At 39.4% G+C, this 144,179-nt stretch overlaps 7 protein-coding genes, 2 long non-coding RNA genes, 3 other non-coding genes and 3 pseudogenes across 18 annotated transcripts; 9 read left to right on the forward strand and 6 right to left on the reverse strand.

Annotated features, from left to right (window-relative positions):
* Window positions 1-7,553: 7,553 nt before the first annotated feature.
* On the reverse strand, window positions 7,554-7,660 carry LOC130741590 (small nucleolar RNA R71). The gene has a single exon (XR_009020480.1). It is a non-coding gene; the product is annotated as a small nucleolar RNA R71 (small nucleolar RNA).
* A 10,124-nt stretch (window positions 7,661-17,784) lies between these two features.
* Window positions 17,785-18,174, reverse strand: LOC130736040 (uncharacterized). Its single transcript, XM_057587898.1, has one exon. The coding sequence runs from the start codon at window positions 18,172-18,174 to the stop codon at window positions 17,785-17,787; it is 390 nt and encodes a 129-aa protein (XP_057443881.1).
* A 1,100-nt stretch (window positions 18,175-19,274) lies between these two features.
* Window positions 19,275-24,506, reverse strand: LOC130736042 (uncharacterized; annotated as a pseudogene).
* Window positions 23,911-24,017, forward strand: LOC130741593 (small nucleolar RNA R71). Its single transcript, XR_009020483.1, has one exon. It is a non-coding gene; the product is annotated as a small nucleolar RNA R71 (small nucleolar RNA).
* Window positions 24,507-28,161: 3,655 nt separating the features above from the next.
* On the reverse strand, window positions 28,162-33,393 carry LOC130736043 (uncharacterized). The gene is made up of 4 exons (XM_057587899.1): window positions 32,018-33,393; window positions 31,734-31,807; window positions 29,230-30,848; window positions 28,162-28,749 (listed from the first exon to the last, which is right to left on the reverse strand). Exons 1-4 carry the CDS (start codon window positions 33,391-33,393, stop codon window positions 28,162-28,164), a joined length of 3,657 nt encoding a protein of 1,218 aa, XP_057443882.1.
* LOC130741595 (small nucleolar RNA R71) lies at window positions 32,798-32,904 on the forward strand. Its single transcript, XR_009020484.1, has one exon. It is a non-coding gene; the product is annotated as a small nucleolar RNA R71 (small nucleolar RNA).
* Window positions 33,394-36,069: 2,676 nt separating the features above from the next.
* Window positions 36,070-52,161, forward strand: LOC130736044 (S-type anion channel SLAH3-like; annotated as a pseudogene).
* A 44-nt stretch (window positions 52,162-52,205) lies between these two features.
* LOC130736045 (ubiquitin-NEDD8-like protein RUB2) lies at window positions 52,206-52,912 on the forward strand. Its single transcript, XM_057587900.1, has one exon. The coding sequence runs from the start codon at window positions 52,235-52,237 to the stop codon at window positions 52,910-52,912; it is 678 nt and encodes a 225-aa protein (XP_057443883.1). The 5' UTR covers window positions 52,206-52,234.
* A 1,036-nt stretch (window positions 52,913-53,948) lies between these two features.
* LOC130737568 (uncharacterized) lies at window positions 53,949-55,277 on the forward strand. The gene is made up of 2 exons (XR_009018785.1): window positions 53,949-54,439; window positions 54,822-55,277. It is a non-coding gene; the product is annotated as an uncharacterized LOC130737568 (long non-coding RNA).
* Window positions 55,278-56,969: 1,692 nt separating this feature from the next.
* LOC130736046 (uncharacterized) lies at window positions 56,970-65,728 on the reverse strand. Its single transcript, XM_057587901.1, has 3 exons — window positions 63,617-65,728; window positions 58,024-59,973; window positions 56,970-57,275 (listed from the first exon to the last, which is right to left on the reverse strand). The coding sequence occupies exons 1-3, from the start codon at window positions 65,726-65,728 to the stop codon at window positions 56,970-56,972; spliced, it is 4,368 nt and encodes a 1,455-aa protein (XP_057443884.1).
* Window positions 65,729-65,852: 124 nt separating this feature from the next.
* On the reverse strand, window positions 65,853-67,298 carry LOC130736047 (uncharacterized). Its single transcript, XM_057587902.1, has one exon. It carries the CDS (start codon window positions 67,296-67,298, stop codon window positions 65,853-65,855), a length of 1,446 nt encoding a protein of 481 aa, XP_057443885.1.
* Window positions 67,299-78,099: 10,801 nt separating this feature from the next.
* Window positions 78,100-80,413, forward strand: LOC130737569 (uncharacterized). Its single transcript, XR_009018786.1, has 3 exons — window positions 78,100-78,166; window positions 78,250-78,418; window positions 80,165-80,413. It is a non-coding gene; the product is annotated as an uncharacterized LOC130737569 (long non-coding RNA).
* Window positions 80,414-81,593: 1,180 nt separating this feature from the next.
* On the forward strand, window positions 81,594-84,425 carry LOC130737570 (uncharacterized). 7 transcript variants are annotated; one of them, XR_009018790.1, is made up of 5 exons: window positions 81,708-82,162; window positions 82,239-82,855; window positions 83,002-83,211; window positions 83,542-83,687; window positions 84,021-84,425. XR_009018790.1 is itself a non-coding variant. In XM_057589380.1 (4 exons), the coding sequence occupies exons 1-3, from the start codon at window positions 82,116-82,118 to the stop codon at window positions 83,202-83,204; spliced, it is 399 nt and encodes a 132-aa protein (XP_057445363.1). In that variant the 5' UTR covers window positions 81,594-82,115; the 3' UTR covers window positions 83,205-83,211; window positions 83,295-83,535. The 7 variants fall into 7 exon arrangements, 2 of the variants coding, with proteins under 2 accessions (XP_057445363.1, XP_057445362.1); XR_009018789.1 differs by having other exon boundaries at window positions 81,709-82,162; window positions 82,992-83,211; XR_009018788.1 differs by having other exon boundaries at window positions 81,711-82,162; window positions 82,239-82,387; window positions 82,517-83,211.
* A 12,161-nt stretch (window positions 84,426-96,586) lies between these two features.
* Window positions 96,587-114,226, forward strand: LOC130736048 (B3 domain-containing protein REM8-like). Its single transcript, XM_057587903.1, has 4 exons — window positions 96,587-96,787; window positions 97,830-98,156; window positions 113,469-113,751; window positions 114,198-114,226. Exons 1-4 carry the CDS (start codon window positions 96,587-96,589, stop codon window positions 114,224-114,226), a joined length of 840 nt encoding a protein of 279 aa, XP_057443886.1.
* Window positions 114,227-115,541: 1,315 nt separating this feature from the next.
* LOC130736049 (RNA-binding protein CP31B, chloroplastic-like) lies at window positions 115,542-116,868 on the forward strand (annotated as a pseudogene).
* Window positions 116,869-144,179: the final 27,311 nt, after the last annotated feature.

The raw sequence follows: 144,179 nt of genomic DNA on the forward strand, positions 1-144,179 counted from the left end.
ATTCTTGCATCATGGTGCGAGCCATTTCCTGAAGGGTTCTGTTCTTTCTTTCAACAACTCCATTTTGTTGGGGAGTGCGAGGACAGGAGAAGTTGTGTGAGATTCCTTGAGAGTTGAACAATTCTTCAAAAGCTTTGTTCTTAAATTCTCCACCATGATCACTTCTGACAGTAATCACTGAAGTTTGGAACTCCTTCTGAACTTGAGTGATGAAGTTGGTAAACATAGTGTGTGTTTCATCTTTATGCCTTAGAAACTTTACCCATGTCCACTTGCTGTAGTCATCTACAATGACTAACCCATACTTCTTTCCTCCAATGGATTCAGTCTTCACTGGTCCAAAGAGATCAATGTGAAGTAGCTCAAGGGGTCTTGTTGTGGATACCACATTCTTTGCTTTAAAGGGCTTCTTGGTGAATTTTCCCTTCTGACAAGCTTCACATAGAGCCTCTGATGAATACTTCAGACGAGGCAATCCTCTGACGAGATTTAGCTTGCTAAGTTGAGAAATTTTCCTGAGGCTGGCATGCCCTAGGCGTCTGTGCTAGATCCATTGCTCATCATTAACTGACATGAGACACTTGACCTTCTGAGATAGCAGTTCAGAAGACTTGATTTTGTAAATATCATTTTTTCTCTTCCCAGAAAACAAAACAGATCCATCTGTTTGACTAACAGCTTTACATCCGGTTTGATTGAAGATCACATCGTAACCTTTGTCAGCAATTTGGCTTATGAAGAGCAAGTTGTGAAATAATCCTTCCACCAGAAGTACATCATTGATAACTGGAATTTTTCCATCTCCTATGGAACCTTTTCCAATGATTTTTCCCTTCTGGTTTCCTCCAAAGCCAACATCTCCTCCTGACTTAAGCGGTGTCAGTTCTTGGAATATAGACCTTGTGCCCGTCATGTGTTGCGAGCATCCACTGTCCAGGTACCATGACAGGTGTCTTAACTGAGCTGCATAAGATGTCTGCAACAGGAATAATTTTTGTCTTAGGTACCCATATCTTGGGTCCTTTCTTGTTAGTTTTCCCAGAAGTTCTTGGAACTTTGGGTGCAACAAGAGGATAATACATAGGAACCTGAGTATAGTATCTAGACATGTCAAGTTTGAACTTTCCCTTTGGTTTCACCACCTTTGGTGTAACCTTTTCTGGAATGACAGTGCCAGCGGGGACGAAATGCTTATGCAATGGTTCGCGTTTGGGCTCAGATGACTCATCTCTCATGGATTGAGAGTAGCCAAGGCCACTGTTCCCATTTCTGCTTATGCCATAGATCATTGAAGCCATAAGACTTCTGTCTATGCCCTTAGCTAGGAACCTTTGAAACGCTTTTTCATATAATGTCTCATGCTTAACATCAGATGATGCAAGTTGATCTTCTAGCATGGCATTTTTAGCACGAAGAACAGAGTTGTCCTTTTTAAGAGAATAATTCTCTTCTGTGAGTTCAGAGACTGACTTCTCATGAACTTCTGATGAACTGATTTTAACAACATACTTTCTCTTAAGCTCTTTATATTTACTTACTAGAACATCATGTTTCTCCATTATTTCAGATAAAACAGTTCTTAGTTCAGATGGAGAAAAATTAGAGAATACCTCATCGTCATTCTCAGAGTCTGAGTCATCTTCTGAAGCTTCAGCACCTCTGCTGGTGGTAGCCATCAGAGCCTCCACAGCTTCATCTTCTTCTGACTCAGCTTCATCAGAATCAGTTGCATCAAAGGTTATGAGAGCTTTATTCTTGAAGACTTTTCTTGGTCTCTTGTCCTTCTTTAGCTTGGGACAGTCACTCTTGTAGTGCCCAGATTCCTTTCACTCGAAGCAAGTGACTTCCTTCCCAGATGATTTCTTCTGGCCAGATGAAGATTCATATCTTCCTGAACTCTTCTTTGGTCCTTTGCCTTTGCTATGTCTATTCTTCCAGAGTTTGCTTAGTCTCTTTGTGAAAAGAGATAGCTCTTCATCACCAGACGCATCTGATAGCTCTTCAGAGGAATCTTCCTCTTCTGCCTGATAGGCTTTTGCTTTGTCAGACTTTGACTTAAGAGCAATAGACTTGTCTTTCTTTTGGGGCTTGTCCTCTTTGAGTTCAATCTCATGGCTTCTGAGATGACTCACGAGTTCTTCTAACTTCAACGAGTTCAGATTCTTGGAGAGTTTCAGTGCAGTGACAAAAGCTCTCCACTCCTTAGGCAAACTTCTGATGATCTTCTTGACATGATCACCAGTAGAGTAGCCCTTGTTTAGCACTCTGATTCCAGCAATCAGAGTTTGAAACCTTGAGTACATCTCCTCAATGGTTTCACCAGATTCCATCTTAAATTGCTCATATTGTTGTATGAGAGCAAGAGCCTTGGTTTCCTTGACCTCTTCATTTCCTTCATGCGTCATGACCAAGGAGTCAAAGATGGATTTTGCTGTTTCTTTGTCAGAGATCTTCTCATACTCAATATGTGATATTGAGCTGAATAGCATAGACTTCGCCTTGTGATGATCCTTGAAACGCTTCTTCTGAGCGTCAGTCATTTCAGAACGAGGGATCTTCACTCCTGAAGCATCTACTGGATCAGTATAGCCTTCAATGACCATATCCCAGAGATCTGGGTCAGTGCCAAGGAAATAACATTCTATTCTATATTTCCAGTACTCAAACTTTTCACCATCAAAGATTGGTGCTCTGAGTTGATTGTTGTTGTTGTTGTCAGCGGAAGTATTGGCTTGGGCCATCGTTTGTTTTTCACACAAGGTTCTGGATCACTAAACACTGTTAGGTGTTTAAATCAGAACCGGAGCTCTGATGCCAATTGAAGGTGCGAAAAACACTAGAAAGGGGGGGTTTGAATAGAGTTTTTCAATAAAGGGTATACTTTTAGAACTTTTTCAAACTCAAGGATAAGAACTAAGTGCTGAAGGATAAGAAATAAAGCACGCAAGTATTTTATCCTAGTTCACTTGAGATAAAAGCTCAAGCTAATCCAGTCCACCTGTGAAGGTGATTCCTTCCTTCTTCTCATGAAGGCAATTCACTAAAATCAATGAGTGTTACAACTGCACTTTGCTACCTGCTAAGTGACTAACAATACACTGATTTTCTCACTAGTATCCTCTTAAGAAGCTGATCTACCGATCCTCTTAAGACTAGCAAAACACTGAATCAACCTTGATTCAGTCCTCTCAAGAACCGACCAACCTTGGTCTCTTGATTAACTTTACAATGTAGTGTAAAAGGTTTCGGGTTTACAATGAGTGCTTCTAAAAAGCTAATAGTAAACTCAGATGTTTAAGAGCAGTGAAGAAATAATGCTAAGAGATTGGTTCGTATGAGTTGAATAATTTCAGCAAAGTTTCTTCGTCTCTTTCTTCTTTCTTCAGCCTTTATATACTCCAAAACTTGTGATGTAGCCGTTGCTAGGGTTTTATCCGTTGGAGTGGCAATCTTGTAAAATCAGACTGCAAGGCTGCACGAGGTAGGTGGTGGACAGACTGTGACTTGTACGATGTTGTACCGTGATAGTGACCTGTCCTTTCACCAGTTGACTTGAGATCTGAAGGCTTCAGATGAACGTTGGTGAAGCTTCTGATCCTTGTCAGATTAAAGCTTGGATTCTTCTGACCTTGCAACTTCTGCTTCTGAACAAGTTCCTCAGAACTTCTGAACGTCAGAGCTAGAATAGCTTGGGTCTTCAGAACCAACTTCTTGCATGTCCTCAGAACTTGAGTCTTCTGCTTCTGGACCGTTCCACTGGAACATCTGGTCTTCAGAACTTCTGACTCTGGTTCTTCAGAACCTCTTGAGAGCTTGTATCTTCAGAACTTCTAAAGGATTTTCCACTGTTCTGAACGAACATGATACACTTTAGAGCTCTCTTTTTAGTATCCCTTGGTTCTTCTTTTTCTGAATAAATAGACTTGGATCAGATTCAGAACCTGTTTGTCACAACTAAGAAGACAAACGTTAGGGTACCACAATTGTTCATCATCACAAACCTTAATTGTAATCATCAAAATATAGAGATGCAACCACTGATCAAAACTTGATCTCACAAACAACACTGCCCAAACCAATTATTAATTCGGAGTAACCACATGTTATTCCTATTATCAACAAACATGAATCAATTCAATTGCATACCAACTCAGTTAAATGACAGAAACCAGTAAACGGCCGAAGCCTCTCAGAAAACGGAGACACACGTCTCAATAAGTTCACTCGGCCGAAGCCTACAGAAAACATTTGGCACAAGCCTCAGAAAACATTCAAAATAAGAGAGCATACAACATTGCAAGCATAAAATATTTCAATCAATGCCAATCAAATTAAACATCTTCATCTCAAGCGCATGCAGTGCGAATAAATCATGCAAGACTCAAATGACGCTCTAAAACTGAGTTACCCTTACCTTTGTGAGTAGAAGTTGGGCATGGAAATTGCGAACCTAGAACAAAGAAAACACAATCATCAACACAAGCTTCACTAGGAGCAACATGATCTACTAATACTAATCGAAACCGTAAAGAAAGCCTCTAAAGCTTCAGAGTTCCTATTTAGGCACAAATTGACAACGGAGACTTCGTTCGCTAAAACGAGCATAACTTGAGCTACAGAACTCGGAACGACACGAAACCGGAGCCAAACTTTCGACAATTGAAAGAGCTACGCAATGGCTCAGGTCATAGAGACCCAAAAATTATTTTTGGACACGGTACCCTAGCAAATAGGTTTCGGTCACTCTCAAAAATAGGGTTTCCGAACTTTTTCTTCGATCTAAATCAATTCCTAGGTATTCTTAGGCGATATCTAGGCCAGAGAAACTCTCAGAAAAATTATCGGGTCGAAAACTGTCGCAGGGGTATTTTGGTCAATATTTTTAGCTCGGAAACTCAAAATCGGAATTTCGAAAAACAAATTAGATGGGGTCGACACCAACGACGATTATGACGACTAATCCTACTAACGCTAAGCTCAGTCAAGAGTTTTTGATTCAAAAAGCGGAACCTTTGTCAGAAATGGGTATTTTGAGCAGAATTGAAGTTCGGCGGCGATTCGACGAGATTCGGCGAAATGTAATCCTCTAAACATGCTCAGGGGCACGTAGGGAATAAGTTTAGACACTAAAATCAAGTTATTTGGACAGTTTTACAAAAAGCTCAAAACTTTGAGCATAGAAAGACATAGAGAAAAGCGACAGAATTTACGATCAGAGGTAAGGAAAAGCATCAGTACCTCGAGGGCTACGCGTAGCAACGAACTGTGGGACGATCAGGCAAGAATTGGCAAAAATCACTTCTCCTCCTCTTCCTCTCCAAAGCCACGGCCGTGTGTGTGTGTTGTGATTTTTTTTTTCATTTTTCAAGCTATTTATAGGTTTTGGAAAATGCGGAAAAATGAAAATTTCGCGATTCCGATTTTTCCTGCGCATTCCTCTGTGAATTCTAAGATAGGTTCTGGCAACAGAATTCCAAAACTCAAAAGAGGTTTCTTGGAATTAAATCAAACGATCCAAAGTCGGTGTAAATCGATTTTACCCGAAAAAGTACTTTTTGCAGTTGATGTCGGATGAGAAAACTTCGTTCTGAAGAAAGATTAGAAACATCGAGAGAAATAGGTGATGACCCTATTTTAGTAGTGTTTTTAGGGTCATTTCTTTGATAGTTTTGAGTCTTTTTGTTGAGTCTCATGTAGTGTTTCATGCATTCTCATGCATTTTTATCTTTTCTTTAGTCTTTATTTTGTTTTGGTAATTTAGTAGTTTTATAGGGAGTTTTCTTGCATTTTAGGTAAAGTTTAGGACTTGCATGGGTTTATTGTGTTAATTGAAGGATCTCTTGTGCTAATAAGCTCTTTGAGCTTCTAGAATTTTCCTTGGCTTGTTGGTTAAGTTTCAGATCAGGAACTGAAGAAGGAAGAAGGCCAATAAGCTTGGAATTGATGGGAAACTTAAAGAGGATTGAAAAGAGGAGTTTCAGAAGCCAAAAAGCTCTTTTCAGGCGAGCTTAAGCGCCTAGGCGCTGAGGGATGGGCGCCTAGGCGCCAATTGGGTCCAGAGAGCATGTTTTTACATGCAATTGGCGCTCAGGCGCTCTGAATTGGCGCCTGAGCGCCCAGACTCGACCTGTTTGCCTATAAATAGGCTTTTTGTCATTTCTTTTGTACCTTTTGTCATTTTTATCAATTTTTTTCATAAGTTAGAAGAGAGAGCTTGAGTTCTGGAGCTTTGGGAGCTTTCCCTAGGCCTTATGTTCCAGGTTATATCTTTATTTTCTAGCATGGATTCCATAGCCATGTTTGGCTAAAACCCCTTTTGTTTTGGGTTCTTTGGGAGACTTTGGATGTTTTAGCTTTCAATCCATTTCTATTCATGATGTTCTGAGTAAACCCTTGAATCTCACTTCTATGCTTTATCTTTCAAGCTTGTATGCATGCTAGCTTCTTACTTTTCTATAATCATAACGATAGTTTGTTATAGAATTGGGACTTGTTGTGAGATTACTCCTTCTATACTTGCTGCTAGGAATAGAGGAAGGGTTGGGGTTTGTTGGCCTGATTTGTATGCTTAGTGCTCCTAGCAATTGTTTAGGTTATCAAGGAATTGAACCTATCTATTGGTTAGGAAGGGTTTTCTTTACGAGGCATCGATAGATGGCTATCTAGGCTAGAACATCAAGGAGAGACTCCGGATTAATTAAATAGAAAGGTTTGCTTAAACTGAACTAGTTGAACAAGAACCCAAGGCAATCTCATATCTGTTTTTCAATCACTTATTTACTTGATTACTTGCCTTTTTACAAACTCAAGAAACAACCAAGTATTAAAACGGAAATTTACTTGCTTTTCAACCTTAAACTTGAATCTTAAACTGAATTTGCAATCTAATTCCCTGTGGTTCGATAATTTAAAACCCGGAGGTATTCGTACACTTGCGAATTGACCAACAAATTTTTGGCGCCGTTGCCGGGGAATTGTTTTGCGATTTTTGGTTTAAGTTTTAAGTTTTTACTTGTCTAGAATTGGTGCTACTAATCTTTCTCTGTGAGTGTCATACGCAGGTTGCTTTCAAGAGAGGCACCACCATGGGTGGCCGCATGACAGAGGAGGAGATGCAAGCCCACATTGAGGCAAGGATCCAAGAGGGTATCACCCTCCGCTTGCGTGAACAAGAAGTTGAGAATGCCAACCGAACTCTTCGGGAACTAACTTCGGGGTCCATGAGCTTTGACTATCCCGGAAGTATTGTCATTCCCGAAGGAGTGGGGAACTTTGAATTAAGACCGGCATTCATCAACATGGTGAGTCAAAGCCAATATGGTGGAGGTTCCTCGGAAGATCCTCATGCTCATATGGAGAAGTTCATCCGGAATTGCAACACTTATCGGGTGGTGAATGTTTCTACAGAAGCAATCCGGTTGAGCCTATTTCCCTTCTCTTTGAAGGACGCAGCAGAGGATTGGCTGAACTCACAACCTCAAGGGAGTCTCACTACTTAGGAAGACCTTGCAGAAAAATTCACAACGAGGTTCTTCCCAAGGTCCCTCTTGAGGAAATTGAAAAATGACATCATGACGTTCACACAATCCTCAGATGAAAATCTTTATGAGGCTTGGGAGCATTTCAAGAAGCTTTTGAGGAAATGTCCTCAACACAATCTCACCCAAGCCGAATGTGTGGCGAGGTTCTATGATGGGTTACTATATTCATCACGGTTTGGTTTAGACGCGGCTTCAAGTGGGGAGTTCGATGCTCTTCCCCCACAAGCGGGGTATGATTTGATAGAGAAAATGGCGATGAGAGCCATGAACTCCGAGAATGAACGCCAAATCCGAAGAAGTTCTTTTGAAGTGGAATCTTATGATAAGCTCATAGCCTCCAACAAGCAACTCTCCGAGGAAGTAGCGGAAATGCGGAAACATATTCAGGATGCCAAGTCAATTGGAGCGAGAGTAACTAGTTTGGAGTGCAAATTTTGTGGTGAATCTCATGATAGTAACCAGTGTACTGTTAATGATGATGTTGGCAAGGTCAGAACATTGACTCAAGGAGGAAAAGCTCCAACCTCAGAACAAAGGCCTCTTGTCCAGCCGCAAATTGTGGTAAAGACGGTTGGCAAGAAGAGTCTAGAGGAGCTGATTGAGAGATTCATTGATCATACATCGAGCAATTACAAGAGCCATGATATGGCTATAAAGAGCTTGGAGAGTCAATTGGGACAGCTAGCAAAGCAAATGTCCGAGAGTCACCAAGGTAAGTTCTCTTCCGAAACTTTAACTTTGACTGAGCAAGAAAATACTGTTGTTGTTTCTACTAGGAGTGGAAGAGTGTTACATGAACCAGAGGAGAAAGTTGAGGGAGAGAAAAATGAGGAAGCTGAGGTAGAAAGAGATGAGGGTGTTATGGAGGAAAGAGCTAGAGGGGCCACTAGGACTAGAGTTGTAAATACCCATACTCCTGAACTCCGCAAGATTCCATTTCCCAAGGCTTTGGTGAAGAAAAATTTGGATAAACAATTTTATAAGTTCTTGGAAGTTTTTAAGAAACTCCACATTAACATTCCTTTCTCCGAAGCCTTGGAGCAAATGCCAATCTATGCTAAGTTCATGAAAGATATCCTCGGTAAGAGAAGGAAGTTGAGTGAGGTCGATGAAACTATCTTGATGACCGAAGAGTGTAGTGCCATTTTGCAAAGGAAGATGCCTAAAAAGAGGAGAGATCCCGGGAGTTTTACTATTCCGGTGGAGATAGAGGGGTTAACTATGGTAGAAGCCTTGTGTGATCTAGGAGCGAGTATCAACTTGATGCCGCTTAGTATGTTTAAAAGGTTGAACTTAGGTGAGGTTACCCCAACTATGATTTCTTTGCAAATGGCGGATAGGTCCTTAAAAACCCCCTACGGGATCATTGAAGATGTTGTGGTTAAGGTGGATAAGTTTGTCTTCCCAGTGGATTTTGTCATTTTAGACATGGAAGAGGACTCTAAAGTTCCTCTCATATTGGGGAGACCATTCTTAGCCACTGGTGAGGCTGAGATTAAAGTGGCTAAGGGAACTCTAACTTTGAAAGTAGGTGAAGATGAGGTCCTCTTCAATATTTTTGACTCTTTAAAACACCGAGCGGATGAGGAAGTTTTCCGATGTGAAGTAGTGGATGAGCTCGTGTGTGAAGAGTTTGTTAGGATATCTATTAAGGACCCCTTGGAAACAACAATCATGGAGGGGTTAGAGATAGAGGACCAAAATCTTGAGAGGGAACTTGATTCTTTGTATCATGAGGTTAATGCTACTCTATCTCAATTAGAATCTGTCTCATCTCTTGCCACCAAAAGCATTTGGAAAGAAGAGTTAACTAGGGATGAGGAGATTCCAATTGAGGAGAAGAGTGAGCTCAAGCCACTCCCTTCCTCTCTCAAGTATGCTTATCTTGAGGAAGGTGAGAATAAACCTGTTATTTTAAATAGTGCTCTCACTCCCTTGGAAGAGGAGAAACTCCTCAGAGTTTTGAGGGATCACAAGTCAGCTTTGGGTTGGACTATTGAAGATATCAAAGGTATTAGTCCTGCGATATGCATGCATAAAATTTTGTTGGAAGAAAATTACAAACCTATAGTCCAACCTCAAAGAAGACTTAACCCTTCCATGAAGGATGTGGTGAGGAAAGAGATAATCAAATTGCTTGATGCAGGTGTGATTTATCCAATTTCGGATAGTGAATGGGTAAGTCCCGTTCAAGTGGTTCCCAAGAAAGGAGGCAACACTGTGGTTGCCAATGAGAACAATGAGTTGATTCCCACTCGTCAAGTGACGAAGTGGAGGGTTTGTATTGACTACCGAAGGCTGAATTCGGTAACTAGAAAGGATCACTTTCCTTTGCCTTTCATAGATCAAATGCTGGATAAGTTGGCTGGGCATCAATATTACTACTGTTTTCTTGATGGCTATTCCGGGTACAACCAAATTTGTGTTGCACCGGAAGACCAAGAGAAAACGGCATTCACTTGCCCTTACGGCGTGTTTGCTTATAAGAGAATGCCATTTGGGCTTTGCAATGCCCCAGCTACTTTCCAAAGGTGTATGTTTGCTATTTTCTCTGACTTGATAGAGACTTGCATTGAGATTTTTATGGACGACTTCTCTGTTTTTGGTCCGAATTTTGATGCTTGTCTAGGGAATTTAGCCTTGGTTCTGAAAAGATGTCAAGAGACCAACTTGGTCTTGAATTGGGAGAAATGTCATTTCATGGTTAGGGATGGCATAGTTCTTGGACACAAGGTGTCCGAAAAGGGGATTGAGGTTGATAGAGCTAAGGTTGAAGTCATTGAAAAGCTCCCTCCCCCGACTAACATCAAGGGTATTAGGAGTTTCCTCGGGCATGCTGGATTTTATAGGCGGTTTATTAAAGACTTTTCCAAATTAGCTAAGCCTATGACCAACTTGCTTGAGAAGGAAGCACCTTTTACTTTTGATGAGAATTGTTTGAAAGCTTTTGAGTTGATTAAAGAGAGTTTGGTGACAGCCCCGGTAATTGTTGCTCCGGATTGGTCTCTACCATTTGAAATCATGTGTGATGCTAGTGATCTAGCTTTAGGGGCTGTCTTGTGTCAAAAGAAAGAAAGAGTTTTGTATGTGATATATTATGCAAGTAGAGTGTTAAATGAGGCTCAAAGGAATTACACTACAACTGAAAAAGAGTTGTTGGGTGTAGTCTTTGCTTGTGAAAAGTTTAGGCCTTACATCTTGGGTTTTAAAGTAATTGTTCATACTGACCATGCTGCTTTGAAGCATTTGTTTGCTAAACAGGACTCTAAGCCAAGGTTGATTCGATGGGTCTTACTCCTTCAAGAGTTTGACCTTGAGATCATTGACCGGAGAGGCAAGGACAATGGCGTGGCAGACCATTTGTCAAGATTGGAAGGTGGAGCGTGCAGCCCAATGCCTATTCGAGAGGAGTTCCCGGATGAGAAACTCCTAGCTGTTTCCACCGAGGAACCCCTACCCTGGTATGTACACTTTGCTAATTTTCGTGTTGCTGGACTTATTCCCCATGACTTGACATGGCAGCAAAAGAAGAAATTTCTGCATGATGCAAAATCTTACCTCTGGGATGACCCTTTCCTTTTCAAAATTTGTTCTGATGGAGTCATTAGAAGGTGTATCCCAGAAGTTGATTTTGAGAAAATTCTTTGGCATTGCCATGGATCAAGTTATGGTGGACATTTTAGTGGGGAGAGGACCGCTGCTAAGGTTCTCCAAAGTGGTTTCTATTGGCCTACGCTGCATAGGGATAGTAGAGCTTTTGTTGAGAGTTGTGATAGATGTCAACGAACTGGTAACATCTCGAGGAGAAATGAGATGCCCCTCAAGAATATTTTGGAAATTGAGTTGTTTGATGTTTGGGGCGTCGATTTCATGGGACCTTTCCCACCTTCTTTTGGTTGCCAGTATATTTTAGTGGCTGTGGATTATGTTTCCAAGTGGGTTGAAGCCGCTGCACTCTCAACAAATGACTCTAAGGTGGTGGTTGCTTTTCTAAAAAAGAACATTTTTACTAGGTTTGGTGTACCTAGGGCAATTATAAGTGATGGGGGTACCCACTTTTGCAACAGAGCTTTCGAGTCTCTCATGGAAAAATATGGTGTTAAGCACAAAGTGTCTACCCCCTATCACCCCCAAACTAGTGGGCAAGTTGAGATTTCTAATCGGGAGTTAAAACGTATTCTTGAAAAGGTGGTAGATTCTTCTAGAAAGGATTGGTCAAGGAAACTTGACGATGCTTTATGGGCCTACCGAACCGCTTTTAAAACTCCGATTGGTACCTCTCCTTTCCATTTAGTTTTTGGGAAAGCGTGTCACTTACCTGTGGAATTAGAACACAAGGCCTATTGGGCCATAAGGAAATTGAATTTTGATTGGAAAGTTTCTAGCGAGAAGAGACTCTTGCATTTGAATGAGCTTGATGAGTTTCGACTCCGAGCTTACGAGAGTGCTAGCATCTATAAGGAAAAGACAAAGAAGTGGCATGATAGGAAAATTTTGAATAGGGAATTTGTCTCAGGGCAATTGGTGCTGCTCTTCAATTCTAGATTGAGACTCTTCCCTGGGAAACTTAAGTCTAGATGGTCTGGACCCTTTGTGGTCAGGAGGGTGTTTCCTCATGGTGCTGTTGAGGTTGAAAACCCAGAGACCAAGAATACTTTCATTTTGAATGGGCAGAGATTGAAGGTGTACCAAGGGGGTGAGGTTCTGAAGTTGGGAACCATGTTTTTCAAACCTCCTTGATAAGGGGGATAGTCTACCTAAGACTATAACAATGGGCTGCTTGGGAGACAACCCAAGTTTTGTTTTATTTTGCTTGTTTGGTTGTTGCATTGTGCAGGGATTGAGAGCATTGATTCTGGAGTAGGAGGTGTGTCTAAGGCCTCCATGGTAATTGGTAAAGGAGGTCGACTCTTTCCCTTAGTTTAGCTCATGCATTTTTGCATATTTTTCTTTTGTAGCTTTTATTTTTCTTTTATTCATGCATTGTTTTGTTATAGTCGTTTTTGGGTTTTTACTTCCCTATACTCACATGTTTTTTCCCGTAGTTATGCTCTCTAACATGTTGCTAGTTTTGAAAATGTTTTTGTGAATACTTGTGTTTTGTTTTTGGGGATGAGTGATTACATGTTGGGGAAGGAAGGAGGAGACTTCGGTCTTCCGAGTGTTTCTCGAGAAAGGAGTCTAGGTGAGTCCATTAAGGGTCTATCTTTGACCCTTCACCATAAAATGTCCCTGGAGGATCCTGACTCACTTGCAATTCTTGGTTCTGCGTTGATTTCGCTCATAGCATGCTTAGTGATTCTTGCTTTATTCTTAAGACTTGTAGGATTTCTTGAGATTCTGAATTCATTGTGTGAACATTGTCTTTAGTTGTCCCATTTGAGCCTTATTGGAGAATTTGTTGTAGCCAAGTTTTTGGGACGGATGTTTGGTTGGAATATTGGGGAGTGATGGTCCTTGTTGTGTTGTTTGGAGCTGGAAAAATGAGAAATAGACTCTTGCCCCAAAAAAGAAAAGAATCAGTAAAAAAGAAGGAAAGAAAAAGGACTCCTAACCAAAAGTTGGAGTTGGAAAAAAGAAAAAAAAAAAAAGAAAAAAAAAAGTTTTGAAAAGGTGGGTGCAAGAGACTTGTAAAAAAGTGTGTTGTAAGTTCCGGGGTTATTAGAAGAGGACCACACTCAATGTGCTTGAAAGCCTAGTTTTCCCTTAGGGACCAACCACCATCATGTTTTTCCTAGCCAATGTTTCAACCCTTTTGGAAGTCTCTTTGAATATTTGCATGCTTAATCTTCGTTGCTATTGGGTGAACGACATTCAGGACCTATGAACTTGCTTGTGTGCTCAGTGCACTAAATTAACATCTCGTCCTAGGATTCGTAGTTCTATATGTTTCTCATGAATGGACTCTACACTCTTCTCTTTTCAAAAGATGCATGAAGTAGGTTGTTGGGTCTTTCTCTTGGAACTAGCTGTGATTACTTTGTGCCCCTGTTTTTGTGAAGTATTCCTTGTTGAGAGCACTTGTTTGGGAGCATTTCTTGCGCTTGAGGGCAAGCGAGTGTTATTTACGCTCGAGGGCGAGCTGTCGTTGAGTATAGTGGTGTGATGACCCTATTTTAGTAGTGTTTTTAGGGTCATTTCTTTGATAGTTTTGAGTCTTTTTGTTGAGTCTCATGTAGTGTTTCATGCATTTTTATCTTTTCTTTAGTCTTTATTTTGTTTTGGTAATTTAGTAGTTTTATAGGGAGTTTTCTTGCATTTTAGGTAAAGTTTAGGACTTGCATGGGTTTATTGTGTTAATTGAAGGATCTCTTGTGCTAATAAGCTCTTTGAGCTTCTAGAATTTTCCTTGGCTTGTTGGTTAAGTTTCAGATCAGGAACTGAAGAAGGAAGAAGGCCAATAAGCTTGGAATTGATGGGAAACTTAAAGAGGATTGAAAAGAGGAGTTTCAGAAGCCAAAAAGCTCTTTTCAGGCGAGCTTAAGCGCCTAGGCGCTGAGGGATGGGCGCCTAGGCGCCAATTGGGCATGGAAATTGCGAACCTAGAACAAAGAAAACACAATCATCAACACAAGCTTCACTAGGAGCAACATGATCTACTAATACTAATCGAAACCGTAAAGAAAGCCTCTAAAGCTTCAGAGTTCCTATTTAGGCACAAATTGACAACGGAGACTTCGTTCGCTAAAACGAGCATAACTTGAGCTACAGAACTCGGAACGACACGAAACCGGAGCCAAACTTTCGACAATTGAAAGAGCTACGCAATGGCTCAGGTCATAGAGACCCAAAAATTATTTTTGGACACGGTACCCTAGCAAATAGGTTTCGGTCACTCTCAAAAATAGGGTTTCCGAACTTTTTCTTCGATCTAAATCAATTCCTAGGTATTCTTAGGCGATATCTAGGCCAGAGAAACTCTCAGAAAAATTATCGGGTCGAAAACTGTCGCAGGGGTATTTTGGTCAATATTTTTAGCTCGGAAACTCAAAATCGGAATTTCGAAAAACAAATTAGATGGGGTCGACACCAACGACGATTATGACGACTAATCCTACTAACGCTAAGCTCAGTCAAGAGTTTTTGATTCAAAAAGCGGAACCTTTGTCAGAAATGGGTATTTTGAGCAGAATTGAAGTTCGGCGGCGATTCGACGAGATTCGGCGAAATGTAATCCTCTAAACATGCTCAGGGGCACGTAGGGAATAAGTTTAGACACTAAAATCAAGTTATTTGGACAGTTTTACAAAAAGCTCAAAACTTTGAGCATAGAAAGACATAGAGAAAAGCGACAGAATTTACGATCAGAGGTAAGGAAAAGCATCAGTACCTCGAGGGCTACGCGTAGCAACGAACTGTGGGACGATCAGGCAAGAATTGGCAAAAATCACTTCTCCTCCTCTTCCTCTCCAAAGCCACGGCCGTGTGTGTGTGTTGTGATTTTTTTTTTCATTTTTCAAGCTATTTATAGGTTTTGGAAAATGCGGAAAAATGAAAATTTCGCGATTCCGATTTTTCCTGCGCATTCCTCTGTGAATTCTAAGATAGGTTCTGGCAACAGAATTCCAAAACTCAAAAGAGGTTTCTTGGAATTAAATCAAACGATCCAAAGTCGGTGTAAATCGATTTTACCCGAAAAAGTACTTTTTGCAGTTGATGTCGGATGAGAAAACTTCGTTCTGAAGAAAGATTAGAAACATCGAGAGAAATAGGTGATGACCCTATTTTAGTAGTGTTTTTAGGGTCATTTCTTTGATAGTTTTGAGTCTTTTTGTTGAGTCTCATGTAGTGTTTCATGCATTCTCATGCATTTTTATCTTTTCTTTAGTCTTTATTTTGTTTTGGTAATTTAGTAGTTTTATAGGGAGTTTTCTTGCATTTTAGGTAAAGTTTAGGACTTGCATGGGTTTATTGTGTTAATTGAAGGATCTCTTGTGCTAATAAGCTCTTTGAGCTTCTAGAATTTTCCTTGGCTTGTTGGTTAAGTTTCAGGTCAGGAACTGAAGAAGGAAGAAGGCCAATAAGCTTGGAATTGATGGGAAACTTAAAGAGGATTGAAAAGAGGAGTTTCAGAAGCCAAAAAGCTCTTTTCAGGCGAGCTTAAGCGCCTAGGCGCTGAGGGATGGGCGCCTAGGCGCCAATTGGGTCCAGAGAGCATGTTTTTACATGCAATTGGCGCTCAGGCGCTCTGAATTGGCGCCTGAGCGCCCAGACTCGACCTGTTTGCCTATAAATAGGCTTTTTGTCATTTCTTTTGTACCTTTTGTCATTTTTATCATTTTTTTTCATAAGTTAGAAGAGAGAGCTTGAGTTCTGGAGCTTTGGGAGCTTTCCCTAGGCCTTATGTTCCAGGTTATATCTTTATTTTCTAGCATGGATTCCATAGCCATGTTTGGCTAAAACCCCTTTTGTTTTGGGTTCTTTGGGAGACTTTGGATGTTTTAGCTTTCAATCCATTTCTATTCATGATGTTCTGAGTAAACCCTTGAATCTCACTTCTATGCTTTATCTTTCAAGCCTGTATGCATGCTAGCTTCTTACTTTTCTATAATCATAACGATAGTTTGTTATAGAATTGGGACTTGTTGTGAGATTACTCCTTCTATACTTGCTGCTAGGAATAGAGGAAGGGTTGGGGTTTGTTGGCCTGATTTGTATGCTTAGTGCTCCTAGCAATTGTTTAGGTTATCAAGGAATTGAACCTATCTATTGGTTAGGAAGGGTTTTCTTTACGAGGCATCGATAGATGGCTATCTAGGCTAGAACATCAAGGAGAGACTCCGGATTAATTAAATAGAAAGGTTTGCTTAAACTGAACTAGTTGAACAAGAACCCAAGGCAATCTCATATCTGTTTTTCAATCACTTATTTACTTGATTACTTGCCTTTTTACAAACTCAAGAAACAACCAAGTATTAAAACTGAAATTTACTTGCTTTTCAACCTTAAACTTGAATCTTAAACTGAATTTGCAATCTAATTCCCTGTGGTTCGATAATTTAAAACCCGGAGGTATTCGTACACTTGCGAATTGACCAACAATAGGTGTTCGCGTGTGGAATCTTCGTTTGAAGCTCCGAATAGAAAAAGTCTTCATCAACCGTTTATTTTAGGTTTCTTGAACTATCAGTGATTTAGTTTCGGCAAACTTCCGAGTATTGGAATTTGACCTTCGTACATTTTAGGGTTTCGTATCGAAACGCTTGTTATGGAAAGGAATAAGAGAAATTCTTATATTCCTCTTGAAGATTTTCGGAATCTATTCCTACAGTGTTCCAAGGGTGAAATTAATCTTTTCCTAAGGTTTTTGTCCTGGGCGTAAACGAATAATACTTGCGTCATAAGTTCCGTCAATTCGAATCTTGTCCTTAACCTTCTCGTGAAATATCTTCTCCATACATTTATTCCATTTAATAAACGTTTATCCAGTTTCCTTACTTCATGTTACATCGAAATTATTCGTGAATAAGAAATTTTACTAATTTATTCTAAGCTAAAAACTTGGGTCTTACAATACTACCCCCCAAAAAGAAAGTTTCGTCCTCGAAACTTGGTGTCAGAGGAACTCGGGAGTGCCATTCCCTCACATAACATTTGCTAAGCTATCCTCAACGTCTCGTTTACCCTTAGGTTCTTGGTGACTCTCCCACAGATAACAACCTCCAATCTGCAACCCAATGCTAGAACTTTCCGTCCTTAACCTTGTCACTCCTATGCCAATCAAATCCTTAGTTTCCTACCCAAAGTTTGACAGTCTCTAGGTTTTACCCACTTAGGACAAGAATTCTTAGACTTAAAGTCTACTACACCTTTAATAAGTTTGGACCTCTATTATCCTTTCGCTCTCCACACTCCTCAAGTGGAAGACTATTTCTTAAAACTACAACTTATCCGCAAGGAGAATCAAACATTTAACATAAACCCATCTATCAACTTGACTAATCATCGTTCCAATCCAATCAATCCTCCTATCATAGTCCACGCCAGCTGTGATTCCAAATATCACCCCCTCAATATTAAGTTGATCAGGCTCAATATCTTGCGGATGAAAATTCAGAAAAACTCACTAGTAAGGCCAATGAGTCTATCTCATCAAGTAACCACGTCTAATCTAAGATCATCTCTTAATCTATCAAATATCTAACAACTCCTCCTTGCAAAAGATACTACCCTACTCCTGAAACTCATACGACCTCTCATCAGAATCCGTCTCTTAACTTCTATTCCTTCTACTGTTACATCCTTATGAAACAAGGATAGATACTATCAGGTCGAACGGTAATTCTGTCACATCTAGCTTTAACCACGTCACACAAACTAAGTCTATAACAGAATGTGTAGCACCATAATCAAATAGTACGATAAGGGAATTACCCGGGATCTCGCGGGTACCGCGGATTAGACCCTCGTCTTCATCAACTTCAGTTCCACTGATGAAGTAGACCCTTCCACCAGCAGTAGGCCTTCTTGCCCCAGCAACATTCGCGGCAACCTCAACTTTAGGAATCCTGCACTCTACGGCAATGTGACCTGGCTTGTTGCAGTTCCAGCACAACAGAGGACCTTCAGTACAGCGATTAGCAAAATGCCCCTTTTTGTTGCACCTAAAGCAAGTCACATCCTCTCGGTTCATCGACGGGGTTCCAAGTGCAAATGCATTTCCGCCCGAGGGATAAAAAGTCCCAGAAGCTGCTCCCTCACCCTGAGAACGGAGGTACGGCTTCTTCTGATAGTGCTTGCCCTGGTCGTCTCTTCCTTGGTTAGTCCTTGTCGGACCTCCACTTCCTTGGTTAGACTTGTTTAGACCTCGGTACTTGCCCCTTGCGTTATCAATGGCCTCGATTCCCTTGGTCTTCTCCACCAGCACTTGGTAGCGGTTCAGCCCTAGCGGTTGCACCGCCCTCTGTAGCTCATAACTCAGCCCATCGATGAAGCGCTCACACATATAGCCTTCATCTATCTGTCCTCGAAAGTAGCGGAAATGTTTCGCCAACGACTCCAACTTAGAAGCATACTCAGCTACGGTCATGCCTCCTTGACGGAGTCTCAGAAATTGGGCCTCCTTAGCGGCTCTAGCACTATTAGGAAAGTACTTGTCCAGAAAAGCCCCACGGAAACACTCCCAGGTGATAGCTTGATTGTCAGCCTCCATCATAGCCCTAGCCCCATGCCACCAATACTCAGCTTCACCAGTCAGCAGATAGGTCGCATAATCCACTTTCATCTCAGCAGTCGTACGCAGAAAGGTGAAGATCTTAGCAGTCTCCCGAAAAGAAGTTGCAACTTGTCCGTGACTAGCAGTATTTCTTCTTCTTCTTCTTCTTCTTCTTCAAGCCCACCCTTAGCTCATGCTATAGCCTGGAAATTGCCTTGAAATAGCATCGTTTTCGTGCTGCAATTTCCAATGTCCGTGACTAGCAGTATTTCTTCTTCTTCTTCTTCTTCTTCTTCTTCTTCTTCTTCTTCTTCTTCTTCTTCTTCTTCTTCTTCTTCTTCTTCTTCTTCTTCTTCCTTTTTTTTTATACTAACATTAACAATAAGAAAACAAAAGCAGTATAAAAAAATTAAACCTAAGAAACCAAAACGAAATAGGAATTAAAACTAAAGAAATAAAATTAAAACTATCACTTGGGTTGTCTTCCAAGAAGCGCAATTTTATAGTCTTTGCTAGACTTCCCTCCATGATTATTGCGAAGGGGACAAATTCAGGGAAGTTTTCCCGCGAGTAATTTCTCAACCATGGTATAGCTTCAACCTTTGTCCATTAACAGTGAAAGACTCCTTAGACTTTGGTTCCTCGATCTCAATAGCACCATGAGGAAAGACTTTCTTAATAGTAAAAGGTCCTGACCATTTGGACCTGAGCTTCCCAGGGAATAATCTCAACCTAGAATTATAGAGCAGAACTTGCTGCCCTGGGACAAACTCTCTTTGGACAATTTTTCTATCATGCCATTTCTTTGTTCGCTCTTTGTAAATACTAGCACTTTGGTAAGCCTGAATTCTAAACTCATCTAATTCATTCAATTGTAAAAGTCTTTTCTCACTAGCATCCTTAGTATCAAAGTTTAGAAATTTCGTAGCCCAATAAGCTTTATGCTCTAACTCTACAGGTAAATGACAAGATTTTCCATAAACAAGTTGGTAAGGGGACATGCCAATAGGAGTTTTAAATGCAGTACGGTAAGCCCATAAAGTATCATCTAATTTCTTGGACCAGTCCTTCCTAGACGTACCTACCACTTTTTCTAAAATACGCTTCAACTCCCTATTAGATATCTCTACCTGTCCACTAGTTTGAGGATGATAGGGGGTAGCTACCTTATGATTAACTCCATATTTCTCTACAAGAGAATCAAAAGCTCTATTGCAAAAATGCGTACCACCATCACTAATAATCGCCCTAGGAATTCCGAACCTTGAAAAAATATTCTTCTTTAAGAAAGCAATCACTACTTTAGCATCATTTGTTGAGAGGGCTGATGCTTCAACCCATTTTGAAACATAATCAACAGCTACTAAAATATACTGACATCCATATGAAGGTGGGAAAGGTCTCATGAAATCAATGCCCCATACGTAAAAAATTTCAACTTCTAAAATATTATTTAGGGGCATCTCATTCTTCCTAGATATGTTACCAGTTCATTGACAGCGATCACATCTCTCAACAAATGAGCGACTATCCTTAAATAGTGAGGGCCAATAAAAACCACTTTGTAGGACTTTCGCAGCTGTCCTTTCACCACTAAAATGACCTCCATAATCAGAACCATGACAATGCCACAATATGTTTTCTACTTCTTCTTCAGGCACACACTTCCTAATCACACCATCTGAACAAAGTTTATATAAAAAAGGTTCATCCCACAAATAAAATTTCACATCATGCAAAAATTTCTTCTTTTGTTGCCAATTCATCTCTTGGGGTAACACACCACCAACCTTATAATTAGCAAAATTTGAATACCATGGCAAAGTAGAAGAAAGGGAAAAGAGTTTCTCATCTGGGAACTCCTCAGAAATAGGAGTTTCGGAAGATTCTTCGCCTTCAATTCTGGATAGATGGTCAGCAACTCCGTTGTCCTTCCCCTTCTTGTCTTTGATCTCCAGATCAAACTCTTGAAGAAGCAAGATCCATCTGATCAACCTGGGCTTGGAATCCTGTTTAGAAAATAAATGCTTCAAAGCAGAATGGTCAGTATGCACAATAACCTTGGATCCTACCACATATGATCTAAACTTCTCACAGGCAAAAACTACAGCTAGTAATTCTTTCTCAGTAGTTGAATAATTTCTCTGTGCTTCATTTAAAACCTTACTAGCATAATAAACCGCATGCAATGTTTTTTCTCTCTTTTGACACAACACAGCTCCTACAGCTATATCACTAGCATCACACATTATCTCAAAAGGTAAAGACCAATCAGGTGCAACTATCACAGGAGCAGTCATAAGTATTTGTTTAATCAAATTAAAAGCACTAACACAATGTTCATCAAACAGGAATGGAGCATCTTTCTCAAGCAAATTTGTCATGGGTTTAGCAATTTGTGAAAAATCTTTAATGAATCGTCTATAGAAACCCGCATGACCTAAAAAACTTCTAACATTTTTCACATTAGAAGGGGGAGGGAGTTTATCAATCACTTCAACTTTTGCTCTATCTACTTCTATCCCCTTTTCAGAGACACGGTGACCAAGAACAATCTCATCTCTAACCATAAAATGGCATTTTTCCCAGTTTAAAACTAAGTTTGTTTCTTGGCATCGTTCCAATACAAGAGTAAGATTATGCAAGCATTCATCAAAAGTAGGACCAAACACAGAAAAATCATCCATAAATATTTCAATACAGTGTTCAATAAGACCAGAGAAAATAGCAAACATACATCGTTGAAAAGTTGCAGGAGCATTGCAAAGCTCAAAGGGCAATCTCCTATAAGCAAACACCCCGTAGGGACAAGTAAAAGCAGTTTTCTCTTGATCTTCAGGTGCAACAACAATTTGATTATATCCAGAATAAGCATCTAGAAAACAATAATATATATGTCCAGCTAACTTTTCAAGCATTTGATCAATAAAGGGAAGAGGGAAGTGATCTTTCCGGGTGGCAGAGTTAAGCCGCCGGTAATCTATACAAACTCTCCATCCCGTAACTTGTCTAGTTGGGATCAATTCGTTGTTCTCATTCGGAACAACAGTGATTCCCCCTTTCTTGGGAACCACTTGAACAGGGCTAACCCATTCACTATCAGAAATCGGGTAGATGATACCCGCATCAAGTAATTTAATTACTTCCTTTCTCACAACTTCTTTCATAGTTGGATTAAGTCCCCTTTGAGGTTGAACCACAGGCTTATATTCATTTTCCATTAAAATTTTATGCATGCAAATTGTGGGGCTTATGCCCTTAATGTCTTCAATGGTCCAACCTAAAGCAGATTTATGTTCTCTCAAAACTCTTAGGAGTTTCTCTTCCTCAAGAAGAGATAAAGACTTGTTTATAATAACTGGTTTTGTTTCACCCTCTTCAAGATAAGCATATTTGAGGGTGGAAGGTAATGGTTTCAATTCAGTTTTCTCTTTCTTAGCAGGAGTTTCATCATCCCTTGTTAATTCTTCTTTCCAAATTCTCCTTTGGTAAGGAAAAGACTCTAATTGGTTAACAACAACACTCACTACTTCATCATTCAATTCTAAGTCGTCTAACTCTAGACCTTCCATTATCACCGCTTCATAAGGATCCTTCATAGATATTCTCATAAATTCCTTACACACAAACTCATCTACTACCTCAACTCTAAACACATCATCTTCTTTGTTTGGGTGTTTCATATTTTTCCACACAGAAAATGTCACTCTCTCATCAGCTACCCTAAGGTCCATGGTTCCCAATTCTACATCTATTAACGCCCTTCCAGTAGCTAGGAATGGTCTACCCAAAATGAGAGGGACCCTAGTGTCTTCTTCCATATCTAACACCACAAAGTCCACAGGAAAAACAAATTTATCAACTCGTACTAGCACATCCTCTACTATTCCATAAGGTGTCTTAAGTGACCTATCAGCTAACTGGAGCGAGATCATAGTAGGGGTGACTTCTCCTATATCTAATCGTTCAAACATGGTCAAATGCATCAAATTAATGCTAGCTCCTAAATCACACAAGGCTCTTCCTACGGCTAGACCTTCTATGTCAACAAATATTGTGAAGCTACCAGGATCTTTCAGTTTAGGAGGGAGCTTCTTTTGTAGAATAGCACTGCATTCCTCAGTTAACATTATAGTTTCACTCTCCTCACTTAGTTTTCTTCTCCTTGACAAAATGTCTTTCATGAATTTAGCATAAGTGGACATTTGCTCCAATGCTTCAGAAAAAGGAATGTTAATTTGAAGCTTCTTAAAAACTTCTAAAAATTTTGAAAATTGTTTTTCCAAATTGTTTTTTACTAAAGCATTGGGGAAATGGATTTTTCCACAACTAGCAGAAATTTTTTTATTTTCTTTATTCTCATTCACTAACCTATCTTCACTCTGTTCTTTTTCCTTACTTATCATTTCAGATTCACTTTTATTTCTAGCCTCACTCTTATTCTCTTCACTATCTTTTTTCTTTTCAATTTCATGCATCACTTTCCCACTTCTTAGAGTAACAACAGAAATATTTTCCTTGGGGTTTGGCACAGTGTTGCTAGGAAACATACCTGGAGGTCTTTCAACGAGTTGTTTTGAGATTTGACCAACCTGGTTCTCCAAATTTTTGATTGAAGCCTCTTGGTTCTTGAAATTATTGCGAGATTCATTGATGAAACTCTTGGTAATTTGAGCTAATTCCCCCATAATATCTTCCAAGTTCTTGTTTCCAGCTCCTTCATCTTGTTGAGGTGGCTGCCTTTGTTCCTGATAATGACCCCGCTGGTTGGAATATTGTCTTGGATCGCCTGATTGAGTTGACTTATTTTTCCCTCCCCAAGAGAAGTTGGGGTGATTCCTCCATCCTGCATTATAAGTATTGGAATATGGATTATTTGGGGGGTTAGTAAGTATTTTTACCTCCTCATCAAATTTTGCATCATCATTGCCCACATGACAGTCATCCAAACGCTTCACTATGACATCCATTTTCTGAGACAACTTCTTATTTGAGGCTAGAACGGCATCATATGTCTCTACTTCTTGAACACTTTTTCTGTTCTGCCTGTCGTTGTTGGAATGCATAGCTCTGGCTGCCAGATTATTAATTATCTCTAAGGCTTCACTAGTGGGCAACACATCAAAAGCTCCACCTGGAGCTGTAGTATCTAATTTGTCTCTGGTATAGTCATTCAATGCAGTATAAAAAATTACTACCTGATCAGTAAGAGAAATATTATGGCTTGGGCATTTCCTTAGAAGCTCATTGAACCGTTCCCATGCCTCATATAAGTTCTCTTGATCCATCTGAAGAAAGGAGTTGATCTCTTGCTTTAACTTCCTCGTGCGGGTTGCTGGAAAAAACTTTGACGTAAATTTCTTGGCTAGGTCATCCCATGATACAATACTGTGTGGAGGTTGATACCTCAACCAAGTTGCAGCAGAATCCCTTAAGGAAAAGGGAAACAACATCAACCTTACTGTGTCTAGAGTGATTCCCTGTTTCTTCAATGGGGTGCATTGCTCTGTGAATGTAGCCATATGAGCATATGAATCTTCGAGTATACTCCCTCCAAATTGGTGTTGGCTCACTAGGTGCATGAAGTGAGTTGGCACTTGGAAATTTTCTGGAACATCAGTAGGTGGAACAATACTTCCCTCAAATTCAAAGCTTATGGCAGGGGTAGTTATCTCTCTAATGGATCTCCTGGCATTCTGTTCTTCTAACTCTCTGTCTCGCTGAATTCTCCGGGCTTCATAATCTGCATCATATCGCCCTTCAAATTCAGCTCGAATCCTCGCCTCAATCTGTTCTGGTGTCTCAGCCATTGTTTTTGCTTGTTTTTGCTTTCTCTGTTGAGCTCGATTCTTCCGAGCAGTCTTCTCGATCTCAGGATCAAAAAGAAGGGAATTACGATCAACGGTACCTCACATACACTAGCAAACAAATGTTAGTAACACCAGCACAATAAAAGCAAAAAACTTGAAATAGGTTCTATTATTCTAGACTAAAGCGCAATCCCCGGCAACGGCGCCAAAAACTTGATAACTCCTAGGCAAGTGTACCTATTTATTAAGTAGTATTAAAATATCGAACTCAAGGATTGCGGTTGTCCAAATCAATTTCACCTATTAAATAACTAAAAAAGAGTAGTAAAAAGGTTTTGGGGGTAAATAATTGTTGTTGAAAACGAACTTAATTGAAAGTTGAAGAATTCAGTGAAAAGCAAGTACGCAGTATTGAAAGCAATCAAAAGGGGAAGTACCTGGGGTAGGATTTCATCAATTTCACTTATGTTCTTAATAGACTAATTAACTCATGAATTATCTAACTTATTTATGGTGCTTGCCTAAGTTTCTACGTGATAATCTCTTAACTACGCAGAACTTCCAATTAAACTGCTAACATTAATCTCTTAGTTCCTAGACGAATTCAATTGGAGAATTAAAACACTTAGTTACTAGCCAACACAATTAGAAGTTACCCTTATCTCTAAGGCGTAGGAGTTCCTAATAAATTCCTCATCGGATCCCTATTTTCTACCGATTTCTCAATCGCATACAAAATAGCAAAGTTAATCTTCATGCATAAAGATTCATAGATAAAAGATGAGAAATTCATAAATAAAAATAGGATTCATGAATCAAAAAGTAAATCAAAACATAAGGTCAAGAGAATCAAACCGAACACCCCAAGTACCTACGGATGTTTAGCCAAGCATGGCTTCCATGATCAAATAAATTATTGAAATAAAAAGAGTTCTTCAAAAAGCTCAAAGTGGTGCTAGGGTTAACTCCAAGGAAAAAAAAAACTCAAGAACGGCTGCTGCTCTCAATACCCAAAAAGTTCCGTTTCATACTCATTGCAATATATCCCTTATATATATTAGCTGCCAATCACGCTGGTTTTTGCATCACGTCTTGATTTTTCCCTTTTTTTAATGTATCACGTGACCTTCTCTCTCTCTGGCTGATAATGCTTTTGTCAACACCTGCGACGTGTCGCGTTACCATTGGACGGAGGTTAAAGGGGCGGATTCCAGTGCTTCTCGCACCACCGTCTTACGGTGGACCCTCAGAAGGATGGAGCCACGTGTTGGAAAGAGAATCCGCAGCCGTCCACTTCAGCACGTGCACTGTAGCTCCGTGGACTATCACCACCGGATCAGAGCCTTTTTTCCTGATTTTCTCTTTTCCTTTTATTCCGAAAATCCTAAATAAAAAATAACAAAATAAATCAAAATAAAATACTAAAAAGATAATAATTCAAAATAAAACATATCCTAAAAATAAAATAACTTAAATCCTAAAAAATCTAAATAAAAACCATAAAAATATATAAAAATACTAAAAACCACATAAAAATAGTAAAATGCGTGAAACAATCATGGAGTGACCTGAAATGACTAAAATATCTTAGATAATATATTAAAATGCATGCAAATAAACTAGGAAAATAACCTTAAATCCCGGGTCACATCACACCCATATACTCAACGACAGCTTGTCCTCAAGCGAAAACTTAAGGTTGCTTGTCCTCAAGCTCAAGAAAATAGTTCAAAGCAAGATGCTAGTATACATATTTTCACAAAGATACATGGGATGAGGTACTCAAAATAGTTCATGGAGAAAATTAAGCTTTAAAAACTGAGTAACCTTTAGTAAGTGCAAACAAGAATTATATAAAATACCAAGATGTGGGGTTTCACATTTTATTCCTAATTCCCCAACCCCATATTGAGAATCCACTAATGATGGCCAACAGTCTTATTTTATTATGAGCACACACATGTTCTTTCCTTTTCAATTTAGCTTTTTTCCCAACCCTTCACAGTTATTACCAACTCAGGGAGAAATTATTTTCTTTTATTTAACAAGGTCAGAATATGATTGGGGGTATGCTCAGTGGTGCAAATACTTCCCATTCCCTTACTCACATCCTTACCCCATTTTTTTTTAGCACTTTAGCTTTACTTTCACATGTGTGCCCCATTTTTAACCTCACAACCAAAAAGAGTGTAGACTCAATATAAAGATTAAAAGGAAAACTATATATTTTATGCATTATCCCCACTAACCTGGAATCTTAATAACCTTGCTGCACTTTCCCAAAACTCACTGAAGTCTCTATCACCTCACTCTCCCTATGTTCCACAAGTTTCACTCACACTCTTGCATCAAACACTTTTTATTATAACTACTAGCATCAAACCCAAAACATATATTAAAAACAACAAGCATTATTCAAGCATAAAAGTGTGAATACAAAGAATCCAAGGCATGTGCATACTAGTGTGTGCAATCGAAATAACTAAATGCTAAATGCATGATCATGAAATTAAATGAGAGATGAGTGGTTCAGTAAAACTCCCTGTACTCAGATTAGGTGCAAACTTGAAAGCACCAGGACATGGTCAGTTGGACCCTCTAACTCAGATTAATTCCTGTAAAATCACTTAATCCTTGCAAAAATGAGCACAGAAATTAAAACACCACAACATAACTCAAATAATTCATGAGAACACTAAGACTCAAAAAAAAAAAAATAGAAACTCAAACTAAAAAGAAAAATCTTTTTTTTTAATTTATAATATTTTTAAAATTTTCTAATTTTTCCTGAAATTTTTATATATATTTTTTCCAGAAAATTGAAGAGAAGGGAAAGAAGAATAAAACGACGTGAATGAGAAAAGGAAATAGAGAAGACGAATACGTGACTAATAAAACAAAAGGGAAAGAGATTGTTTTTAATTTTTTTTTTATAAATGAGATAAGTTTTAGATAAAAACCAAATCTTTTATTATTATAAATGGCTATAGCACCAACCTTTCAAAGGAACCGCGCCAAATTAGTGCTGGAAATTCAAGCCCACCCTTAGCTCATGCTATAGCCTGGAAATTGCCTTGAAATAGCATCGTTTTCGTGCTGCAATTTCCAATGTCCGTGACTAGCAGTATTTCTTCTTCTTCTTTTTCTTCTTCTTCTTCTTCTTCTTCTTCTTCTTCTTCAAGCCCACCCTTAGCTCATGCTATAGCCTGGAAATTGCCTTGAAATAGCATCGTTTTCGTGCTGCAATTTCCAATGTCCGTGACTAGTAGTATTTCTTCTTCTTCTTCTTCTTCTTCTTCTTCTTCTTCTTCTTCTTCTTCTTCTTCTTCTTCTTCTTCCTTCTTCTTCTTCTTCTTCTTCTTCTTCTTCTTCTTCTTCTTCTTCTTCTTCTTCTTCTTCTTCTTCTTCTTCTTCTTCTTCTTCTTCTTCTTCCTTCTTTTTTTATACTAACATTAACAATAAGAAAACAAAAGCAGTATAAAAAAATTAAACCTAAGAAACCAAAACGAAATAGGAATTAAAACTAAAGAAATAAAATTAAAACTATCACTTGGGTTGTCTTCCAAGAAGCGCAATTTTATAGTCTTTGCTAGACTTCCCTCCATGATTATTGCGAAGGGGACAAATTCAGGGAAGTTTTCCCGCGAGTAATTTCTCAACCATGGTATAGCTTCAACCTTTGTCCATTAACAGTGAAAGACTCCTTAGACTTTGGTTCCTCGATCTCAATAGCACCATGAGGAAAGACTTTCTTAATAGTAAAAGGTCCTGACCATTTGGACCTGAGCTTCCCAGGGAATAATCTCAACCTAGAATTATAGAGCAGAACTTGCTGCCCTGGGACAAACTCTCTTTGGACAATTTTTCTATCATGCCATTTCTTTGTTCGCTCTTTGTAAATACTAGCACTTTGGTAAGCCTGAATTCTAAACTCATCTAATTCATTCAATTGTAAAAGTCTTTTCTCACTAGCATCCTTAGTATCAAAGTTTAGAAATTTCGTAGCCCAATAAGCTTTATGCTCTAACTCTACAGGTAAATGACAAGATTTTCCATAAACAAGTTGGTAAGGGGACATGCCAATAGGAGTTTTAAATGCAGCACGGTAAGCCCATAAAGTATCATCTAATTTCTTGGACCAGTCCTTCCTAGACGTACCTACCACTTTTTCTAAAATACGCTTCAACTCCCTATTAGATATCTCTACCTGTCCACTAGTTTGAGGATGATAGGGGGTAGCTACCTTATGATTAACTCCATATTTCTCTACAAGAGAATCAAAAGCTCTATTGCAAAAATGCGTACCACCATCACTAATAATCGCCCTAGGAATTCCGAACCTTGAAAAAATATTCTTCTTTAAGAAAGCAATCACTACTTTAGCATCATTTGTTGAGAGGGCTGATGCTTCAACCCATTTTGAAACATAATCAACAGCTACTAAAATATACTGACATCCATATGAAGGTGGGAAAGGTCTCATGAAATCAATGCCCCATACGTAAAAAATTTCAACTTCTAAAATATTATTTAGGGGCATCTCATTCTTCCTAGATATGTTACCAGTTCATTGACAGCGATCACATCTCTCAACAAATGAGCGACTATCCTTAAATAGTGAGGGCCAATAAAAACCACTTTGTAGGACTTTCGCAGCTGTCCTTTCACCACTAAAATGACCTCCATAATCAGAACCATGACAATGCCACAGTATGTTTTCTACTTCTTCTTCAGGCACACACTTCCTAATCACACCATCTGAACAAAGTTTATATAAAAAAGGTTCATCCCACAAATAAAATTTCACATCATGCAAAAATTTCTTCTTTTGTTGCCAATTCATCTCTTGGGGTAACACACCACCAACCTTATAATTAGCAAAATTTGAATACCATGGCAAAGTAGAAGAAAGGGAAAAGAGTTTCTCATCTGGGAACTCCTCAGAAATAGGAGTTTCGGAAGATTCTTCGCCTTCAATTCTGGATAGATGGTCAGCAACTCCGTTGTCCTTCCCCTTCTTGTCTTTGATCTCCAGATCAAACTCTTGAAGAAGCAAGATCCATCTGATCAACCTGGGCTTGGAATCCTGTTTAGAAAATAAATGCTTCAAAGCAGAATGGTCAGTATGCACAATAACCTTGGATCCTACCACATATGATCTAAACTTCTCACAGGCAAAAACTACAGCTAGTAATTCTTTCTCAGTAGTTGAATAATTTCTCTGTGCTTCATTTAAAACCATACTAGCATAATAAACCGCATGCAATGTTTTTTCTCTCTTTTGACACAACACAGCTCCTACAGCTATATCACTAGCATCACACATTATCTCAAAAGGTAAAGACCAATCAGGTGCAACTATCACAGGAGCAGTCATAAGTCTTTGTTTAATCAAATTAAAAGCACTAACACAATGTTCATCAAACAGGAATGGAGCATCTTTCTCAAGCAAATTTGTCATGGGTTTAGCAATTTGTGAAAAATCTTTAATGAATCGTCTATAGAAACCCGCATGACCTAAAAAACTTCTAACATTTTTCACATTAGAAGGGGGAGGGAGTTTATCAATCACTTCAACTTTTGCTCTATCTACTTCTATCCCCTTTTCAGAGACACGGTGACCAAGAACAATCTCATCTCTAACCATAAAATGGCATTTTTCCCAGTTTAAAACTAAGTTTGTTTCTTGGCATCGTTCCAATACAAGAGTAAGATTATGCAAGCATTCATCAAAAGTAGGACCAAACACAGAAAAATCATCCATAAATATTTCAATACAGTGTTCAATAAGACCAGAGAAAATAGCAAACATACATCGTTGAAAAGTTGCAGGAGCATTGCAAAGCTCAAAGGGCATTCTCCTATAAGCAAACACCCCGTAGGGACAAGTAAAAGCAGTTTTCTCTTGATCTTCAGGTGCAACAACAATTTGATTATATCCAGAATAAGCATCTAGAAAACAATAATATATATGTCCAGCTAACTTTTCAAGCATTTGATCAATAAAGGGAAGAGGGAAGTGATCTTTCCGGGTGGCAGAGTTAAGCCGCCGGTAATCTATACAAACTCTCCATCCCGTAACTTGTCTAGTTGGGATCAATTCGTTGTTCTCATTCGGAACAACAGTGATTCCCCCTTTCTTGGGAACCACTTGAACAGGGCTAACCCATTCACTATCAGAAATCGGGTAGATGATACCCGCATCAAGTAATTTAATTACTTCCTTTCTCACAACTTCTTTCATAGTTGGATTAAGTCCCCTTTGAGGTTGAACCATAGGCTTATATTCATTTTCCATTAAAATTTTATGCATGCAAATTGTGGGGCTTATGCCCTTAATGTCTTCAATGGTCCAACCTAAAGCAGATTTATGTTCTCTCAAAACTCTTAGGAGTTTCTCTTCCTCAAGAAGAGATAAAGACTTGTTTATAATAACTGGTTTTGTTTCACCCTCTTCAAGATAAGCATATTTGAGGGTGGAAGGTAATGGTTTCAATTCAGTTTTCTCTTTCTTAGCAGGAGTTTCATCATCCCTTGTTAATTCTTCTTTCCAAATTCTCCTTTGGTAAGGAAAAGACTCTAATTGGTTAACAACAACACTCACTACTTCATCATTCAATTCTAAGTCGTCTAACTCTAGACCTTCCATTATCACCGCTTCATAAGGATCCTTCATAGATATTCTCATAAATTCCTTACACACAAACTCATCTACTACCTCAACTCTAAACACATCATCTTCTTTGTTTGGGTGTTTCATATTTTTCCACACAGAAAATGTCACTCTCTCATCAGCTACCCTAAGGTCCATGGTTCCCAATTCTACATCTATTAACGCCCTTCCAGTAGCTAGGAATGGTCTACCCAAAATGAGAGGGACCTTAGTGTCTTCTTCCATATCTAACACCACAAAGTCCACAGGAAAAACAAATTTATCAACTCGTACTAGCACATCCTCTACTATTCCATAAGGTGTCTTAAGTGACCTATCAGCTAACTGGAGCGAGATCATAGTAGGGGTGACTTCTCCTATATCTAATCGTTCAAACATGGTCAAATGCATCAAATTAATGCTAGCTCCTAAATCACACAAGGCTCTTCCTACGGCTAGACCTTCTATGTCAACAAATATTGTGAAGCTACCAGGATCTTTCAGTTTAGGAGGGAGCTTCTTTTGTAGAATAGCACTGCATTCCTCAGTTAACATTATAGTTTCACTCTCCTCACTTAGTTTTCTTCTCCTTGACAAAATGTCTTTCATGAATTTAGCATAAGTGGACATTTGCTCCAATGCTTCAGAAAAAGGAATGTAAATTTGAAGCTTCTTAAAAACTTCTAAAAATTTTGAAAATTGTTTTTCCAAATTGTTTTTTACTAAAGCATTGGGGAAATGGATTTTTCCACAACTAGCAGAAATTTTTTTATTTTCTTTATTCTCATTCACTAACCTATCTTCACTCTGTTCTTTTTCCTTACTTATCATTTCAGATTCACTTTTATTTCTAGCCTCACTCTTATTCTCTTCACTATCTTTTTTCTTTTCAATTTCATGCATCACTTTCCCACTTCTTAGAGTAACAACAGAAATATTTTCCTTGGGGTTTGGCACAGTGTTGCTAGGAAACATACCTGGAGGTCTTTTAACGAGTTGTTTTGAGATTTGACCAACCTGGTTCTCCAAATTTTTGATTGAAGCCTCTTGGTTCTTGAAATTATTGCGAGATTCATTGATGAAACTCTTGGTAATTTGAGCTAATTCCCCCATAATATCTTCCAAGTTCTTGTTTCCAGCTCCTTCATCTTGTTGAGGTGGCTGCCTTTGTTCCTGATAATGACCCCGCTGGTTGGAATATTGTCTTGGATCGCCTGATTGAGTTGACTTATTTTTCCCTCCCCAAGAGAAGTTGGGGTGATTCCTCCATCCTGCATTATAAGTATTGGAATATGGATTATTTGGGGGGTTAGTAAGTATTTTTACCTCCTCATCAAATTTTGCATCATCATTGCCCACATGACAGTCATCCAAACGCTTCACTATGACATCCATTTTCTGAGACAACTTCTTATTTGAGGCTAGAACGGCATCATATGTCTCTACTTCTTGAACACTTTTTCTGTTCTGCCTGTCGTTGTTGGAATGCATAGCTCTGGCTGCCAGATTATTAATTATCTCTAAGGCTTCACTAGTGGGCAACACATCAAAAGCTCCACCTGGAGCTGTAGTATCTAATTTGTCTCTGGTATAGTCATTCAATGCAGTATAAAAAATTACTACCTGATCAGTAAGAGAAATATTATGGCTTGGGCATTTCCTTAGAAGCTCATTGAACCGTTCCCATGCCTCATATAAGTTCTCTTGATCCATCTGAAGAAAGGAGTTGATCTCTTGCTTTAACTTCCTCGTGCGGGTTGCTGGAAAAAACTTTGACGTAAATTTCTTGGCTAGGTCATCCCATGATACAATACTGTGTGGAGGTTGATACCTCAACCAAGTTGCAGCAGAATCCCTTAAGGAAAAGGGAAACAACATCAACCTTACTGTGTCTAGAGTGATTCCCTGTTTCTTCAATGGGGTGCATTGCTCTGTGAATGTAGCCATATGAGCATATGAATCTTCGAGTATACTCCCTCCAAATTGGTGTTGGCTCACTAGGTGCATGAAGTGAGTTGGCACTTGGAAATTTTCTGGAACATCAGTAGGTGGAACAATACTTCCCTCAAATTCAAAGCTTATGGCAGGGGTAGTTATCTCTCTAATGGATCTCCTGGCATTCTGTTCTTCTAACTCTCTGTCTCGCTGAATTCTCCGGGCTTCATAATCTGCATCATATCGCCCTTCAAATTCAGCTCGAATCCTCGCCTCAATCTGTTCTGGTGTCTCAGCCATTGTTTTTGCTTGTTTTTGCTTTCTCTGTTGAGCTCGATTCTTCCGAGCAGTCTTCTCGATCTCAGGATCAAAAAGAAGGGAATTACGATCAACGGTACCTCACATACACTAGCAAACAAATGTTAGTAACACCAGCACAATAAAAGCAAAAAACTTGAAATAGGTTCTATTATTCTAGACTAAAGCGCAATCCCCGGCAACGGCGCCAAAAACTTGATAACTCCTAGGCAAGTGTACCTATTTATTAAGTAGTATTAAAATATCGAACTCAAGGATTGCGGTTGTCCAAATCAATTTCACCTATTAAATAACTAAAAAAGAGTAGTAAAAAGGTTTTGGGGGTAAATAATTGTTGTTGAAAACGAACTTAATTGAAAGTTGAAGAATTCAGTGAAAAGCAAGTACGCAGTATTGAAAGCAATCAAAAGGGGAAGTACCTGGGGTAGGATTTCATCAATTTCACTTATGTTCTTAATAGACTAATTAACTCATGAATTATCTAACTTATTTATGGTGCTTGCCTAAGTTTCTACGTGATAATCTCTTAACTACGCAGAACTTCCAATTAAACTGCTAACATTAATCTCTTAGTTCCTAGACGAATTCAATTGGAGAATTAAAACACTTAGTTACTAGCCAACACAATTAGAAGTTACCCTTATCTCTAAGGCGTAGGAGTTCCTAATAAATTCCTCATCGGATCCCTATTTTCTACCGATTTCTCAATCGCATACAAAATAGCAAAGTTAATCTTCATGCATAAAGATTCATAGATAAAAGATGAGAAATTCATAAATAAAAATAGGATTCATGAATCAAAAAGTAAATCAAAACATAAGGTCAAGAGAATCAAACCGAACACCCCAAGTACCTACGGATGTTTAGCCAAGCATGGCTTCCATGATCAAATAAATTATTGAAATAAAAAGAGTTCTTCAAAAAGCTCAAAGTGGTGCTAGGGTTAACTCCAAGGAAAAAAAAAACTCAAGAACGGCTGCTGCTCTCAATACCCAAAAAGTTCCGTTTCATACTCATTGCAATATATCCCTTATATATATTAGCTGCCAATCACGCTGGTTTTTGCATCACGTCTTGATTTTTCCCTTTTTTTAATGTATCACGTGACCTTCTCTCTCTCTGGCTGATAATGCTTTTGTCAACACCTGCGACGTGTCGCGTTACCATTGGACGGAGGTTAAAGGGGCGGATTCCAGTGCTTCTCGCACCACCGTCTTACGGTGGACCCTCAGAAGGATGGAGCCACGTGTTGGAAAGAGAATCCGCAGCCGTCCACTTCAGCACGTGCACTGTAGCTCCGTGGACTATCACCACCGGATCAGAGCCTTTTTTCCTGATTTTCTCTTTTCCTTTTATTCCGAAAATCCTAAATAAAAAATAACAAAATAAATCAAAATAAAATACTAAAAAGATAATAATTCAAAATAAAACATATCCTAAAAATAAAATAACTTAAATCCTAAAAAATCTAAATAAAAACCATAAAAATATATAAAAATACTAAAAACCACATAAAAATAGTAAAATGCGTGAAACAATCATGGAGTGACCTGAAATGACTAAAATATCTTAGATAATATATTAAAATGCATGCAAATAAACTAGGAAAATAACCTTAAATCTCGGGTCATCAGTACATTTCAGGGTTTCGTATCGAAACGCTTGTTATAGAAAGGAATAAGAGAAATTCTTATATTCCTCTTGAAGATTTTCGGAATCTATTCCTACAGTGTTCCAAGGGTGAAATTAATCTTTTCCTAAGGTTTTTGTCCTAGGCGTAAACGAATAATACTTGCGTCATAAGTTCCGTCGATTCGAATCTTGTCCTTAACCTTCTCGTGAAATATCTTCTCCATACATTTATTCCATTTAATAAACGTTTAACCAGTTTCCTTACTTCATGTTACATCGAAATATTCGTGAATAAGAAATTTTACTAATTTATTCTAAGCTAAAAACTTGGGTCTTACAGAAAACAATTGTCAAGCTGCAACAACGACAACAGAGGGTTCTTCATAATCCAAAGGAATAGGTGGCACCGAAGGCGTCACACGGTATGCGGGCACAACTGGCGGTTGTTGCACCACAACCGGCGGCAGCTCTGCCTCTTCTGGATCCACTAGCACCAACTCTGCTTGCGCTGACGCTACAGGTGGTGGTGATGGCAGTGGTGGTGTCCTCGAGAAAAACCGGCGTCCAATGAAGCGTGCGATGAAGAGGAACGCACGCTATGTGACCAACGCCAATATAATCAACCCAAAAATCATGATCGGGGTTTTCCAAGGTGTTGATGGTGGTGGTGGCGAATGGTAGTGAAGTTCTACCTTGGGTTGATACTCTTCCCTTCCGACTTGTCCGGGTTCCCGAATGTGTGTGGTGTATTGGCGGGAAGTCGTGTTTGAGGGATAACTTGGATGGGAACAGAGGAGCTCATTATCATGAGTTGAGATGACAAAAGAGATGATGATATTGGAATGGTCATAAAATGGCAATAGAAAGGAAAACTTAGAAATTTGAGAGAGAAAAAGATTTAGTGAACTTGTCACCCCGCAACAAAAAAAGTGTATTTTAGCGGTAAAACCGTGGTTCCAATTCCCTCTACTGAACCAGGAACTGCAGGTTTTCTGCCTCCACACTCATCAAAGTGTTACTCTCAACCAATGCCAAAAGGTTCTGCACACCCAGAGGGAGCTACTAATAATAGTGCCAAAATTTCCAACAATCCTAGCATCAAAATGTTCAGGGATAAGAGGTTTGATTCTTTCAAAACGTGGTATGGGACACTAGAGAGACAGTTAACAATGCTACGCGGAAAGACGCCCGAAGATTCTCCAGAAGATGGCACCAGCTCGAAGAGGAGCAATATTGATAGGCCTTTACCGGTTGACCGGTATTTTGATGCTTTGGAAGGTCCAGAGTTAGAAACTCTTAGGGTATGTGATTACCTTCTACCAGCTAAAATTCAATTATAAGCATCCATTTATAGAAGATCATATATATTCTGCATATAAATAGTATCACACCACATTCTCAGTGTTAATTGAAACTAATATGCAATTGTATATTAATAACCTTTTTTGGTTTTAATCTTGCGGTATATATATTCAATAATCTAGAGTAAGGAGTAAGCTGTCTCAATATCTTTTACATACACAATAGAATCCTTGAACCAAAACATTATTTAAGTTGAACCAAAATCATTCCTACACAGTATGGAACCATGTTTGAAAATTCTTATAGAATTGATTCTGAATCCATAATCAACTACGTGAAGAAAGCTTCTATAAGTAGCTTATGGTCTAAGAATTGATTCTCGGATAAGAGATGTTGATCCAAATATGATATGAATCAATAATCTATAGGTAGACATGTTTTATTTGCATCAAACTCAACAACATCTTATTTTACTTATTAATGATTGAAAGTTGTAACATATTTTGACATGTTTTGTTTTTCTCATCTAACAGTCTTCAGAAGAGATTATGCTTCCAGATGACAGTAGATGGCCATTTCTTCTCCGGTTTCAAGTTTCATCTTTTGGTATCTGCCTTGGAGCTAGCAGCCAAGCCATTCTCTGGAACACTTTAGCCACATCCCCTTCCAATGAGATTCTCCACATAAGCCTCAAACTGAACCTAATCTTGTGGATCATCTCAGTTGCTCTTATCGCAACCGTTTTCTCCATCTACACTCTTAAAATTATTCTCTACTTCGAGGCGGTTCGTCGCGAGTACTACCACCCAATCCGTGTCAACTTCTTCTTCGCCCCTTGGATAGCTCTCTTGTTCTTGGCTATGGGGGTTCCACCATCAGTCACCAAAGTCCTTCACCACTCTCTTGTTCTAATGACACCAATTTTCTGCCTTGAGCTTATGATCTATGGGCAGTGGATGTCTGGGGGCCAAATGTAACACCCCCTTTTTCCCAATTGTTGGAACATGTTGCCATGCATTTTGTCAAAACAACCAATTGTCGAAGCAGATGCCGTGGCATCTGACCTCGTGAAGCTAGGGCATCAGTCCTCAGTTTGTGTTTCTGTTGTGGGCCCTCTGAAGATTTACTGAAGATATGTTTTTGAGTTACTTGAGGAGCAAGTAGCTATTCCAGAAGGGTTTATTTGTTGGGTTGTTATTTGTTGAAACAATCTTTGTTAAAAGATTGGTTTCTATCTTTACTTGTGCAATAAGAAACCGAATCTATCAAGATTGCGTTTTGAATTGCTGTTACTGCAATCTGTTTCTTCAGCCCGTGCCAACCCTAAAGCCCATGCTACCGCTGCTGAAGTCTATAAAAGGATGAAGACCTGAAACATGAAGGGGTCGAAGCTGATAGAGAGAGATCGAGTGTTTTAGGATTTGTTGTTGTGCTTTGTCCTTTGTTGGTTGTGAATCTGTCTTTGCTCACTGATTCTATAAAGCAAAGAGAGATTCTGTGTGTTTGATTGCATTCAAACTCTACTTGTTCATTGTGTTTACCAATCACTGTGGCATTGATTGAGAGGAAGTGAGAGGGGCTCTCATACTTAGGTTGAGATTCTAAGTAGAAATACACTGGGTAGATTAGAAAGTGAACTATGAACTGAGTTGTTCATGAGTGTCTGTAATTCCTGAATCTTGAGATAGTGGATTTCCTTTCTTTGGGTGCAAACCCTCCAGACGTAGGTGAAAGTTTTCACTGAACTGGGTTAACAATTACTGTGTGTTGTTGTTTCTGTTGTTAAGTTTTGTTTTACTGTTAAGCGGTGGTCGTACCTCTTGTCCCAGCATCGTGCAGGACAATCGTATCAGAGGGAACCTGAATTTCAATTGGTATCAGAGCAGGCACCCTGTTCTGGTTGGGTGAGCTCCAGGGAGTTTTATTCAAGTTCTCATGGATAACAAGGAGGGAGGATCAGTCAATAGGCCACCCATTCTGGATGGTACTAACTATGACTACTGGAAGGTTCGCATGACAGCCTTTCTCAAATCAATTGACAACAAGACTTGGAAAGCTATTGTCAGGGGTTGGAAGCACCCCACTAAGGCTGAGGTTGAAGGCACCTCTACTACTGTTGTGGAAAATCCTGAAGAAGAATGGACCAGTGTTGAAGATGAAGTTGCTCTTGGAAACTCAAAGGCTCTAAATGCTATCTTTAATGGAGTTGATAAGAATATGTTTAGGATGATCAATACGTGTACTGTGGCAAAGGATGCTTGGGAAATTCTGAAAACTGCACATGAAGGAACTACTCGAGTAAGGATGTCAAGGCTTCAGATGCTCACTACTCAATTTGAAAATTTGATGATGACTGAAGAAGAGACTATTTCAGAATTCCACATGCGTGTCCGTGACTTGTCTAATGCTTCATTTGCTTTGGGAGAACCTATGTCAGATGAGAAGCTTGTAAGGAAGATCTTGAGATCTCTTCCTCAGAAGTTTGCTATGAAAGTCACTGCAATTGAGGAGGCTCAAGACATCGAGAACATGAAGGTTGATGAACTTATTGGCTCTTTGCAGACATTTGAGTTGAAACTTAGTGGAAAATCTGAGAAGAAGAATAAGAGTATTGCTTTTGTGTCAAACACTGATGAAGGTGATGATGAAGATTGTGAGGGTGAAAATCTTTCTGAGGCTCTGGCCATGCTAGCAAGAAAATTCAACAGAGCATTGAGAAAGATTGACAAAAGAACCAGGCCTAATGTCCAGGACATGAAGTTCGATAACAAACCCAAGCTCTCTAATTCACAGAGGAAGACCAAAGAAGAAGAAAGATCTGGTCAGAATAAAGGAGTACAGTGTCATGAATGTGAAGGATATGGTCATATCAGGTCTGAATGCGCCACCTATCTAAAGAAGCAGAAGAAAGGTATGATGGTAACTTGGTCAGATGAAGACACTGAAGATGAGGAGGAGATATCTGCAAACAAAGTCAATGCTTTCTCTGGAACCATCTATGAGTCTGATACAAGTGATGAGGACATTACTAATGAGGAACTGGCTGAGACTTACAAGCTGCTACACATCAAGTGGGAAGAAGCATGTAAACTTGTGAGAGAAAAGCAAAGTGAGATAGAACAACTTGTCTCTCAGAATGAAAGGCTGAAAGAGCTCAGCACAAAGCTGAAGGAAGATCTGGAGGAATGGCAAAGTAAGTTTAATAATGCTGATGTTATTGAAAAGGCTAATCTAGTGTTGATTAATGCAGGACTTCAAGAGGAAGTGGCAACTCTGACAAGAAAGCTTGAAGCTACTCACAAATCTGTTAGAATGTTGAACAGTGGTTCTGATATGCTTGACGAAATTCTGAAAGAAACTAGCAAGCAAGGAGGGAGTCTGAAGGGAATTGGCTTTGACTATAAAACAACAAACAAAGGAAATCAGAGAGGTTCAAAGAAATTTGTGTCTGCTGCAAAACAAACTGAATTCAAGAAGCCCAGAAATTATCAGTTGTCAGATTCATTGCCTCGACATGTACCTCTGCATGTGAAACCCCAGCTTAAGCTTGACAAAACTGTACCTTGGAAGTGTCACTACTGTGGTAAGAATGGTCATATAAAGCCCTACTGTTACAGGTTATATGGTTATCCTCAGATGCACGAGAAAAAGCCTGTGCCCAAGGGTGAAGTCAGATGTCAGGTAGCCTACACGTCCTTCAGAGCATCATCAAAGGAAGATTGGTATTTTGATAGTGGCTGCTCAAAACACATGACAGGAAACAAGAGCTTCTTGCAAGACATCAGAAGTCACTCCACCAACTATGTTACTTTTGGAGATGGAGCTAAAGGAAAGATCAAGGGAGTAGGAAAACTTGTTAGCACAGAATCTCCTAACTTGAACAATGTGTTACTTGTGAATGGTTTAACAGCCAACCTAATCAGCATAAGTCAACTGTGTGATCAAGGATATGATGTGAAGTTCAATAAGATAGAATGTGTTGTGACCACTGATGATGAGAGAGTTGTGATGAGAGGAGTCAGATCAAAAGACAATTGTTATATGTGGACATCAGAAGAAAAAGCTCATGTTTCCAGATGTTTGTTAACTAAAGGAGATGAGGTGAATGTATGGCATCAAAGACTAGGACATCTCAACTACAGGAGCATGCAAAAGATTCTTGCAGATGAAGCAATAAGGGGATTGCCCAATTTGAGCTTGGGAGAAGGAAAGCTATGTGGAGAATGTCAGATTGGTAAGCAAACCAAGGTGCCACACAAGATGCTCCAGCATCAGACCACGACAAAGGTTCTGGAATTGCTTCACATGGATCTCATGGGTCCCATGCAGGTTGAAAGCTTGGGAGGAAAAAGGTATGTGTTTGTCTGTGTAGATGATTTTTCAAGGTATACATGGGTTGAATTTATGAGAGAAAAATCAGAGACTTTTGAAATATTCAAGAATCTATGTATGAGACTTCAGAATGAGAAGGACTGTGTGATTGTGAGAATCAGAAGTGATCATGGAAGGGAGTTTGAGAATTCAAAATTCTTGGAGTTCTGTGGAACAGAAGGTATTAGCCATGAATTTTCTGCCCCCATCACTCCACAGCAGAATGGAATAGTTGAAAGGAAAAATAGAACTCTCCAGGAATCAGCTAGAGTAATGTTACATGCTAAGAAGATTCCGCACCAGTTCTGGGCTGAAGCTATGAGTACTGCCTGTTACATACATAATAGAGTCACCATCAGGGCAGGGACATCCTCTACACAGTATGAGCTATGGAAAGGTAGAAAGCCGTATGTAAAATACTTTCACATATTTGGAAGTAAATGTTATATTCTTGCAGACCGTGATCCTAAGAGGAAGCTTGATCCTAGAAGTGATGAAGGAATTTTCATGGGGTATTCTATGAACAGCAAAGCTTATAGAGTTTTTAACTCTCGCACAAGGACCATGATGGAATCTGTGAATGTGACTGTGGATGATGAACCAAGCAAGAAGGAAGAAACAGTTTTGAATGAAAATGATGATGGTGCTGATGTTCCAGCCGATGCTTCAGCAACCGCCCTCGACAATGAGTCAGAAACAAGTGCTGATGAAAAGGAAAACAAAGATATCACATCAAACAAAGCTCCATCAATCAGGGTTCAGAAGAATCATCCTCAAGAAAACATTAAGGGGTGACTACCAGATCCAGAAGTATGATTGCTCACAGTTGTTTCATCTCTAAGATAGAACCCAAGAATGTAAATGAAGCTCTCACTGATGAATACTGGATAAATGCTATGCAAGAGGAGCTAGAGCAGTTCAGGAGAAATGAAGTATGGGAGTTAGTGCCTAGGCCTGAAGAAGTAAACATCATTGGCACTAAGTGGATATTCAAGAACAAATCAGATGAAACTGGAACAGTCACAAGGAATAAAGCAAGGCTAGTGGCTCAAGGATATACTCAGATAGAAGGAGTTGATTTTGATGAAACCTTTGCTCCAGTAGCTAGACTGGAATCTATAAGACTCTTGTTAGGTGTTGCTTGTCTCTTGAAGTTCAGACTTTATCAGATGGATGTGAAGAGTGCTTTTCTGAATGGCTATTTGAGTGAAGAAGTATATGTTGAACAACCTAAAGGGTTTATAGATCCACATCATCCAGATCATGTGTACAAACTGAGGAAAGCATTGTATGGCTTGAAGCAAGCACCTAGGGCTTGGTATGAAAGGTTAACTGAATTCCTTGTAAGCAATGGTTACAGTAAGGGTGGAATTGATAAAACTCTGTTTGTGAAGAATGACAAAGGTAAGCTCATGATAGCACAGATTTATGTGGATGACATTGTCTTTGGAGGAATGTCGAACTCAATGGTGGAGCATTTCGTCCAACAAATGAAATCTGAATTTGAGATGAGCCTAGTTGGTGAATTGAACTATTTTCTAGGACTACAAGTGAAACAAATGGAGGATTCTATGTTCATATCACAGAGTAAGTATGCTAAAGGGCTAGTCAAGAAGTTTGGCCTTGAGAAGGCTGGTCACAAGAGAACTCCTGCTGCTACACACATCAAACTTTCCAAGGATGAACAGGGGGAAGATGTTGATCAAAGTCTCTATAGAAGCATGATTGGTAGCTTGTTGTATCTCACTGCTAGCAGACCAGACATCACATTTGCTGTCGGAGTTTGTGCTAGGTATCAGGCAGCTCCTAAAGCCAGTCATCTGCTACAAGTCAAGAGAATTATCAAGTACATCAATGGCACAAGTGACTATGGTATTCTCTATACTCATGATACAAATTCCTCTTTAGTTGGATTCTGTGATGCAGATTGGGCAGGTAGTGCAGATGATCGAAAGAGCACATCCGGTGGATGTTTCTTCCTAGGGAATAATTTGATTTCATGGTTTAGCAAGAAGCAGAATTGTGTCTCATTGTCTACAGCTGAAGCAGAATATATTGCAGCAGGAAGTAGTTGTACACAACTCATGTGGATGAAGCAAATGCTAAAGGAGTATGATGTTGAACAGGATGTCATGACATTGTACTGCGACAATCTCAGTGCAATTAATATTTCTAAGAATCCCATACAACATAGCAGGACCAAGCATATTGACATTAGACATAATTTTATTAGAGACTTGGTGGAAGATAAAATTGTTAATTTGGATCATGTTACAACTGACAAGCAATTGGCTGATATTTTCACAAAACCCCTTGATGCAATCACTTTTGAAAAATTAAGAGGAAGTCTAGGGATTTGTCTTTCTGATGCATAGCAATTAGCATGCCCCAGTGTGTTAACGGCTAGTTTATTCTTGGTCAGCACTAACTGCCGTTGTGACATCAGCAGAGAGAAAGTTACTTCATGGTTCACTTATCCTATAACTACCTCCAACGGGCAAATTGTGTTATCTCAACCGCTTGTGCATCTATCTTCTTCCAGTCATATCGTCTCTCATTTGCAATTCTATTTCGTTGTTCTGTACTTTGTTTGTAATTGCTTTCGATTCATCATGTCTCAAAGTTCAGGAAAGAAGGAATCTGTCAAGGCCAAGATTGAAAGAACTGCTAAAGGAGTCAAGTGTATGGGTTTGAAGAGTGATTCTTCTCAACCATCTTCTGTGCCCAAGAAAGCTCTCAAGAAGATGAGATCAAGAAACCCAACGTGTAAGGTCTACAAATCACAGGTCAAGAATAGCAAAGCCCCAAATGTTCCTATCCTTGAGGATGTTCCTGACGAAGAGGAAATCAATGATGAAGATTCTCCTGTGAAATCACCCCCTGATGTTGTGCCAGATGTTGAGACATCTGGGTCTTTGGAAAGGTCTACTCAAGAAAATTCGGGAAAAGATTCCACTTCTCATGAAGATTCAGGTGGTGCCACCCAGCCTGATATCTCTGTATCATCCTCTTCAAAGGATGCTGATCCAAAGAATGATAACTCTGCGGGTATCAATTCTGAAGAACCAATCCAGGATCCCGCCTCTGTTCAGAACATCTCTAATGATGCTTCTGATGATGTTCCTATGACTGAGACCTTTGCTGATAGTGTTGCTGCGAGGATGAAGAAGAAAAGAAGGATTTCTTCTCCTGAAGTCACTCCTACTCCATCAAAGAAATCCAGACAGGTCAGTGTGAAGAGTAAGGGAAAGCAAAAGGAAGACAAGACTCCCACTGAGAAGAAGAAGAGGAAGATTCCAGTTGAAGTTGAAGACACTGAGTCAGATGTTGAAGTTGGTATCCAAGACATTCGATCTTCTGAGAAAAAGAAGTTTTCTGGTAAGCGTATTCCTCAGAATGTTCCTGCTGTTCCTATTGATAGAGTGTCTTTCCACTTAGAAGAGAATGTTCAGAAGTGGAAGTTTGTTTGCAAGAGGAGAATGGCCAAGGAAAGGGAAGTTGGTTCGGATGTTCTTGAATGCAGAGATGTAATTACACTAATTGGGAAAGCAGGTCTGATGAAGACTATTCAGAATGTTGGAAGGTGCTATGAGAAGCTTGTGAGAGAGTTCTTGGTGAATCTCTCTGTTGATGTAGGACTTCCTGACAGTGCAGAATTCAGGAAAGTCTATGTGAGGGCTGAATGTGTGATGTTTTCACCTGCTGTTATCAATCAAGCACTTGACAGAAGTGCTATTGAATTTGTTGATGAAGAAGTGTCCATGGATGATGTTGCCAAGGAGCTTACTGCAGGTCATGTGAAGAAGTGGCCCAGCAAGAAGTTGTTGTCTACTGGAAATCTCAGTGTGAAGTATGCTATTCTTAACAGGATTGGTGCTGTGAATTGGGTTCCTACTCAGCATACCTCTGGTGTTTCTGCAACGCTTGCCAAGTTGATCTACAGGATTGGCAAGTCTATTGCATTTTATTTTGGAACTTTCGTGTTTGAGCAAACATTGAAGCATGCTGATACTTGTGCTGTGAAGCTGCCTGTTTCATTTCCTTCCCTTATCTCTGAGATCATTCTGAAGCAACATCCTCAGATTCTCAGGGCTGATGATGTGGCTATGTCTCGTGGAGTTCCAATCACTTTGGATCAACGTTTGTTTCTGGAGCCACATGTGCTAGACATTGCTTTACCAACCAGCAGAACATCTGCTCCTCCAGTGACTGAATCTGGCACTCAGGCCATAATTGCTGAATTACAGGAAGTTTCCAAGGCTTTGCAGGAGACAATCAGGGTGAGCACTGCCAGGAAGCTCAAAGTTGATGCTTTGCTACTCCAGCTGCAGGAAGATGAACGCCAAGGTGGTGAACAAAGTGCTGCTGCTACAGCTGCTCAGAAAGCGGGTAATGAAGAGGAGGAAGGATCTGAAGAAAGTGCAGACGAGTCTGGGGAGGAGTCCGGTTCTGAAGCCTAGTTTGCTTTGTTCTTTTGCTATTGTCTTTTGTTTTTTGGTGCACCCTTTGCAAATTTGTGCTAAAAAGGGGGAGTAGGTCAGAAAGGTCAGAAGTCTGTGATTTCCGAAGTTTGTGTATAGTGTTCAGATGTTTGAGTTTTCAGAAGTTTGTGAAGACCTATGTTTCTACTGTGAAGTTTTGCTGTGAAGTTGCTTCTGATTGTGTTAGCTCTGATAGTGTTAGCTTTGGTTTGTTTAATTTGAAGACTAGTTCAAGATCATGGCTATGTTTGTTTCAAGAGGCATTTTCTGTTAGCAGTATTTCTGATAGCTTATGTGTTGCTAACTTCTGATAGCAGTAGTTCTGAAACGATGCATCTGATTAGCAGTATTTCTGACAGCTTATGTGTTGCCAACTTCTGAAGGCAGTACTTCTGAAACGTTACTTCTGATAGTAGTACTTCTGATCATGTGCTGCCAGCTTCTGATGGTAGTATTTCTGATACTATGATGTTCAAGCTATTCTATTTTGGTGTCATCATGTGCTGAAGCTGTTTGTACTTCTGGTTTTGTGTTTGTAAGTATTTTTGTTCCGACTATGCCTTGTGAAGTATGATAGTTGGTTGTGGAGTTGCATTAGTTGAGGGGGAGCTCTGACTAAGGGGGAGAATTGTTTCTCTTGTTTTTATCCTCTCTGATTGTGAGTTGTTTTAGACAAAATTTGACAAAGGGGGAGATTGTTGGAACATGTTGCCATGCATTTTGTCAAAACAACCAATTGTCGAAGCAGATGCCGTGGCATCTGACCTCGTGAAGCTAGGGCATCAGTCCTCAGTTTGTGTTTCTGTTGTGGGCCCTCTGAAGATTTACTGAAGATATGTTTTTGAGTTACTTGAGGAGCAAGTAGCTATTCCAGAAGGGTTTATTTGTTGGGTTGTTATTTGTTGAAACAATCTTTGTTAAAAGATTGGTTTCTATCTTTACTTGTGCAATAAGAAACCGAATCTATCAAGATTGCGTTTTGAATTGTTGTTACTGCAATCTGTTTCTTCAGCCCGTGCCAACCCTAAAGCCCATGCTACCGCTGCTGAAGTCTATAAAAGGATGAAGACCTGAAACATGAAGGGGTCGAAGCTGATAGAGAGAGATCGAGTGTTTTAGGATTTGTTGTTGTGCTTTGTCCTTTGTTGGTTGTGAATCTGTCTTTGCTCACTGATTCTATAAAGCAAAGAGAGATTCTGTGTGTTTGATTGCATTCAAACTCTACTTGTTCATTGTGTTTACCAATCACTGTGGCAGTGATTGAGAGGAAGTGAGAGGGGCTCTCATACTTAGGTTGAGATTCTAAGTAGAAATACACTGGGTAGATTAGGAAGTGAACTATGAACTGAGTTGTTCATGAGTGTCTGTAATTCCTGAATCTTGAGATAGTGGATTTCCTTTCTTTGGGTGCAAACCCTCCAGACGTAGGTGAAAGTTTTCACTGAACTGGGTTAACAATTACTGTGTGTTATTGTTTCTGTTGTTAAGTTTTGTTTTACTGTTAAGCGGTTGTCGTACCTCTTGTCCCAGCATCGTGCAGAACAATCGTATCAGAGGGAACCTGAATTTCAATTACCACTACGCCAAAACCAAGTGGTATCAGAGCCAGGTCCCGTGTTCGAATCCCACGGAAGGCATGCTGTGCAGCTAGTTTGGCTGGCAGGTGCTGGGGGGGGATTGTTGGGTCCAGGTGGGCCAGCATCCTGCCTGCAGGTAGCATTCGAAATGGGGCGTTGTCTGCTACGCTATAAGAAATAACGTTGCGCCCTCACTAATACCAATTGGTTTTGGCGTAGTGGTAAGCGCGTGATCCTACACCATTGTTTTATTTAAAAACGTTTATCAGAGTTTAAAAACATATCAAGGGAGTATTACACTTCTTCACGAAAACTCATTAAAATTAACACTGATTGTGTTTGAAAATTTATAAGTTCATATGCTTTTCAAAGAATGAATTATTTCTGCCAATGAAATTTCTAAACCAGTAAGATAATCCTAAGATGCATAAAATCACTTATTTAAATAGGTTTATCTTCCATGATATTCCAATAAAATTCATCATACTCAGAACTTAATTTCATAAGCACTTCGGCCATCAACAGTACGACATCGTCATAATTTAGAAAATTATTCAACAACTTCCATAAGGAGAGGTTATAAAATCCTCTCAACAAAAGTGTAAAAGTAACGTAAAATATCTACCCAGTGTTACATTACAGAGCAAGACACTTATTTTATAATAATAATAATAATAATAATAATAATAATAATAATAACATAAGCTAAGACTCTCCGAAGCTACTCCTCATGAGCCACATCTCTACCTCCAGTACCTGAGCGATGTCGCATAGAACATCATTCCAACAGAAGGGTAAGAACTTACATTATATAAAATATAACATAACAAAGGGCAAGTAAACAATTCAGATCCTGCTTTATAAACTCTTCACATTGTCTTTAAAATCTGAGTGATTATAATATTTTCTCTCAAGACAGTTTCACAATTCTTATTAATGTTTCGGAAAATTATAAGCTTAAAGAAGAATAATAATTCGACATTACCACAACAGCAAAACAATTCACCAACAAATCACCAAACACATAAAATCACTGAAAACGTGAAACTTAGTGTGTGAGACTCTAATGTATGCATGTGGTACCAATTGTTAACCTTAGCGGTATCACCCCGTCCACTCCAGACAGTTAACCACCAATGAAGTCCACGCCAGACTTCCAGAACCACTCCAGTTCTGGGACAAACCTCAGTTTTTCGATGAAAACCGACACGTTGCCTCTTGACTAAATGAAGTGTATTTCGTGCAAAAACTCATAAATTAAAACATGCAATTTGAGACCACTCCAACCCCAAATATATAACATATTTTCTCACCAAATTCCATAACGGAAATCACACCAAAATTGCACAAAATAACACTTCAATATAGTTATCAAATCTTTCACTATTCCACCAACATACTAGCAACACAAAATCATCAAATGTTTCACATCAATTACCAGAATCAGTTTCAGAATCAATCCCAGAAATAAGCAGAAACATAGCAAACTTGCATATAATCCTGGTACTAAATGAGCAGTCCAAAAATTATGAAAATTTTACCAAACATAGACTTATACGTTAGCTTTCATATAAAATTGGTTTCACCCAATTTGGAATTCTGTAAAGAGAGTTATGCTCTCTACAGCACAGGCTGTTAGGGTGTCTGCGAGCAGAAACAGAGTGAACTTGCAGATAATTCTGGTATTGAACCAGCGATCCAAAAATTATGAAAATATTACTCAATATAATCCTATGAGTTATCTTTCATACAAAATTAGTTTCACTCAATTCGGAATTCTTTAGAGAGAGTTATGCTCTCTACAACACAGGCTGCTAGGGTGTCTGCGGGCAGAAACAGAATGAACTTGCAACTGATTCTGGTATTGAACCAGCAATCTAAAAATTATGAAAATATTACCCAACATAGCCCTATGAGTTAGCTTTCATACAAAATTGGTTTCACTCAATTTGGAATTCTATAGAGAGAGTTATGCTCTCTACAACACAGGATGTTAGGGTATCAGCGGGCAAAACAGAACAGAACCCAATTTTCCCCGGAACCTCAATTTCGCTCAAAATCAATTTTGCTCACCACATGTTAACACTCAACACAGTCTCTCAGTTCTGAATTTTCAAAGAAGATGGGGGTTTCTTCATGTTAAACTCAACCTCTGTTATTCTACAATTGTCAAGGTAAATTCAAACCCTTACCTTCTATGACACCAGTACAAAGCCCCCTTGACCCTTTTCTTCTTGAAGATCAAATTCTAGGTCTTCTCCACCTTTTCTCCTCTCCTTCACCTTTCACGTGTTTCTCTGTCCTGCTGCTTCTCTAATCCTAATTTTCTGATTTATCTCTTTTTAATTCTCTCATAACCCTTAAATAATCTTACAATGGGCCCCACTCCCAACTACTCACTTAAAACCTAAAACCCTTATTTCTCTATATCACATAATAACTTAATTATCTAATAAAATCACTTGATGACCTTATCATCTAATTAAATCACATAATCACATAATCATCTAATTAAATCGCATAAATTATCAAAATACCATATAGCATAATAATAATTAAGATAAAATAATAAATAACATAATAACAAAAAGTTGGGTGTTACACCAAACGAGGCTTTCAAAGGTGGCCAACCCTTCAAATCATTTATCAATTGTTGGAAACTTTGTGGGGGCTTTATTTGGAGCTTCTATAGGCCTAAAAGAAGGGTCTATCTTCTTCTTTGCTATTGGTTTGCCTCATTACACTGTGTTGTTTGTTACTCTCTACCAGAGACTTCCCACAAATGAGACCCTCCCTAAAGAGCTCTATCCAGTGTTCTTTCTCTTTGTTGCAGCACCTAGTGTTGCTTCTATGGCTTGGGCTAAGATTCAGGGCTCTTTCGATTATGGATCGCGAATAGCCTATTTCATCACCCTTTTCCTTTATTTCTCGCAGGTAAGTTTTTATTTATTGTTGTTTAGCTTTCATATGTAGTTGAGATTTTCAGCCCATATCACTTTGACTCGTCTGTAGTTTGTAGGCTCTTTCTAATATGAGAATCACTTAATAGTTTCATATGCTTTTGCAGGCTGTCCGGATCAATTTTTTCAGAGGATTCAAGTAAGTTTCATCTCGATAATCTCTTATATTGTCTAGTGCATGTTTAAAAATCCTTTTACAGTTGATTCTAACATCCGAATTAAATCTCTAGAGAAACTACTCAAAATTTATTATGAGTAAATAGAAGTTGAGTGAAACATGTTATTACTCAATTTTTCTATAATACTAATGAGATTTCTAACAAGTATGTTTGATTTTGATTGTGCAGATTCTCTCTTACTTGGTGGGCCTATACTTTTCCAATAGAAAGGAAAACTTAGAAATTTGAGAGAGAAAAAGATTTAGACGTTTAAGAGAACTAAGAGAAAATTATCGATTTTCTTTATGAGTGATAAAGTGATACAAGACCCAACTATTTATACTAAGTGGCTTACATCTAAACTCAATCTGCCACTTGTGTTCACTTGTAACCAAACTATTAACAAAAGACAAAATATGCAACTAATAAAAAAAATAAAATATATCTTTAAATTTCTTCCTTCCTTCGTGTGTGTGAGAGCTGTAAATTTTCTTAGTATCTCTTACTCTAAACTAATAGTACACAAGTTCTCTGTGAGAAATATTTCCAAAATATAAACTTGGAAATATAATATTGGTTATATTAATTAGTGTTCGATGTTATATCAATGTGTTGATTTGGTCTATTGGGTAGGCAAGACCTTATGCGACCTCAGTGTACCTGGTTCGAATCTCGTGTTTTTGTTTTTTTGTTCATTAATATGGGAGCCAACGACATGCAACGTATGTGGAACGCACGGAGTAAAACATTTATGAACTTGTCAACATAATCCATTTCAAGTTTTCAACAAAATGAAACGCACGTTCTCAGATGCAACGTACGTGCAACGCACGAGGTAAAAACGCTAGTTAAACAAAAAAGATTAAACTGCACTATTAATCCTCCACGTTTGTCAATCTAACGCCTCTTGAAGAGGTTTCTCAAAGAGATGTTTCTCTTCACCCATGGATGTTAATGTCTCTATAAATAGAGATACATGGGCAGAAAATGATATATTCTGATGCACGAAATTGGGATCATACTTATCAATTTCTCTTCCATTTACTTTATATACTAAATCATCATTCACTTCACTAATGCATGAGTGAAGTGTGAGAATCATACTTCTGTAAACTATTATCAAAGATAGGCTTGGTGTGTTAGTGCAAAACATATCAAGGAATTCAAAGTATCCTGAAGGGAATTCGCCGTTCTTCTCTATTGCACCCAATACATAGTAATTGGTGGGGGCGAATTGAACCTAAAGGTTAGTGTGCATACACGCTTTGAATGTTCAAGTGCTTCCGTTATCAACATCATCATCAGTCCAAGTGTTGCAGCATATTCCCCAACAGAGATTATATCCAACATTCTCATGTTTAATGTTCCTCCTTTCCATGTTCAAAAAATATTCCTTCTTGATCATCTCCAAAAGCTTAATTAAGCCTATTTGAAGCATTGAATTCATGTGATCATCTCCATATGCAGATTACTCAACTTGAAGACACCAGACTATATAAGGTCAATACAAACAAAAATTTAGAAGGATTAAAAGGATGAACAAGCTAGAAATTATGGTATGTTTTGTTTGAGTACATTGAAAAAAGCATTTATAATCATCTTCATGGAAATACTTGGACACACGTCTCCAACCCATTTATCCTCACTACGACTTGAGCTATAATTTACGGAATAAAAATAGTATATTTTTCTAATCAAACAAACATGGTATATTTTTTTTGCTACATGATATATTTAATAATCCCCCATAAATAAATTTTATATTTGTTATGCACTTAAATAATATAATAATATGAAAGTTTATTCAATAATAATGACTAAACACATTTTGAAATTTCTAGTTAGTTAAAACGGAGAGAGAGAAGTGTGCTCTCAAGGCCTTCTTTTACTATATGGGTTAGCCTTGCAAGTAGTGTTCCTCGGCCACCATGATACACTCGATGATCTCATCGCATAAAGGCTCCCTGCTTCGTTCAACTCACGCAAACCTAATTTCGTTCTCGCCGTTCCTCTTGTTCTTTCTCTCAAGGTTTGTCTCGATTTTCTCTCACTCCTTCATACAATCTGATTAGGTTTAATCTTGTTTGTTATACTGTCTGTGTTTTCGTAGTCAATTATACGTTCAGTTCTTTCCCCTATCAATTTCGAAAATTTCAATTGCAATTCCATTATCCTGTCTGTCTAGATTTTCGTTGTTAATTTTACTGCTTCAATTATTCTGCTCAACGCGTTCACTAATTTTGATTCTTTCCCAAATTTTGTCATTTAGGGTTATGTTTTAGTTTGATATTATTAGGGTTTGTGATTTTATTTCCAATGTTTTGCTCTATTGTTTTCAACAGATGCAAATCTTACTACGAACCTTGTCCGGTGACTACATCCCTGTCGAGGTGAAGGGTTCTGATTCCATTGACAGCATCAAAGCTAAGATCGAAGAGAAGGAAGGCATCCCAGCTCATATGCAAAGGATTATCTTTGACATCCACGACGTCTCCAAGGAGACCTTGTCACTGAGAACCATCAACCTTGACGACACCATTGACACCATTGATAATGTGAAGGCCAAGATGACCACCAACAGTCAAGTGAAGAAAGCCGGAGGAGAAGAAGAAAGCACAGAGATAGAGCCAAACAAACTTGCTGATGATGATGATGATTCTGATGATGATGATGATGAAGAAAGCACAGAGATAGAGCCAAACAAACTTGCTGATGATGATGATGATTCTGATGATGATGATGATGATGATTCTGAAGAAAGCACAGAGATAGAGCCAAACAAACTTGCTGATGATGATGATTCTTATGATGATGATTCTGATGCACGTACTGAATGTAGTATTTGCGGATGTCGCTGTGGATGTGGTAGTTTTCTTAACCCTAATAGGGTCTGTATCCATCACTATGAAGAATTAGATCATACTCTTGCGTTTCTGGAAGACAGTGACGATCCCAATGACAAGTTATTGTATCTAAAGCGTAAGGCTCAGTACGATGATTTGATTTTTGATCTTTCGTAAGGCTGGGAAGCAGTTGGAGGATGGCAGGACTTTGGCAGATTACAATATCTAGAAGGAGTCAACCCTGCATCTTGTCCTGCGCCTTTGTGGTGGTTTCTCAAGTGTCAAAGCGCTTTCCTCTTCTGTGTCAGTTCCCTTTGTGCTGGTTTCCTTTTGTTTCTTTTATCCCAAATCCAGTCTTTGACTTGTAGTTTGCAGCCCCTGTATAGTGGTTGTAACTATGTTCTAATGTTTGTGAACCTGCTTTAATGATTTCATTCCCTTATGTTGAACTTTTAATAGAGTAATGTCATGCTTGTGTTTCATCTAATGTCATGCTTGTGTTTCACTAATGTCATGGGCTCGTTTATTGTTGTCTCTTTTCTTTTGGTTTGTTGCTGGTTTTTGTATGCTCATTTAGCAATTGGTGCTGGCATTATTAACTTCTTAGTGTTGAGACCAAAATGTATCATTCCAAATTGCTATGAACCAAAATGTAGTTGCCTTAGCAAAACCAAATTAAGTTTTGTAGGTAGATCTCTTGGCGTAGATAACTATTGCTAAATATATAACTAGTAGTAATAATCTTAACACTATGACTTGCAGGCAAATGTATTGAGTTTTCCAATATAACTTCCTTTCTGTTAGTTTGGCATCTAAACATGAAGTCCTCAGTTTAGCTCTGCAGATTGTGCTCTTTTGTGATAGTTGAAATTAACACTTCAAATATAAGATATATGCCCTCTTTCCTTTTCATTCTATAAGATATATTCCCTTGAACTTTAAAGGGGTATTTTTGACTTTTCACCATTTTGAGGGGGGTGCGTTTAGCAGGGGGGTGCGTTTAACAATTACCTTCATTATTATAGTGATGCTTCATTGTTCATAAGGAACAATCTTAATGTGGTTCTTTAAATGATTGAATAATCATCAATAAGGAATCTCAGGACTCAGGGGATATTTAAAACTAGCACAAAAACAGAAAAGAAAGGTAAAATATATTGCAAAAGGTGAGAGACCCTTGTGCTAAGAGTGCCATAACACAGAAACTCTGATATTCTTTAAAAATACCCTGATTTTGTTCCCAGCGTCCTCTCTCCGCTTCCCTTTTATAAAGTACAGAAGAATCTGAAATGGTTGGATTTCTGGCTCTTGGCTATTCTGAATCAACATATTATGAGCATCAAAAGTGAACAAATGTCAGCCCGAAAAAAACTACTGTGAGTGGATATCCATAGCATAACCCTGAAGCAGATGCGAATGTTTCAGAGGTTTATTCTATCTTCTTTGCTATTAAGACTGCTATAAGTGTTACACCCAAATCAGAGGCAATTCAGGGCTCAAGAACTGATTCAAGTTGAGAGCTTAATCAATAAGCAAATCAGCAATAGGGCACCTCTCTATTGGCAGGTAAACAGTCAGTATTCTTGGAGCTTCCTCTAAAGCTTCGAAAAATCAATGTGAATGACTTGCCAAAGGAGAGTTGCCCTGTGACTGCTATTGGCAGGTAAACAGTCAGTATTCTTGGAGCTTCCTCTCTATTGGCAGGTAAACAGTCATAATTTTCTCTCTAGATTAAAGGAAATGCAAGTCTTTAGTGTTAATGTCTCACATCTTGATGAGTCTAGGGGAAGTTCTCTTTTATTGCTTTTCTCTAATGTCATAAGTTATGTTTTGAAAGATGCAACTGAGTAGACTATCAAGTGTAATGAAAGGAGTAGACTGAAATTAACCTGAATGCAACTGAGAGAAGAAAAAACAGAGAATAAAAAGAGAAACTGAAAATCTGAATCATACCCTATGCTATCCGCGTAAAAATTAAGCATAATGCAATCTCTCTTTAATCCGCTATCACTGGTTTAACTTTTTTTTGTTCTCCATAATTTGATATTTTCTTTCTGACCCACAATCTATTTGAGACATGTCCAAGGACATTGCATGAGGCTTGCAGCAAAGGTATCAAAAGTGCTGAGAGAGGTTGCCGGCAACATAAGGAGCTGTCATCAATGCTCTCCAGAAACACTCTCTGATCATCTTCATGATACCCTGCAGGACGTCAACGCTGCCATAAAATCCCAACCTCCCCTCTTCTTAGGCTCCAACAACAGCCAAGCCAACAACAACATGTTCACTGTAGCAGCAGCAGCACAGACAACTCATTTATTTATTTCAAGACATAAATAAAGTGTAATAAGCAGTTCATTTTCATATAGAGGAAGGCTGCAATGAAATGCAGAGATAGCATTAGAAATGAGAATACCAAATAAGGAAGGAAAACAAAGTATAAACTGCACTCTTGTCAATGCAGGACCATAGATAAGGCTCATCATAGTGAAGACCATGGAGTTATAAATGTTTATATCTTGGAATCACTTCCTTTTCTTTACTGACACATTCAAATGTTTCTTTGAATTTGGACAACTAAGATTGTTATGCCATCAAATTTGGACAGCTAGATCTAAGCTTGGGAGATTATCATATAATTTCCTAGCAAATTTTGAAGACATAGAAAAATCAAAGGAAAACTCAAGAGACAGGAATAGAGATGTACATGCAAAGCATAGAAATTATATTGGAGATATACGTCAATCCCTCACTTAGTAATGATACAAGGCACAGAAATGAGTGAACACATTTCCCTCCCAAATTCCACTCTAAGACCAATAACCTCCTTTTTATTTTTCTATTCAAACATTTACATCTTCGACTAACAGAAAAACTCATTAAAATTATGCTTACTCTACTTTTCTTATCCTCTATCTGCTCTTAATGTACTTCTAATCATATATAATATCAGATATTTGTTGTTTCTCTTTTTTATACTATACGTATATGATTTCATAGCTAAATTAAGCATACAATACCATCTTCTCTTTAATCAGAAAATTTAAAAGCTGTAAACCAGTCTAAGAAAAATACAATGAAGTCATATCTGAAAAGCTGAAGACAATAGTTCTGTTGTGTATTATTATTAAGATTTAGTTTAGAAATAGAGATTGGGTTTAGATATAGTTTTCTATTGTAGGTTATTATCTTTTTAGATTTAAGATAGATATAGTTTTGATCTCTTTTCTACATTTATATATTGTACAAGTTTATCAATGAATAATACACAAGAAATATTTATCACATTCAACATGGTATCTAGAGCCCTAGTTTTCTTTTAAGCGTTTCTTTTTCTGGTTTTGGGTTACAGTCACAAGTGTCGCTGACCCGTATTTTCAAGTTCGCCGAGTGACGACACAACCACCACAAATCAAGCCAGAGGCCGCCGATCCACCATCCGCCGGAGTACTGCCGCCATACAGCCTGCCACGCGCCGCCACACTTCCGCAGGTTCACGCGCCGCCTTCCAGGTAGTTTTCCGGCGTCGTTCCGCCACGATTGTGACCGGCCGACCTTCCTTTTTCTCGACTCGAGGAGGAGATTTATATGGAGCAACCACCTGGGTTTGTTGCTCAGGGGGAGTTATGTAAGGTTTGCCTGTTGAAAAAAATCTCTATATGGTTTGAAGCAGTCACCTCTAGCTTTCTCATATAGCCTTTGAACATCATTAGCATAAAATGTTTCAGTTGTCTTCCAAATATCGTAACAAGTTTTTCAGGTGCTCTGTTTTGCATCTGTTTGGTTTGGTTTGGTTTGGTTTAGGTGCTATGTTTTGACCCTGCTTGGACGTCCTCCTTGACGTCTCTCATCGTTTGCTCAATGTTGTTTATTGGTGCGTTGTCTTTTTGGTATTTTTCCTCTTTTCTTCATGGCTGAAGAGAAGAAGAGTTTGGTGTTTTATGCTTTTTCCGGATCTCCTAAAATTACCTCGGAAAAGCTTGATGGGAAGAACTATTTGAGTTGGCGTGATGTTGTTGACATTTGGTTTATTGGTCAGGGATTATCTGACCATCTTTCTTCCAAGGTTTATGACATTGATGCTTCTAAAAGAGACGACAGGAAGAAAGTTGATGCTTAACTTGTATCCTTGTTATGGCAGTCGATTGAACCAAGTTTGACGCTTCACTTTCGCATTTACAAAACTTGTTACGATATTTGATAGACAGCTTTATGCTAATGATGTTCAAAGGCTTTATGAGAAAGCTCGAGGTAATTGCTTTAAACCATATAGAGATTTCTTCAACCGGCAAACCTTACCTAACTCCCCCTGAGCAGCAAGCCCAGGTGGTTGCTCCATATAAATCTCCTCCTCCAAATCACCATGTAAGAAAGCGTTCTTAATATCAAGTTGATACAACGGCCAATGGCGAATGGCAGCAATGGCTAAAAACAAACGAACATAACTCATCTTAGCAACAAGAGCGAATGTATCACCATAATCCAGACCATTGATTTGAGTGTACCTTTTGGCAACAAGTCGGGCCTTTAAGCGGTCCACCTATCCATCAGGGCCAATCTTAATGGTAAAGACCCATCGACATCCAACTGTAGATTTACCATAAGGAAGTGGAAGAAGTGTCCACGTATGATTGGCTTCCAAGGCAGTCATCTCATCAATCATAGCTTGTCTCCATCCAGGATGGGAAAGTGCTTCATGAACAAGCCTTCAATCAGGCCCAGGGTATTTTGCATGGCTGGAGACAAGGTGGAACAAGAAGACGGTGGATCCTAGGCTGTTTTAAGTTGTATGTTTCTGCGTTCCTTGTAGTTTTATGTTCTCAGTCTAGTGTTGGAAGTTGTGTTAGTGTCCCTTTATAGTTCAATGACCCCATATTGTATAAGAGGTTGACTTTCTAACCCTCCTGGGCTCAAACTTGTATGCTCTTTCTAGGCCTTTTGAGCCTCTTTTATGGAATCATGATCCATTGTCCAAAAAAAATTCCTCATAGCCCTTACTCTTGTAATTGGTACACTTAGAATTTGCAATGTCCTGTTGACCAAAAAAAAAAAAAAAAAAAGAATTTGCAATGTCCTTCAAAGAACTTGAGTTAGCTAGTTCCAGTTGATTCAAATCTGTTAAACCACCATCTTTTGGTTCCACCTCCCTTCTTTCCCCTTAATTTAATTTCTCTTTGCGATGCTCTTTCAATTATAGTTTGTTACAAGTTTGATTGGGCATAGAACCCATTTCCTTTTTTTTTTTGGTACCTCGGAAATCAAAACAAAGAAACAAGAAACTAAGACACAGCCAATTTATCCCTCAACAGAATGATAGCCAATTCTGGAGGAGGATAATTCAGCTCTATAACACCAGGAATGAGAGACAAGGCTCCCTGTCTAGCTAACCAATCAGCAGCAGTGTTGCATTCCCTTTGAGTCCATGCCAGCGTGATCCTCCAATTCCTCTCCATCAGCTCTTTAATGTCCTTCAAAACTGCAGCATGATCATGACGGTTAACACGGCTCATATCAACCAGCACCTCATTCAGATCTTGACAATCCGTTTCACACACTAGCTTTCTAATTCCATGCCCCCACGCCAACCGGAGACCATCTCGCAAGGCCAAAGCCTCCGCAAGAAACGGAGAGCCCTCAGATTGAGAGCTAGTAAAACCAGCAATCCAATTCCCTTGGTTATCTCTCAGGATTCCGCCACCACCCATGATATTCACGTCTTCCTTGTAGCTTCCATCAGAGTTTAGCTTTATGAAGTCTTGTGAAGGAAGAGACCAATGCAACTGGAGAAGCTGACCATCCCCTTTAGTGTCATATCGCACCAGCTCATCATGATCATGGCTAAGCTTCTGCCAAGCTAGTTGGAACGGCCAAGGTTGAGGATCAAGAATCATGTTATTTCTCCACTTCCAGCAACCCGAAACTCCTGCTAAGAACTCCATTGAATGGCTACTTTGTGCTTGAGTTTTGATCCAATCCTGCAAGTTATTCGACCTGAAACTTCTCCATCTCCAAGCTCCCAATTTCGCCCATAGTTCACTCGAATGGGGACAGTCCCTTAAACAGTGTAGGCAGTTTTCCACACCCAAGGAGCAGCGAGCACACGTTTCTGTGTCAGCTAGATGGCAACGAAACCTGTTAGCGTTAACCGGGAGGCCTTCATGAAGCGTTAACCAGATGAAAAAACGAATTTTCTCCGGCACAGCTAACTTCCACACCCAATTCCACGCTTGCCCAACATATATCATTGTGTTGTGTCTCTCCCTCAACCACTTGTAATCGTCCCTTACTGTATAAGTGCCACCATCATTACCCTTCCAGCACCATCTATCCACCGCAGTGATTGAAACGCGAGGCTCAATGGAGGCAAATCTGCTCACTATCTCCTCTGGCATCCAAGTCATAACTCTATTCAGGTTCCAATTATTCTCAACAATTAAATCCCGAAGTTGCAAATTTGTGTCAGATATATGCACAAAGGGAATTTGTTCTGCGATTTTTCCCTTCCCAGACCAATCATGGTACCATACTGAAGAGCTACCATCACCAATTCTGTACTTAAATCCCTCAGCTAGCTGGTCACGCGCCCTCAAGATTCCTCGCCAAATAGGAGAAGAATTGGACCTGTTTCCTGCACTAAAAATGGAAGTATCTTTTAGGTATTTATGGGTTAAAGCTTGTACCCATAACTTGGGAGAAACATCACTAAGCTGCCAAACTGCTTTCCCCAAAAGAGCAGTATTGAAGTCATCCATGCACTTGATGCCTAGGCCACCATCCTCTTTTGCACTAGTTACTGTTTGCCAATTAATTAAATGCCAACCTCGTTGTCCAGCATGTTTGGACCAAATAAACCCCCTCATCATCTGGTCAATTTTATGAGTAATGCTCCTAGGCAACCAAAAAGCCTGCATGGTATAGGTAGGGATGGATGATATGACCGACTTCGCCAAGCACACCCTTCCCGCCATGTTTAACATGTTGGTCTTCCACGTAGCCATTTTCCGCTGAATGTTGTCAAGTAAAAAGTTGAACCTCCCTCTCGTAATTCGCCCTTTACTCAAGGGAAAACCAAGGTATTTACCCAAATCTCGCACGAAGGGAATGGGAGCTATGCTTCTGATTTCTCCTCTAACATCAGCCCGGACCCCTTTTGAAGCAATGGCTTTAGACTTGACCATGTTAATTTTTAACCCAGAGTACGCACAAAAATCCATTAACAACGATGCAACTACGTTGACCTGTTGAGGAGAAGCTTGGCAAAATAGGAGAACATCATCCGCAAAGAGCATATGAGAAATTGGAGGGCCACCAGTGTAACACCCCGATTTCGGTGGCGTCACTTTAGTAACCAAAGAAATAACTTAAGCGGAAAAACGTGAATTATTTTTTTTTGATAATGTAAGTAAAGACAGAAAGAGATGAAACTCTAAAACGAAGATAACATAACTAATATACAATATGATTACAGCCCCCACTGTAAGTTGTAAACCACGTCACGAGTAAACCTCCAGTGACGGAAAGTAAAAGAGAGTAACGCCCGTAGGCAAAAGTACAAACCAAGGTAAAAATACTGTGTCCGCAACACTAAACCTCAAAATCTGAGAACAAGTTGGCCCAGCGGCCTAAGAAAAGACCCCCTAAATCCAACCAGCTTTCTGTGATCTCCATAGGAAACCACACAAAAAGCTACCGGTAGGAAACTACCCTGTCCCCAAAACTGAAGCATGACGGTCAGAGCATCGACACTACTCCTACACTAATCCCATCTCGAGTAAGTCGCTCGGTGGCCAGCGGGGTCGACCACCCCTGAACCGTAGTCCTCCTGATCAAGCTTCTTCAACCTAGTTTCCCCTGAAGGGTGAACCATCGTGAACCGGTCCGCCATACTCAACTGACAATGGCGTAGTCCGCCCAAACACACACAGAAGACGCGAGGGTCAACTCCAAAGAATTATATAAATAATAAAACCAGATATATAGGATAATAATTATTTAGCCTCTCAGGCTTATAAGTTTAGGGATAACATCCTAGGGTTGCATATTTCACAATGAATATAAAAGATCATAATAACAAGTAGCATGCCTCAAATAGGATAAACAGGTACCAATCACACTCAGCAACTAAGTCAGCATGTATGTTGCATGAAATGCAATGCTGGTAACAAAATGCATTCCGGAAGAAGGATGGACACCATCGAGTCAGCCCTAACACCGGCCAAAGTGGGACCATTCTGCTCGGGCGTCTCTTACACCACACAAAAGTAGTCAGATCAGCAGTAAACCCGTAGGTCTGCCATTCCGTCTGCTACTGAGGACCACCGTAGTGTCCTAAATATGGAAATCCGGGTCTTATGACCATTTTGGAATCCACCGAGGTCCGGTAATCCGCCGTGTATTAACCTCAAAATGAGTGCATGAATGCAAGTGATTAGCCAAACAACGTCTCCGACCTCACTCGACACGTCGTCACGTGTTCTAGCTAACTTATTGTCTCTAAAAAAACCTACCCTAAGGCAAACGTCGATTCTGCGACAAAATGAATTAATCAAAAGAAGAAGAAGATACTTTGGAACTCATGGTTCCCGGCTAAACTTTAGATAGCCAATCAATAAACTGCTCATCGAGCGAAAAGGTACCGAAGTACTTGGAAACTTATAGTCTCCGGCTAAACTTTAGATAGCCAAACATTAAACTGCTCATCGAGCGAAAGAGTATAAGCATACTCGGAAACTTGTAAGTTTCCTCAAGACTTGGACTCGACGACACTTCTCATATCTTCAAGACTAATATTCAGGCTCTAAGCTCTTATCTAAATGTTGTTATCATTTGTTCAAGGGGCTTAGAGATTGATTAATGTCTTATGAATTTTCTTTGAGAAAATAGATTTCGTTTAGTCTTATGATACTTCCTATGAGTTTCAGGGATCCCATAATCCCAATTAATTTCTGAGAAGGTCTCGATCCATTAAAATATAACAAGGTCCGAACTTCGTTCGTCCTTTCAAACTCTCTCAAAATCTCATAAAAATTCGGCATGACTTGCCCGTAATCCTCACTTTCCAGAAACATAGGCACGAGTGGAATAGCATCAATGAAACAGCTCAACCAATAGGCATAAACAGCATATTCCAACACATCCTAAGTTAACCATGTAGCACATAGCATGTGAATCATTTAGCACACAATATCATGGCATCAAGTACTCAACAAGTTCGGCCGAAGCCTCAGAAATCATTTCAGACATTTAGCAATTAGGTGCATAACACATAAATCAAGTCGAATTTCATCGACACCTAAAGCATTATCTAGTAATTCAGAGAGTAGCCCTCACTTGTAACTCCTCCAGCGTTTTCCTCACAACCTCCTTCACGTTCCTCGCCTTGATCTCCAGGAAACTCCTCAAAAGAACCTTAAGCCAAAATCACAGAAATCAACACATTGAGTCAGAAACTCAGCAAGCAATAAGTCCTAGGGTTACACGGTACATTACAAACTCTGTGGTACGACAATCTAACGCGTTAAGACAAGTTTTCGAAAAAGTCGGATTTCCTCCCCCCTTGGTATAGCTCTCGGCCACTTTCCTTAATTGGGAGGGTCAATTTTTCTTCGATCAAACTTGGTTCCTAGGTTAACATAAGCCGTAACTAAGACGGTTCTAAGCTCGGAAAAATTTTCGGATCGAAAACTGATATAGGGGTAGTTTGGTCATTATTTTTAGCTCAAAATTTCAAAATTGGATTTTTGAAAAACAGATTGGATGGAGACGTCCACAACGACGTTTATGACGACAAATCCTACTAGCACTAAGCCAAGTCGATTGATTAGAGCTTAAAGGTTGCGACTTTACCGAAAAATGGGTATTTAAGGTAGAAATTGATCCCGGCGGCATTTCGTCGACATTTGACAAAATCTAATCCGCAGAACACGCTCAGGAGCATGCAGGGAAGAAGTTTAGACACTGAAATCAAGCTATTTGGACAATTTTACAAAAAGCTCCAAACTTTGAGCTCAGAAAAACATAGAAAAAGTCGACAGATCTGACGATCAGAAGTGAGATATAGTTTACCTACCTCAAGGTCTTCGATTAGCAACGATCGGTGAAGAAAACGGGCAAAGATTCGCGAAAATCCGGATCCTCTCTTTCTCTCTAGCTGCTCACGGTTTTGGGGGAGGGAATGGGTGATTTTTTGCAAAAAATCTAATTTTCAAGCTATTTATAGGTTTTGGAAAAAGCGGAAAAAAGATTTTTTTGCGATTCCGATTTTTCCTGCGCGTTCCTCTGCGCATTCTAAGATAGGTTCTGGCGACAGAATTCCAGAACTCAAAGCAGGATTCTTGGAATTAAACCAAAAGATCCAAAATCGGCATAAGTCGGTGTAAGTCGGATTATCCCGAAAAACTACTTTTTGCAGTGATCGTCGGATGAGAAAACTTCCTTATGAAGAAAGATTAGGAATGATGAGAGAAATAGGAGAACGCGGGTGGAATCTTCATTTGCAGCTCCGAATAGAAAAAGTCTTCATCGTCTGTCGATCTTAGGTTTCTCGAACTATCAGGGATTCCGTTTCGGCAAACTTCCGAGAATTGGAATTTGACGTTCGTACTTTCCAGGATTTCGCATCGAAATGGTTGTTTAAGGACGGAAAAGAGAAGTTCTAACATTTCTCTGAGGATTTTTGGAATTAGTTTCCATCGTGTCCTAAAGCGTAAATTAACTATTCACTAATACCTTTGACCTAGGATTAAGCGTATGTTAGTCGTGCTATAACTCTTATCGGTTTTTCGATAAATTCTTGGACTTTTCCTGAACCTTTTTCCTTCACAAATTTATCTTAATCAAATAAACTCTTTTATTTTATTCACTTATCCAAAGCGTTAAAACTTGGGCCTTACAACCAGTAGCAATTCTGATAGGCTTCCAATCACCAACTTCCACAGACCTTTGAATGCTCAAGGAAAGGCGTTCCATACATAAAACAAACAAATAAGGTGAAAGAGGATCACCTTGACGGAGGCCTCTACCTGGTTTGAATGAAGGAAGACGAGATCCATTCCAAAGGATAGAAAGCTTAGAGCCCGTTACACAGCGCATGATAAGAGAGACCAACCTCTCCGAGAAGCCAAATCTCATTAAGGTGTCCTGAAGAAAGGGCCAAGAGACACTGTCGTATGCCTTCTCTAAATCAATTTTGAACGCTAAACTCCCTTTCTTTGCTCCACAAGTGCCCATATAATGTATAATCTCTTGCGCAAGTATTGCATTATCCATCGTTCCCCTCCCTGGAAGAAAACTACTTTGCATGGGTCCAATTACCTTGTTCAATAGGGGACGGAGCCTATTCACCACCACCTTGGTTATTAGCTTGTACACCACGTTGCATAAACTGATGGGTCGAAATTCCTTGACATTAGCTGGATGATCAACCTTGGGGATTAGGACAATTAAAGTTTCCAAGAGATCCTCACTGACTGTCCCTGTTTCAAAGGCCTCTCGCACAACCCTCCATACGTCCTCACCCACCAAGTCCCAATACCGTTTGAAGAAGTATGCGTGAAAGCCATCCGGACCAGGTGCCGACAAAGACTTCATGGAGAATAAAGCCTGACGAACTTCTTCCTTGATCACCGGTAAGTCAAGTTTAGCTCTCTCCCTATCCTGTATCGAAGGCACTGAAACAATCTGGAGTGTAGGATCAATAGTATCGGCATCGGCAGTGAAGAGGCCCTGAAAGTAGTTTTGGAACTGCGCAATCAGAACTGACTGGTCCTCACTCCACGAACCATCATCCAGCTTAAGCCGGTGAATCCTGTTTCGCTTCCTACGAATCACGGTGTGGGTATGAAAATAGCTTGTGTTTCTATCTCCAAATTTCACTCTATTTTCTCTTGCCTTCTGGAACCAGAGCAACTCTTCCTGTTTGAGCAAGCTTCGATACTCCATTTGGAGTTCTGCCTCAAAGCGAGTCATGTCCGAAGAGACCCGAAAACTCAACTCTCGTTGGACCCCTCTAAGCCTGCCTTCCACCCAACGCTTCCGACGAAAGATGTTTCCAAAGACATTTTTATTGAAGGCACAAGAATCCATCTGGACCCGATTCAGCTTAGTGGTTATGGTTTGTTGCCCAGTGTTCCATGCTGCCTGAACCACGCTCCTGTACTCTGGGTGATCAACCCAGGCTGCCAAAAAGCGGAAGGGTCGTTCATTACCCGATTCCCTAGCCGCACTGAAGTTGATTAGGAGGGGACAATGATCTGAATGTATACGGTGAAGTCCTTCCACAAAAGCATCAGGGAACGCAATCCTCCAAGCTGCATCCCCTAAAGCACGGTCCAGTCTTTTTAACAAAATGATGCTATTATTTCTCTTCCGAAACCAAGTATATTTGCCTCCCGACATGCCCAGATCAACTAGACCACAGCCATTGAGAGTCATAGCAAACCTGTTAGCCCGAGACGCAATGAACTCACCCCCACGCACTTCACCCGGATGAAGGATTTCATTCCAATCTCCCACAAGCAGCCAAGGTATGGAGATGTTCCTACGAAGATCTACCAAGAGGCTCCAAAGCTCTTCACGACGAGCTGGAATGGGGGAAGCATAAATTGCACTATAAATCCAAGAGAGGCTGTCTCTCCAAACCTCAAATGAAACCACTTGTTGATGCATATGATGAAGCCTGCAAGACAGGTTGGACGAGTTATTGGTGAGGATCCAAATACCGCCACTAAACCCTACTGCTTCAGAAATGTAAGCTAGGGAGAAACCCACAGAACTCCAAAATTGGCTCACTCTACTAAACTGACATCTTGTCTCAAGTAGAATCACAATGTCTGGTTGTTTTGTCCGAATTAATTCCTTCAAGAAGAGCTTCCCATTGTCATGTAAAGCTCCTCTTACATTCCAAGACAGAATTTTTAAGTCTTCAAAACCAATCATTAAAACACAATGATTGATATTGGGGAAATTCCCCCACGGCCCAGCCAAGCTAGGCATTAGTATTGTTGGTGTTTGGGGAAAATTCTCCCCCTGTAGCTCGTCCCTCTGTAAATCCAATCCTTTTAGGATATGCATTTGCTCCCTCCAATATAGTACTTGATTCCCCAATTTTCAAAGGGGTCTACACGTTATTTGCCAATTGAATACCCTTGAGATGATGATCCCAAATATCATTGGTATTGGATGGTTGTGGGTCCCGCGCATAAGTGCCATTCGCCACCTCTGAGCCAGTGTTGCGGAATCTACGTTTTTTGCTTTCAGATGCAATAAATCCCACGTGTGTGTGGTCTCCCACCATTGGAATTTCATTCCTCTTTTGAACCTCTTTGACTTTCTTCATGGGATCCCTTGTTTTCCGTTCCCCATGATTATTCTTTGATTTTCCCATGATTGTGTTATTCAAAGCTGGCTGTGCTTTAAAAACTGGGCCCCGCACAGATTGTTTCTTTTTTTTCTTCACAACAGTCATCCAATCACCTAAAATTTCGAAATTTCCATCAAGTGCCACCTTTAATTTAGGCTTCTCTCCCTCCTCGTTGCCAACTGACTCATCAATATGTCCACTAATATCTCCTGTATTCATGGCCAAATCTTCCGTGTCATCAGAAACTGCCGCTGAATTTCCGGTCACCTCTTTCACCGCTGAAGCTTGGTCACTAGGGTTTGCCGCCACCTGCGTACTAGGGTTTCCAGCCGCCGGCGCACTAGGATTTCCTTGGACGATTCCTTCAGACGGTTGTGCTAGCTGAGAAGATGTCTCAATCACAGGCTGGAACACTTTGCACTCCCTGGAATGATGCCCATAACAGCCACATTTAGTACATATAACGTGCAGGCCCTCATATTCAATTTTGTACCAAAACCCTTCAATGCAAACTTTTCCAACCACCGGCAGGGTCAAGTCAAGTTCCACACATATGCGCGCAAATCTCCCTCTATCTGCGTTCAGCGTGTTCATGTCAACCTTAATTGGCCTTCCAAGTGCTCTGGCTACGGAAAGAAGATAACTTTCATCATAAAAGACCACATTCAAACCCGGGATCCTGATCCATGCTAGCGTGGTATTCACCCGGGCCGCCGGGGAGACAAATTCCCTACTCCATGTAGACACTGCCAGATAATGGTCAAAAATCATCCATGGTCCCCCATTTACGACCTTCTCCCTATCTGCCGGAATATCAAATTTCACCATAAAAAAGCCATTGCCTACATCTAGGAGTTCAAAGTCTCCCGATAATTTCCAGATAGACGTCAGTTTACTCTTCATGATTCTGTACCCTAGCCTCTTCCCCAGAAGACAGACTATCAACGACTCCTTCCATGGTGCACTCATATCCTCCAAAACCTTACTGTCAGTAGTAACACTCGGTAGTAGTCTGTTCCCATCCACCAGCTCTATTTTCATCTTACCCAATTCCACGAGATCCTCAACTTGTTTCTGTTTGAGAGACACCGCTCCCCCCATTAGTTTGTCCCTGAAGGACATCCTCCGTTGTGGTGCGTCGTCCGGCGGTGCCTTCTCCCCATCGATGTCCATAATAAAAATTCCCCTTTTCATAGAACCCATTTCCTTATCTATGAGATTAGTTATAATTTAAATAAAGGTAAGAAAATATTGTCACTAATTAATGCAGGAGCAGATTAATTAGGAATTTATTGATGCAAAAGCAGATTAATTATGAATTTATTATTTTTAGTATTTTTTTAAATACATTTAGGATCTATTATGTTTTTAATTAAGTTAGGATCAATTTGTTAGGATTTGTTATTTCTATTTACTTTCTAATTGAGATTAGAATCTTTTAGAATCTTATTTATTTTTTGTTAGGAACTTATTTACTTTTGATTAGGATCTTTTAGGATATTATTTATTTTTCTGTTAGAATATTTTCTTTTCCTATTTAAGCACTTGTAAGGCATAGCCTATTCAGTTTTTGATTAATATAAAACGAGTTTCTCTCAAACTCTGGTGAATTCTAGTTTATTTTCTAGGGTTTAGTGTTGGCTAATTCTCTTTGTGGTGGATTCTAGAAACCTTTTCTTTTAAGATTTACCCTTGCAATCCTTGTACGACTTCCGCTGTATCATTAATATGTTACTCACATCGGTAAAAATGTCTGTGTCATACTGATATGTGTAGTAGAAACTGCCTACACGTTATTATCAGAATCCTCCACTGTAGCCAATGAATCAACCAATTAAAGTGAAAGCAATAGTTTTATTACTTTCTTAGTTACCATCACTGTCTGAAACCGTGGGACATAGAGAGGGAGATAGAGCTTTTCTATAGTTCCAGCATCCATGACTCGCAACATGCCAAATAATCACTCTCCAATCCTTTTCTTTAAGATCATCACAACGACAAGTATTGAAGCTGGAGAGCTTGTAAGCATTTTTTTCTTCATCTCCTCTATATTTCTTTCTGCTCATTTTCTTTTTTCTTGGTCCTTTAACTGAAAAATGTTGAACTACTACACCTAATATTTGTATAAATCAGAGAAAACAAAGAGATATGAAGAGAAGAAAAAAAAAATGGGATGGACTAGAACTGGATGCATTGTTAAAATGTCTAAAGATGTTGTATTTTTTAGTAGTTAGGAACTTATGTCACACACTACAGAACTGTAATTTTTGTCTTCTTGTTCGTCATCATACGTGGCTTTAATTATGCACATAGTTCCTCTCTTTCATGTATTTGGAGTAAGTAGGAAATCATTAGCATCATTGATTAAAAAAGACATTACCAATTTCTTTTATGCTGGTGAATTTTGGTATATATGCATGCTCATAGAAAGTTTTGTGCAGAGGATTCCAAACAATTTTACTAAGAGATATGGTGGTGATATGTCAAACCCAATGTTTCTCAAGCCCCCAGATGGAACTGAATGGAAAATATATCATAGTAAAACTGATGGGGATGTTTGGTTTCAAAATGGTTGGAAAGATTTTGCGAAACTATAGGGGATTCAGATCGGAGTAGTAGAGCGAAAAATCACAAATAAAGCACACAGCATCTTTGGTTACGCAGTTCGGCCAAATTGCCTACCTCTGCGGCTATAGAGTAGCTATAGCTCCTTTGCATTACTTGTGGCATGAAGCATGTGGTACCAAGTACAACTTTTAGGGTTACATTGTTATCCTATTTATAGTGGATTCTATTAATCTCTATTTTACAATAAAATCCTAATAAATCCTATAACAATCCCTTAAAACCTTTTACAATCCACATTAAATCAAATCCTAATAAACTAAAGATTTTAGCCCAAAATATAATGAGCCAAATCTCAACAATCTCCACCTTGGCGAATTCCGGACTCCCCCTATGAAGATCTGCTGCTTTAGTTTCCTGATTCTGATTTCTGGGATTGAACTCCACCTTGCTCAACACCCTGTTGCTTCACTCCTCCACCTTGGCATCCATCCACTTCTCCTTCCCTGGCGTGGCCATCGCCTCTTGAAAGTAGACAGATCTCCACCTTGTTCCGTGTCTTTCAGATCTGTCGGTTTCTCCTCTCACAACGACTTATGCAATCCTTGTTGACTTCCCTTCGCAGCGGAAGATATCAGCCGTCACTATGGTTACTAACCATCGGCCCCTCCGCAGAAGTTACCCGGCCGTTACCATGGTTACTAACCATCGGCCCCTTTGCGGAAGTTGTCCAGCCGTTACCATGGTCCCACGAACCATCGGCTCTGATACCACTTGTAGGGGATTCAGATACCTTGATTGCACGGAGTAGTAGAGCGAGAAATCACAGATAAAGCACACAGCATCTTTGGTCACGCAGTTCGGCCAAATTGCCTACCTCTGCGGCTATAGAGTAGCTATAGCTCCTTTGCATTACTTGTGGCATGAAGCATGTGGTACCAAGTACAACTTTTAGGGTTACATTGTTATCCTATTTATAGTGGATTCTATTGATCTCTGTTTTACAATAAAATCCTAATAAATCCTATAACAATCCCTTAAAACCTTTTACAATCCACATTAAATCAAATCCTAATAAACTAAAGATTTTAGCCCAAAATATAATGAGCCAAATCTCAACAGAAACATTACTCCCTTAATCACGAACACATGGTGTTGTTTGAATACAAGGATACTTCTCATTTTGGGGTACATATATTTGATAAGAGCACCCTTGAAATAAGATATCCTTCACATGAGAATCAAGATGAAGAGCATAACCCTGTTCAGATTGATGATGACTCATTTGAGATATTGGATGAGATACCTCCTTGCAAGAAGACTAAACCGAAATGACCATTGTCGTGTCCTAAACCACCCAAGAAATTGAGAACTAGTACAAGTGAAGATGTTGGAGAAAGCCCTGAAATGCACAACTTGCCTAAACATGTCAAAATTGAAGGTTGGATTATTCTTTTCATTTCATAGATCATGTTGAGATTTTGAGGCCATATTTTTGTAAAATAACCATTCTGTTCAACATTTCAGATGATGCCTGTGTTACCACTGAATGCTTTGAAGGGGAGGTGATACAGACCAATTAAGCAGCAAGATAAAAGAGATAAAATAGAAATAAAATAGAAACAAGTGATTTCAATATGATCTGAAAATGATGAGATTACAGTATGTGAAATACTGCCCAGAGCAGATGCTCCTATAGAGAATTGATATTCTCCATTCCTCTAACCATAATATTCCTTTTCATGCCTTTCTCACACTGCCTACTACTACCTATATGGCTCTCACACCCCCCATTCCCGTAACTAACTTGCCACACTCCATTTCTCTCACTGCCAGCTCAGCACTACTTGCCAGCTTCCTCTCCTCTAGCTCTCCTAGTGTAAACCCTCCATATTATGGGCCTCTGCATAGTTGACACAATTGGTCCTCCTCTTTGGGCCCATGACTCATTGTGAGTCCTATCATTGCCACCCTCTTGAAAAACAGCCTTGTCCTCAAGGCTGAGGCTTGGAAACTGACTGCGAAGCGTGAACTCATCCTCCCATGTTGCTTCATCCACTGACTTTCCCTTTCACTGAACCAAGAACTGATGCAATTTTTCTCCATGTTGTGAAACTATCCTAGAATCCAAAACCTCCTGAGGATCGACTACCTCAATGGAATCTCCTCCTAGACCCGGAGGCAAATCTTGCTCAACTTGATAGTTTCCCACAGCCTTCTTCAACAGGGAAACATGAAAACTGGATGGACTCTAGAGCTTTCAGGTAATTGTAACTTGTATGCCACTGCACCTATACATGCCAGCACCTGAAACGACCCGTAGAAACGAGCAGAAAGCTTGGGACAGATCCTAATAGCGACCGAATGCTGACGGTGTGGACGCAGCTTCAAGAATACCCACTCCCCAACCTCAAAAGTCCTATCATGTCTTCTCTTATCAGCCTGACACTTCATTCTCCCTTGAGCCCTGTTAAGGTGAAACTTGAGTTGACGAAGGGCTTCATCACGATCAAATAACTCTTGCTGCACTGCTTCAACTTTTGTCTCCCCAATAGTGAAACGGATAAGAGTTGGTGGTTCTCGACCGTAAACAGCTTCAAAAGGGGTCACTCGCGTCGATTCCTGAAAAGTAGTATTGTACCAATACTCAGCCCAATGCAACCACTAAACCCAGGTCCTTGGTTGGTCAGCGATGAAACATCGCAAATAAGTCTCCAAACACCTATTAATCACCTCAGTTTGGCCATCGCTTTCCGGGTGGTAGGCGGAACTCATTTTGAGCTGAGTGCCCTATAACTTGAACGATTCCTTCCAAAAATTTCTCACAAATATGGGATCACGATCACTCAATATGGACTTGGGAACTCCGTGAAAGCGCACCACCTCCTTTGCAAAAATCTCTACTACTGCCCTTGCTGTATAAGGATGCTTAATTGGAATAAAGTGGGCATACTTAGATAGACGATCGACCACCACAAAAATAGAATCCACACCCTTAACCTTGGCCAATCTCGTGATAAAATCCATGGACAATTCCTCCCATATTTGCTCAGGAATCTGTAAAGGTTGGAGCAAACCTCCTGGAGTTGTTGCCATGTATTTTTGTCGTTGACATACATCACAACCTCAAACAAAATCTTGGATCACCTTTTTCATCCCTAACCAATAGGGCTGAGCACGGGTCGGTTTCGGGCGGGCTTGGGTGAAAGATGTCGGGTTTGGGCGGTTTTGAACCAAGCATATATCAAACCATTTTCGACTGTGGAAGCCTCGGATATTTCGGGTGCGGGTTGAATCGCTAAACGGGTTGCTCGGGTGGGTTGAAACGATTTTGGAGTAGATTGTGTTTTCTGGTTTTTGTTGAAAATTTCAAACAAAAATGGAGAAAGAGGGGGAAAGAGAGAAAGAAATCAACAATCATATGTAAAGGTGGCTTACGGTGCTGGACTAGGGAATGAAAAAGATGGAGTGGTGGAGGGTGAAGTTGGTTTATCCCAGAGTTGGAGAAAACTAAAGATGAGTAGTAGAACTTGGAAGACTCTTAGCGTGAAAAGGAAAGCAAAAAATGTGATGGGGCTTGGATTAGAGTTTTGTTGAGATGAATCAGAGAGAAGAGGAGAAGAAAGTGATGAGCTGATGAGGGCAGTGAGAGAAACGGAGTTGCTTTAACTTTACTCATTGTTGTGTTTAGCATTTTCAAATAAAATATTAAATCTTTGAAAGACAAGCTTTGGAAGTGATGTGCAAAAGATACATTTATTTATTCATTTCAATGGCAATTATTAGTCCCTCTGCACTATGCAGCTTTGGTGCGCAGAAGTCAAAAAAGCACATGCTATGATAGTAGATTTCAAGCTAGCTACCAATTTTAATTAGTATTTTATCTACTTTGGGTCGGTTCGGGTTTAGATGGTTTTTAAAAATTCAACCCGGACACTACCGTATCTACCCATCTGGAACCATGGCAGTTTAACCTGTTCCAATGCATCCGACCCGAACCGCCCGTTAATGCAGTTTTTGACTCGGTTAATTCGGGTTTGGGTCGGGTCAAATAATCATGCTCAACCCTACTATCCAATACATGTTGGCTGCCAATCGTCGATACGTGCGATAAAAACCTGAATGGCCGCCTTGTGGCGTAGCATGGAACTCTTGCAACAATTTAGGAATCCACTCAGATGTAGCAGAAATAACCAACTTGTCCTCATAATACAGGACACCCTCCTTGTCAGTAAAACCAGGTTTAGTTGTTGTGTCAGCTTGCAAAGCTGTAATAACTTTGAGTAATTCTCCATCCTTATGTACCTCTTCCACCAACTTCTGACCTTCTACCCAAGTAGGATAGGAAATTATAGAATTTAATTCCCCTTCCTCATACATCCTGGAGAGTGCATCAGCTCCCTTATTTAGTGGTCCTGGTTTATAAATAATATCAAACTGGTAGCCTAGCAGTTTGGCGGCCCAATTCTGTTGGTCCATGGTGGCAATTCGTTGATGCAGCAATTGGCGTAGGCTCTTTTGATCACTGTAGATTGTGAAATGTCTTCCCAGCAAGTAAGGGCGCCAATGTTGTACGGCCATAACAATCGCCATTAATTCTTTCTCATAGGCAGATTTGGACAGATTTTGCTCACTCAAAGCCTTGCTAAAATAAGCAATTGGTCTACCATTCTGCATAAGTATGGCTCTCAAACCGCTGCCTGAAGCATCACTCTCAATATAGAAAGGTTGAGAAAAATCGGGCAAGGCGAGAACTGGAGCTGTTGTCATGCTTGTCTTCAATGTGTCAAAAGCCATTTGTGTCAGAGAATTCCATGTGAAACCATCCTTTTTAGTCAAAGCAGTTAGAGGACGAGCTATTCTCCCATAATCCTTTACAAATTTCCGGTAATATCCCGTGAGTCCCAAAAAACCACGTACCCCTTTAACATTCTTGGGTGTTGGCCAATTTGTAACACTTTTTATCTTGGCTGGATCCATGGCTACCCCATTTTGAGATACAACATGTCCCAAATACTCCACTGATAATTGAGCAAAAGAGCATTTCATCTTATTAGCTACCAACTGTTGTTCCTGTAAGATATCCAACACCGTAGATAAGTGGTGCAAGTGTGACTGCCAATCTGGGCTGTAGACCAATATATCGTCAAAAAACACCAGCACCCACCTCCTTAACATAGGTCTGAAGACTTCATTCATGAGAGATTGAAAGGTAGAGGGAACATTCATCATCCCAAAAGGCATGACTAAGTATTCGTAATGCCCTTCGTGAGTTCGGAAAGCTGTTTTGTGAACATCTTCACTCCGCATTCGTACTTGGTGGTACCCGGATTTGAGATCCAACTTTGAGAAATAGCATGCTCCGTGGAGTTCATCCAGTAGTTCATCTATCACTGGTATCGGAAACTTATCAGGAATGGTAACCTTATTTAAGGCTCTATAATCGACACACATACGCCACGTCCCGTCCTTTTTCTTAACCAGGATAACCGGACTAGAAAAGGCACTTTGACTAGGCCTGATAATTCCTGATTGCAGCATATCCTTCACCTGTTTTTCTATCTCATCTTTATGGAAGTGGGAGTAACGATATGGCCTAACATTTACTGGCCCCTGTCCTGTCAAAAGGTTTATCTGGTGCTCTTTTAGCCGTCGTGGAGGTAGACCTTTGGGTTCAGTGAAGATGGAGGCTTACCGGTTTAGTAAAACTTCCAATTGATGTGCTTGTGCATCAGTAAGCTTCTCTGTTGTCCCAGCAATTTCCCCTACCTCTTGCATATTTAATTCTGTAGAAAACAACCATTCATTGACCCTCTGCTTAGGCTTTCCCAATAAGCTCTGTAATGCCAACTGATTCATGTTTCTCTTATTTCTTCCCTGTAGCACCACCCATTCCTTATTGTGTTGGAACTTCATAATTTGTTTTCGCCAATCTACTAACATTTCCCCTAGAGATGCCAACCATGAAATGCCTAACACAATATCAATTCCCTTCAAATCAAACAATAGGGTATCTACAGATAGTTTGATACCTTATATTTCAATTTGCACTTGCTTACATTCTCCCTGCGCTACTGCCTTGTGGCCATCTCCCAGGCGAATTCTCATCTTCCTTGTTGATTCCACATGCCAACCCATAGCTTCCACTAGCTTTATGGATATGAAATTATGGGTAGCACCACTGTCTACCAAAATCAAGATAGGCACCCCCTGCACTGCCCTTTCTAACTTCATTGTTTGTGGCTGGACTTGGTCAACACTAAGGTTCATGATTCTGCACTCACCATCCACTTCTTGTTCTTCATCCTCTTCTGCTGTGGATTCCATTATATTGGCCTCTCCTTCATCTTCTGATTCCTCCAGCACCATTATTTTCAATTGGCGATCTGGGAATTTGTGGAGGGGATGGAATTTTCCTCCACATTTGTAACATAACCCCTTTTGCCTTCGTTCCATCAATTCTTGGTAGGGAAGATGTTTGATTCCCCTGTCTTTTGGGGTTGAACGCACTCTTTTTTGTTCAGTGTATTTACCCCCTTTTTCATCCTTGTTGTGTCGCACCATAACCCAATCTCGACCCTGTTCACGACCCATATTGTTTGGCCCGTTTACCACCTTCTGGGTATTCCGATTGGATGAACCCGACCCGTAACCGAAACGTGGACCCATTCCCTTCGGCCCGGTCAGGATACGACTTCTCCCCTGCAATTCGCTTTCGATCGTCTTCGCCAACGTCATAAGGCGTGAACGAGGCAGTGGTCCCATAGCTCGCATGCTCCGTACCCGTCCTCTGATGTCGTCCTTCAAGCCATGAATGAAATAGCCAAAATATTGATCATCTGGAAGTTTGGGTATCTGGGCAATTAAACGTTCAAATTCCAGAATGTACTCATCAACGGATCCCCATTGATGGAGTGACGAAAGTTGTTCAAACACATCCCCTTCACTGGTATTTCCATACCTCTCTAGTAATTCCTGGGTCACTTTCTCCCAGGTTAATTCCGAATCCAGATTCAACAGAGAATTGAAAAAGTGAATCGTCGATCCTTCCATACAGAGATGGGCTAAATTTACCCGTACTGCAGGACTGGTCTCCATGACATGGAAGTAGACCACTGCTCTAGCAATCCACCCCGCTGGATCCTCGCCTGTAAACATGGGTAATTCCACCTTCTTGAACGATTTTCGGAACTCATCCAAGTGCTCTCCGTTCAACTTCGTCCACCCAGAAGCGGAGGTTGGATCTACCTCTTTCTCCTTCCCCTTTCCTCCTTGATCCTTGTTTCCACTGCTTCCTTCGCCTTCTTTTTCACCCCAGAACGCTGGGATTGTAAACTCTGTGTCAACATCGCTAACAACTGTTCTTGGTTACTATCAACCTTCATCTGCATTGCAGTGAGCGTGGTTTGTAGACTAGCGACCTCATTTTCCAGAGCAGCGACTTTGGCCCCCATTTTCTTCGGTGGCATTCGTTGTTGTTTCCCTTTTTCCTAGCGCTGGTTACAGTCTCATGTATCCGGCAGGTCGGACCAAATTGATACAGACCAATTAAGCAGCAAGATAAAAGAGATAAAATAGAAATGAAATAGAAACAAGTGATTTCAATATGATCTGAAAATGATGAGATTACAGTATGTGAAATACTGCCCAGAGCAGATGCTCCTATAGAGAATTGATATTCTCCATTCCTCTAACCATAATATTCCTTTTCATGCCTTTCTCACACTGCCTACTACTACCTATATGGCTCTCACACCCCCGATTCTCGTAACTAACTTCCCACACTCCATTTCTCTCACTGCCAGCTCAGCACTACTTGCCAGCTTCCTCTCCTCTAGCTTTTTTTTTGGTCAACGAGTTATATTCAAATAGAAAAGGGCTAAGAAGCCGAGGCCCAAAGGCATTACAAAGATAAAGGTAAATCTTCTATCCTTAATTTCCAAATCCCGGTTACTGTTCACGGGACATTTTTTTTTTGGGTAACTTTCTTTATCTTTCCATAGGTTGGGCTTTTGTCTCATTATGTTTGTGGCCCATTTTCGCACACAGCATCATTAACAGCATCATCCGTTGTTGTGTTTGCTGTCACCGACTTCACAGGTTAACGTCATCCGCGGTTGCATTTGCTGTCACCGGCTCTGCTTTTTTCTTCCCCCTCCTACTCTCATAGCTTCGGTCAGGTTCAACTGCAGGCCTAAAGGTTGCGTCAATGGCTTAATTGTGACGTTTTTTGCTTGGCATCTTCTGTAGGATTCTCGAAGAAAGGGCTCCCTGAAGCCCTTCAAGCTGTAATTTCGTGGGTTGCAACTCTACTCGGTGGTCGTCATCTCGCCTCACGCTGCCAGGACCAGCTGTTTATTTTGCTTTCCAGATGATTTCCAGCAATTTCTTTTGAAGGCTCCCCTAACATGTAAGCAACAATTTTCTCCTATAAATTTACTCATCTCCTGAGTATGTTCGTATGTTTGTCGTTGTGCACTAAATTGGGATTTGAGATTTCAGTTTTCAGATGAACTGAAATTTTCTTTAATAGATTTCAAACCTGTTATCCCAAATTTGAATCAATTAACAGGCTTCTTCTTCTTCTTTCATAGGGTTTCTAATTTTGCTCAAATCAATCCCCTTCAAAGTTCAACTGCTCCGTTCTCCTGGCCGTCGTTCGTCGCCGCTCCGCTTCCGTCCACCACCACTTCGTTCCTCTTCTCCTTGCAAGGTAAGCGTAACACTTTCGTCCACCACCACTTTGTTCTTCTTTTTCATTGGGGGTTGTGACTGTAGTTTTCTTAATTTTCTTTTCTATTTTCTGGATATTTATCTTTGGTGTTCTGTTGTACATTGGATTGGTTTCTTTGCAATATCTGGTGATGTAGATTGTACAATATGGTAAAATGAAAAGAACACATTGATGCTGATTAAGGTATAGATTGATAAAATGGACAGCTTGGATAGGAAAAATGTGAAATCAAACTCCAAATTCTTCTAGATGTGTTTGACTTTTAGAAATTGTACAAACTTTACTCAAGGTGTTTTAGACTTTTAGCATACCTCCGTTTCTCAATTCAATCAATAAATATTGTGTATGATAACTAACACCAGAGGCTAATGGGTAATTCTAATGGAAAATCAGAGCATTTCACTGAGCCAATACAAGTTTCTCATTATCAGTTGTACCTTTGTGCAAAAATTTCTACTAATGTGTTTGACATGTAATTTATTAATATATCTGGTACTAATGTGGAAAAATTGGAGACATTAATAAAGTGTTACTTCTGTTTTCATTAGAGAAAAGGAGGAGATCAGATAATTAAACCTTCATCAGTGTTAGTGTGTATTGATTAATTTGTTTTATCCAGTTTTGTCATAGATTCTGCCTCTGATCTTCTTCTTTACACTGTGTGTAATTTTAATTTGACTGATATATTTTTTTTTTCAATGATGCAGGGTAAAAAGGTTTCAAAGTAAGGTAACTGCTTGGAGAAAAGAGCTTTGCTGGAAGTGTTAGGCAGGTATGTGCTTATAAATTGCCCCTTTCATTGTGTGGTTTCTCATTTCTCCCTAGGTTCTTCATCCAGTTCCCTCTCCCATGTAGGAGGTATCTTTGGAGTTAATATATTGATTATCAAGGGAAAGGATGAGCTTAATCCAGTTCCCTCTCCCATGTAGGATTTATTATCTATGGGTTGTGAAAGTCCAAAGCAAGCAGAGACCAGAATGTGGTAAAATGTGGAAAGGATGAGCTTAATGGATATTGATTAAAGGTGGAGCATTTAACTTAAACGATTCTTTATTTATTTATCAGAGGAGTTTTTTATGAGCACTTGTGTAGATTTGCCGTAAACTTGTTCTATGCATCTTATCAACCTGTTGAATTTTTTTATTTAGTAACTAAAGCTAACTAGCAGAGGTTTAAATCTATACTATTGCATTTGAGTGGTTTTAACGTGTCCAACCATTGATGAGTCAAATGCGTGACTTTTTGTTGGATGTTGCTCTCAAACTGCTTTTTGAAATTGTTCAAGAATAAGTTGGGACCCATACCATTTCACAAACATAGGGACTAAAACTTCAAGTAGTATTTTAGTGAGTATAGATTTAGAAGATAACATTTTTTTTATTATGTTAAAACGCAAGTGGCATGGTGATGAAATGTCGGCATGCTGGTAAAAGGAGTGAGAAACAATTAGAAGCTAACAATTTGGTCAAGCCTTAAAGTTGAGAGATAGGAAATAAGGTATGCTTTTTGTTATCCGTCGAGAAGGTATAAATGATATCTGAGTCTATATTTCCTTTTAGAATCATAGAAAACTTAAACAAGAAAGTGTATAAATGATATATTAATCTCTCTACTACTCCTTATTTATGTGTTTCTAAGTGTAATTAGTCCAGATGTGGTGCTTTAACATTATTTGACAGGTGTAGTGCTTAATTTGTCTAACTTAATGTCTTAACAGTTTGAAACTATAAAGCAACTTCTTGAATGTATTCTTATTGTAATATGGTATTTTGCATTTGCTCTGTCTTTGTAGCTGTGGCAATGATTAAATTGTAATTGACCATGTGAGTGCTTTCATTTGCATTGAAAGAGTCATCAATTACCTTCACCATATGGCAGAGAACAAATTTATAATGGCTAAAAGATAGGCTTAATCATGGTGATGGTACGGTTCTGAAAAACTTCCATCTTCCTCCTTTGACTCACCGAATGTCTTATTCCTTAATTTTATGCTAAGATCTCTATTGTCAACTATAAAATGGTAATGGTATAATGTGCAATTTAAAAAATTCTAGAAATGGTCTGATATGATAATTTTACTGAGAAAAGAAGGGTATAGAGAGTTGAAAGTGTACTACAGAAAAAAGAAAAAAAAAAGTAGATGAGAGTGTTGCTATCCTTTTTTAGGTGTGTTGTGGAGAAAGGTACCCTGATCTTTTTTAGAAAAACTTGGCCTTTTTATTGATGCACCCTTAGTTTTACTTTCAATAGAAATTGAAAAGAGAAACATGAAAAGTAGAAGATGTACGTTAAGATAAATTGTTGAATGTTTATGTAAGAATTTAACTACCTGAGTTGTTAAACATAGTTAGGAAGTTATTGATTTTACCATAATACTTAAATTACCTCTTGAAATGTTGTTCTTTATTCATGCATTTTACCAGTTGCACTTTATAGCTGTACTGATTGCACATGCATATAGGTTTCTTTATTCATATATGTTTAGGAACTTGTGCTAAACTTATATGTTAATGGCATATCTGTTATATATGTTGCTGAAGATCTAACCACTGATCTTGTATTACACTATTACTCCCTACATTTAGAATTGAAATTTGTTTGGAGCATTGTTAAACTTTGAAGTATCTCTATTCTTCTAATCAACTTCTATTCTAGAGTATTTATCTAAAAACTCAAATTTTCCACTATTGGCTTATTTAATGCAATTTTATTTTCTACATATACTTTGCTCTGAACTTCACTAAGTATATCCTTTTCTATTCACTTGCAGGAATCCTACATAATCCTCATTGGATATTTTACTGACTGGTTGGATTAGGTGTATTCAACTCTAAGCCTTTTTGCAAGGTTGTAGTGAAATTCAAGTACATATGAAATGAAATATTTTGATCTTATATTCATGTATTGACAACTTTGCCTGATTTGTGTGTAGATTTTTTCACCTATTTACTTTAGCTTACCCTACTGAATTCTCCATATAAATTTTTTTTATTCAAAGCATTAGGAGTTATTTTAGCAATTATTACTCTCTTGATTTGTGGGAGAAGTAGTAGTATAATAATTACCTGATGGACGTGTGGTTTATTGTGAAGTTTGTTGAGTTAACCTTGACTTGCTTGACTACCATTTCAAAAAAAAAAGACTTGCTTGACTATGACATGGTTTGTTACTTAATTTTACTTCTATTTGAATTTGGGTTTGGGGTTGGGATGGGACAACTCACATTTGGGTGGAACAACTCTTTTTGATGGAAAACGCATTGAAGTGTACAAAAATTATAGTTTTTCTCATGAATTGTATGGTATTCTTAGAAAATTATGATAATTCATTGACAGTGACACAAAAATTCGATATATGAATGATCATCATAAGGATTCAAGTGAAAGACGTCATATAGAGAGAAAGATGTAAGATGTTTAATTTGGCCATTGGTAACGTTGGTTAAACATGGATTCTCTATATGACCCTTGGTGTTGTCTTTCATCATTTTATATGATAATTAAGGATTAAGATAGTGGTGCCAATCATGAGTCTATTTATGAGTGTGATCTTATGTGAATAGGGATGTATCTTATGAGAAATGTGATCTTATGTGAGAAAATGAGAATAAATCACGACCGTTAGATCTAATCATGTGATTTTTTTAAAATGTCACATGATTTCACCTTTTAATCTTGACCATCCATGATTAGATCCAACGACATGATTTATTCTTATGTTCTCATATAAAAACATCTTTCTCATAAGATACATCCTCTATTATTAAAATAATTAATCTACAAATATATGGTGGTATGCAAAAAAAAAAACAATAAAATTTTGTGCAATATATGAATTGCTTAATTTATTTTGATAAATTGTAGAATCATTTTTCCGTGCATCGCACCCCTTGGTGTTTTGGTATCTAATTGCATCTCTTGCATATTTTACTATCATTTTTTACATTATTCTTGTGTTCTTATAGCTCTTAATTTTAGTCATTCAACAATGTATCCCTAATCAATTGTTCATATAAAATTCAAGTAGTTATAAAACCAAAAGAGAAAAAATACGTATTAAGGGTCGTGCATCGCACGGTATGCACGGGTATTAATGCTAGTTAACACAAAGAGACAAAAAAACCCAAAAGACCATTAACTAAGAGCAGAGATGGCCGGTAGTAGAATACATTCAGTAAAAAACATCAGTCAAAACTCCAACAACAAGAATCCAAAGGCACAACAATAGAGAGAACCCCGCCATGTACCACATCTTGGGTAAGCAACCACCTTTTAAATAATCAATGGAAGAAGGACCACAATAAAGACAATTGATTAAAGGTATTTGCATCTGCTAAAAAACAAAGTTAGACAAGAGAGTAGGGGAATCCGACAGTGTATGTTGAGAGACAAGAGCATCACATCTTCCTTCCCACTTCACACAACCGAGTAAAAAAAATAGAACTGTTGCTTAGCCCATGTCTGCAGATCCAAGAGGGAGAGTACTCTTGAGGTACTAAGGATGCAAAATCACCTAGAAGCTCCTGGAGGTATTAGTCTTGCATCAGTTGCTAAAGCAGATCTCACAGCTGGATGGAGAGAGAACAACTAGTAGGGACCCAAATCATTGATGAAGTTTAATCTAGCTATCTCATGTGCAACCTTGTTGTTGTTTCTAGGAATCCATAAGAAAGCACACCACTGGAAATTCCTCCTCAGATTAAGGATATCTGAAACAATACTATGGATCTCACCTTGTCCTTTCCCATCTCTGCATGCCTCAATCAAGGGTAAGCAATCTGATTCCACTTCAATTTCTGTCCATCCCATGTTATGAGCCAGTACTAATGCTTCCCTAAATGCCAGAGCTTCTGCCATGAGAGCTGAATGTGAGAACGCTTTAGAAACAGATCCAGTAACCAGTAGACCAGCTTCATCCCTCACAGCAATACCAATGGAGCACACAGGGGAGGAAGATTTCCAACTGGCTTCAGTGTTCAATTTGAGCATCCCAGGTAAGGGAGGTTTCCACGGTCTTTCATTGACGGTGGAGCCATATGGGCTCACCCTTTGTTTAATTATGACTGGTTTTGTAGCTGATAGATCATGAATCATATTTGAAATTTGCCTAATGGTGGCTTCAGGGTTTGGCACTTCCTGTTGGAAGACAACTCTGTTCCTTCCCTTCCAAATAGCCCATAGAGTAAGGCTGAAAATTGAAGAATCCTCCTCTGGATGGTTAGAGACTGAATTTAGGAAATTGAACTGTTGTAGAATCCAAAGATGTAAACCCTCCATATTCTGGGCCTCTGCATAGTTGACACAGTTGGTCCTCCTCTTTGGGCCCATGACTCATTGTGAGTCCTATCAGGAGGACTTAACTTCCAAAATCACTGAAGCTTTGAACAGAGCCAGAACCTTCCAATCTAAAATTCCCTCCTTCATGACTGTCATGAAACCTTCCTGTTAATGGATATTCCTTGGTGAGATTTATTTTATCCTTATTTTTATCCATTAAGATAGCTTTATATAATGAAGCAGTATAACTTGTTAGGTTTTCTGACATGTATAAAAATAATCCAGCACATCTCATCATTATTTGCAAAAAAATATTTGAAGAATGAAACAGGTGTCGTTCTGCAAGTCTTGGATGGGAGAACTTGGTCTGTTAGTTTTAACCTCGGCAAATTCAATGCTGGGTGGAAGAAATTCACATCAGTTAATAATTTGAAGGTGGGAGATGTATGTCTTTTTGAGCTAAACAAGAGGGTACCCCTTTCATTAAAAGTATTGATCTTTCCACTTGCCGAAGAACTGCATTCGCCGCCTTGATCACAAGGTAATCCAAGTTGGTTTTTGTTTTAGAGTTTTATTCCATTTGATCTGCATAGTAATGGTTATAATTTTCTTCCTTGGAATCAGTTCAAGGAGATAGAGTCAATCGTATCAACCCTAGGAGATTCTGGTACACTGAAAGTCAAAATATTCTTACCAGCAGATGTAAATCTTAAATATCAATGTTGTTTTGCCACTGAGCAAGTTGTTGTTAATTATTATCTTATTACTCCTCCCTATGAAATGGTTAAGTTCATTCAACTTAAAATGCAACTATTGAATTTTCAAAATTGTACATAATGCATCCTTAAGCTAACTATCATATATACCACAGGTGCGGAGACAATTAGAAGAACTTCAAAGCTAATTAGCCCCCGCCCCTTGAGAAATGCTGCTCTAAAAGAAGCTAACAAATTCAACTCAAACAATCCCTTTTTCATAGTCAATTTAGCACCAAATATGAACCGAGATCACAGGCCGGTAAGTTTATCAAGTGGCTAATCAAATAGGAGTGTGGTATTTTGTATTTATGTTTGGATCCTGGCTGGATGCAATATTAACAGACTTTTACCTCAACCCATGAAAAGAGTTCCCTTCATTTTTTGTCTTGAATTGTGTGGGAATGTCTGTTTGCATGACGACAAATGAATATCCATCATCCAAGACACTATAACACTCATAGTCTCCTAATTTCCATAAAAAATACATATATTACATATATAATGCTAGCAGCAAACCTGAAGTTATTGTTCTATACTGTGATTAGCTATTAGGCTCTGATCTTGTGGCGATAAAAAATATGATTTGATGCAGCGTGTACCAAATCTCTTCATCAAAAAGTACTTCAATGACATGCAGTAGACCATAATGATACAGTTTGAAAAGAAATTGTGGCCTGTGAAGTTGATTTGTTATCCAAAACAAGGTTCGGGCAAGTTGTCAAAAGGTTGGGTCGAATTTGCTAGAAAAAATAAATTGGTAGTTGGAGATGCTTGTGTCTTTGAGCTCATCAATATGAAAGATCCGGTGCTTGATGTTCACATTTTCAGAGGTCACTGATATTTGAAGTTGTTAGTAGTTAGTACCATGAAAAATGTACCAATGCTTATAAATGCAATTGACAAAAACATTAAACTAACATTTGATGTATTATGTCTACGTTGATAAATACTCAGTTAGTCATGTATGAATGAAATTTTCCTACTTTGTGCAATGAAATTTTCCTTTCTATTATGCCTGCATTCTACGCCACTTCTAGTTTATTTTTCTATAACCTTTGATAAATTCCTTCCGAAATACAAGCTTCTTTGGTGGAAATTGTAAACAATTGGTACATATTTATAAGGAGCACAACAAACTGTATTTCCTATTTAAATTAAAACCAAATCAGCAAAAGTATCCACACTCAATGATGACGCTCGAGAAGCCTAAGCAAGCTCCACCGCCGCCCTAAGGCCCAAAAGCTCGGCTAAAAGTGGATTGGAGGTGCCCAACTGGTGATCTTTAGCCCACCAGGGTCTGGGCACAATAAATAAGGCCACCAATTCATCTGGTGATCACAAAATAGGACATCCATATTAGCAGAATCATCCTCAAGCCGAATCGATTTTGCAAACCAAAGGACCTTGTTTCCATTCCAAGTAGGTTGCTGGAAAATGACTTCTTTCCTCATTTTCCAAAAGCTCCACAGAAGACTCGCAAAGAGATTAGACCAGGACGGGACTCACTGCGATCTAGGAGAGTAATGCATAAAATGTACCACCCACTAGTGCAAATCCAAGGAGTAAAGCGTTGGATCCAATTACTCATTCACCAGGAACATATTAGCCTGTTAGGCTCCTTTCCAATGCAAAACGAGCTTCCAAGTCGGATCAAAAGGAGAGAGAGCACCTTGGCCCATAAGAAGATCATATGCAGAGCTTGAAGAGTACTCACTACTTGTTGTGCACGCCCAAACAGGTACATCAATGACCATATTTGAGTAAGGTAAACTGAACGACATGACACAGACCACTGTCGAGAGTGGTACTTGATCAAGCACTATAGTAGAACCAAGCCAGTGAACCTTCCAAAAACCACAAGATGTGACCACCTCCAACCTCTTCCACCTCAAGCCCTCCGTGAAAGAATCCTATGTCTTTCGAACCCATTCCAGATATACGACTCCAAGTTTCGATGCTGCACTAGAGGAAGAACATCTTTATTGTCAACGACAGTGACTATTAATTACCACTGCCACAAGATAACAATCATGAAGCAAAGTTGCAATTGTTGACAAATTGATAAAGATTGTTGAGCAAGTAGATGACATCATGCAAGAGAGATATGTTAGGATAATGGTAAAGCCACTTTTGTGGATGGTCATCAGCCAAAGCTTATAAATAGCACTAGCTTTTTCACTTCCATATGATCCCATCCCAGCAAGCATTCGAGTATTGCTTCAAAGAGAGGAAAAATTCAGAGAGACAGAGAAACTAGTTTTTTCTTTGTATTCTCTTGTGAGGTTCTTTTAGTGTGGGTTCTCTTATTTCAAGAGAGAGTGTGATTTGTTCTCTCCTTATATTTAGAGAGAGGTGTTGTAATTTCTTCCACTTAGTGAAAATCTTTTCTACCAGTGCCCGTAGTTTTTCCCTTATCCGTTGAGGGTTTTCCACGTAAATATTGTGTGTCAATTTCCTACTCTCTCATCTTTTATTTTAGTTGCGTGACATTATCCTGCTACTCTGGTACTCAACATTTATCACAGGTCCACACCCATACTTGTGAACAACTTGGACCCAGAGAGCATCCGTATTCTTAATTAAACCCCAATTAAGCTTCATAAAAAGAGCCTAATTGAACTCATGCAAGCACTTAAACCCAAGAACCCATTTGCTCTTAGGAGGGAATACCCTCTCCCATGACACATGATTAAGGCATTTGTTACCACCCTCAGCACCTTCGATGAACCGTTTCTCGAGCCCCTTAAACATAGTGCAAACGTATTTAGAGAGGAACATGGTTTGCATGCAATAGGTCGGGAGGGAAGTCATAAGGGACTGCGTGATAGTAACTCTACCAGCAAGGCTCAAGTTATTCGCCTTCCAAGAAGATAGACATTTTTGTGTATTATTCAAATGAAATCAAAGGTTTCTTTATTGTCCCACAACTGCCAAATGCTTCTAAAAGAACAGAGGCTGAAGGTCATCCGATCCTGGCAAAATTTGGAGCCTCTTGTGATACCCGGGGCCGATGAGGGTGTGGAAAGAACGTTGGTGCAATGAGGCACATACAAGGAATGGCTCCTGGAAGACTTCTAGGTGGAGGGTCACATGATTGAATTGATTTCATACCCGAACAGGAGGTATTCTGAGATTGTATAGGTATGAGACTATACATTTAAGAAGGGCATAGTTTGATTGGTCATACTCATGACAACAAGATGCATCTTTTTCTCGGGAGCCCAACTCATAAAAACTCCAAGGTTAAGTGTGATTGCCTTGAGAAATGTTGGTATAAGTGACATTCTATGAAGTTCTTTCGGGAAGCACGTGAGTGATAACAAAATGTTTTGGAAAGACTCATGTTGTCATCGTGAGGTCAGTCGTCAGATATGGATGTTGCACCCCATGCCTAAAATCTTTAATTTGTCTGATCTCCTCGACTAAAAACAATGCTTGGACAATCTCCAAATCACACGACTGTAGGTGAGGGAAAACTCCTCTAACAGAGAAATCGCTAGTAATCCCCTGAAGGGGCGTAGAGAGTATTAAAAAAACTAACATACTCTTAAGTCTATCAGGGTCGGTTACCACATCTCTATCCTCAACAGTAAGGGCTTTAATCATATTCCACTACCTTCTGATCTTGGTCGTAATAAGGAAGAGCCAGGTGTTATAGACCCCATGTTTAACCCACATGCAATGAGACTTCTTCCTCCAGATCATCTCCTCCGGGGCCGGGCCAAGGCCCATGTGGCCCAAGTAAGGGCTCTAGGCCCCAAAAAAATTACTAAGTAAAAAAGCCTCTCATTCATGTGATAAGTCCAATAGTCTTTTTGTAAAAAAGACCTCAAATAAAAATCAATGCCTTAGTTCAAAAAACCAAGCCCAATAGTCTCCATGAAAAGAAAAAAATACTCCATCCCAAAAAGCTCGAAAAATAAAATTTAAATAAAAAATTAGTTTTAAGTAAAAAGTATTTTATTAAAGAAATATTTTTTGAGATAAAAAAGTCTTACTTTAAAATTTTCTTTAGGTCTCATTTTTTTTTGGTTACATATGGAAGCTAAACAAACGGAAAAAAAAAAAACTAATCAAGAACGTCTTGACAAAGCAAGGACACCTCATGCACCGAAGGCATTCTCCACACCTGCCAGCTGCAGCTACCCCAAGTCGCATACTTAGCCAAAGCGTCCGCTACCATGATCCTCTCTCGAGGAATACAACGCACAGAAACATGCCAACTGTGATTAAGGAGCTCGCGGACCTGCTGAATCATGTCTTGATGCCAAAACTGACTTTCGTCCTACGTCCCTGTAACCACGTTAACCAATTCAGCACAATCTGACAAACATACCACCCTCCGAAAACCCAAATCCCACACATGTCGCATACCCTCATAGAGAGCTCGCACTTCCGCCAAGAAAGCATCACCAATTCCAAACGATTTTTAAGTCTCATTTAGTATTGAGCCGGCCATAATCTCATCTTGAAGCAGAACTCGGTGATACTCCTTCCAAAGCATAATTTGAAAGCTATATCCAGGATGGCATTGTGGTGCATCTTTTGCTTGTAGTTAATGCTCTCCAATCATTTCATTAATCTACGCTTCCTCTGAACACATTAGCAAACATTATTTTTACACTCAGGATAACAATGATGATTCTTTTTATTGATTGAATCCTTTTTAGAAAAAAGATAATGCACTGATAGTGTAAAACCAATCAGATTGTAAAGATGTGTCACGTTAATTAATAAAATTAAATAAAAAATAAATTTTCTCACACTTTTGAAATTTGATTAGTTGATTGTGTAAAAAAACTTTACACAAATTAAACTCTACTTTTTTTCTTGGTACATATTGATTGATTGAATACTTTACACACAAATGAGAGAGATTATTTACGAATGGGAAATCATTGATTGTATAAATCTAGGAATAAATGAGACCAAAAGAAAATGAAACCAAAAAATGAGACCAAAAGAAAAGGGATAAATTAAGGACTTAACTAGGTATAATAAAAGGAAATAAATCTTGCTATGGAGAATAAATTACATGTCCACTTGAATTTAAATTTGATATCGTGATTAGTAAGGATAATTTAGGATACATTGCTATTTAACTTTTAATTCAAATATATGCTGATAAAAAACTACTATGAAAAATATCAAAATAAACAGCCATTTAAATTTGATTACGGATTAAAAAAAAGATATTATACAGAGATTTTGTAGTGCCTGGTGAGAAAACGTCTCGTATTCTTTTGGTACAATGAATCTCAATTTATTTATCATTGCCTCATAATCCTCATTGACCTTTTTTTTTTTTTTTTGTTATTGGGAGGGACTAAGCCCAGAAACTACAAACGAAACTGTCTCGGGTAAGAAACACCCGTAACATCAAAGAACAACAAGTTCCTACAGATAGGCGGAGGAACATCAAGAACATGAGTACCCAAGTCCAAAGAGTGGGCCAAATTAGCTAAACAGTCAGCGACTTGATTAGCCTCTCGCAGTGTATGGCGACAAATAACCTCCCAGTCCTTCAACATCATCTCCCTGATTTGCAAAACCAGAGCAGCATAAGGGTGAGTCATCTCACAGCCCTCATTAACTAGAGTGATAGCAGCAAGAGAATCACTCTCCACAATTACTTTCCCAATTCCTCATTGACCTTTAGGTGTTCAGGGTTAAAACTTAAAATATATCCCTGTTCAAAAAAAAAAACACTTAAAATCTGTATCCCTATATAATTGGGTGACCTCTTGGCTATTGTCTCATTTGAGACAGTTTTAAAACAGTCTCAAATGCAACCAATAAAGGCATGACACGTGTTAATTCTATTTTTTTATTTTTTATTTTTAGTAGTAACTAGATATTCAATCTTTTAACACCAACATCTTACTAAACTAAATTTTAGTCTCAATTAATCTACATTATTATACTTTCTTCTCAAGATATCATAAATTATGATTTAACCCATAACATTTATCAAATTATATTTTAAATCTTCAGCAATCAATATTTTATGTTGTATTTCAAAAACTATCACAAATCTTGACTTTGTAACCGTTAGTTCAAAAAAAATAAAAACTTAATAACCGTAAAAATCAATTCAACCACGTTAAAAAAAAGAAACTTCATCTTAAAATCTTTTGCCGCCACCTCTCACCATCGCCGCAGACCGCCGCCGATGACGCTAGCCTTTCGCCTACAAATCCTCTCGCCATACGCGCCGCTCGACTTGTTGCCGCCGTCATTATTAGGTCTTGGATGCGGCGAGCGGCACTCTGCGGGGCGTACAACGGCAGACTGAGGAAAAAGATGATGTTCACGATGAAAATACGTTTTTTTCACAGTCGAAATTATAATTTATTACATCTTAAAAAAAATATAATAATGTAAATTAGTTGGGACTAAAATTTAGTTTAGTAAAATGTTGGGGTTCAAAGATTGAATATCTTGTGACTATTAAAAATAAAATAAAAATAGATAGAAATAACACGTGTCATGCCTTTATTTATTGATTTGGGACTGTTTTGAAACTGTCTCATGTGAGACAATACCAAAAAATTACCCATATAATTGGTCATTACCTTTTCGTGTATCTGGTCTACTTCTTTCACGGAAAAACAACCCTTACATTTTACAACAAAAATGATTTGTCATTCTCAAAGTAACATTCACTTTTTCAAGGTTATTCTTGAAAGAAGCCTTAGAGATGGAGAACTGGTAACAAACTACTTGCAATTCATTTTCTCTTTCTTTATTTGAATGGAACTTTTTTATCAAGGAGTTTTAGGCCTTTGTAGAAATCAATCAAATTTATATTTTATTAGTTCTTTATATAAATTTCTTCAAATATTTTATTTTACAAAACCCCTTCTATATTTGATTCTTGATTCTGAAAGCAGAATCTGTTCTGTACTAGAGAAGCTTACATAAAAAGAAAGGAAAAAGCTAACCCTAGCAGAGCACCAAAAATAGTAAAGATGTCATAAAAGGTAAATTCTCATTAATGTTGAAAAAGGTGTCCAGTACAAGTTGATGACCTCCCCTTTTATAGAGGGTGTGGTCATGATATGAACTTTTCCTATATTTGGGTCTGACAATTAGGGCCCAAATCCCTATGCATATAAGACAAATCCAACAGAATCTTCCAGCTGGCTCGCGGGTCCACCTAAGGAAGAGCAAAGATATTCATTGTGTCGTTGATTCCCGCCATGGCTGTCTTCGTCCGGGTGATTGCTCATTTTGGGCGGGCATAAGCATCCTTTATGTCCCGCCCAGTCCACATGCCCCCAAGACATGAGGCTTGGGTAACTTGAGTCGAAATGTCTTTAATACGCTGCTTCGTAGCCCACTTTTATTGTTCGCCTTGTGAGGTGTCATATCACCATTCCTCGTGGTCGCGGGCATGTCGCCGCATTCTTGCTTATGCATTCACCGCCATTTCGTTGTTCGTCGATATGGCGCCACTTTCATGTTCCTTAATACATCGCCATTTTTATTTTCATTGATACATCGCCATCATCATAACCGTCAATCACGTCTTTTCAACTGACGCACGTAATCCTTGTTTTCCGGGATTTCGTCATCATTTGCCATGAATGCAATTTCCGGTTGTGCGTCTCGAGGAGTTACATCTTTTCACTTCATACCTTTTCAAATTTCAAATCCCACGACTCTTCACGATCTTCTCCACTCATTCTCTTTTCTCCTCTTTCCTCTATAAAAACCCCTTTTTACTTTTCACTTTTCACTTTTCTGAAACTCTTTCCCTGAAACTTTCTCTGCAATTCTTACTTTCTCCTCTTTGAACTCCGGCGAACCTCCGTCACTCCGGCCGTCGTCATTGCGCGGTGCTCTCCCATAGCCGACATCCTCCTTACTCAATCCTCTACTTCTTCCTCCGGTGAGTTCTTTCTCTTTCTTGAAACTGTTCATCTTTCTCTTTTTTCTTTTTGAACCTGTTCATCTTCTTCTTTTTTCTTTTTGAACCTGTTCATCTTCTTCTTTTTTCTTTTTATGAAATTACCCAGTATGTCATTGCAAAATATTAGTATTTCTTCCTTGGAACTTTCTTCACCCTCTACGGAGGGGGAAGTTTCTGCCCCCACTGTTATTGAAATTCACTCCTCGCCTTCTACTCACGAGGATTCCGGTCCCGCCGGCTCTGTAGATTCTATTCTCTCTTCTAATGGAGATTTGTCTTCACCCGAATGGCGTTCAAACGCGCATTTGGTTGAAGATAAATGTCTTTGGCGTTCCATCTGGGGCAGCATTGGGAGCATTAACTCGCTTCGAATATCTGCCCAAGGGTTCACGAAGATAAATCCCACCACCTCTAATAATGAAGATCTTCAGTTGAATGTTCTTCCATGTGGCGAGGGTGACTGTGTTCTTTTACGCAAAGAGTCATCCGATGAATCGCCCGATTTCTTTTTCGTTTATGGTTAGTTTTTTCTTAGACTTGAATATCAAACTTCCATTCTCGCCTTTTATATGTCACGTTCTTTCCTTTCTGAACGTGGCGCCTTGTCAACTCCAACCCAACGCCTGGGGTTTTATCCGCTGCTTTGAAATTCTTTGCGAACATTTGAGTTTCACTCCTACCTATCCCTTGTTTTTCCTTTTCTATAAGTCAGTCACCACTAAACCTACATCTGTTAAGTGGGTTCCCCTTTTAGCCCGCAAGAACATGAGCCGATTCACCGCCCTTAAAAGCCATTACAAAGTGTGGCAGAAAAAATACTTTAAAGTTATGGAGTCGCCCGAAATAAAGAACTTGTTCCGAGATTCCGACAATAATCCTCTCTTCCCCTTTTACTGGACAAAAAACCCTCGCCGAAAAATATCCGTTTCATATGACGCCTTGGATGATTCTGAGCAAGGTATCGCCGATTATCTTCGCACACTACCAGTAATCTCTGGTCATGACTTGATTGAGGCTTCGAAATCCGGCACTTTAAATCAATTTTTTAGTAAGTTTATAATCTTTGCACATAACTTGCTTTTCTTTTTATTCATGTGTCTTGTCTAACTGATACTTTCCATGTAGCTACGATGGGAAAAAGCAAGGTCGACGCTAACCCACTAAAGATGAAGGAATACCTCGCCCAATCTGCTGCGGCGGCGAAGAAAAGGGCCGCCGAGGCTGAACAGAAGAAAAAGAATGAAGGTGCTTCGGGCTCTGATAACGTCAGGGACCCTAAGCGCCAAAGAACTTCAGGTGCTGCTGGTGGTAAACCTCTTCACCAGTCAACTCTCGATCCAACCGGTTTGGCTTCCAAAAGTCATCCCGCGGAGAAAAAGAAGGGACATGACAATATACCGCCACCCCACCAGGATTCAAGTATGTTGATCAACCGCCCGCCAACTCCATTTAGCCATGCTGGCACTAGCTCAACCATTGGTGGCGAGGCTCCTCCCCCTTTGCTGAGCTTATCTGATCCTCACTTCAACGGGTTGGACTTCATGGCCCGAACTTTTGACAACCGGATTCACAAAGATATTTTCGGTCAAGACCCCCCCCAACATTGCTTCCCTGGCCATCTTCCATGCACTTTCTGCCGCCAGCACTGTGGCGGGAATAGCTCAGTGTGTGAAAGAATTGATGTCGGCCAAGAATCGTTTTGAGAAGAAGGAGACTGATTATAAGGCTGCATATGAGCGAGCGAAAGTCGACGCTGAGACCGCCAACAAACATCTGAAGTCTGCTGAGGAGAAATGCGCTAAGTTAACTGATGACTTGGCGGCTTCTAACCTGCTCCTTCAAAAGACCAAGTCTCTGAAAGAAGCCATCAATGACAAACACACTGCTGTTCAGGCCAAGTGCCAAAAGCTGGATAAGAAGTATGAACGCCTGAATGCTTCCATTTTAGGGCGCGCCTCCCTCCGATTTTCTCAAGGCTTTCTGGCGGCCAAAGAGCAAATAAGTGTTGTTGAACCGGGCTTTGATCTTTCTCGCATAGGGTATCTGAAGGAGATCAAGGATGGTCAAGTGGTTGGCGATGATGACATTGGCCTCGACCTTCTTCCTCAATTCGATTCGGACAGTGAGCTTGAGGAAGGAAATGGCGAAGATGGGAATGAACAGAACAAGAATGAGGATCAAGGAAAGGAAGACCCTCAAGCCGTCGCAAGCCAAGACAACAACGCCAACAATGAGAACCTGGCTTGATCTTAGTTTGTCTTTATTTTGTTTAAGTCTAGATTTGCTTTGGGCTTTGCCCTTTTGCTCTTTTGCTCATTGTTGTTTTAAGTCATGTATGGGCCTCGCCCCTTCCTTATTTTCAATGAAATTTGTTTAAGTTCAACTGTTGTTACCTTGAAGTTGTTGTTTGTTGAATTTTCTTTTTATTTTGGTTTATATACCTTAGCCGATTTTTCGACAAGGCTTGGTTTCTAGTGGCCACTAGAATTGCCAAGGCTTTTTTAACATTTGATGGCGATACTTTCTTATTCCGAAAGGTTTATTCGCGGTATTGTATACCTTGATACGATTTGCACTGCATAAACTCGTAATATAAATTAAAAAATAAGCAATGGGGTCGCTTTGTCATTCCGAAAGGTTTATTCAACTTGGTAAAAGCTTGTTCGCATGCCTCTGTCCATTGAAACTTTGAATTCTTTTTTAAACAGGTGAAGAATGGGGTCGCTTTGTCACCCGCCATTGGCAAAAAACGTGATAAGGCGGCCATTCGTCCTGTTAAACGTTGAACCTCCTTTACACTTGTTGGGCTTTTCATTTCCAAGATCGCCTTCCCCTTATCAGGATTCACTTCTATCCCCCTTGATGTTAACATGAAACCCAGGAACTTTTCCCCCTGAATCCCAAAAGAACACTTCTCGGGATTTAACTTCATTCTATATGTTCTCAATTGAGCAAACGCCTCCTTTAGATCATCGTCGTGGTCACCAGCCCTGGCCGACTTAACGATCATGTCATCCACATATACCTCCATATTCCTGCCTACTTGTCTGGAAAAAATTTTATCCATGAGCCGTTGGTACGTAGCTCCTGCATTCTTCAAACCAAAAGGTATTGTCTTGTAACAATAATTCGCCTGATTAGTCATGAATGCTGTACTTTCCTCGTCCGAGGGATGCATCATAATTTGATTATAGCCTGAATAAGCATCCATGAGACTTAAAAGTTCATTTCCAGAAGCTCCATCCACAAGCTTATCCACATTGGGAAGTGGATACGAATCTTTAGGACACACTTTGTTCAAACTTGTGTAGTCCGTGCACATTCGCCATTTCCCATTGGCCTTCTTCACCATTACAACATTGGCGAGCCAAGTTGGGTACTGCACCTCACGGATGAAGCGAGCCTTGATTAATTTCTCAGTCTCTAGTTGCACCGCCTTATTCTTTTCATCACTCATTCTTCGCCTTGGTTGGATGACTGGTGTCGCCCCTGGTCGTATGGCCAGTTTATGAGTGATCACATTGGGGTCAATCCCTAGCACATCATTGATGGTCCATGCAAAGAGATCCAAATTATCACCTAGAAGGGTGATCAATCTTTTCTCTTGCTCCTTCGTTAAACTGCTACCAATTTTTAAAAACTTATCCTTGATTTGCACCTGCTTGGTTTCTTCCAGAGGTTGTGGGCGAAAATCATCAGCATCGTCTCTTGGGTCTAGACTAAATCCTTCTTGTGGAAAGATTTCTGTAATTCGGTGGCTTTCCTTGGCGGCCTTTCGCCCATAGAGCGCCACACTTCTTAGATAACACTCTCTTGCTGCGTTCTGGTCTACGCGCAGTATCGCAACCTTCCCATTGCAGGCTGGATATTTGACAGTTAAGTGAGCAGTTAAAATGACAGCGCATAACTTGTTGAGGGTATCCCGCCCCAGGAGTACATTGTAATTGGCTCTACACGCCAAGACTAAGTACTTCACCTGGAATTTATTAACGAACTCTCCTTCTCCAAAGGCAGTTGGTATTTCCACGTATCCCCGCACATTGACACGGTCCCCTGTAAATCCCACCAAGGTTCCTTTATATGGTTTCAAGTCTGATTCCTTTAACCCCAGGCGATCAAAGGCATCTCCATAAATGATGTCCGCCGAAGATCCCTGGTCTAAAAACACTTTTTTCGTCATGTAATTGTTAACCCTGATTGTTACTACAATTGGGTCGTTGTCATGGGGAATAACATGCGCAAAATCCTGAGGGGCAAATATAATGGGAGAGTGATTCACCCAACATTCGCCCTCGTACGCCTCATGTACTGAGTGTACTGCCGCCACATAACGCTTTCTAGCCTTGCTTGAAATTGCACCCCCTCCAAATCCTCCCGCAATGGATGAGCATTCCCCGACAGGATCGCCCAACTCTTCAACTATCTCCTTTCCCTTACCTTTGTCCCTTTGTGGTATCTTAGCGGCCTCTGGTGTTGTTGTGTCTTTAACAAAATTTGCTAAATGGCCAGCCTTGATCAGGCGATCAATTTCCCGCCTCAAGTTCCAACAATTATCCGTGGTATGCCCCAACGCTTTGTGGTACTCACACCATCTATTTGTATCCACATTAGCTGGCGGCCGCCGAGGCGGCGGTGGATACTACACAACATTTGTCTGCCCAACTGCTTTTAAAATGGTACTTAGGGGAGCATTCAACTTAGTAAGTGGAACTGGAGCTGGCGAGGCACCATGCTGGCCAGTTGAGGCCGCAGTGGGACCTTGGGAATTTATGTGCCATGTATTTTGAAATCCAGGTTTGGAGTTTTGATATGGTCCAGGTCTTGGTATACGCGGAGTTTGTGCTACCCTGGTTTCCTTCCCCGCCTTGAGTTTTTCCTGTGGAACACCGCCAGATTGGGCCTGCTTGCGCCCTTCCTCCCTCTCTTGTTTCTTCTGATCATCTTGTTCAATTAGGATGAATTCCTGAACGCGAGCGCGAAGATCCATCATGTCCCTCGCTGGTCGCCTCGTTAAGTCCCGATTCAAATCTCCCGCCCTAAGGCCATTTTTGAAAGACGCCAAGCACACATCCGGGTTATCCTCCTCCAACTGAACCGCCATCTTACTGAAGCGTGCCATGTAGGTTTTTAACTTCTCCCCTGGCTGCTGATGTATGCTGATGAGATCAAACATTGTTGCTTTTGTAGTTTTGTTGGCGGAGAATTGAGTCAGGAACTTGGTAGACAGATCAGTAAAATTGTCAATGGAGAAAGGCGGTTGTCTAATGAACCACTGCATCGCCATTCCTTTGAATGTTGAAGGCAATAATCTGCACTTCACCGCGTCCGTTGCCCCACCAATTACCATTTTGGTGTTGAAATACCTCAGATGTTCCATGGGATCAGAGTCGCCTGAGAAGGCGTCTAATGCCATTGTTTGTAGATGCTTTGGTATGTCCACCTTGGTAATGGCTGGAACAAAAGGTTGAAATTCGACTACGTCCTCTGCCTCAAGACGTTGTCCTTGCTTAAAGTCTTGCCTCTGAGTTAGATACTCGACTTGGGCTTGTAATTGCTCGTTTTGGGTTTGCACCTTCTGCAAAGTATCTAACATTTGTTGCAAAGCCGCGGGCGTGATACCCGTCACTACTTCCTGCGTTTTTCGTGGAGCACTGGTTTTAGGGTCTTCTAAGTTCACATATTCAGGCGGCGTTGATCGTCGCCTGACACCTGGATCTGACTTGGCTATCAGATCTGAAGGTTTTCCCGGAGCTACGTTCACCAGCGACGCTGGCGACTGCGCCACTGAGTGGACCCCCTCCGAGGAAGCCTCCTGCTCTTGCTCGTGAAGCATAGGGCGATTGTTGTCCCGTCCGCCGCCGCGGCCGCCGTGACGTCCACCACCTCTCCGGCGATGATCACGACGACCCACGCCGCATGAACGAGTCTCCATGAGTCGTAACTCCCACCTTCTCCGTCACCGGTAGATCTAGGTTAGAGCCACAGACGGCGCCAATGTTCTGTACTAGAGAAGCTTACGTAAAAAGAGAGGAAAAAGCTAACCCTAGCAGAGCACCAAAAATATCAAAGATGTCATAAAAGGTAAATTCTGATTAATGTTGAAAAAGGTGTCCAGTACAAGTTGATGACCTCCCCTTTTATAGAGGGTGTGGTCATGATATGGACTTTTCCTATATTTTGGCCTGACAATCAGGGCCCCAAATCCCTATGCATATAAGACAAATCCAACAGAATCTTCCAGCTGGCTCACGGGTCCACCTAAGGAAGAGAAAAGATATTCATTGTGTCGTTGATTCCCGCCATGGCTGTCTTCGTTCGGGTGATTGCTCATTTTGGGCGGGCATAAGCATCCTTTATGTCCCGCCCAGTCCAGAATCAATTTTGAGAAGAAGTTTTTTAGTCTCAGAATTGATTCCTGGAAATCGTTTTTTTTTTTTAAATTTTTATGTTATCAGTACTGAAAAGTACATGCTAATTGTGTGATAGCAAGTGCCTAGAAGTTTTGTGAAGAGGCACTGGCAAGGAATATCAACTGTTGTTTCTCTAAGGCTTCCAAACGGGACTCAGTGGGAAGTTTATTGGCTGAAACGCGATGGCGAAGTTTATTTTCGCAATGGTTGGAAAGAATTTGCAGAACACTTGTCTTTGGATGTGTCACAGATTGTGTTGTTTGGGTACGAAGGAAATTCGTGCTTGAATGTGATTGTGTTGGGTAAAAGCGCGTTAGAAATAGATTACCCTAATTCCAAAGATGATAATAATACTTCTCTTGATCAAGAAGAAGAATGTGAAGAGGTTCATGAAGTGATTATGGTGAGAAGGGTAAAAGTGGACATCCTGCATTACCAACACCTTCTAAGAAGATGAAAACATGTCCAAATGAAGAACATGCAAGTTTTTCCAATGCTGAGAATGGGAATCAATGGCGGAACTATAAATTTTAGAAACGTCTTTGTATATATACTATAAATATGAATCTTATAACAAATAACTTACAGAGCCCTAGTGGTTACTGCTTTGCTAATTTTTTTTCATTATTGAAGATTTAACTAGCCTATTAGTATTAAGTATTAACTGTTGTAGTATTACATAACTAACAACAAGAGCTTAGATAAAAAAGTCTTGTCAAATATATTACTCCCTCCGTTTCTTATTATAAGAATCAAGCAACCACTTCACACCCTTTAAGAAATTTAACTAATCTAGATAATTGCATTATATTTGTTCTCAATTTATATCAACTTTCCAAAGTTACCCTCCACCCATTATTCTTAATTTTATATGCATCATTAATGCTATATATAGCAAGTGGAAAGAGAGAGAAATTCAATTAAATAAGGACATTCTTGTCTAAAAATAATTAATTCTCCACAAACTCCAAGTTGGTTCTTATAAAAAGGACCAAGTGCATTTTCTATTTGGTTCTTATAAATAGGAACAGGGGGAGTAGTTTTTTTGAATCAATTTGTCAAAATAATTACAAATGACGTTTAAAGGAAAAATAAATATTTTTAAGATAACAACATTTGAATGTGATAAATTTTTCTCAAAACTTAATAATTAAGAGTAAAATTCATTTTCTAATAAAAGACTTGTGAGAATAATTATAAAAAAAAAAATTATGTAAAGGTACAAGAATATTTAAAAATCAAAAAAATTAAAAAAGAAAATGTAAAATTTTAAGATTATTATTCTAACTTACAATAAATTCTCACTATATTGTAACAAAAAAAATCATCAATGTATATGAATTAGTTTAATCTTTATTTTTATATTATATATACATGAATGAAATCATATTTATTTTGGCCCCCTCAATTTTTATATCCTAGTTCCGCTACTTTTTTCTTATTTCATTTTGTTCTGTTTTCTTTAATTCTCTGTTTTTTTTTCTTTATGTGATGATTAATTACTCAATGTTCATAGCAGGAAGTACTGACATAGAACTTAAAAAGAGAATCACTACAAAAAAAATGTTATTTAGTGGGGTTTTTTTTGCATTTAGTGGGGGTTTTCAACCCCCGCGAGTTACTTAGCGGGGGTTTTGAAAAATCCCGAAGTTACACTCCCCACAAATCATTAGCGGCGTTTTTCAGCAAACCCTGGTACCTGTATATGGATTTAGCGGCGGTTTTTAGCGGGGGTTTTAAACCTCCCTTATCCGCAAGCTTTTTTAACGGGAGTTTTAAACCTCCCTTAAATGCAAGAGATTATTTACAGCCTAGAATATATTCTAGGAACATTTTTAACCTCATAATCCAACATAACAAAACACTTCAATTAAAGAAACAAACCCATAGACAACTTACAATCCAAAATAACCCATACACAACTTTCAATCCAAGAAAGCCTATAGCTAGAATGTAAAAAACAATCTTTGAAGCCAGTTATCAGGTCACAATATGAAGTTCCTGAGTCATGCTAAAAGAAAGTTCAGATTACAGGAACTCAAAGGTTACAAATTTCCCATTACTCTGTCAAGATGAATATTCCAAACTGAAAAATATAGACTATTAAGTTCCGCTCGGTTTTCTTTGGAGTTTGGATTTTCTTTTCTTCTCTTACATGCTTTGCTTCTCTTCTTCTTCCTCATTTCATTATGGGGTAGGGGTTGGTAAAAAAACTAGATAGATACATTATACAACACCTCATCAATCATCATCTAAATATCAAGCATAAATGTATCATGAACCAACCTGAATAACATTTATAACTTGCTTGGTTGCCCATCCAAATAGAGTAATACCAATTAGGAAAGAAATCAATGATATATTTTGGAGAGTACTCCATACAACCTGAAAATGAAAACTTGAGAAACTGAGATTATAGCAAGAAACCTTTCAGATAAGTAACAACAGTAGAAAGTAGAAAAAAAGAGAGAAAATTTACATCCATCAATTTCCCTGTTTGAGTCTCTGAAAGATAAAACAGAGTTAAGTAAAGAACCTGTAGTATGTTAAGGATAAGAAGCATGTGTTTATTGGGTGCACTACTGGTCTTAATTTCTTTCATTCTCAAGGTATATGCTATTGCTTACAGCATAGGTCGGTACACATCTTCTATAACAGGTAAAAAAGGAAGGAAAAGAAAGTAAGCTTAAAATGTAAATTTAGTTGGAGAACCACTAGTAACTGACAAATCCTACAAATTGAGCTAAAATTAGCAGAGACTATAGAAGAAGGGGCAAGTGACTGTTTCCTAAGATGGACATAAGATGAACAACACACCAAAAATCTAAACTTCTCAAAGCATCTATCTCATTTTTCTAGAGAAATTACACTAAAACCACTTCAAAAGTCCATCTTCTAAAGTGTCATGATCTTATTTATTTATTTATAAATTATTCTATGATTATGAACACACAGTTTTCTCTGCAGCATCCCAGGCCTTCTTTCTTTATTTCAGTTTCAACTTTGTCAGTTACTATTTTCACTCGTTCAAATATCAAAACCAATCCATTCATTTGTTTTTTAATATTCTCTTTTCCCATTCTAACTAGTATAAATATATCTTCTAAAGTGTCATGATCTTATTTATTTATTTATAAATTATTCTATGATTATGAACACACAGTTTTCTCTGCAGCATCCTAGGCCTTCTTTCTTTCTTTCAGTTTCAACTTTGTCAGTTACTATTTTCACTCGTTCAAATATCAAAACCAATCCATTCATTTGTTTTTTAATATTCTCTTTTCCCATTCTAACTAGTATAAATATATTTCCACACCCCTCACTCATTGCCACCCCCCATCATAACAACTCTCATTCTTGCCTGCTCTTATCTTCCTAGAAGTAACAACCCTCACCAATGTTTCAGAACTTCATCCTACTTCACTAGTTTAAACGAACTCCAAATAGATGTTTCATTCTCTAACCTATATAGTTCGTACACTTTAGACAACCAAACATGTCTAGGATAAAAAAATACAACCTATGGCTATCCTCAAGTTTCTCGCATGATCTATCAATACTTCAACCTTCACTGTTACACTGTCCCTTTGAAATGCAATTTACATGTGAATCTGGATAAAAACAAAACGAATTGATACAAACAACCACTGAAGATTGAAGAAGAAAGAAAACTGATGTCATTGAAGTAGATGCACTCCAGAACAAGGATCATAGGAATCTGGTCTATATTATTTTTTCTGTGTAGTGCACACAGGCTAAGATGCTAATTAGTCATAAACTCATAACGCACCACTAAAAGCATATACATATTCTACTCAGCAGTATTTATTTCTCCCAAGGAAGATTTGAAAACGATACATGGTTTAAGAAGAAAGTGTTCAAATGGCGAAATTAAATTTCACCAAACAGTCAGTTTATATAAATGAGTTAAGCTCAAGTTTTGCAGGCTAACCATTAAAAGCTCATTAATATCTTGTGTGTATGTAAGCTGATTTTTGTGGGTTGTGGAAACGCTTGAACCTTGGCATGACTGCATAAACAAAGCAAAAACCTATCAAGCAACAAAATGATTAATAGCTCAAAATGACAGTACCAATCAGTTCCCAATAACAGTATAAAAAAAAATTCTGCTTCATAAAATATTGAAATGATAAGGAAAATATGTTCTTGTAGTGCAATAGAGATTGCCTTGAAACTTATTCCTGCCTAAAACACAGTTAAAAGGAGAAAACAAGCCATTAAACATCAACAAGAACAAGCTCTTATGGGGAGCAAGCAAAACATAATACCATCACTGCTTATAGAAATATAAAATAGAGATATGCAGCTATAAGGGATAATCCCATTTATACTGGCTACAAACATCACCAACACAAGACTTGGAAAAGTAAATATAAATACTAGTGTGCAACGTTCTTCTATAACAGAATATGCAGCTGATGTCAATGCTAGATGCTGATATCAAACAGAATAAATGATTTTATACTATTCGCTTTGTTTCTAATATAGGAATTTTAGTAGCTAAAAGGGGTTCCCCATTCAGATTCAACTTGAGTATTTCATTGAAAAATTGGGATAGATCCAAGTTATCAATCGTATGAAACAAGTCAACACTCCCAGAAGTCAATTGAAACTGGAAAACCTGTATTCACTTCCACAGTTTTACTCGATCATATCATACCAATCCAGCCATAGAAATTCAAGTTAAGCAAACGAAATCGACTTACCTTCCAGCTCCTAACAATGTCTAGGTTCCAGCTCCAGAGAATTTCTGCCTAATTTGTGATTCCAAAGAGAAACAAAACTCAAAATCAGAAGCAAAATTGAAACTCATATGGAAGTGGAGTTGAGTTCTTACCAGGAAAATGCAAGTGAAGCAGAGATTGAGCGTTTTCTCGTGAAACACTGGAGATTGAGGAATCATGAAGAGAATCGAGAGTAGATTTTAGGGTTTAATCGAGAGTGGAAACAGGAGAGTGAAATTGAGAGTCGAATCAGAAGAAATCGAGAGTGAATCAGGTTGAAATCAGTGGAAATTGAGAGATCAAATCAGGTTGCAATCGGTGGAAATCGAGAGATCAAATCGGTGGAAAGGATTCAGGAGCTTCCATGGTTAACGAATCAGGTTGCAATCGAGAGAGTCAGAATGAGAAACGAGTTCAGAGTGAGAGTGAGAGTGAGAGTGAGATGAGAGTTCAGAGAGTGAAAATTGGGAGAGTTAATAACGTAATTTTTTGCGGGGGTTATTAAAACCTCCCCTAACTAATGAAAATTAATGTAATCTGCGGGGGTTTTAACAACCCCGCTAAATAACCCCCACTAAATAACGTTTTTTTTTGTAGTGAATACATGCTCTTATTGAGAGAGTGGAGAATTGTCATCGTAATAGTCACTCTTTCATATGTGCAATCCGAAAATCATACATTGAGAGAGATCTCCTGGTAAGGAAATATTTTATTGATGACATTCATTGTTTCTTTTTCTAATTTGTGTGTTGATTATTGAGTGCATCTTTGGAAACAAGTAGATTTTGTATAAAAATTCTTCTATTACTTGACTTGCAAGTTTATGAGGAGAAACTTCTACGAATAGCTTTTGAGTATCAAAATTATTTTATGATGAGTAATAATTAAAAAAAGATAATGAATATGTTTATCTCTACTTATTTTCAAAAAAACTTGAGTATTTTTTTAACTGTTTGTATGGATATTTGATTATTTTTATAAGCTATTTCTAGCTAGTGGCTTTTAGAATAATCAATTATTTCTAGCAACATTTTAAAGTGAAAATCAATTTTAATATTTGTATATAAACATGAGTTAGTTTTTGCTTTTCAAAAAATCACTTTTAATAAAATCATTTTTTACTCAACTCTAAAATCAATTATTTTTTAAGCGGAAATAAACGAGCCCAATAGAAGTAATTATGCAAGTGGATGGGTTGTGTTGCGCATATTAAATTGCTTCAATTCATCCACTTTGTTAGTGGTTTATTTTAAAGAGAAAAATTAGAAATCATAGTCATTGATTTTTTTTTTGTTAAGATTGTGATTGTATGTGTTCTGTACTAGGGAGATCTGACGTCGGAAACTGACAGAAAGTAAACCCTAGCAGAGTACTAAAAATATCACAAAAGGAATATTCTCATTAAATGTTTTTAAAGGTTAAGTTGTACAAGCTAATGACCTTCCCTTTTATAGAGGGTGAAGTCATGACATGGACTTTTCCTAAATGTGGGCCTGACAATCAGGGCCCAAATCCCTGTACATATAAGACAAATCCAAAGGAATCTTCCAGCTGGCTTGTGGGTCCATCATCTAAGGGAGGGCAATGAAGCTCGTTGTGTCGCACTTCCCGCCATGGCTATCTTCAATGGTTTATTGTTCATTTTGGGCGGGACATAATCTTCTTTATGTCCCGCCCAGTCCACATGCCCCCAAGACATGAGACTCGAGTAATGAGTCGAAATGTCTTCATCATGTTACCTAGTAGTTCGCCTCTATTGTTTATTCGTTCATCGCCACTTTTGTTGCCGTTTTGTAGATGGGCCGCCATTTGTCATAACCGTCAATCACGTCTTTTCAACTGACGCACGTAATCCTTGTTTTCCGGGATTTCGTCATCATTTGCCATGAATGCGGTTGTGCGTCTCGAGGAGTTACACCTTTTTAGTTCATGCCTTTTCAAATTTCAAATCCCACGTCCTTTCACGATCTTTCCCCACTCATTCTCTCTCCTCCTTTTCTCTCTATAAAAACCCCTTTTCACATTTCATTTTTCACTTTCCTGAAACTTTCGTTCTGAAAACTTTTCACCGCAGCGCTCACTTTCTCTTCTTTGAACTCCGGTGAACCTTTCTTACTCCGGCCGTCGTCATTGCGCGGTGCTCCCCCATTGCCGACGTTCTCCTTTCTCAAATCCACAGTTCTTCCCCTGGTTAGTTCTTCCTCTTTCTTGAGACTCTTCGTTTACTTCTTTTTTCTGACTCTGTTCATCTTCTTTCTTCTTTTGACTCTGTTCATCTTCTTTCTTCTTTTAACTCTGTTCATCTTCTTTCTTCTTTTAGTTTGTTTATCTTCTTTCTTCTTTTTATGAAACTGCCTCGCATGTCGTTGCCAAACGCCAGCTTTTCTTCCCTAGAACTTTCTTCGCCCTCTACGGAGGAGGAAGTTGTTGCCCACACCATAATTGAAATTCACTCCTCGCCTTCTACCCACGACGATTCCGGTCCCGCCGACTCTGTAGATTCAATTCTCTCCTCCAATGGAGAGTTGTCTTCACCTGAATGGCGCTCAAACGCGCATTTAGTTGAAGATAAGTGTCTCTTGCGTTCTATCTGGAGCAGTGTTGGGAGCCTTAATTCGCTTCGAATATCTGCCCAAGGGTTCACGAAGATAAACCCCGCCACCTCCAATAATGAAGACCTTCAGTTGAATGTTCTTCCATGTGGCGAGGATGACTGTGTTCTTTTGCGCAAAGAGCCAACCGATGAATCGCTTGATTTCTTTTTTGTTTATGGTTATTTCTTTTTAGACTTGAATATCAAACTTCCCTTCTCACCTTTTATATGTCACGTTCTCTCTTTCCTGAATGTGGCGCCTTGCCAACTCCAGCCCAACGCCTGGGGTTTTATCCGCTGCTTTGAAATTCTTTGTGAACACTTGAGTTTCACTCCAACCTATCCTTTGTTCTTCCTTTTCTATAAATCAGTCACCACTAAACCTACTTCTGTGAAATGGGTTCCACTTTTAGCCTGTAAGAACATGAGTCGGTTCACCGCCCTTAAAAGCCATTACAAAGTATGGCAGAAAAAATACTTTAAAGTTATGGAGTCGCCCGAAATAAAGAACTTGTTCCGAGATTCCGACAATAACCCTCTCTTCCCTTTTTACTGGACAAAAAACCCTCGCCGAAAAATATCCGTTTCATACGACGCCTTGGATGAATCTGAACAAGGCGTCGCCGATTACCTCCGCACACTACCAGTAATTTCTGGTCACGACTTGATTGAGGCGTCGAAATCCGGCACTTTAAATCAATTTTTTAGTAAGTTTATAATCTTTGCACGTAACTTGTTTTTCTTTTTGTTCATGTATCTCGTCTAATTGGTGTTTTCCATACAGCTACGATGGGAAAAAGCAAGGTTGACGCGAACCCAATCAAGATGAAGGAATACCTCGCCCAGTCTGCTGCGGCGGCGAAGAAGAGGGCCGCCGAAACTGAGCAAAAGAAGAAGAATGAAGGTACTTCGGGTTCTGACAACGTCAGGGACCCTAAGCGTCAAAAAACTTCAGGTGCTGCTGGTGGTAAGCCTCTCCACCAATCGACTCTCGATCCAAAAAGTCATCCGGCTGAGAAAAAGAAGGGACATGACAATGTCCCGCCCCCTCAACAAGATTCAAGCGCGCTAATCAACCGCCCACCAACTCCATTTAACCAAGCTGGCCCTAGCTCAGCCATTGGTGGCGAGGCTCCTCCCCCCTTGCTGAACTTGTCGGATCCTCACTTCAATGGGCTGGAATTCATGACCCGTACTTTTGACAACCGGATTCACAAGGACATTTCCGGTCAAGGCCCCCCCAACATTGCTTCCGTGGCGATCCATCACGCGCTTTCTGCCTCCAGTACTGTGGCGGGAATGGCTCAGTGCGTGAAGGAGTTGATATCGGCCAAGAACCGTTATGAAAAGAAGGCGGCTGATTATAAGACTGTATATGAGCGAGCGAAGGCCGATGCTGAAACCGCCAACAAGAAGCTGAAGGCCGCCGAGGAGAAGTGTGCTAAGTTAGCTGATGACTTGGCTGCTTCTGACTTGCTCCTTCAGAAGACCAAGTCCCTAAAGGAAACCATCAACGACAAACACACTGCTGTTCAGGCCAAGTGTCAAAAACTGGAAAAGAAGTACGAACGCCTAAGTGCTTCCATCTTGGGGCGTGCTTCTCTCCAGTTTGCTCAAGGCTTTCTGGCGGCCAAAGAGCAAATTAGTGTGGTTGAGCCGGGCTTTGATCTTTCCCGTATTGGGTGGCTGAAGGAGATCAAGGATGGTCAAGTAGTTGGTGATGATGACATTAGCCTCGACCTCCTTCCCCAATTCGATGATGAAAGTGAGCCTGAAGAAGATGGCGAGGATGGGAATGAGCAGCACAAGAACGAGGATCACGAGAAGGAAGACCCTCAAGCTGGGACAAGCCAGGGCAACAACGCCAACAATGAGAATCTGGCTTGAATTTGTAATTTGTTTTTATTTTGTTGAGTCATCTTTTATCTTTGGGGCCTTGCCCCTTTTGTCTTTTTTCATTCCAAATTATGTACGGGCGTCGCCCCTTTTTCTTGCTTTTAATGAAGACCGTTTTAAATTTTGTTGTTACCTTGAGTTGTTATCAATTATTGTTGTTACTTAGGTCTATATACCTTAGTCGATTTTTCGACGAGGCTTGGTTTCTAGTGGCCACTAGAATTGCCAAGGCTTGCAATATTGGATGGCGATACTTTCTTATTCCGAAAGGTTTATTCGCGGTATTATATACCTTGATACGATTTATTTTGCATAAACTCGTAATATAAATTAAAAAATGAAAAAGCAACTTTTGTTGAAATAATCTTCATTTCTCTTTCATACATGAGAACAATTGTCTCCATTCTTTTTACATGCCGCCTCGTTAAAAACCTCTCCAAAGAAAGGAAAAAAGAGTGCGGCTTCATTCACCTTTGGTTGTTTCTATTAACTAAAATACTGCTTTAGATGAGAGGCGTTCCATGTTCGTGGAACCTTTTGGCCATTTAGTTGTTCCAACTTATAAGCTCCTCCTCCAACATCGCCTATAATCCTGTAAGGCCCGCCCCAGTTGGGTGAAAGTTTGTTGTGTTTATCGGGTATTGTATTTTTTCGGAGCACTAAGTCTCCTACCCTCATTTTTCTTGGCACTACTTTCGTTGAGAATTTTCTTGCAACCTTCACTTTTCCCGCCTCATTCCTTATGTGAGCCTCACGTTGTTCCTCGGGCAGCATGACTAGATTTGCTATCAAATTTTCCCCGTTGTCATTCTCATTAAACCGAGCCACTCGCCAATTTTGGTTTTCAATTTCCACTGGGAGCATGGCGTCGGTCCCATAAGTTAAACGATACGGGGTTTCCTTTGTGCTTGTCTGTTCAGTGGTGTTGTATGCCCAAAGAACGCCTGGTAGTTCCTCCGCCCAAAGCCCTTTTGCTTCATCCAGTTTCTTCTTTAAACCTTTCAGGATAACCTTGTTAGCCGATTCAGCCTGCCCATTGGTTTGTGGATGTTCTACAGAGGCAAATCGCATCTCGATTCCCATTTCTGTACAAAATTCCCGGGTAACACTACTTGTGAATTGTGTTCCGTTATCCATTACTAATGCCATGGGGACCCCAAATCTACAAACAATCCTTCGCCACAAGAAGCTCCTGACCTTGGCGGCCGTGATTGTTGCCACTGCCTCGGCTTCTATCCACTTAGTGAAGTAATCAACCGCCACGATGATATATTTCATTTGTGCCTTCGCTACTGGGAATGGTCCCAAAATGTCTACCCCCCACATAGCAAATGGCCAAGGCGCCATCATGGTTGTTAACTCTTCTGGCGGAGCCTTGTGCAAGTCAGAGAAGACTTGGCATTTTTCACATTTCTTAACATACTCAAGACAGTCCTTCTTCATTGTCGGCCAATAAAATCCAGCTCTCACAATTTTCACCGCCAAGGATTTCCCGCCTATATGGCTTGAACAAACACCTTCATGGACTTCCGCCATTATTCCATGGGCGTTCTTGGTGTCAACGCATTTGAGCATAAGGGACATAATTCCCCGCCGATACAACTCACCATCCACCACTGTGTAAAAACTGGCTTCCCTTCGTTTCGCTCTTGTGTTCACATCGTCATCCTTTGGAGGGTTTTCTAGGAAGATTTTGATTGACTCCATCCAAGAAGGCTCGCCTTCAATTACTGAATTGACTGCTTTCAACTTTATTTCTACCAAATCAATGCTCGGGCGAGGCAGGGTTTCCTGAATGACTGTTTGGTAATTGCCCAATCTCCCTGTGCTCGCCAATTTTGCTAACACATCAGCCCTCTCATTTTGGCCCCTCGGGACATGTTCTATCTTAATTTCTTTGACCTCCATCATCAATCTGTGTACCACTTCCAAGTATTTGGAAAGTTGCGGATCCTTTACTTGGTACTCGCCTTTCACCTGTTTAACCACTAACTGCGAATCTCCCTTGATAAATAACTTTTGTACCCCCAGCTCAATGGCTAGCCTTAAGCCGGCAATCAAAGCCTCATACTTAGATTGATTGTTGCTCGCCTTGAACTCGAACTTTAGAGACTGTTCAATGATCATTTTGTCTGGACTTTCAATTGTTATCCCAGCCCCACTTCCAGTCTTATTAGAGGATCCATCCACAGATAGGACCCATTCTCCTCGAGTCTTCTCGCCTTCTGTGGGTGTTAATTCCGCCACGAAGTCGATCAAACTTTGAACTGTGACTTGGCCCCTTGGCTCATATTGTATATCATATTCTGACAATTCCACTGACCAGCTAACCAATCGTCCTGACAAATCGGGCTTCTGAAGTACTTGTCTTAAGGGGACATCAGTTTTAACTTTAACTTGGAAACTTTGGAAATAAGGCCTAAGGCGCCTCGCAGTTTTCAAAATCGCCAATGCAGCCTTTTCAATTTTTTGGTACCGCAACTCTGCCCCCTGTAAAGTATGGCTCACGAAATATATAACTTTCTGCTTTTTTCCGCCCTCTTCTTGGAGCAACACTGTACTCACCGCCTTGTCAGTAACTGCTAGATAGAGCACTAATGGAAAGCCTGGTGTTGGCCTGGAAAGTACTGGCAATGTGGCCAATGATTCCTTTAATTTGGTAAAAGCTTGTTCGCATTCCTCTGTCCACTGAAACTTTGAATTCTTTTTTAAGCATGTGAAGAATGGGGCCGCTTTGTCACTCGCCATTGGCAAGAAACGTGACAAGGAGGCCATTCATCCTGTCAAACGCTGAACTTCTTTGACACTTGTTGGGCTTTTCATCTCTAAGATCGCCCTTCCCTTATCAGGATTCACTTCTATTCCTCTCGATGTCAACATGAATCCCAAGAATTTTCCTCCCTGGATCCCAAAAGAACACTTCTCAGGATTCAACTTCATTTGATATGTTCTTAATTGAGTAAACGCTTCCTTAAGATCGTCGCCATGATCACTGGCCCTGGCGGACTTTACGATCATGTCGTCCACATATACCTCCATATTCCTGCCCACTTGTTTTGAAAAGATTTTATCCATGAGCCGTTGGTACGTAGCTCCTGCATTCTTCAATCCAAAAGGCATTGTCTTGTAACAGTAATTCGCCTGATTGGTCATAAATGCTGTACTCTCTTCATCCGATGGATGCATCATGATTTGATTGTAGCCCGAATAAGCATCCATGAGACTTAAAAGTTCATTCCCCGACGCTCCATCCACAAGCTTATCGACATTGGGAAGTGGATATGAATCTTTAGGACACACTTTGTTCAAGCTTGTGTAGTCCGTGCACATTCGCCACTTCCCATTGGATTTCTTGACCATCACAACATTGGCGAGCCATGTCGGGTACTGCACCTCACGGATGAAGCGGGCCTTGATTAGTTTCTCGGTCTCTAATTGTACTGCCTTATTCTTTTCATCACTCATTCTCCGCCTTGGCTGGATGACTGGGGTCGCCCCTGGTCGAATAGCCAATTTGTGAGTGATCACATTGGGGTCAATCCCTGGTACATCATTGATGGTCCATGCAAAGAGATCCAAATTATCACCCAGCAGGGTGATCAACCTTTCCTCTTGCTCCTTTGTCAAACTGCTGCTAATCTTTAAAATTTTATCCTTAATTTGCACTTGCTTTGTTTCTTCCAGAGGTTGTGGGCGGAAATCATCAGCATCGTCTCTTGGATCCAAACTGAACCCCTCTTGCGAAAAGATTTCTATGATTCTGTGACTTTCTTTGGCGGCCTTACGCCCATAAAGCGCCACACTTCTTAGATAACATTCTCTTGCTGCATTTTGGTCCACATGTAATACCCCAACCTTTCCATTGCAGGCTGGATATTTAACAGTCAAATGAGCTGTCGAAATGACCACACATAGCTTGTTGAGGGTGTCACGTCCCAAGAGTACATTGTAGTTGGCTCTGCACGCCAAGACTAAGTACTTCACTTGAAATTTCTTTACAAACTCTCCTTCGCCAAAAGCAGTTGGTATTTCCACATATCCTCGAACAGTGACATGGTCCCCTGTAAACCCTACCAAGGTTCCTTTATACGGCCTCAAGTCTGACTCTTTTAGCCCCAGGCGATCAAAGGCATCTCCATAAATGATATCCGCCGAAGACCCCTGGTCTAAAAATACTTTCTTCGTGACATAATTGTTAACCCTGATTGTTACCACAATTGGGTCGTTGTCATGGGGAATCACGTGCGCAAAATCCTGAGGAGTGAATATGATAGGGGAGTGATTCACCCAACACTCGCCTTCGCTTGCCTCATGTACTGAGTGTACTGCCGCCACATAGCGCTTTCTAGCCTTACTTGAAATGGCACCCCCGCCAAATCCTCCTGCAATAGATGAACATTCCCCAACAGGATCGCCCAATTCCTCCACTATCTCCTTGCCTTTGCCTTTGTCTCCTTGGGTGATCCTAGCGACTTCTGGCGTTGCTGTGTCTTTAACGAAGTTTGCCAGATGACCAGCCTTAATCAATCGATCAATTTCCCGCCTCAAATTCCAACAATTATCCGTCGTATGCCCCAACGCTTTGTGGTACTCGCACCACCTATTGGTATCTACATTAGCTAGCGGTCGCCGCGATGGTGGCGGGTACTGCACAACATTTGTCTGCCCAACGGCCCATAAAATGGTGCTTAAGGGCGCATTTAACTTTGTAAGTGGAACTGGAGCTGGCGTAGTACCATGCTGACCAGTTGTGGCTGCAGCGGGACCTTGAGAATTACGGTGCCATGTATTTTGAAATCCTGGTTTGGAGTTTTGATATGGTCCCGGTCTTGGTACACGGGGGGTTTGTGCTACCCTGGTTTCCTTCCCTGCCTTAGGTTTATCCTGCGAAACCCCGCCGGAATGGGCTTGCTTGCGTCCTTCCTCTCTTTCTTGTTTTTTCTGATCATCCTGCTCAATTAATATGAATTCCTGAACACGAGCACGAAGATCCATCATATCCTTCGCCGGTCGCCTTGTTAAGTCTCTATTCAAATCTCCCGCCCGAAGGCCATTTTTAAATGACGCCAAACAGACATCTGGATTTTCCTCCTCCAACTGCATCGCCATCTTGCTGAAGCGTGCCATGTAGGTTTTTAATTTCTCGCCTGGTTGCTGATGTATGCTGATAAGATCAAACATTGTTGCTTTTGTGGTTTTATTGGCGGAAAATTGAGTCAGAAACTTAGTGGACAGATCAGTGAAATTATCAATGGAGAAGGGCGGTTGTCGAATGAACCACTGCATCGCCATGCCTTTGAACGTGGAAGGCAATAATCGACATTTTACCGCATCCGTCGCCCCGCCGATCACCATTTTGGTATTGAAATATCTAAGGTGCTCCATAGGATCAGATTCGCCCGAAAAGGCGTCTAATGCCATGGTTTGCAGGTGCTTTGGAATGTCCACCCTAGTGATGGCTGGAACAAAAGGTTGAAATTCAACTACATCCTCCGCCTCCAGGCGTTGTTCTTGCTTAAAATCCTGCCGCTGAGTGAGATACTCAACTTGGGCTTGCAACTGCTCGTTTTGGGACTGCACCTTCTGTAAGGTATCTAACATTTGTTGCAAAGCCGCAGGCGTGATACCTGTCACTGCCTCTTGCGCTCTCCGTGGAGCAGTGGTTTTAAGATCTTCCAAGTTCACATAGTCAGGCGGCGTTGAACGCCGCCGAACACCTGGATCTGATTTAGCGATCAGATCTGAAGGTCTTCCCGGAGCTGCATTCACCAATGACGCTGGCGACGGCGCCACTGAGTGGACCCCCTCCGAGGAAGCTTCCTGCTCTTGCTCGTCCAGTACGGGACGGTTGTTGTTTCGTCCGCCGCCGCGACCGCCGTGTCGACCACCACCGCGCCGGCGATGATCGCGTCGACCCACGCCGCATGAACGAGTCTCCATGGCTCGCAATTCCTCCTTCTGTCACCGGAAGAGCTAAGTCAGAGCCACAGACGGCGCCAATGTTCTGTACTAGGGAGATCTGACGTCGGAAACTGACAGAAAGTAAACCCTAGCAGAGTACTAAAAATATCACAAAAGGAATATTCTCATTAAATGTTTTTAAAGGTTAAGTTGTACAAGCTAATGACCTTCCCTTTTATAGAGGGTGAAGTCATGACATGGACTTTTCCTAAATGTGGGCCTGACAATCAGGGCCCAAATCCCTGTACATATAAGACAAATCCAAAGGAATCTTCCAGCTGGCTTGTGGGTCCATCATCTAAGGGAGGGCAATGAAGCTCGTTGTGTCGCACTTCCCGCCATGGCTATCTTCAATGGTTTATTGTTCATTTTGGGCGGGACATAATCTTCTTTATGTCCCGCCCAGTCCAGTATGTATATGAAAGAATCAAATTTATTTAAATCTCAATAATTTATTTTCCAGTTAATATCAATGATTCATCACAAAGTCTAAATTCTGATACTGTTTGTTTTTAAACAGATCATACCACACAACTTTGCTAGACAACACCTGCACAAGATGGAGGGTGAAATGGTTATCCTTTTTGTTGACAACAACAATGAAAGAACTTGGGATGTTGAGTTAAAGCTCAACACCGCTGCTCAATTAATATTTGCACTTGGTTGGAGGAAATTTTTGAGGGCCAACAATTTGAAATTGGGTGATGTTTGTGCTTTTGTTCTAAACAGCATATCCAATAGAGTTTCACTCAAAGTTGTTATTTATCCTCTTGAGAAGTACACAAGCACTCGCCTCTTTCATGGTAATATTTTTCCTTATCATAATTTCTTCTATCTTATTATATATCACATTTTTTTATTTGATTTTTTTATATATCACATTTTTTTATTTGATAATTAGGGATTCTTTAACCCTACTTTTGGATATTTTGATTTGATTAATTAGGAAATTAAAAAAAAGGAATGGAGGATAAATAAGCCGGCAAAATAGGGATTCTCTTCCCCCAAATGTAGGAGATTGAGGATAAAAATATAATTAAAATCAAGTTTAATATGTTTATACATCAGAAGAAATTATGCAAGTCATAGTTGATACAAATAGATGGGTCTTGAGTGCAAATAGGTGCAAATAGAAGTATTAAAGAATAAGGCATAAATAGAAGTAATAAATGACTAATATAAAGTTGTTTGTTTTTCTTGAAACTTCTTTAAGCTGAAAAATAGTTATGCATTTGTAACTATTCTGCAGGTGCTGGAAGAAATGGTGCATTAGTTTAAAATTATAACATCAGTCACGGATTCTTGTTAATTTCAAATAAACAGAACTTGACTAAGTCACAATCACAAAGTCTATCCTTGAAGTTGATCAAAGAAAATGTCACCCCAACATGTAGCAGAGTACTAATATTTTCTTACACCTTACCTGAGTTTATTAGTAACAATTAAAATGTGGTATGGTGCTGAATAAAATGATCAAACATTAGTGCTAAATGCTAAATACTAAATGATCAAACAAGCTCCCAATGTAATCCCTGCCAAACATTACAGCTTTGAAATTGTCTAAGGGAGAAGAACACGTATGAAGTGAGAGAATGTAAATGCTATCATACAGTATACCCGTAACTCTGCTATTACAGTTTTGCAAGGAAATTGTACACAATCCATCTTTGATTTCTGAATAAGGAAAATGAAAAGTATATATGAAGTAAAATGCACTGGTTGTGCAAAGGGACTTAGAGTAAGAGACCTTGCTATTCACTCTTCTACTTTCTTCCTCTTCTTCCTTACAATCAATGAAGCAAATCAAGATTATACTGTACAACAAAAACTATCTATAAACAAAATACACAGAATCACAACTCAAAAAATTGGTTTAACTAGTGTTAAATGTCATCTCAAAGAGAGAACTAGCAGTAGCACTTGGGGCAACGTATTAGTCCATTTTCATTGCAATCAGGACAACGCTGGAATCCATACTCGCCTACCTCACCATGATCTTGTTCTTCTTCATCATCATCATCATCATCATCATAGTAGATTTTACAACTTCCAGAACAGGTTTCACAAGGCACAAACCTTATATCCCCACATCCATCCCATACATCATTGTGATCATCAATCCTCTCACAACAATAAAGCAGTTTCTCAAGTTCCCCATCCTCATGAAGCTTCTGAATCTCCTCAGCTCCACCAATGTATTTCCTCCCAACAAACACCCTTGGAAATCCTCCAAACCCATCAGTTAGTAGCTCTCTAAGCTCCTCCTTGAACCCCAAATGCATTGACACATCTCTCTCATCCACCTTAAAGCCCAATCCTTTCAGAATCAGCCACACATTGCAGCAATCCTCATAAGTCTTTCTCACCCCTCTCAGGCTTGTGAAATACAACACCACGGGACCACCTTGTCACCAGAATTGATTTTCTTTTCCTCAAAAGAGAAGAATCTCGTTTTAGCCATGCTCTCCTTTTTCTCTTGCAATGTCTTCTGGAATGATGAAACCACTTGAGGGTCATCATCAAAGTCTGAAACTTCAGCCTTGAGATTTGACCCCTCCTCAATGAAACTAGCTTTGAGTTGTGCTGGATCAACATGGCCATTGGTTCTGTAAAATTGATGGAATATGTCACTCTCATGTAAAACCCAATCTCATTTCAGTACAATTTCTTATACACAAACTAAATTCAGCAAAAGGGAAAGCAAAACAAAACAGTAGCAGTTGGGGTTTTCAATTTCCCTTCACATTTCAATTTGGGGGTTTTCAATACCTAAACCTAACTAACCTTCAACAGCAGCAGAGATGGACGGTGTCGGCGTCGGTGCCGGTGGTGCCGTGGTGGTGCGTTGTGCGGCCGGTGGTCCTGTGGTGGATTGGTGGTGGTGTGAATCGTGATTGAGGTGAGGTGAACCAGAGAATGAGTGCGTGAGAGAGAGAGAGAGAAAGGAGAGTGACCGAGTGAGGGCCTGATTGGGGTCTGGGTGGCTGGGGCCTGGGTGCAATTTTAAAATTTCAGGGGGTTCAAAAAAAATCATTATAAGGGGGTAAGTAGGAATTTTTTTTTCAGGGGGTTCAACTGAACCCCCTCAGCTCTATGTGGGTCCGCCCCTGATCTGGGGGAGACAGGAGAGCTCATGGGCGAGGAGTAAGACACAAAGAGATATCGACGCCACATCTTAATCCAAAACCTTAAGACATTATGTTTATGAGTCACATCTCTTATAAAATATTTTCCTCACTCAGACTTAACTAACGTGAGAATCCAACTCGACACTTAAATTTTCAACACTCACGGTAGCCAAATCGTGCCTACTCTCTCAATCCTCACTTGTGTGCTGCAAAACCTCATACCCGATTGCCTTAAATTCTCTAAAGGCCCTCAAGCTGCAACTCCCATCCTCCAGTTCTTCACCTTTTTCACCCTCCCTCTCCCTCTCAACAATCCACCGTTCCCCTTTCCTCACATTTGTAGCCCAGATTTCGAACTAAGACGAACCCACACTGGGAAATGAAGATGATGGTGATGAAACCGAATGTAACGAGCATCTGCTGAAGATTTGAAGATCATCTTCGTTGGGAACTTGCAATGGGATGTTGTGAGTGAGCAATTAACCAATCGTTTTGAGGAGGCTGGGTCAGTGGAATTTGCTGAGGTAATATATAATGAGATCACTAAACGAAGTCTTGGGTTTGGATTTGTAATCATGAGTACGATTTAAGGCGTTTAGAAGGCTTGGGTTAGTTCAATGGCTTTGAATACAATGAAAGAGTGTTGGTTGTTAATAAGGTACCAAAGGAAGCACAACCTGACTCTGATTTCGGTTTTTATGTTGGTAATATCCATGGCGTCTTGGCACTGCTCACCTGGAGAAAATTTTAAAGAAATATGGGGATGACGGATGGATTATCACAAAAAGATGAGTGAATCATTTTTATTAAAAGTTTAAAAATTTGCCTTTTAGCTACTCATGAACGAAATAGAGAATTTTGCCTTTTAGCAGAATAAAATATTAAAAGTTTAGATAATAATCATTTTTATTTTTGTTTTCTTAATCCTGCCTAGCTAACATGTATATTATGAACTAACGTTTTTTCTTTTGCATTTTGCTCTTCAATATTCAATACTAAAAGGGCTTTCTCAAAGGCATTCTTCATCCCTCAAAACCCCTAAAACTAGTAAAGTTGAAAGCAAATATATGTCAAAGGATGGATTCAATATCAACATCAAGCTTCCAATATTGTCTTCGGTGGTATGATCCGTTAACTCTTGTGTATATATAACAAGCCAATATATTTTTATGGAGTATTTTGATAAGCCATTTATGGGAAAAATTTATTATGGTCATCTAAAAACTTGTGCAAAGTTACACCAACCCATTTTGACTCACTATAACAGGTTTTAAAAAAAAATCAAAATATATGATTTCTTAATTAAACATTTATCCTTAATTAATTTAGAAAAAACATTAATCCTTAATCTTCTGTTCCTCTTCTCTCTTACACCAGATCCAAAACCCATTCTGAAATCCATTTTTCACTCCTCATCTTCAAACCTCCATGCCACCCAGCCACCATCAATCCAAAACCTGCAGTCAAGACCCCACGAGCCCACCAACCACAACAACCACCGTCCCCTCCTTCCTCCACCTCCAACCCCACTATTTTCTTCCCTCTCATCACCACCACCAGATCTGCCATAACCGAACCACCAAACAAATTTCTTCTTCCATCCACCATATCTTCGAAGAAGCATACAGAGAAATCATCCCCAGAACCCATTTTCCCGAATTGTTCTCGTCATCTGTACAAGTGCTCTGTTCTCATTCTCAAGGGTTTTGTCAGAAAGGTTGGTGCTTTCTTCCTTGAACGACATCGTTTCAGGAACGAAGAGATGAAGAGGTGAGGGTGGAAAAGCTGCGAGCTTTGGCGTCGTGTGGGGGTTGGGTTTCGGTGGTGGGGTTGGTGACGGCGGCGAGCAAAGCGGCGCGACGGTGAGGCTGGGTTTCAAATCTGGGGGTGGGGGTCGGTCGTGGTGGGGATGGGGTGTGGGTGGGTTTCGGTGGTGGGGGTTGCTGATGGTTGCGGAGTAGAGCGGCGCGACAGTGATGTTGACGCTGGGTTTTGGTGGTGGCGGTGGGTGGAGTTGCTGGTTTGGTAACTACAGTGATCAATAGAGGTTGTGGGTGTTTGATCTGTTGGTGCTCAAAGCCTGGGCTGGGTGTGCTTGGATCTGAATATTGAGACCAAAATCTGGAACGTCAAACAATGGTGGAGGTTGGGTTGCAGACTTGCAGGTGTTTTCACCCAACTCCACAATGATCAATCATAATCAGTCGCCATCTCCCATATTGCAGCAATTTGGGATTGTTTGTTTTTAAATTATTTGGGTTTAATAAGTTTTGGGTTTCTATTGTTGTTTAAGGATGAAAATGATGAAAGAATGATGAATCGTGATTGGGTTTCTATTGTTGGGGGAGGGAGGGTGGATGATGATGAATATTGAAGATGAAGGTAGATGAAGATGGTGATGAAGATGATGGAGGGTTTAATTTAGTGATTAGGTTATTAGGTATTTAATTAAGTAAAACTTTCATTAACTAATTAACTAATAAATATATTTTTTGAATTAAATTTAATTCAAAATACCTGATAAACCCACTATAACAAGTAAAAAGTGCATGGTGCAACTATGCACAAGTTTTTAGAGGACCATAATAAACTCCTCCCCATTTATTTATGAATTAATTAACTAAGATTTTGTTATTGCAGGCAATACCGTTTAAGTACATCAAGAATTTTGTTTCCAAAAGCGACCATGGAAAAAGTGTGACCTTGCGAGTTGGGATTAAGAAATGGACTGTGAAACTTCTTTATTATGAGCATTTCTCCGCTGCTAGATTTTCTCTTGGCTGGCCCGAATTTGTGAATGAGTGTGACTTGAAAACTGGTGATGTTTGTCACTTTAAGATGATAGATGAGAAAAACCTTGAGCTTCAAGTTACTATAAATTAGAGTAGTATGTTACTATATGGTGTCATGTTTGACCTTTCTTTTTTCCATGTCAGCTACACTGATTGGCATTGATTTGTGCATGGTCTTGAGGAATTATTAGTGTTTAAAATTCACTTTTTTATTTATTGCTTTGTTTTTTTTGTAGTCATTTGTGAAAAAAATAGGAGGGGTTACGTTGATTTGAGTTGAAAATAGAATTAACTATATTTTGGTCCCCTAATGTGATCCTCAGTTTTTTTTGACATAAACCAAATTTCATTAATCAAATAGAAGCTGAAAGTACATCATTGGATAGGATCCCTTCGATATCCGGAGGAGCATCCGATATCCAAATAAAACATTGACCAGATAGGGCAAACTTTGCCATAAAGTCAGCAGCCATATTACCACTGCGACAAACATGACTCAAACTACATGAATTAAAGCTAGACGATAAAACAACACAATATGAAACAATAGAAGCTAAGTACGAAAATTGAGAAGAATAACTAGACCAAGCAAGGGTCCAAGTCAACCGAAAGCACATGAAAGTCACCGCCGCCAAAAGTCATAAACCCTAGCGCAGCCATTAGAGTAGAGGTTCACCAACACATGTTAGTAGTGAATAATGAATAAACATTATTCACTACTAATGTGATCCTAAGTTGAAAATAGAATTACGTAGATTTAATTTCTTGATTTTGGTCTCCTCAATTTCATCCTAAGCTTAACAAATTTTGTTCAGGTCTCTTTTATTTAATGACATGTTCTTTGAGGTGATTAGCGTAACATACTTTCTAATTTTTTAATTAAGCAAATAATCTAATTAAAAGAAGACGAATATATTGCTCCTCTGGTCTGGAAACGTGCATCATCCTCACAAAGTCTTTGAAACTAAGACTAACAAAGACATGACAAAATGAAAGGCGATGTTACCATGCAACATCCTTGTCATTGGTTGGGTTTGTTGACTTCATTTTTTTTAAAGCAACAAACCATTTCATTCAAAGGTCAGGAAAATTTGCAACAAGGTGTAATAGGATACCTACAGGAGGATCACCCCACAAGGTACAGTCATGATACAAGTAACTCTCAACTACTAGAATATGAGCTACTATATTTGTTTGTCTACATTCAAAATGAAAATAACAACAATTGAAACTAGAAAAAATATGCTCATTGTCCAGTAAAATCTGCTGCAAAGAGGGGAAACTATGGCACTTATGGAAAGCTTTCACAAGTTGTTGACCATCAGAAACAAAGAATGCTTCAGCCACCAGAGGATCTAATCTGTGATCATCATAATGAGAGGCAACAATATGAAAAGTCTCTTTTTCGTCCCTAACAATCAGCCCAAACCCTGGACCTCGAGGACCCGCCCAGCCAGCATCAAAATTTAATTTCATGGAACCCGATGGGGGAGGTATCCACACAGCATTAGGTGATCCCATTATCTCAAACTGTGGTTGATGACTTAGCCATTTTGTCCTCAATGATACAAGTTAGAGATTTTTTGTTGAAGGATTATGGAGTAAACTGACCTAACTGAAAAAGCACCATTAACAGTATGTTTCCAGCACAAAAGATCTTTTCTATCGGACCAAGCTAGAGGAATAGTCTTAATTTTGTCAGCTTCAGCTTTATTGAAGATTTGATCCACTAAGTCACTCCTCCAACTCCTCTATTCATTTTCTATAAGAGAGACTACTTTGGCTGTTGAATGGAGTTCTGTTACCGGGCTGAGTACTATTCCTGAACTGGAACTTGGGAGCCATGCATCATCCCAAATAGAGATTTTTTTCCATTGCCAACCTTCCACACTGAGCCCTCCTTGATTAAGAACCTAGTTGAGAAAATGCTTCTTCAGGAAAAACTGGGTCTGAAACCCACTGGTGCAGTAAGAAAAGAAGCTCTTGGAAAGTACCTTGCTTTAAGGCACTTATACAGTAAGGAGTCCTCTTTCTGGATCAGTCTCCAAACTTGCTTAGCTAGCAAAGCCTCATTAAAGCTCCTAAAATCTTGAAAACCCATCCCTCCACTTGCTTTTGGTTTGCACATATTTGCCCAACTCATCCAATGGATCTTTTTTTTTTTCTGAATTCTTCTGCCCCCACTAGAAGTTAGCCATAAGGGAAGTCATTGAGTCGCAAAAAATCTCTGGAAGTCTGAAGCAACTCATGAGGTATATAGGAATTGCTTGCACTACTGATTTGAGCAAAACTTCTTTCCCAGCTCTTGAGAGAAACTTTTCTTTCGATCCTTTTAGTTTCTTCACCATTCTCTCCTGCTCTTTGAGCAAAACAGCCTTCTTGGATCTACCAATAACTGTTGGCAAGCCAAGGAATTTGTCATGAGAGTCTACAACGTTAACCTCAATCCTATTCCGGATTTGAGTACTCATCTGTTTTGGCACATTTTGGCTGAAAGACAACTCAGTCTTGTCAAAATTGACCATATGCCCCGAAGCTTCCTCATATCTCTTAATGATGGCAAGAGCATGATCGGCTTCCACTATATTTGCCCGCATGAATAGCAGACTATCGTCCGCGAAGAAAAGGTGCGAAATCTTAGGGGCCCCCTAGCTATCATAACACCATGAAGATTATTCAGAGATACTTGTTCATCAATCAGGCCCGCAAACACTTCTGCACAAAGTATGAAAAGATAGGGGGAACTGGGTCCCCTTGGCGAAAGCCCCATTGCGGAGAAAACCATTCTCGTGGCTCCCCATTCCACAATATGGCATACCTCACTGAGGAAACACACCTAAGAACAAGAGAGACAAAGTGAGAGGGGAAGTTCAAAACTTTTAACACTTCCTTTAGGAACTCCCATTCAATACGATCGTAAGCTTTGGACATATCAAGCTTGAGGATCATCCATCCTTTCTTCCCATGTTTCTTTTTCTTCATATAATGGAAAACCTCCATCCCTATGAGGGCATTATTCGTGATGAGTCTCCCAGGTATGAAAGCGCTTTATGTTTCTCCAACCAGATTGGGTATGATGTCTTTTAGCCTATTTGCAATGCACTTAGTGACTATCTACATTAACACGTTGCATATGCTAATTGGCCTCAAATCCTTGGGTGATTGCGTTTAGATACCTTTGGAATGAGATATGTTGTTACATGTTGTCTGCATTTTGTCAAAAACAACTGATTGTCGAAGCAGATGTCATGGCATCTGATTTCGTGAAGGTAGGACATCAGTCCTCTGCTGGGAGTTTTAGTTGTGGGCCCTTTGAAGATTTAATGAAGATCAATTGAAGATTTGTTTAGTGTTACTTGCGGTTCAAGTAGCCTTTTCAGAAGGGTTTTATTAGCGGGTTGTTAATTGTTGAAACAATCTTTGATAGAAGATTTGTTTCTATCTTTACTTGTGTAAAACGCAACAAGATCTTTTGGAGATTCCGTTTTGATTTGTTGTTGCTGCAATCTGTTCTTCAGTCCAAGCAAACCCTAGTGCGGCTGCTGAAGTATATATACATGAAGACCTAAAACCTGAAGAGTTACTGAGGCAGAGAGAGAAAAGATAAGTGTTTTAGGATTGTTATTTGTCTTAGTCTGTGTTTCATTGTGAACTAACTTTTCTCATTGATTCTATAAAGCAAAGTTGTGTTCTGTGTTGTTTGATTCTTTAAATTATTTGTTCATTACCAATCACTGTGGTAGTGATTGAGAGAAAGTGAGAGGGGCTCTCATACTTAGGTTGTGATACTAAGTAGAAATACACTGGGTAGATTAGGAAAAGAACTATGAACTGATGTGTTCATGAGTGTCTGTAATTTCTAAATCTTGAGATAGTGGATTTCCTTTCTTTGGGTGAAACCCTCCAGACGTAGGTGAAGTTTCACCGAACTCGGTTACCAATTCTCTGTGTTCCTCTTTGTTATTTTTACTGTTTTTACTATGTTGGCGTTGCTACTGTGTTGTTTCTGCTGTATTAATCGCTGTGGCTTAATTTCTGCACTGTTAGTCAGTTGTCGAACCTGTTGTCCCAGCATCGCGTTCGACATATGTCTTGTGCGAGAACCAGAATAACAATTAGTATCAGAGCAGGCACCCTATTCTGTTGGGTGAGCTCCATGGAATATATTATGTTCTCAAGGACAACGTTATGTATGGAAGAGGATCAATCTATATGCCACCAATTTTGGATGGTTCCAATTATGACTACTGGAAGGCTCGAATGATGGTGTTTCTCAAATCTATGGACAGTATAACATGGAAGGCAATAGTCAAGGGGTGGAAACATCCTGTCATAGCATCCACAACTGAATTAAAGCCTGAAGAAAAGTAGAAAAAGAAAGAAGATGACGATGCTCTTGGAAACTCCAAAGCCTTGAATGTTATTTTTAATGGAGTTGACAAAAATATGTTCAGGCTAATCAATACATGTACTGTGGCTAAAGAAGCATGGGAGATTCTCAAGACCACCCATGAAGGAACATCAAGAGTTCGTATGTCAAAGCTTCAGCTTCTTACAACTTAGTTTGAAACTATGAAGATGAATGAGGATGAATGTAACACCCCGATATCCAGGTGTCACTTAGTGACTCGAAAATAAACTTAAAGTGTAAAACATGTATATTTTTTTTGTTTTCTTTTGGAAATGAAGACATTTTAAGATAACGACATAAACCCAAGAAATTAAACCTAACCGATGTACATCATATAAACATGTACAGCCTCAGCTGTACTCCAACGTCACGCGCATCCGCAGTGACTCCCAAGTAGTGTGCCCGCAGGCAATATATACAGATCCAGAAACATGAGTGATAAAGTTATAATTACAATCATCCGAGTATGAGAAATTCGGCCCCAAAATGGCCTAAACAAGACCCCCTATAGTCCGACCAACTCTGTGAAACTCCAGCAAGAGAATCACACAAAAAGCTAAACGTCGGGAACCTACCCTGTCCCAAATAAACGAATCAGAGCTCTACACAAAAAGATGATGCCTAACTAATCACTACCCCCCAAGAACCACTCAGAACTCAGAACTCCTCCTCCTCCAGGTCGCTAAGATGTAAGCCGTCGACATCAGAATCAGAATCCACGGTGATCATCTCAGTCTCTAAGTCCACGACCTCCTTCCTAACTAACTGGCGGACGACCCTAGTCGCACCTGTCTCGACATCCACCACACCGGAAAGGACAATCTCATTCTCCACGTGCACCATGTGTTCCACACGGTAGCTGCGCGATGATGAGGGCAAGCAACAAGTGGCAGATAGAACAACAGGCTCCCTCTTCGGCTCCACGAGCCTCGAGGAAGACGTAACGTTGGTAGGATCAACAGCAGTAGCAGGAGGTGGTCCAACAGGTGCATCAACATCATCCTCGATCTCCGATGGATCCTCCTCGTCAGAAGAAGATGGAGGTGGTGTAGGTGGCCTCAAACCAGTGCCTGACCCACAGCGCACTGAAGGTGGCAAGTCATAGCTCAGCGTCATACGTCGTAGAACTCCTCTCGTCACACGTCCATACTCATCAGCCTGGTCCTCCATGACCCTTCCCCAGTACGTCGCCTGGTGACCCACAGAGTCGATCACCCAAACGGTGGGGGCAGCTCGATCAATCAGCTCATACCCGGTCCCCCCCGAAGGAGTGACCATCGAAAACCAGTCCGACATCACCATCTAGCAGCAGGCCGACTGCCCAAACACAAACATACAAACAAATCCAAGGCGCTAGGGTCAACTCACGGTATACAATAGATATACAATCTGCATGCGATAAAGGGGTATATATATATGTAGGTTCTCAGTCAACTATACTAAATATATACTTAGCATGTTATCAAGGCTTTAATCATTAATTCAATATCTGTTAACTTAATAATTCAATAAACAATATTTCATAGTACATGTCAGTGTGCATGTATGCTTGAAATGCAATTCAAAATGATCCGGATAATTCAAGTGGGATGGGCACCATCGAGTCAGTCACCGCTGGCCTAGCGTGTAACCTTTTCCGCTCGGGTGTCACTTACAACCCGCATAGTCGGATCAATTCTAACCACGCAAGGTTGAACCATTTCCGCTCGCTATGCCGAAGATACACTCTTGGTGTTCTTCGATGAAGGTCCAGCTTTTCAGCTGTCGCAACCTTCGTGAAGCCGTCGCAACTTCACCGAGGCCCAATCTTTCGACTGTCGCAAAACCCCGAATGTATGCATGATGCAATATAGTTAGCCAAACATCGAATCGTCCTCACACATAGGTGTTTGACTTAAAGTCTTAATTCAAAAGTACCCTAAGGTCAAAGTCGTCTACGGGACTAGGCTATGAAAAGCCGAAGTACATTCAGTACTTAGTGACATTTCTTTGTCACTATGGTTCACCCGCATGGCGTCCATCAATCATTCAAGAGGTGCAAGTAAGCGCTTATTTCCTTTATTAATCAGGTTGGCTCTTCTACTTGACGGTCAAGCTAACAGCTCAACGAGCGAGATGGGTAACTCCCACGCTCAGTCTTAATCAAATCATGGCTTGTCGACTTATTCCCGTATTTCGCAATCATTTCCAATTCCTAAGTTTTCCTAAGATCATCGTTAATCAATTAAAGCGGTTCAAGTTGAGTTAATTCAATTATGAGGTTTATTGTCAAAATCTAAGTTTTATGAACCCCCAAGTTTTATGTTCTAACTAATCAAAGTTTTCCAAATCCCCCAAATATAATCCCCGGGAAAAGTCTAAGCGTTCAAAAGAAGGGCTAGGTTTCAGACATCCGTCAGAACCTGCCTAGGGTTATTATTTCAACCCGAAGAATCATATCATATGTCCCACACTCTGCAGTCGCGTCAAAACGCATAGTTCGATATCAAATCAAAAATATTCAGCTCTAGTGAGCAATGCAATAATAATAATTCAGTGTGAAAATCATAAGACTGAAACCAGTAAACGGTCGAAGCCTCTCAGAAAACGGAGACACACGTCTTATATCAGTTCACTCGGCCGAAGCCTCCAGAAAACATTTTCCCATAAAGCGATAAAGAGTATTCACTATCAAGCAATATTCTATATCAAGTAGTATTCAAGTCAAATTTATCGACGCCTACAATGCAAATAGCTAGTAAGTAAGTTGCCCTAACCTCGAGTTGCTCCAGCCTCGCGGTGTAGGATTTCCTCACAAGCTAGCTCCGTATTACCCAAAGTTCCCTCAACTGAACCTTGGACAAACAAAGCGAGAATCAATCCAAAATCAATCAATTCAATCATAACAACACTAACTAACGATAGACAAAACCCGAAAGGTTTCAGAGTACAACGTTGGAACACGAGAGGACGAGTTATCACGAGAAAAACCCAGATTTCCTCCCCCTTGGTGCTCTCGGCCATGACACCATTTTAGTGTCTAGGCGACTTTTCTTCGATCAAACTTGGTTCTACGGTAATAGCAGGGTATAACTAGGGTAAATCGATGCTCGGAAAAATTTTAGAAATTGTATGGCATACAGTGATAGTTTGGTCCAAGTTTAGAGCTCAAAATCTCAAAGTTGAAATTTTGAAAAACAAAATATATGAGGTTGTTCACAACGATGTTTATAGCAACTAATCCTAAAGGCACTAGGTTAGATCGCGGCTTTTTGAAGATAAAGTTTCAACATGTGAGAAAATTGGTGTTTTTGGACAGTTTTTCAGATCTACGGCGACTCGATCGAAATCGGCGCGCATCGACGGATGATTTAGCTTGTTGGGTAGTAGTAGAAGGTAGATCTAAGAAAAAATTGGGAAAAACTGAAAGTTTTGGAAAAAGCTCAAAACTAGGAGCTTAGAAAGAGATGAAGAAACGTAACAGAAAGAATGATCAGAGGTAAGGAACTAGAAGATTACCTCTGTGCCGAGAAATAGAGACGATCAGCTCGAAGATCCGTCAAGAAACGAAGAAAATCTCCCTCTCCCTCTCTTCTCCTCGCTCGCGGCCAAGACTTGGAGTAATGACCAAGTTTTGGTTTTTTTCTCCTTTTATAGGAGAGAGAAATCGCGGGAAAATGAATATTTCGCGATTCCGATTTTTGCAGTGCGTTCATCTGTGGATTCTAAGTGAGATTCTGGCGACAGAATTCCAGAACTCAAAACAGGTTTCATGGAGTTGAAGAAAACGATACCAAAGCGGTATGAATCATTTTAACCTGAAAAACTACTTTTTGCAGCGAATGTCGGATGAGAAAACTTCCTCCTGAAGAAAGGTTGGAAACGTCGAAAGTAATTTGTCTATGCGGATGGAAACTTCATCAGAAGCTCCGAATAGAAAAAGTCTTCAATCAGGGTTTAAATTTAAAGTCCTAAGAGAATAGAATTAGGCGCCGTCGAACTTCCGAGAAGCAAAACCTATCGTGCGTACAGTCCAGAGTTCTGTAATGAAACACTGGTCGAGGGAAAAATAAAGAGAACTTCTTATTTTTCCAAGGATTTTTAATTTCGCTTAAACAGTGCTTTAAGAGCGGAATTAGCCTTTTCTGGACACTCTCGCCATAAGGCGGGTGTTCAAATGGCTCGTGCTAACTCCTATGACGACTATAGTACTATCCTCAAACAATTCCTGAACTTTCTTCTTCATAAAACTTTCCCAAACGACAAACTCTTGCATAAGGTCCTGTCACGCTTACACCGATCCTATGCGTGAGTTGGAAAATTAAACATTTAATCCAGTTCTGAAATCTGGGTCTTACAATGAATCCATATATGAGTTCCACATGCGTATAAGGGATCTAGCCAACTTTTCTTTTGCCTTAGGGGAACCCATGTCTGAAGAAAAGTTAGCAATAAAGATTCTCAGGTCTCTCCCCAAGAGTTTTGATATGAAGGTAACTGCCATTGAAGAAGCTCAAGACATCAGTAACATCAAGGTTGATGAACTCATTGGTTCATTGCAAACCTTTGAGATGTCTCTTAATGGTAAATCTGAGAAGAAGACAAAGAGTATAACTTTTGTGTCCAACACTGAAGAAGATGAAGATCAGAGGGAGAAGGATACTGATGCAAGTATTGCAGAAGCTATATCATTTCTTAACAAAGCGTTGAAGAGTTTGGGCAGAACGTCAAATACAAATGTCTTGGACAATGTGTCAGACAATGTGAAGAATACTGAATTTCAACTCAAAGGCAAACATGAGAATGATACAACCAAAGCTATTCATGTAAAGGCTCTCATTGGAAAGTACTATTCTGATGCTGAGTCAAGTGATGGTGATGAGGTTATCTCAAATGACAAACTAGTTGAAACCTACAAATTGTTGCTGGCTAAGTGAAAGGAATCATGTACGTATGGTGAGAAAATGAGATGGTTGCTGAGAAGAAGCAACTTCAGAGTAATAACTCCAGCTTGCAAGAAGAAGTAAAGACCATCAGCAAGTTGCGTGAGGAGAATGAGAAGCTTCAAAGCACTAATGCTAGTTTGCAAGAAGAAGTAAAGAACATCAATAATCTGCTTGCAGAAAAGAAGCAACTTCTAATCATCAATGGTAGCTTACAAGAGGAAGTTACTCTTTTGAACTCCAAGCTTGAAGGTATGACAAAGTCTATTCGTATGATGAATAATAGTACTAATGTGTTAGAGGAGATATGGAAGGGATAGACTTCAGCTACAAGAATGCAAATAAGTCTGCTTCATCTGAAAAGCAAACTAAGCGTCAAACCGAATGTTGCATCATTCTGTACGACATGTGTACCCTCAGTTCAGAAAATCCAAGAAATCTACTTGGAGATGTCATCACTGTGGTAAACTTGGTCATATAAGGCCCTACTGTTACAAGCTATATGGATATCCTCAGGCTCATGATCAATCAAGGTTCTGTACGAAGAATGTTCAAGCAAGGAAGGAGTGGAAACCAAAGGATACTGCCAATGATTTTATAGCTGTTGATTCTGGTAGTCATGTTGGTTGTAAACCTAAAATTGTTGTTGAAACTGCTGTCGTTTGTAACATCCCTCATTTCCACCTATTTAGAAAATATGCACTTCAAATGCGTGCTTAGGTAATCGACGAGCGGACAAGCCAAACCGATAGTTATGGGACTCGATATCAATGAAGTACTTTGTTCTTTGATCGCTTAAATTGATCTTAAGTGATCCAATTTCCTCTCCAACTATCCCATCGACCTTAAAATAACCCCTACTACGATATGGTATCCTCATAGCAATTTTGGTGTCGATCGAGCGAGCGAAATTCTATATCGCCGAAACTAGCGTCTGTATAGACTTTTACCTTGACTTTCCACTTAGTGCAGCCCATGCACAAAATTTTCCCTTCCAAATTCACTATTATAGACTCATTCTACCTTATAACCCAATGGAGAACACATATGGAAAAAAATGTTACTACTTTAGTGATAACCCATCACTTTCACCATTTTTCAATAGCATATTTATTCAAACTTCATCAATGCATGTGACCAGCTATTTATTTATCATTTTGATATGCAAATAAGGCTAAAAGACCATGACATCACCATCTAACCTCATTTGTACACTCTTGGAACTTGGTATCACATGTGTGTACTTTAACACCCCAAAATACTTATCCAAGTCTTCTCCTAATTCTGATTACACGTTCGACCCCTCCTCACCATAAAAATCTGACCAAGCATTTATTCCCCAACATCATTATTTTCACAAACAAACAAAAGACAATCATTTCCACATCCATGCATTATGATGCATGATACAAGTACATACATCATGAAAGTCATTGAATCTTTCTTCTGAAGCTTGTGCCACGTATACCACCTCTCCACCATCTGAATTCCCCCTTCCAAGCATTTAATGCTAATCACCATGCATGAAACTCCATTGGTGAAGAAACTAGCTTAAGGAGATAACCTCAATTCTTCCTTAATCACCTCCAGCCCTATAAATTCGTGCATTCTGAAGCACATATGGTTCAAGAACACTAGTATTAGGTTCAGAAGCAAGAGAGACAGAATTAGAAGCCCTCAGCTCTCATAAACTCAAGTTTGAAGCACCCAAACTTCTTATCTTCGAATCTCCCTTTCCTTTCATCCAATTCACTCCAAATATATTGGAATTATTGTAATTTAAAATTAGTAACTTGACTCACAAGTCAAGTCAGTTAGAGTTTGTTAGTTTGTTAGTTAGTTTTTCTTTATCTTTCACTGATTAGGAACTTGTATATAAGCTGTAATCTTCAAGCATTGAATCTAAGAAGAATCATTCAATCTATTCATTGTTTCTAACATGGTATCAGATGAATAGAGTTGCTCTCTTTTCTTCTCCTTCACACTTCCGCATACTCTTCTTCTTCTTCTGTCTTCCTCTTCTTCTTCCTTGATTCTCTGGTTTACAATTCTCTTCTTCCTCATCAATGGCGACAAGATCACCGATTACTCGCGCAAATTTGCAAGATTCTACACATGATTACTACATTCATCCGAATGAGAATCCTTCTCTGGTTCTCGTTTCTCCCATTCTCGATGGCAGCAACTACCATGGCTGGGCTCGCGCCATGACTATGTCTCTGCAGATGAAGAACAAATTTGGTTTCGCTGATGGCTCCATTGTCAAGCTTGCAGATGATGATCCTATGCTTCCTGCTTGGAACGTTGCAACAATCTTGTTCTCGCTTGTATCAATCACTCTGTTTCTCCAGAAATTGCAACAAGCATCATCTGGATCGATACTGCTTCAGCTGCTTGGAAAGATCTCAAGGATCGGTTTTCTCAGGGAGATTCGGTAAGAATTTCTCATCTTCATCACGAATTATACTCTTTGAATCAAGCAGATCTGTCTATTACTGCATACTATACCAAAATGAAGATTCTCTGGGATGAATTGTGCAACTATCGCCCAATTCCTGCTTGTTCTTCTCCTTCTGCGTGTTGTTGTGACGCAGTGAAGACGTTTCAGCAATATCGTGAGAATGATTGTGTTCTCTGCTTTCTTCGTGGATTGAATGACAACTATGCTGCTGCTCGATCTCAAATTCTGTTGATGGAACCCTTGCCCTCACTGTCTAAGATTTTTTCCATGATCATTCAACAAGAGAGGCATCTTGGTATTGGTGTTCTTCCAGAACCAGCAGCATTAGCAGTTCATACTTCTCACTCACAAGCTTCTTCTTCTCAGAATTCCACCTACAACAAGGGCAAATCATCTTCTCAGCACAATTCTAGCAAGTTTTCTGGCCAGAGGCAATGCACACACTGTGGCCGATTGAATCATACTGTGGAAACATGCTTTCTCAAGCATGGTTATCCTCCTGGCTTTCCGAATGGCTACAAGCCAAAGAAAGCATACACTGTTGCTGTTGCTGCTTCAGGAGATGATTCTCATCCTCCTCCAGATCAAGATCAGCCTTCTTCCTCAAGTCTTGAGCTGACAAGAGAGCAATTTCAAAGTCTCCTAGCATTACTTCCTGCATCTCAACCTACTGCAGTTTCACATTCCACCAATCTTGTGAGCAGTCACAATGTTGTTTCTAACAACATAGGTAAAATTACTTCTCAATGGATCTTGGACTCGGGTGCCACTGATCATATTTCTTCTTCTTTGTCTTTTTTCACTTCCTATCATTCTATTAAACCAGTGCCTGTTAATCTTCCTAATGGAGCACATGCTATTGCCAGACATTTAGGGACAGTATTTCTATCCCCTACTTTAACTTTGCATAATGTTCTTTATGTCCCTGAGTTTTCTGTGAATCTTGTTTCCATTCATCAACTCACCAAATCTTTGTTATATAGATTGATTTTCACTGATTTTTTGTGTCTTATTCAGGACAAGATCACTTTGAAGATGATTGGGAGAGCTGAGATCAAGGATGGGCTATACATCATGGTACTTCCCCCAATTACTAGTATCAAGCCTCTACATACCTTTCATTCTGTAAACATGGCCACTATTACTCCCTCTAGTTTGCCAAATGTATGGCATCATAGGTTAGGACATCCCTCTAGGCCTTGTTATGTTTCTTTACAACAATTGTATCCTGCTATTACTACTTCTCCTTGTGTAAACTGTGATGCTTGTCATTTTGCTAAACAAAGAAAATTGTCTTTTCCTTTGAGTAATACTCTTTCTGGTGTTATATTGGAATTATTGCATGTTGATATATGGGGACCATATGGCACTGTGTCTATTACAGGAGCCAAGTATTTTCTTACTATAGTGGATGATAAATCTAGGTTCACATGGATTAAACTGTTAAAAGCCAAATCAGAGGCTCGGGCCTCACTCCAAGCCTTTATCCTTTATGCTCAAAAGAGGTATAACTCCTTAGTAAAAATTGTTAGATCAGATAATGGTGTAGAGTTTGCCATGACAGATTTTTACACACAAAATGGCATCCAACACCAGTTATCTTGTGTTGAAACTCCACAACAGAATGGTGTTGTGGAGAGGAAACATCAGCACATTTTAAACATTGCTAGAGCTTTAATGTTTCAGTCAAATCTGTCCATTGAATTCTGGTCTTTTGCAGTCATACATGCAGTGTATTTGATGAACATTTTTCCAACTAAAATTCTGAAGTTTTCTTCTCCTTTTAAGGTTTTGCATAACACAACACCAGATATCACAGGTTTAAGAGTTTTTGGATCCTTGTGTTATGCAACTACCCTTACTGCTCATAGAACTAAGTTTCAGCCTAGAGCTAGAAAGTGTATTCTTTTAGGACAAAAGGATGGGATAAAAGGGTATTTGTTGCTTGATTTGCATACTAGAGAGATATTTCTTTCAAGGAATGTCATATTTTATGAAAATTTGTTTCCTTTTCAAGCAAGTGACAAAGTTTCACACCCTGACCTTCTGCATCTTCCTCCTCTTCCTACTTCCCTGAGTGACTCCCCTAGTGATCTCACTCCTCCTCAACCTGTTCCCCTAGAACCAGTAGAACCAGTAGCCATTTCACCTCTTCCTACCCCTGAGCTTATACCACATCAGATTCCATTGAGGCATTCCACTAGACCAAAACAAAAACCTACCTATCTTCATGATTACCATTGTAACATGGCTCATACTTCTTCTCAGGCTTCTACATCTTCTGGTATTTCTTATCCTCTTTCTGATTTTCTTTCATATGATTCATTGTCACCATCCCATAAGTCTTATGTCTTAGCTGTTTCTCAAAGTGTTGAACCAACCACATATGCACAAGCTGTCAAACATGAATGTTGGAGGCATGCTATGGATCTTGAGATTGCAGCTCTTGAAGGCACACAGACTTGGGTATTAACTGATCTGCCTTCTGGTAAACACCCCATTGGTTGTAAATGGGTGTATAAAATCAAGAGACATGCAGATGGGAGCATTGAAAGGTACAAAGCTCGGTTAGTAGCTAAGGGCTACACTCAACAGCATGGTCTTGATTATTTTGAGACTTTTTCACCAGTGGTTAAGATGACCACAGTGAGATTAGTTCTGGCTATGGCAGCATCAAATAACTGGCATTTGCAACAGTTGGATGTTAATAATGCATTTTTGCATGGTCAGTTAGATGAGGAGGTCTACATGTCTCTTCCACCAGGATATCAGCCAAGTCATTCTGGACAAGTTTGCAAGTTGGTCAAGTCTCTATATGGGCTAAAACAAGCCAGCAGACAGTGGAATTCCAAGCTCACCTCCTCTTTAATCACACTTGGCTACACACAATCCAAGTCAGATTATTCCTTGTTTGTTAAGCACACAGCCAACCATATTACCATCTTGCTTGTCTATGTTGATGATGTAGTATTGGCTGGAGATGATCTTGAAGAAATTCAACATGTCAAACACATTCTGGATCAACAGTTCAAGATCAAAGACCTTGGAGCTCTCAAATTCTTTCTTGGTTTTGAAGTAGCTAGATCCAAGGAGGGTTTAATCTTGTCACAGAGAAAATATGCTCTGGAACTGATTGATGATGCAGGCCTGTTAGCATGTCAACCAGTTACTACTCCAATGACACCAGGAACCAAGTTTTCAGCTAGCTCGGGCCAACCTTATTCAGATATTCTTGCTTATCGAAGGTTGATTGGTCGGCTACTCTATCTCACAAACACAAGACCTGATCTGTGTTTTGCTGTGAGCACTCTTAGTCAGTTCTTATCTAATCCTATGAAAGAGCATCATGATGCTGCACTTAGAGTTCTTCGCTATATCAAACAACATCCTGGTCAAGGCTTATTCTTCTCTTCGACTTCAGCACATAGACTTACAACATTTTGTGATTCTGATTGGGCATCATGTGTTGATACTCGAAGGTCAATCACAGGTTTCAACATCTTTTATGGTACTTCCTTAATTAGCTGGAAATCCAAGAAGCAGAGTACCATTTCCAGATCCTCATCTGAAGCTGAATATCGAGCAATAGCATCTACAACCTGTGAAATACAGTGGCTACTTTATCTGATGAAAGATTTACATAATCCTATGTTATCTCCTGTAGCTCTTTACTGTGATAACCTGTCAGCCATTCACATAGCTCAGAACCCCACGTTTCATGAGCGGACTAAGCATATAGAAATTGATTGCCACTTGGTTAGGGAGAAAATTCAACAAGGGATCATCAAACTCATGCCAATTCCAACTACTGCCCAACTTGCAGATCTGCATACCAAAGCACTTCATCCAACGCAGTTCAATCATCTTGTTTCCAAACTGAGTCTTAGAGACATATATGCCTCAGTTTGAGGGAGGGTATTGGAATTATTGTAATTTAAAATTAGTAACTTGACTCACAAGTCAAGTCAGTTAGAGTTTGTTAGTTTGTTAGTTAGTTTTTCTTTATCTTTCACTGATTAGGAACTTGTATATAAGCTGTAATCTTCAAGCATTGAATCTAAGAAGAATCATTCAATCTATTCATTGTTTCTAACAAAATATGTCCCAATGTGTTTCTGGAAGTCCATAGATCATTTCTGGGCAAAATTTGAGAAGTTCTGGGCAAGAAATCGCAAGGAAGAAGAGGTTTGAACTTCTCCGACGAACCTGCCCAGATTCCGGCGAGTTCATGCGACCTGCAATTGGCTTTTTCTTCCTCCTCCAATCGACCCACTGCACGAAACTACCACCATTCTCTTTCTAGAAGCAAGATGCACCTGGCCATAGTCTCATATCCCTCAAATTCCGTCAGTGCAGCAGCTCCGGTCATCTTCTCCGGAGAGCCTTCTCGCCGGAAAATTGCGAAACTGAGCTCTGGTGCGTTCTGACCTTCCCAATCGTGTTTTTAACCTCTGTTTCATCATTTAGGACATGAAAAACATAGTTTTAGGGTCTGGAAGTATCATTTTCGAACTGAATTAAGTGATGAACAAGCATGATAAATTTATTGAGTTATGGGCTGTTCTGAGCATCGAAACTGGCCTCCAAGAGGTTCTGGAACGTTTATAGGCCATTCATATTGTTTATAGATGCTCAGGTAAGGAATGAAAGGATTGAGAGAAGAGAAACCATGTTTCTCCTTCTCGGCCTCCATGGCCACCACCTCCATAGTGGACTTTTCCCACTGCCCTTGCTCTGTAGGTGCTGAACAGGCACTGCATGTAGCCCTGAATTGGTTCTGGACCTGAGAGTTAGAAGGAAATAAGCTAGGACTAACTTTTGTTATGCAAACTTTCATTTTATTGCCATAATGAACACTAATTAAGGTAGATTAATTGAGGAAATGATTAGTTGATAGGTTAGGACAGTTTTAATTGTTGTTAAGGTCGTAGACAGATTAATAATGAGAAAGAAAAATGTTAATTGTAGCTAATCTTGACTAATTAGGATTTTTAGAGAATTAATGTCTAATTAAGGGTTAATTGGACTTAATTAAGTTAATTGATAATAATTAGTGAATGACCATCTATATATATATGTAAAGGAGACTTGAGTTTTTTGCACTCCTTTACATTAAATGCATTAAATAGTAAAACATTTCTTTTGTATTAATAAAATTAAAAATTAAATAAAATTTCTTAAATCATAATCTATTCAACTACCTACTAAATTGTAAAATCTATCTATATATCTATTTATCTATCTATATATATATATATATATATATATATATATATATATATATATATATATATATCTCAAGTGTTACATTGTATTAAAAGCATCCAAACAAAAAAATTGTAATCAATATATTAAACAATCATAAAATTAAAATTGAAAATATTTATATGGTCAAAAACTATTCAACTGCTTAGATTAAATAACAACATTTATAAACTTAATTTTTTTGGTACATTCATAAACTCAAAGTTTACTTGAGTTTTGTATTTCACCAGTATTAAAAATTTAATTTAATAAGAAAATAATATTTATTAATAAATAGTTTAGATAAAATAGTTTTATAATTTAAAAACTATTTATATGTAAAGGCGACTTGAGTTTTACATTAAATACATTAAAAATAATTAAAAACTAAAACAAATGGTATTGTGAAAAAATATTCAACTACTTACATTAAATAACAACATTCATCAACTTAAAATTTACCTTTAAAAAATAACTGAAATTATCGTTAGTTTTGAAACAAATGTTTAAATATATTTTTAACTATATATAACATATATGTGCATTATTGAAACAAATGTTTAAATATTTTTTTTTATCTATGATGTATTAGTAAAAATTACTCGAGGAAGCATCATAGAGAAAAACAATAATGGTCAAAGTTGAATAAATGTATATTGTGAGAGGCGTCTTCCATTCACTTAACGTGATCGTAAAGGCTCAAGGGATTAATCTCATAGCTATCGACTGTGAGAAAACATTCGCAAAGCAAATAAGTTGAAAAAAAAAATTAAATTCACAAGATTATATTTTAGGCTATATTTTTGTCAAAATGCTTTTTAAGGCATCACTTATTATAATTCAAAAAGTTAAAATTAATTTATTCTTCTTACTCTTGACATGTCACAACAAATGACTTTCCAAGTAAAAAGTATAAAAAAGTTATATTAAAAGTTGTTTCATCACATTAAACACTTATTACTTAACATTTTTTACGTAATTTAAATATTTTAAATTAACTTAATTATTTTTTATATTATTAAATAAATAAATTTTTAATTACTAAAATTATTTCTATGCTAATAGTTAAATTTGAGTAATATTAATTATTTATAAAAAATAAATATAATAATATTTATTGAAATGTTTTAGTACAATTTTTTATATTTATATAATGTTAAAAAATATTGTAAGTAAACCCGTGCAACGCACGGGTATAATATCTAGTAATCAAGTAAGGCTAAATCAGATTAGTAAGAGATAATGATAGAATTAATAATGTGCTTTATGAAGTGAACTAGCAAAGGCAAAGGAATAATTATGAAATAAAGAGCTAAGTCTAAGCTTTGTTATGAAAGTTCCACTAGAAAACCCTAACCATGACAGATTGATGAAGGAAATGGTCTAGTGAATATGTTAAAGTAATCTTAATGAGGTTCCGGTCAAGGACAATTAGGAATGAGGAAGACAAGGGTTAGTTAATTCGGATCTTGGTTAATTAGGGCTAATAAGATTAATTAGAGATGAATCGAGTTAATTAAGGATAAGGTAGGTTAGCAAGGAATGACTAAGTATTAATGGAATTATAGGAAAAATAATTTAGTAGAGGATTAGTAATGTGCTTAATTATGATTATTAGATGATTAATTAAGGTAAATGGCTAATGTTAATGTGAGATTAATTGGTCAAGCTAATGAAGTTGTGGTTTGATAATGAAGTAAGAAAGAAAGCAATTAGGGAAATATTAACTTAAGTAGACCGTAATTAGTAATGGAAATAGGATGGTTTAGTACAAGTCAAATGAATTAGGATATAACAACTAGTTTGTGTAAATAGCTAATGTAACCTAAATGTAGTTAACTATGCTAATTGGAAGTTCGCTAAAGTCTTTAAGAGCATAATTTGACCTAGATAACTAATAGTGATAAGTGAACTTGAATAAGGTGTCTCTATGTGAAGTAGTTAAACGGATCTTAAGATAATCAACTAAAGTAGATATATGATTAATGAGAAGTAACTTAATAAGTGCATGTGCATATAGAACAAGTAAGAGCAAGGCACAACACAAGTAATATATATGACACTCTAGGAATAGCACTATAACCTCATAAATCGTTGCAGAATGAATAATTGTACGATAACTTAATCAAAGAGATCGTCACTAGGCATCATGAAGGAAATGACGCCAAAACGAGGAATCTCCGAACTTATATTCAATTGCATTGGATATCCAGGTCAGCGGAGGACTGAGTTTACCTTCATTCTAAGGGCTTGAGTGTGACTTTAGTACTTACTTTGGTTATGTGTTTGGTTGGATTATATGCTGATTGAATTGATTGTCTGATATATGCATGACTTGAATATATGATTGATATGATTGTTATGATAACATGCTTATTGAATGTATATCTAATATACCACATGATAATGCTGATTGTGTTATGCATGAATGAAGAAATGTCTGACTTGTTTGGACTGGATGTGCATGATTGTAATGTTGCACTGCTTAGAAGGGGATTATAAGTACACTATGGGATACAGTGGTACTTTAGGTGATAAAGCCTTTGGCTTTGACCTTGGAAGAGATTGTGGCACAGTGATAACCTGAGCCGAGGGAATTATATTAGTTTGAGCTCACAAGAATGGACGCTTATGCAATCCAAAAAGGTTTCTTTCAAAATAGTAGTTGCGATCTTCAGGAGATTCTCATTTGAAATGTTATGTAGATTTGATAAAACCCTGAAGATTAGGTTTACTCCTTTTAGTTATCTCTTTTGGTTCAAAAACCTTTCAATAGAGGTAAGAGTGGATGCATAGATGGACCCCCGAGGATAGTGCTCAAGTTACCACGTACCTAGGACTAGTTGTCGACGTGAGTGGGACATGATGTGGAATGGGACGCATCATGGGCCACAAAAGAGCCGAAGACTAGCGCCAAAAGGTGTGCCTTGTGGAATTCATCTTAGTTATGAATATCCTTAAATGAGAAAGAAGGTATAAGGGGGCGTATGTATGGCATATGAAAACACAAGAAGCAATAATGAGTAAAAAGGTGTTGTCACTACCACTAGAGAGAGTGGGAATACAAAGACACCAAATGTGGCCTTGTTCAGAGATGAATAGGCCCGGGACTTACACGGCGGCACACCTCTGTTGTCGGTTACGGCGTGGATCCCTGAGGTCGGGCTGGCAAGAAGTTTAAGGCAAAGAGTTGAGTCGTGTATTTCTGTCGGAAAAGCTACTGAGCGATCGTTGTCCGGTAAAGAGTGGACTGTCAGGAGTGTCCATGTTCCCGAGACGACCTTCCGAAGAGTGTGAAGCTAAAAGCTTCGGGCCCTAAAACACACATATGCAACCTAAATAACTTAAAAAGGTCAGGAGAGGGAACCTCTTAACCCATGAAGCATGGGGGAGAAGTCTGACTGAAGGAAGGAGTAATAAGGTGGTGAACACTCCCGCTGCATCATATTGCATGTGTTTGATGATTTGTTTATGATGATTTTATGCTATTGATATATCTGGAATACGGATTGTGTTTGGCCGACCGGCATGTAACTCAGGTCGGTGCTACTGACACATTCGTGTTCTTATACTGTTGGTAGCTCACTCCCTCCAATGGTTAACATTTTCAGGTAAAAGATAGAGATGGGCTTAGATCGAGTTGGTTGCTGTTTGCCGAAGCTATTAAGCCATGGTAGCTGTCGGTGGTTAGGAGAATAGGACTCAGTGAAGAAGCAGAGTGAAATGTAAGGATGTAGAATTAGGTTTCAGAGAGTTTCAGAATAGACATTGTCGACTTCGGTTTGGAAGTTCTAAAAGGGATTATGATATTCTGCCTTAATCCCGAGAATAAGGTTTGAAAGTTTGATGTACTTAAGGAAGTTAGTCAAAAAAAAAAAACTGTGTCGTCTTCTTTCCACTCTCTGAGTTGACGTCGCTCAGGAAGGGGGAAGAGGGTGTCAAATCGTTAACTCCCTACTTGTTTCATCTGATAACATTGTGAGTTCCCCTGTGAATCAAGTTGAGCCACCCATTGAACCAATGATAGAGACAAATGTTGATTTCGATGTTGAACCAGATGTCCAGGACATTGTGTTCGACATTGTGCCCTCTGCTATAAAGAAGGTAGGTGGCAAGATAGCTCCTGTGGATGTTACCCATGCTCCTCTAGAAAATGTGTCATTCCATCCTGAAGCAAGTATTCAGAAGAGGAAATGTGTTTTTCAGGGAAAGATTGATTGTGAGAGAGAGTGTAGTCCAGAAGCTCTGGAGTGCAAGGAGATCATGGAATTTCTTGCTGATGTTGGGCTGTAATAACTCAATGACCATCTGTTCTGTGTACTGTTCTAAGTACTTATTTTGCTACTGTTTTGTGATATCTTCTGGTTATGTATACTCCAAGTGTTCGTGCCTGAAGCATGTTTTCCAAAATTCTTCTAGCAAGGGGGGGTAGTAGTGATGGCAGTGGTGGTAGTTGTGTTAGTTGTTGTGTTGTTTTGGCTCTTGTTATCTATGATCTGCATTATATGGTATGGATTATTCTGGTATGTGATATATATGCTGCTGGTTATGATGTGTCTCCTCTTGTGCCTTTGACAAATTTGTGCTAAAAAGGGAGAGTAGTAGTTGGTTGAAGACTTTGCTTTGGTCTGTATTAACTTGAAGACAAGTTCAAGATAATGGATGTGGGCTGCTACTAGTTTTTCAATTGGTGAAATTGTTGGTTAGCAGGTGCTACTGATAGTTTTGTGCTTTGCTGCTAAGTGTTATGTTCCAACTGTGCTAGTTGTTGGTATGGATGCATCATTTGAGGGGGGGGGTTCGGCTTAAGGGGAAGAGTTTAGTTCTATGTGTTTACCCTCTCTGTGAAGACTAAGTTGTTTTAGACAAAATTTGACAAAGGGGGAGATTGTTGTTACATGTTGTCTGCATTTTGTCAAAAACAACTGATTGTCGAAGCAGATGTCATGGCATCTGATTTCGTGAAGGTAGGACATCAGTCCTCTGCTGGGAGTTTTAGTAGTGGGCCCTTTGAAGATTTAATGAAGATCAATTGAAGATTTGTTTAGTGTTACTTGCGGTTCAAGTATCCTTTTCAGAAGGGTTTTATTAGCGGGTTGTTAATTGTTAAAACAATCTTTGATAGAAGATTTGTTTCTATCTTTACTTGTGTAAAACGCAACAAGATCTTTTGGAGATTGCGTTTTGATTTGTTGTTGCTGCAATCTGTTCTTCAGCCCAAGCAAACCCTAGTGCGGCTGCTGAAGTATATATACATGAAGACCTAAAACCTGTAGAGTTACTGAGGCAAAGAGAGAAAAGATAAGTGTTTTAGGATTGGTATTTGTCTTAGTCTGTGTTTCATTGTGAACAAACTTTGCTCATTGATTCTATAAAGCAAAGTTGTGTTCTGTGTTGTTTGATTCTTTAAAACTCTCATTGTTATTTGTTCATTACCAATCACTGTGGTAATGATTGAGAGAAAGTGAGAGGGGATCTCAACTTAGGTTGTGATACTAAGTAGAAAAACACTGGGTAGATTAGGAAAAGAACTATGGTCTGAGGTGATCATGAGTGTCTGTAATTTCTAAATCTTGAGATAGTGGATTTCCTTTCTTTGGGTGAAAACCCTCCAGACGTAGGTGAAGTTTCACCGAACTGGGTTACCAATTCTCTGTGTTCCTCTTTGTTATTTTTACTGTTTTTACATTGTTGGTGTTGCTACTGTGCTGTTTCTGCTGTATTAATCGTAGTGGCTTAATTTCTGTTCAGTTAGTCAGTTGTCGAACCTGTTGTCCCAGCATCGCGTTCGACATCTGTCATGTGCGAGAACTAGAATAACAAGACAAATATAGGTATCATTCATATCTGCCACATCCCTCCCATTGTTTAAGACTTCCAACACATAAGATGTAACTGCTCCCCCTACCAAACCCCAATAGTGCTGATAAAAAATGGCAGGTAACCCATCTGGACCCGGTGACTTAATGGGGTGCATTTGATCAATAGCAACCTTGACTTCTTCCCTTGAGAAAGATCATTCCATCTGCACAAACATTTCCTGGGTCATTTTTTTCCTCACCCTCCTACATGTGTTCTGTATATTCTGTGTATCCCCTATAGAGAACACCTATTGAAAGTGTCCTTGGATAGTTTGTTCCACAGCAACATCACCAAAGACCCATTCACCCTCCTCATTTTTTATCTTCTTGATGTTGTTATGCTTTGGTCGTTGAGAGGCTTTCTTGTGAAAAAATTTGGTGTTCTTATCACCTTCCTTCAACCATACTGCTCTTGAGTGTTGCTTCTAATAAAGCTCTTGACTCAGTAGTAAATCATCAAGTTCCTTCTACGCTATTCTTTTCCTGCTTATATTTTCTTTGGATGCTGGTATCTTTTCAAGTCTGGCCTGTTCTTTTTCCTTTCGATCAATTTTCCTCTGAAGATTACCTTGCTCTTTACGGAAGGGCACCAAAACCTCCTTGATAACTTGAACTCTTTCAATGCAGCTAGCCGCTGGCCTAAGCCATGCCCCATGAATCAGCTGGTCACATTCCTCTAACTTAACCTAAGTTTCCTCAAATTTGAAAGGCCTTTCTTTCCTACCTCCTTGTTCCTGCAATTCTATAGCATTCCTCAAAGAAACTGCCAGGACAGCGTGATCTGAACCATAGTGAGCCATATGCTCAACATTAACACAGGGAAAAACAGAGGTAAATTCTAAATTAGCCAAACACCTATCTAATCTCTCCCTGATGTTCTGATCGCCTTCTCTCCCATTGTTCCAAGTAAAGGTGAAGCCAGAAAACCCCAAGTCTACCAGCCCACACTCATCCAATGTATTCTTAAACTGACATCTGAGCCAAATTAGCAACTCTGCCCCCACTCTTTTAAGAAGAATCGCAGATTAAATAAATTAAAATCTCAAAGACAAGTCCACATACCTTGAAACTTGGACTTTAGAGAGCCAAGCAACTCAAGAGTCTGCACTTTTTTCTCTTCTTCTGGAAACCCATACACCCCTGACAAGCACCATTTTTGATCTCATTCATATGTAACAAAATTACTACTCCATAACATAGCAACACCTCCTCACCTTCTCCTGTCAGAACAGTTCATAACCAAATTCATTTATTTGTTTTTACTATCGGCTTTGTTGGTCGTTTCTCTCTTCAGCCGTTGCTTACAAGTTACATCACTAACCCATTCCTCTGTTTTTGTACCACTCTTCTGTTTGTTGCTTTTGTGGTACTTTCTCTTTTCTCTTTCCTTGCTTTGTACCATGGGTGGCACCCCTTGTGCCTTTTATTATTTTATCAATATGGCCTATCCAAAAAAAAAAACATCACTAACCCATTCATGGGCGGACCCATGTTGTGGCTTGGTGTGGCTTTAGCCACACTAGTGTTTTTTTTTAATTATATGTTTTCATTTTATATGCTCTTACAATTGTGTGTTGCTTTCATTCTATTCTCTTACTGAATGTATTTGATACTGTATCTGTTGTTCATATCTATCATGAAATTAATGTTCACTCAAATAATTGTGCTCATCATGTCATCTAATACAATACATATATAAAGAAGAATATGCTCAAACATATAAATTATAATAAACGGCAAAACCTTCACTCAGCACTTTGCAAGCTACTCAAAAAATTCATTAGAAGAAATTTTGCTATAACTTGCTATGTGCTGCTGTGGATTTCTCATGCACTTCTTATTTTTCGGCCTCCACTATTAGTGTAGTATAAATTATTGTCTTCCTATTGTATTTTCCCTGTTTTATTGTTCCTGTTTCGTTACTTTACTGTTGCTTTCACTTTGTTTCTTTTGTTATATTTCGTTGTAAGCCTAATCCTTCTTGGACTGTAAACGCTTCTATTTCCATGAGAAAATTTCTCTCATAGTTTTATCTATAATATTTCTCTTTTTCGAAAAAAAATATTTTCAATATATGTTAGTCTAGAGTAAAATACACTCACCCCCCTCAAGGTTTGCAAAAATGATACTCCACCCCATTCTTTTTTAAAATCTACACTCCACCCTATTTTTTATAAAGGCAAAATTTAGTGATGAAAACAAATTCGTCACTAATAAAAAATAATTACTAATTAGTTAAAATTTAAATAAATTTAATGCATATACACTATCATACATTAATTTATGAAAATAATTTTACTGAATTAAATTTAAAAAAACCATCAACTCTGTCTATTGAGTCCACGTCTCATCTATCTCCAAATCATATTTCTCAGCACAAACGCTCACCACCAAGCCTTTGCTGCCTTTAAC

The sequence above is a fragment of the Lotus japonicus genome, chromosome 2 (assembly GCF_012489685.1).
Source record: "Lotus japonicus ecotype B-129 chromosome 2, LjGifu_v1.2".
NCBI classification, from domain to species: domain Eukaryota; kingdom Viridiplantae; phylum Streptophyta; class Magnoliopsida; order Fabales; family Fabaceae; genus Lotus; species Lotus japonicus.

Excerpts from the sequence above, each read along its gene's own strand:
- LOC130736040 (XM_057587898.1), bottom strand. The coding sequence starts at position 18,174 with ATGAACCGAGAGGATGTGACTTGCTTTAGGTGCAACAAAAAGGGGCAT.
- LOC130736043 (XM_057587899.1), bottom strand. The coding sequence starts at position 33,393 with ATGGCTGAGACACCAGAACAGATTGAGGCGAGGATTCGAGCTGAATTT. Across the intron at positions 30,849-31,733 it reads GTCAAGGAGAAGAAAACTAA|ACATTAAGGGCATAAGCCCC; the intron begins GTGAGGAGAGTG and ends GGACCATTGAAG. Across the intron at positions 28,750-29,229 it reads AGTGTGTGCCTGAAGAAGAA|GTAGCTACCCCCTATCATCC; the intron begins GTAGAAAACATA and ends GTTAATCATAAG.
- LOC130736045 (XM_057587900.1), top strand. The coding sequence starts at position 52,235 with ATGCAAATCTTACTACGAACCTTGTCCGGTGACTACATCCCTGTCGAG.
- LOC130736046 (XM_057587901.1), bottom strand. The coding sequence starts at position 65,728 with ATGCCTAGCTTGGCTGGGCCGTGGGGGAATTTCCCCAATATCAATCAT. Across the intron at positions 59,974-63,616 it reads CTACTGGTTGTAAGGCCCAA|GTCAACGTAGTTGCATCGTT; the intron begins GTTTTAACGCTT and ends TCTCCTCAACAG. Across the intron at positions 57,276-58,023 it reads TGTTGAGGGATAAATTGGCT|GTGGACCGCTTAAAGGCCCG; the intron begins GTGTCTTAGTTT and ends CCTGATGGATAG.
- LOC130736047 (XM_057587902.1), bottom strand. The coding sequence starts at position 67,298 with ATGGGTTCTATGAAAAGGGGAATTTTTATTATGGACATCGATGGGGAG.
- LOC130737570 (XM_057589380.1), top strand. The coding sequence starts at position 82,116 with ATGGATCTCACCTTGTCCTTTCCCATCTCTGCATGCCTCAATCAAGG. Across the intron at positions 82,163-82,238 it reads TCTGCATGCCTCAATCAAGG|AGCTTCTGCCATGAGAGCTG; the intron begins GTAAGCAATCTG and ends CCTAAATGCCAG. Across the intron at positions 82,388-83,001 it reads GTTCAATTTGAGCATCCCAG|GTGTCGTTCTGCAAGTCTTG; the intron begins GTAAGGGAGGTT and ends AGAATGAAACAG.
- LOC130736048 (XM_057587903.1), top strand. The coding sequence starts at position 96,587 with ATGGAGAAAGGCGGTTGTCTAATGAACCACTGCATCGCCATTCCTTTG. Across the intron at positions 98,157-113,468 it reads AGGTTCATGAAGTGATTATG|ATCATACCACACAACTTTGC; the intron begins GTGAGAAGGGTA and ends GTTTTTAAACAG. Across the intron at positions 113,752-114,197 it reads AAGCACTCGCCTCTTTCATG|GTGCTGGAAGAAATGGTGCA; the intron begins GTAATATTTTTC and ends ACTATTCTGCAG.